The sequence below is a fragment of the Haemaphysalis longicornis genome, unplaced genomic scaffold, assembly GCF_048455015.1.
Source record: "Haemaphysalis longicornis isolate Haplotype H1 unplaced genomic scaffold, Haemaphysalis longicornis Haplotype H1 scaffold_12, whole genome shotgun sequence".
NCBI lineage: Eukaryota > Metazoa > Arthropoda > Arachnida > Ixodida > Ixodidae > Haemaphysalis > Haemaphysalis longicornis.
The window spans coordinates 44410124-44554302 of record NW_027526225.1 but is presented as its reverse complement, the minus strand read 5'-3'; the positions used below and the strand labels follow the sequence as shown (position 1 = coordinate 44554302).

The 144179-nt window shown below is 48.1% G+C and overlaps 1 protein-coding gene across 1 annotated transcript; it reads right to left on the bottom strand.

Moving 5' to 3' along the window:
* Positions 1-36306: 36306 nt before the first annotated feature.
* On the bottom strand, positions 36307-78225 carry LOC144161577 (uncharacterized). The gene is made up of 5 exons (XM_077692222.1): positions 78081-78225; positions 59937-60162; positions 53353-53539; positions 39716-39897; positions 36307-36475 (listed from the first exon to the last, which is right to left on the bottom strand). Exons 1-5 carry the CDS (start codon positions 78223-78225, stop codon positions 36307-36309), a joined length of 909 nt encoding a protein of 302 aa, XP_077548348.1.
* Between the last annotated feature and the right edge of the window lie 65954 nt (positions 78226-144179).

Below are 144179 nucleotides of genomic sequence, written 5' to 3'. Positions count from 1 at the left end.
ACATTTGTGGAGTGCACTAATTTAAAACACGTTCAATTGCGTAAATTTTAATGGCCATTTTCTTAACATGGTTTAACCAGAAAAATCCTAACCTTCTCCCGAACCCTTTTCCAGAGCCGTGACAAAAAATGTTCAAATACAATCAATGAAATCGAGGTTTACCGTACACTGGCTTACAAAACAGCACGGCCCAAAGTGTTAACAAGACTGAAATAAAACCTGTTCAGCATAAAATGGACATTCTGGCTACGTGCTTTTCACACATATTCAGTTTGGTTGTGCGCTCTGGTTCTTTCACATGTGCCCCGAAAAGGGAGGACATGTCTCTGTTTGTAAAAGTGGCAATAATATTGATATCGATCATAATAACTACAGAGCGGTACCCATACTTTCGGTCTTCTCAAAAGAATGCCAAAATGCAATTTACTCGCGCATATTCAGGTTTTTGTAAATGTTGTATAAGTAATTTAATCGCTCTGTGAGCGTCAGCGTTGCTTTGAAAGAGGAAAACCTACAGGTACAGCGCTCTTAACGCAGAAAAAAGTTATAATCACGAACATACCAGAACACCTGTATACCTTTACCGCCCAACAGTTTTATCTCCGTGGGCAAAAACGCCAACGCCTCAAGGCCTAAGACACCGAGCGCATGCGTCAGGATTCCTCACAATTAGTATGATTAAACCACGAAACAAGCATGGAAACCGCATTTGGTTGATAACGCGCCTGTGAACAATGGGACCCTCCACCACCATGTGTTCCTGGTAAAGATAATGATTGCAGATTATCTTTGAAGGTTAGGCAGGACTTGTGTCACTAAATAGAGCACTTTTCGCCCAAGACGACGAGCGCATCCGCGAGGCTAGGCAGGACCCAGCATTTTCCTCCAGAAATGCCGTGCGTAGTGTCAGTAGATAAGGTAATAGATTACCGCGGCCGAGGCACGCATATCAGCAAGGGCGGCCATTTTGTCGTTCATCAGTTTTGCGAGATGAGATCGCCTTATCTACGGCCTCAACGTTAACTTCGACCGGGTGGTTGGTGACAACACTACTGCAGATGCAGCAACACCGTATCTTTGGACACACTTCTGCTGCAGAAATGCTGTTATACGCGTTATCGTTTATTCGCATTGGGAACGACACCAGTGGCGCGCCGCCGCAAAGCACGGAGGACATGCTGAGCACACCATAGTTGACCGACTAAAACGCATAAAACAGAAAATGATGGCGCCCATGAAAGGTCACAGTGTAAAAAAAAAATGTCGCGTAATGCAAACTGACCAATGATCACGGCGGCGGCTCGAGACAATAGGATAAAAGAGTGCCAATACTCTGTACCGTTATCTAGTGAGACGTGCCGGGTGCAAGCGACAAACCCGCGGAGAATACGCGAAACATTTCATGTTCTCCTGCATCACCTTCTGTAGTGGCTTACAAAAGCTTGGCTGGACATCCCACTTTTTCAGATCGGGATGGCGACCATTTTTTCGTCTCATCTTATCTACAGCAACGCGTACCGGGCGGTTGTTTTGTTCTTTTTTAAAGACAGTTTTCTCTGTTCGTCAGCGAGGTCTTCTATGGCCCTCACTGACCAATTGATATGTCGATGACATTGTTAACAGTCCCAGTGCCGCCGAATTCCTGTTCTACGCAGACGATGCCAGCCTTTTCCGTTTCCGGTAGTGATATACAATTGCATTAAAACGTGAAACGGCACTTATAGAAGATTTTTAACGATGCAAGTCCAATGGACTACACTTTGGTCTCAAGTACATCTAAAAGATTCTTATTTAAAGCGAAGAAAACTGCAAAGAACGTAGGAAGTGTATTACGTCGCAAGTACATTACGAACGTACGAGGTATTCACTGCCCTAGTTGAAACATGGGTTTTATTCACTTTACTACAGCAATAAATCCCCCTGAACATGAACACCAAGTTCAACCGTCCTTGAATATTTCCTTAAGACCAACAATACCCTTCATGAGTATACATATGCCGGAGAAAATATGCGCTCATAGTAAGGAAAAATTCCATTTTCAGCTTGCCAAGCGTGAACGTTGCGCAAAACGAAGGAATGCATTTTTTCAATTCACGCCGTGGACATCCCACTTAAAAGGGTTTAAGTAATTGTTTATATTTAAGTAATGGTTTAAGCTAGATCTCTCCAATTGTTAACTCACCCGGGAAGGCCCGCTTCCAAACCATTTCCCAGTTGTCGTTACAATGTGAATAGTTCGGCTAGTAACATTACTTCTCGCAAGTGAGACAAACCACTTTGGCAGTCCAGGAAAGACTTGTTAGGAGCATGGAGCATCAAAACCCTAATGGCTAGTATGGCAACTATTTCAGAATAGATATGACTGCAATGTAATCATATGATGATATTTACCTGGCTGGTCGGTGCTTTGGCTGAGAACATCGGCAGGCTCTTGATGCCTTTGTGAAGTGCGAGCACCTTTAAAAAAAATAAAACACAAAATTTTTTGTTAGCCACGGAAACTACGTACTTATCGCCGTTATTGCAGAAAATGGGCGTTTACAGCATTTTACTGACTGTGAAGTTTTATACACCTCTCAATATGCTCTTCACCAGAATTACTGCTATTTGAACATACATGTTGGTATTCGTAATGTACTAAAGATATTCTCCATAAAAGCCCTCCAACGTTCAAGGAATTCCGACGTATTCTAGATGACTGTTGCATAGCTTGTTAAACGTCAGCAAGTCTTACCACACGTGCTGCGGGCTACCAAACACCGACAAAATTCGCTCAACGTTCTAATCGCTTCTACAATTAGCTTAATTTTTTTCCGGGAACGTATATCCTCAAAACATTATTATCATCACAAATTTTCACTGCCCTGACTTTCCCTGGCCTAATCAATATCACTCAAGAGCAGGTAAATTCTTCAAGAATGCCAGTTAACCAGTTAAAAAGCGTGTTAATATAAACTACAAGGAAGGCCAACTATACCACTAACCATACTTATTTCCAATTCAACGCCAAATCGGTGTCTTACGGTGGACAAAGAAGGCAGAAAACGTTGACTAACACCTCGACTATTAACAATACATTTTTCTGACACGCAGCCCATCTGGACACTAGCATGGCCAATCTAATCGTTAAACAGTCTGGATACATAATAAACGGTAGAAGTTGCAATGTGAAAATCATATACCGTTCACTTCAATCAGCCATGCGTTGAAAGATAGTACCGTTTCCTTGCTGAGATCACTACGCGCGGGACACTGCCAGGGGCAGGCCAGTTCGTATTGACCGGCTACGCCTCAACAACAATTTGCTAAGGATGACAGCACCAATTTAGACAGGCCCAGCAAGCGGTGGGGCTGCGTGCCTTGGCTTTATATTTGTAACGTGTTAATTTAGCACAAACTTCTAACCGAGAGAAAGAAGATAGAAAAGTTGACCTCTGATATACTGAGATTAGGAGAGGCGTGGGTCAGTGTCCGGTCCATAACCACCTAGCCAGAGACACTGCAATATCTTTAGGAGGATCGCTAATACAGAGGTGCACAGCTAGACGATGCTACACGATATCTTTTAAGGTTTCTACAGGCTGTATAATAATGCCGCGACCGTGGCCGTGTTCCTATCCGGGTTGTCTCAAGACGTAAAAGTTAGTTGATAGTTTGGTTTAAGTGTTTCGTGTTGTCTTTCGTAAAATTGCGCTTTCAAGTGGAATGACATTATAGAACTATAGCCCCAGAAAGCATCCCTGCAAATTAAATTGTATCGTTTGCTCAAGAAGGATTCACACAGTGCATGATAAAAATAGGCCGCCCTAAAGTCAGTTTAGAAGTATTTACTCTTTACTGGCGTTAGCACCCGGCAATTCCCAGGTAGGCCGATATACTAATGACACTAATGTGCATAACACGCGTTCAGTTATTTATTACTTGTCCTAGTTATGTAGTTCACCGTGAATTTATACACAATTATTCGCTCCCGCTTGCTGTCAATGCTTTGGTCCTACCAGAGGCGTGTGGTTATCGGAAAAGACTGGCCGGAAGTCATGTTTTACCGGAACTCTACAGAAACCTATTGCACCAAGTTGGCGCACTCAAACGGCTGCTTACCCATGGGAAGTGTTATCTCAGTTGGTATGAAGGATCAGTCACAGCTTTATGGAAAATAACATGGGCTCCGAGTGGAGGCGTGTGGTTGCATTGTGTCCAAACAGATGGCCAGCGCTATACGAACTCGACAAAATTGAACAGAATTCTACGTCCACAGAGGTGTAAGTTGAAAACTTCGGGTGACCTCTTAATACGCGTGTTAAGACAAACTACAGAAATTGTTTTTTGGACAACTCTATTGAATTGGACACGGTTTATTTGCAAGCAAAAGGAATTTTATGTATGAACGAGTTGTATATTTATTGAGGAATCTATAAAACCACGCAGTATTTGCGAAATTCTGATTGGCCCCATACGAAAAAATGATTAAGAACCCTGTTTAGTTGCCTGCATAAGATACATATATCAAAGCAAAACAGTTCACTGTCTGAATTTGCCTGCGATACCAAATAAATGTCGCCAAACATTTTCCCTCACTTTTCACTCTCTCCATGGTGCGATATTGTTACAATTTCGGCAATATTGATCTATTACACCTACATGAAGATATGCACATAAAATTTGAAGCCGTTTGAAACAGCAGTTTGGCTAGCCGTTGGCATCACCTGTTATACTTTTTCATCTGGTCAGGGGTGTCATTTAAAACGATTCTCTTTGCGATTGTTTTTCTGCATTTACAGGAACAACACCTACATGAAGATATGCACATAAAATTTGAAGCCGTTTGAAACAGCAGTTTGGCTAGCCGTTGGCATCACCTGTTATACTTTTTCATCTGGTCAGGGGTGTCATTTAAAACGGTTCTCTTTGAGATTGTTTTTCTGCATTTACAGGAACAAGGGAATAGTTACGGAGAACAAGAGAATAGTTGCTTTTTACCAATATGCATTTAAAATGGACTTCTTTTCTTCTATCATGCCAGGTTCGAAATGGCGAATCTTGTTCATTTCCTCTACGAACACAACCACCCCTTTGTTACGCCGCATACTTTGTGACGGCAGCAGTACGTTGGCGTGTTCCTTAAGTAAAACCTTGAATAGTTAAGAAGGCTCCACGATGACAGAACACTAAGCTCATTTTGCAAACGTAGGCGAGCTGAATCTTCAACGTAGAAGAACACCTGCCTCAGCGTCTATTTATCGTCCTCACGGTAAAACACCCTCAACCGCTGGTCTTGTTCGAACCACTCCTTGGCATCGTTGAGGTGTGACGCATTAAATGACGGGGCCTCCACAGATTCCTCATGAACAACAGGAGGACATGCAGCGTTGTTCGTGGTCTCCGCGTTGTTTCTGGCGCTAGCAATGGCATTTTTTCTTTTCTAAGAAGTAGTCAACCATAGACAAGAAGAAAACATAGACGGCGCGGAAGTAGTTACAAAAGCTACATGTACAGTCCAGCGGCGCCTTTAGAGTGCACGCCTCCTTCTTTCCACGCATTCATCTTGAGTGGCCTCGTTTTCAGAAACACCGAATCAAATATCGGGAGCCCTGTGGATCATACAAGAACAGTCTAGGACAGTGACTGCAAAGCCTCCCTTATGCGAAACGCTAATTAAGGTAGCAACGCGAGCCTCGTATAAAAAGGGTAAAATAACCGATCGCTGCTTCGCACTGGTAAAACGTAAATGAACGAATCAGAAATTGCGGTTCGCCATTTTAATACCCCTGTCAACCTGGCTTTTTTTACAGCGATCGAACTCAATCGGTATCGGGCGCTGCTACAAGGTCAGGATTGAGCCCTATCACGATCGAACGCAAGCCTGGTTTTACAACCGCGATAGGGGTTTCCAAGTGCGAGCGGTCGGCAGCGCTGATACTGTCGTCCCCACGGAGTAATGCCATAGAATTTGGCAACTTCAAATAACGCCACACATTTTATCGAATAACTTGACTCAAATAAGCGTCCGATAATTTTTGCATAGTTAGGCGTACACTTGGAGAACTTTATTTGTGTGCTCTAAACACCATGGGTTAATGCAGCATGTAAACAAGAATGGTATCGCTACGGCTTCCGGGGGCTTCATTGAGTACAGTTTATCTTGCAGTCTTGTCGTAAATGCGATGATTATGAAGAAAACATACGGTGGAAGCCAGCCGTCGTGGCAAAACAGATCTTCCAGGCGTCACCCTCAAGCGTTGTATTCGTTGCAGCAAACAACCACTCATCAGTGGGTGGCCTTGGCACGGCTCTGAATAAGATGACAGCGGCTACGATAGCGCAGGGTCACCACACGCTAAGCGCATGTTGATCAATGATGGTGATTGCTGATGTTATGCCTTTCATAACTGATTGGTAATGTTCAATCTTACTAAAGAAACTAACATATCCACGTTGTACACTCTTCGTTTATTTCTTGCGCTGCTCTTAGCACAGACTCGAAATAAATTTTTTCTGTTACAGGTGGTTGCTGTCCTTGACAATATTCCGCTGCTTGTTTTTTTTTCCACGAGCATACCAATCTTCTTTTGGTCAACTCTACAGTATTGACTGTTACTCCATCTGTACTACCCTAATATTGTAGGGCTTTGGGAAACCGAATATTTTCTTCTTTTAGCTTTGGATGGATGCACTCAGATTCCAACACTATGTGTATCACAGTTTCTGTTTTTTTTTTTCACAGACGATGCATACCCCGTCATTTTGTGTACACTTTCGAACAAGGCTCTTAGTTCTCAAGAAACCGGCTCTAGCCTGAAAAATCGAATTTAGGCCCTTGGAATCATTGTAGAAATTTTCTTTTTTGATGTCCGATTTCTGTTCCCTAACAAGATTTTAGGTTTCCCATTTTTGATCCATTCTATATTTATCTGCATTTTATCCTCAAAGTGCAGCCTTGTATGGTGTGTGTGAGTGCAACCAGTGCTACTTCTCAATCGCGATTCAAACATCCCCCGTAGAAGCGGTGATGCGTCAGGCGCGCTCTAAAAGTCAATCCGGCTTCGCCTCAATCCCGACTGACAGTGTCCGTGTGACTGGTGTATAAATCGCCATTGAGACCTATTCACTCAAACTCAAGCGTGGTTCCCCAAGCTCGATTGAGGTTTCCAAGCGTCATCGTAAGGGAGCGGTGATATGCTCGTCCCGCCTAAGTATGGAAAAGGCAACAACTTTAACTAGCGCAACGAATTGTATCAAATATCTTTACTCAAAGAAGCGTACGATATCATTTATGTAGTTAAGTATGCCTACTGTTTCAAATTTGCATTTTCACACTCTCAGCACCCCAGGACAATAAAACCACTAAACAAAAATGGCGTCGCCAAGGTTACCAGCGGCTGGATCGAGTGCAGCAGTATTTGTAGTTTTTTTGCAGTGTTGTCGCTATTGGGACAAATATGGAGGAAAAACACTGCGAAAACAAGCCGTCGTCGCATAAGTGTTCGCAGACCCCAACACCAAGCGTGGCACTCGCTGCCACCAACAATCACGCTGCAACGGTTGACCTTGGCACGGCTGTGATTTCGCTTAGTATAAATACTTGAAGCTTATACCCAGACTGCGGCCGCGAATGGTTAGACGACGCCATCCGCGAAATACCTTTCTGGCATCTTCTGGCCTACGTACTTGAGCGCAAAGTGTCCGTGTGGCAACGTTATGGTAGACAAAAATATCGACCTGTTTGCTTGCTTCTCGATGCGTACTACTGATTGATTGATTGATTGATTGATTGATTGATTGATTGATTGATTGATTGATTGATTGATTGATTGATTGATTGATTGATTGATTGATTGATTGATTGATTGATTGATTGATTGATTGATTGTGGGGTCTAATACACCGAAGCTACACCAGGGCTATAAGGGGCGCTGCGGAATGTTCCGGGATGATTTTTACCGTTTCGGCATCTTTAACCTGCCGCGAAATCTCGACCTACGGGCGTTTTCACATTCAGCCTAAATCAGAAAAGCAGCCTCCGCGGCCGGGATTAAACCCGCCTCCTGTGGCTTAGCGGAGAAATGATATGGGTTCCTCAGATATCTGGCTTTAGCCTTTGCGCGAGCTTTGAGAATATAATTCACTAACTAGGTTAGCCAATTGGGTTTATTAGTTGATAGTCATATTACATCTCTAACCACCGAATAGCTAAAGTTCCTTTAAAAGGATTGCACGAGATCTGAAAACCACGCGTCCTGTATCTCCTGCAGAACAGTAATCAAAACATCTTTCCTGCATGCATTTTCTTTATCTAAATAAGAAGTAACACCCAAGTGAAATATTTCTACGTGTATATTTCCAAGGGCTTTACTATGTCTTCGGCGTTTGCTTATCTCAATATTTCTGTTCCGGCAGGTAACGCTGAATAACACGCAGCATCAAAATCCAGGCATTGTTGTCGAATGTACATTTCTTACGATCTGGGTCATAACACGTGCCCTGGCCCGCAGTTAAATAGATCTATTTAAATGAATAAAGTTGTTTAAGTACCCGGTACGACTTAAGGATACATTGCAGCCACAAATTTATTGCCTGCAGGCCTATGCCTCCATTCTATCTATATGTTTTTATTCTGACGTTGGGCTTTGCGCCTCCACCTAGTTACGACGACGGTACACCAAATAGCCCTTATTGGCATAATAATCTCAATGTTCGCCCTTATCCCTGTTTATCAAAACGTCAAAGTCTCCAGTGCAGCTGATTTTTTACAAGTGCCGTGTGTTCTACACAGCCCTGTAATAGTGGGTTCCAATAAAATCATTCAATGAGTTTACGAGGCGTAATTCTTAAGCCGTTGCTCGTCAGCCAACACCTTGTTTCAAATACATGGCCTTTTTGCAGGCCAGGAGTACTGTCAATTTGCTGAAACGCTGTGAGATGAACCTGCATTATTCGATGCACTGTTGAATGGAGCACGTTAGTAAAGCCCAAATATTTGTCTGCGAACTTTTCCAAGTATTCTACGCCAACGCAATATCTGAGAAATACTTATACTTTCGCCAGTGATGAACGGGACTGGAAATATTATTGCAGTACGAGATAAATTCCTTACCGGGCATTTTGGCAGCCTTCGTCTTCCTCAACTCCAACTGCCGCTTGCTCGTATAGGCAAATGGACTCTTTCTTCGCGGTTCTCTAAGGACGATTTGCGCTTTTCTAGTCTAAAAAGTGTCAAGCTCCGGCTCCCATTCCCCGTGTTAACATTCATCTTCTAGCACGCCAATGTTGATTTATTACACCCATAATATCTGGAACTTTTTGAGTCACTGCCAGGACACGAGCTGTACAAAAGGGAAAATATAGAGCGTTTTGAAAGTTTGGAGTAATGACAATCCCAAAATTTGAAATTTAACTTCAACGCGTAGCACATTTACATCTTACGTAAGGAGTCTCAAAATACAGAAGAAGCTGGGCAATTTTGAAGTTCGTTAAAAGTGTGTCTCGGACAAATGTAGCGACTTCGATTATGTAGTGACTTTGATTCGCACGAAGGCCGCGAAGTCATGCGTCAAATGACCACTGACAACATGACAACTGACAATATGCCAACTGAGGCTACACATGACAGAAAATCTATTTACGGATGTGGCCGCCTACAAAAAAAACTTGTAAAAATTACGAAGGTCACAGATAAGCGTTTGTTTTTTTGCCGCACCAGAAAAACGGTTATTTCACCCACCGAAGCCATGAATGCAATTAAATTTGTGGCAACTGGTATTAAATTAAACACAGAAATTCTCATTTTTTCCTCATTATTGGATTTCATACAGGCCAAAGTGAAAAATTCTATTTAAACTTGTGTTAGTGGTATTTTTGTATTGGGTGTACAATACTTCTACAAACCTCTGTTAGGTTTATACAAACACTAGACAGTTTTAATATTGCTTTAGGTAACATGTATAAATTTCTTACAAATAAAGTATGTATCTATAGAATTACAAGGACCAAATCTCCCGCTTGGTATGCGCCAGTTATCATCTTTATCATAATGAACACTGTAACACGATTAAACCATTTCTCTCTTGTTTTGGTCAGCCATGGCCCCGGTTTGCCTTGCGTCATTTTTCAGCTACATTTTTCTGCTGAAAACCAGGAAGATGACAGCGTGCTACAATAGGGGCTGGTGACGCCCCCTCCAGCTTTAGAGTAACATATTCTCAGGGTTTTGTGGCCATTGACTGCCTAACCCCGCCCTCAGGCACAGGTCACCAGGCCTCTCCCTGACCGCCCCCCTATGACCGAACAGAACCTCAAGCGGGACGGAGACGCGCAGCACCAGTTCCAGGGCACCACACTTGGGATCAACCCTATGTCTCCCGAGTGCCGAGCTGGTATTGACGTGGGCGGTTTACGTTCGTTGCGGAAGGTTCTTCGCGTTGCCATTACGAGGCTGCTAAAGACTGAGCTTCCGGAAGCCCCCTGACTGACAGGATTCGACTTGCTGGAGGCAATTACTGAGCTCGAACGAAAATACACCGAACTCAACAAGGTGAACGAGACCATAGGTGAGCTGCTCGAATGGGAGAAGTTTAACACGATTATTACGAATTCTTGCAATACCAGGAAAGGATATCCGAGGCCCACAGACGGCTGTGATGAACCTTGAATGACCTACCGGCACCGGGCATAATATGTACGGGCTACGATACTTTCCCCTCGTACAAACGACCACTGACCCGTCGGCTCGTACACGCTGAACTCGCGACTTGTACTGCAGAAGTTGATTGAGAAGTCTGACAACTAACGGTTCTTTACCGACGTCGCCAACCTGAGGAGCAAACCGAACCGTTCGGAGCTCACTCAAGAGAAGGAAAATGGTTTGGGCTTGTTGGTTTATAGGCACACAGAAAAGAAGCGCAGCAATAGGCAGACAACGAGGCGAGGACAGGACAAGCACCTGTCCTGTACTCGCCTCGACCTATGTTTATTACTGCGCTTCTTTTCAGTGTGGAGCTCTCTCTGCCGGCTCAGCAGGCAGCCCTGGCGTTCAAGTCCATGGCGAGGAGCGAATGAAGCAAACACTGATTATATCATTTTGCACACAACACGACGTCCGCCACCTCGACTCAGTCTAGCGTGATGCCAGGAGCTCCTCTCGCGTGCAAGGGCTTCACGGCGGCCGTGCAAGGCCACAATCCCTCAACCACGACGTCCGCCACGGGTGGGCGCTTCCTGCCCCTAACAGAACAAGAACACCCAATTGCCTTATTCGTTCTGTAATGTCCCTGAAGTCTCTGTAGTGGCACAAGCCATCGTTATAGCTCAGGTATTATACCGAAATGCGGAAGGAGGGCTGAACGCAATGATACGATGGTGGGAACCACCACTGAGGTAGTGTCGAGTGCTTCAATTAAAGACTACCTCGAACAACGAAAGAATGCACCGGTCGAAAACAAGGGTGATACAGCGTCACTTCAAGCCGACGACCAGAACCGCGATGTGAAAGAGAACACAGAGCCTACAGAGTGTGAGCTTGAGTTTATCTTTGCTCTAGACATCACAACTGGTGAATCCTTGTCGGAAGTAATTGAAACATGACCGGCTATAAGTTTAGTGGCAGGTTGTACTCTAGCGCCAATCTGAGTCGTTTTATGTTACCGTTGTTGGAAAAGCTGAACTACCATTGCTCATCACTTATTCCCCATGCGAAAACCAAGCACAGCACAAGCACAAGGCTGGCCTGAGAACACCACTAGACTGGCTGCGCAAGGCCTACCGAAACGCCAATGTATTGAGCTGCGGGACATCACCCTCAGGGTGATAGCTGCAACACTGAAGCACTGGATTCGTTTAGGGAAGCTTGTCGCAGCGTCTTTTCATCCACTCTATCTTGGGGATGTCACGCTGTCCTTAAAGCGGCACAACAGCGGGTGTACCGCTGGAAATGAGACTAGATAATATCCCGACGGGTGCGCACGCAATGTCCTTACGGACATAAAACGTAAACATTAGGATTGGAGAATGTTCTTTCATCAGCTGACAATTTCTCGCGGGCGGAAGTACAGTGTGGCTGCAGGCTTGTTGGAAGCACGGCCGGCTTTGTTCGAACCGGCAATACCCTGTGACCTATAAAACTAGAGTCATCGTTATTGCCACGAGAGTAGCGCACCATCACGAGAACCATTGGTCGCTTCCACCTACGAGCCACTGCATATGGAAATGTTTTCGAGTTAAGCCGCACCCATCAGGTTGGTAGATTTGATGGAAGGTTCGGTTTAAGGCACCGAAGCAACACCTAGGAACGGTGGTTTGGGCTAGTTGGTGCATACTGAAATTCGAAACAGCGCGAGAAGACGGGACAAGGGAGCGTCGTCAATGCACTCCGGAACGCTGACCTCAAACTCGTCCAGTCCGACAAAGAGGGCGGCTTCGTTGTTATTCCCTCGGGGTTGTACAACGAGAAGGCGCTACCGGCAGTTCAGGAAAATTCAACGCCTTGTGTCGTCGTTTCCTTGTCTCGTCTTTTCCCGCTTTTTCGAATTTCAGTCTACACCTAGGCTTAGAGGCACACAGTAGTTGAGATCTAGGAGCTAATTTTGAACACCTGGGGATCTTTAACGTTCGCGCAAATCAAGACCGACGGGCCTTATCGCTTATTTGCCTCCATCAGAAAAGCGATTGGTTGATTTTAAGGTTTAACACGCCGGCGTAACGCAAGCGATGAGGCGCGGCATAGTGGGGGGCTCCGGATTAATTTTGACCATCTGGGGATCTATGACGTACGCCAAAATCTTCTACACACGGGCGTTTTTGCTTTTCGCCTTCATCAGAATACGGCCGCGGCGGCCGGTAATCGAACCCGCGAACTCGTGCTCCGCAGCGCAACGGCTTAGCCACTGAGCCACCGCGGCGGGTTCCTAGCTACACGTCACTGTAGCCCATACCCAACCTTAGAGCGTTCAACAAGTTTACGTAGCCGTTAGTACATTTAGGAAGAAATGAATACTAATACTAATAGTTTTATTCGTACTGAGATCGGCTGGATCCAAGCGTAAAGCGCTGCAAAAAGTGCTCATGTAAATGTACTCTATACAAAACCTTAGAAGCGTCCGACACATGTATCTAGCTGTTAGTGCATCTAAAATCTGAGCAAGTCTCTCTAGACTTTGTTTGACCGCACATATCCGCTTACAACACCCGCTAAACATTCAAAGTAATGAAGCAAACACGACAAAAGCAACGGAACGCTGCGTAGTCCAATGCTCCGGCTCATTCCTCTAACGAGGGGATAGCCGAGTGGTGGCGCCACCCGTCCAGCTGCCTGTAGTCCTGTAATATGCAGTCATTCTCGATTATCTTGAATGAAGATTTGAGGCCAATAGTAATATCACGTATATATAAAAGCAGGAAAAAACGGCCTGCAATTGAGCCCTGGGGAGTTCCTCAGGTCAAGGGAACATTTCCGTAAGAGCAAGCGTTGATAACAGCCCACTGCTGTCTTAGAGATAGTGGGCTATCCATGCAATAAACGATTAATTCAATTTATAGCCCTGCAATGAACTAACAAGAAGCTAATATGAAGCCACGTCGAAGGCTTTTTGCATTCCAAGGAAATGCAGTCAACTACTTTACGCTGATGTAACGCTAGACCCAATTATGCATGAACTCTACAAGCTTCGCTGAGCAAGAAAAACGTGATGGAATCAGTGTTGCCTAGGATGCTGGAGGTTATGTTTCACCAATTGTGCCATGTCCCTAGTGTAGATGAGCTCACCTTCAAACACCTCAGCTAAATTAGAATCCGCAATTCGTCATTTACAAGGCTGTGTTTTTATTTTAAATTCCCAACAACACATTTTAAGTTTGCAATAACTCTGATAAAATCATAATATGAGATGAAGAAACAGTGCAGGGCACAAAGTTGAGCCTACAAATGCACTAGCTTAGCCTCTGATATCTTTATAACGAACAATAGAACCCAACATTATTTTTGGCAGTATTATTTTATTAATTGCCAGAAATATGCGCTATTGCGTGCACTTGTCTTTCTTTTGTAAGGGGCCCTTGAAATGGCGCAGGTTGAGCTCCGTCGTGGTGTACACTTGCTCGACTACCGTGTAGGCCTGTTATTTTCGGTGAACCACGGCCATCGCGGGTCGGGCATCTATGACGGATCTATGTCTCTACTGCTCTCCATTTCTCGATGGAGGGTATAGTTTCGAGCTGATGCGTCGACGAGGCCGGCGGGCGAGGTGTGATAGTGTAATGACTGCCGAGTCTTAGCTCGTATGTTGGTGTGCATAACCTTCTTGTGGCAATACGTGACATTCCTATGGCCTAAAAGGTTACCTGGCGATGTCTAGTCGGTTCCTGCAACTTCCCGGTGCACCTGGTACTGCTCATTACTGCTTCACAAAAAAAGTTTGTTCATTTAAAGCGTATAAACACCGAGCGGATCCAAAAACGGGTCTGCGTTGCTCGGCTCCCTAACGGCTTTTCCCGCCCGAAGAAAAACCCAGACGTACACCGGCCCGTCTCCTTTCAAACACCGGTTGTCAGAACTACAGGAGTTCTCGGCGCCCAGACGCGTGCCGTTGTTCGGCACTACACCACTTACCGAAGGAATGACGGATAACCTGAGACCTTAAGTCGGCTGGTCTCTTCTTGAACACCGCTTGCCAAATATTCTGCTGCCGTTCGCTTGCAGTAATTAGTCCGAAGACCGCTAACCAAATGAACAACGTATATTCTCGGGCCGTACATCGGACTGTCTCCTTCATAAGACCGGTTACCTTAATCAGCAAATTATTCTCCCGCCGGCTAGCGGTTCGCCGTAAAAAGAGCGAATGCACGCAGCCGCACTCCGGCCGGTCCCCTACCGAACATCCACTGCCAGAACATTGATGCTGGATCGACATCCTAGAAAGCAGCTATAGGCGGACCCCGGTCGTCGGGCACACTTTCTGTGCTGCCTGAGAGACGGGCCGGTCTTGGGACACACTTTATGGGCTGCCTTGGCTGACAGTTGCCCTCCGCATTCAAGCGGTTTGGGTTTCGCCTGGTGTGTTGCAACGAGAGAATAATATGATGCCGACAACTGAGCAGCGAAAAAAATCAACGACGTATGTGTCCGCTAGAAAAAATGTCGAGGCCTTCGAGGTGTTAACTCGCTTCGGGAGGACCCATGTCTTTCGCTTGGAGAAAGAAGAGTTGAAACTGAAGAAGCGTCAGCCCGAACAGAAGCTGATAGGGCGTGAAAACAACGGAGAGCAGGGGCCGCCGCCGTTGCCACCTGGTAGAGTATATAGCTGCGAATCCCTTCCGTAGGAACAGCAGCTTATCCGGTTAAAACATCCACGTGGGACAATATCACTTGTTCAGATTAAAGGGCTTTCAGAGCATTCAGTTGCACCCTCTCATGACCGGTCGCCGGTTTATACGTGCACCGGTTGGGAGCGGGGAGAAGGGGGATGGGGCAGGGACACGCAGCTATAGGTTTCATCTCCTTACTCATGACATGTCCCATGTGTTGGCGTGAGATTTAAAAGTGACCGGCAAACAGCCCAGTGCGAGCAGTCCTTTTTCCTCAGTGGTAGAGTTGATTGGGTTGGCGTGTTGCAGAATCAGTGAGATTCCAACGACGCCGGAGGGAAAGAGACTGCTCTACGTTGATCCGCTAGGATGAAGCTCGGGTCTCGCATTTTTATGCGCGTCATTGGCTAGGAAACATGCGCAGTCGTTAATTACCAACCTCTTTTGTTTCGTGCACTCTGTGGATGGCGTGGAGCTTTGCCGGTCATCCGCTTTCACAGAGTGGAAAGATCACATTTTTGTGTTTGCTTTTGAATATTTCTTACGAGTTGGAGAGTAGGGTTTGAAGGGATCTCTTGGACTTCACACTGCAATTATACATGCGTGCATGACGTTAGTCAATCAGAAGCTTAGCAACACCTTTTCCATATCATTTCAACAGCCTACAAAAACCAAGGACGTTGAAGTTGGTCAACACCCCATTTTCGACATGAAATGGGTGAAGGTTACGAAAAGGGTTTTGGGTTTCCAGAAAAAGGGTGTAATGACTTCCCAAAACCCTTTTTCCATTTCTGGTACACCCTTTTGAGTAAAAAGGACGTAAAAAGTTCGTTTATAGGATTGCGGGTGTGCTGTCTTATCCTGTTTTGGTTCCCTTTTCTACGAGAAGTGTGCGTTTACACAAAGCGAGCAGAACAATTTTACTTTGTGAGCAAAGGCTTTGCACTGGTTGCAGAAGAAGGTGGCGTCTTAGTGTTTTTAGCCTAATTTTATTTTATTTGTCCTCGTGATGCTGACGTAAACGTTAACAAACCTTACTTAATGCATCATGCGAGTAGGGGTGGGGAGTAGTTTTATGTTAGTAAATGAACGAAAATAAACGTAGAACAAACTTTCATCACAGTAACTTTGGACAACAAGTTCTTCTTGTTGCAATTCCAAAATTACGTTTTTTTACCGAGCCGAAATGCTGAACTTGCGCAATTGACAGAGTGTCCTGACGGTCTATTAGAACACACTTCCCAGAAAAACGTAATATGCGACGGTGGTTTCACACAAAGAGTTTGAAGCGAGCTGTCGCTGCTAACGAATATTATAAAATCCTAGATCCACGCGGTTTCAAAGCTTCAATTATTCAGCACTCACGTACTACCCGTACTCTTTCAATTGCCTTGTAAGCGCTGATTGCAATGCATTAAAATACTCCAAGGAGGGATGCGACCCCAACTTCTGGTTTGAGTGGCCTCTGCTCCTTATATGTAATATGCTTCAGGCATTTTGGGCACAGTAAAGTTAACAATGACCATGCTATTGTTCTGCTGGCACTGCAATGTGCACTCGCACTTTTCGAAGCAGGCATAGGTCACAATTTTCTATCTAAGTTGAATAGTGAAATATACCTATAAGGCGTAAAACATCATTCTATCTTAGGAGTAACCATTAGCTTCGGTACAAAACTTAGGAAATTTCTCCAAGTCTTATGGTGACACCATTGGTGTTAATAGTGTCCCGGCATTCACATATGCGGACAAAACAAACGAGTAGACTGCGAATATTCCACAGAGTACCCGACCGTACAAAAGAAGTCGAACGTTGGCGCGGCTCTGGCGTTTTATTAAAACACCGCGAGATGGCAGTAGCATTCAAGAAACACCTGCAAATGCGCGCAGAAACACAGCGTCCTCCCCAAGTCGTGCCTAGATGAAGGCGCCGGCCTTGTTTTGATACGTCAGCATTCAATGCCCGGCAGTATTCATATGCTTCTCTGCAGCGTCTTCGCCCACCCGGGCAAGTGAGGCCCTGGTGAGATGGTATGCGCTGAGCAGCGCGCCCCCCCCCCCTCCCCCCAATGCTCCTCGTTCGTACTTTGGAAAACAAGAGACGTTGTGTGAAATCTTGCATGAACCCAGATCTGTGGTGTATACGCTTTGCTGTGTCGCGGCGGTCAACAATTCTTTATTTTTACTGTGGCAAAATACATCATTTGCAAGCTGTGGTTAAGGTTTATCTACAGTATTTCAGACGTGCCATAAATGATGAACATGTGCAACCCGCTGCTACTATCCGTGGCGGCACACCGACGAGGTGGAAAAGTATTGCTAACTGAGCCCTTCTGCTAATTCCTTCCTCGTGAAATCCGATAATTCATCGTGTGGACACGTTCATGAGAATGATGATTTTATGGAAGAATTTTATACCGCAAATACGAAAATGTTGAAAAGCTTCATACGCGGTGTATTTTGCCAAAACTGATGCGCGATGGAATAACTGAGCAGGTTGGTAAACGTGACCCACACTGGGCAACTCCAAGAGCACACAGGTGGCACAAGTCATGACACAGCAGTCGTAACACACTTACTGGACGGTGGGAAAACGCCAGACGAAACCAATCTGTATGCAAAAAGAGTACAACGAGATTTCACATTAGAAGATAATATCTAATGGCTGGTGTCCCAGTTCGAAAAAAATTCCGGGGACATACTCACTAACGAAACCTTGGGAGGGGTGAGCGTGCAGTGTATAAGTGTATTCGTGGCGCCTCGGCTTTTTTGCCAGTGCAGATGAAACCGTTGGATGTAGAGGTATACAGCTTTGCTGTAAAAGCCTCATTGAAGCACCAAGCTCTCTAGTTGGAGGCGTGAACGAGTGTCCCGGTGTTTTAGTTCGCTTACGAAGCGCTGCAGCGCGACGCGTAAACTGGTGTCCCGGTGTTTTTTTAGTAGACGTTATGTCTCACGGTTAGACTGCGGAAGGGTTGTGTATGGGTCAACCACGAAAACAGCACTTAAAATACTCGACCCAATGCTTCACTTGGGGCTTCGCCTGTCTTGTGGCACATTCTGTACTGGTACTGTCCACAGTCTTTATGCAGCGTGCGTCATATGGTGCTCAGAGTACCAGCGAACTTCGGTTGACCTTCTGTATGCCTCCATAATTTAATCAGTGAATACCCATCTCTATAAATAGGTGCTTAATGATACATCCAAAAATCAACTCTTTTTAAACCGCCCATCAATTTCTGTTCCCTTCTCGCAGAGACTGAGGGACAAGGTGACTATTCTTTAGGCCTCCTCTTTAGACACATTCAAAGCATCTCACGCGGAACTTGTAGCACCAAGGCACCTTCGTCCTGTGTCATGTGAATTGTCTTTCTTACAATACAATAAGAACAGGATACCAAGAAGTGGGTTTCTGCACCATTTTATGTATCCGCGGGATAAATACAGGGCTACAGAGTTCTTTAGTGGTGCATCTAAAACGTTCGCTGTGGTGCCTTGTGCTCCGGATGAACCCAAGTTTAAATCAGGTAGAACCAGGAATGTAAATACAAGTATTCTTGCGGCAGAAGTATGTGGCATTTTTCTGGCTGTAACTCACATAGTTGAACATTATATACCTAAATCCATCATTTATACAGATGCGCTGAGCACCATCCGTGCATTGTAACCCAGAAAGTAGCCGAAAAACCATGTTATTAATCTTATCTGGAAATCAAATATGATAGCTTATTCTCCAAACCTTGTCGTGACTATGTGTTTGGTGCCAGACCACTCTGGCATCGGCGGAAATGAACTGGCGGATAAAATGGCCGCCAATGCTGCACTCCGAAACACAGTAAACATAACAACACTACCTTACACAGACCTTAAGCCAGACATCAGACAACAACTCCTTAAAACTTGGCAAGCAGACGGGAGCGAACCGACAGACAACCAAGTAAACGCAATAAAACCACACTTGGTGCAATACACTACTGACCCACACAACAGGCACATTGAAGGTACCTTAGCTAGGTTACGGATAGGCCGTACACATCTAACGCACTCACACCTGCTGACAGATCTCCAAGACCCCTTTGTAGCTGTTGTGGGGACGGCCTATCCGTGATACACATCCTAATTCAATGCAAGGCACTCGACATTACGCGACGAAAACACTTCAGAAAACCTTACAGACAACATATTTTATTACATCCGTCATACTTTTTAGGAGACGATACCATGTTTTCTGTTCAGTGCAACTTTAAGTTTCTGTCAGAAGTTCATTTCTTACAACTCATCTCATACCACCCATAGTTTTACAGCTTGTCCTATACACCAGCCACCTTATTTATCTTTTAACCACTCTTGGTCTTCACCCTAGCCCTGAAGACCTGCCGTACTCATAGTTTTTATTGATTTTATTTGTGTTTCCTTTAACCAATTTTACTTGTCACCTATTAATCAAAACACTTTCTGGGCGCTGTTTGCCCTAGTTGGCATTGCGCCATTACATTCAAACATCATCATCATCTTTTATACGTCCTTTTTAACTGCCTATCATCTACTTTACCCACCCACCCCTCCACCAGCATGCGTTGCGGTGTCCACTCCTTGAAGTGGCAAATTACGCCTTCTGGTGGTCTTCGCTTTAAAGTTTGATTGCAAAAATTTATTTATTCATTCATTCATTCATTCATTCATTCATTCATTCATTCATTCATTCATTTATTCATTCATTCATTCAGTCATTCATTTATTTTAAAATATTGTAAAGTGCTTTACACGGCTTAATTAAAAAAATCGTGGTGTAAGTACCGTTACACCGAAATATCCAGCTTGCCAAAACCGTAATGTTGGACAGAAAGCAAACTGGAAAGGCATGCAGCTGGGTCTCCAAAAAGAGACTGGGAGACTGCTTAAACAAAATCACAAATAGGAATATGACGTCGAAGAGGTAGTACCAGATACGAACAAAACGTAATTTGAACCTTCCACCTTGTCGGAGCTATAAAAAAAGAGTGGTGTAATGCAGGTGCATTAGCTTCTGCGGTAAATTTACACATTATCGATTACATGTAAAATGTTTATAAAAACAATAAAACTAGAATTAGGGAAATACTGAATAAAACAATTATTCTATGAATCAATTAACTCGGCACGTTGCCTTTGACGGAGCTGCACTGAAGTAACCTTTGATGAGTTATAGTTCAATAGCAACGTCGCCCTGACGACGCTCTGCCCAGACCGTGTCACTGTCATCAGATAAGCACCGAACAAATAACGCCTGTCAAGGATAGAAGAATCTAGTCCAACCAAACCTGCCATCTCACCCTTTCAGATAGGCAAAAGCGTAAAAAACACTAAACTGGCTGCCACACCATATCATTAGTCTGTAATGAACCAAACAAATTTTCAATGATTTAGAGAGGCTGCCAGACGACATAAGAAACGACACTCAAAACAGCGATACCTCACCTGGTGTGGGTCACCCGGGTCATCGTCAAATACAGCAGCTTTCGGAAATAAAATCTCGAGCCCGCATCCAGGTGACGGCAGCCAGTGCACGTGCGTGTGGCATCGGGAAAGAATCCCTTCCGGATTTTCCGCCCTCGTATTCTAGCCTGCCTTTGACATCCTCTAAACCCGCAAGCTATGTCCGTTAACGTTACTCCGAAAATTCAGATTATCCCCGTGTTATGACTCGGAAGATGGAGTTCAATCAACTTTCACGATATTCGAGTCCATAGCATCAATTGATCAAGCGAAACGTGCAACAGATCGTGCACCAAACGACGTTACCTAAGTAATTTATCAAAATCTCAACGACACAGCGCTCATCCATGTCCTCATTTTTCCTCGACACCATCAGTGGAATGTGGCTTTCAGGTGAAATACCGCAATCGTGGTTGTAGGCTGAAGTCTCCCTATACCGAAGCCAGGCAAACCGCCGTACCATTGGCCCGATCTGCGTCTACTTGCCTTGATGTCCGCAGTGTGTTAACCGTCTAAAAGCAAGCAGGCCGTATGAAATATATGATGAATGCACACCTTCCGGTTCCACCATTATGGCACACACTTAGTCCAGGTCTATCCCGCGTACACCGTAACCACTTCGACAACATGTTCATCACCTGTAGACTTTAACACGTGTCTTCAATTGCGTTAATCGGTGGCCGACCGCACAGAGTGCATAGGCTACTTGCCTTATATAAACATTCATAATAGATTTCAAAGATCTTAAACAATGCTAGTCAAAACATTGGGTCTCAGCTGTTCGCTTTGAAGTCGGCATTTTTGTCTTCACAGCTCACACGAAGTGGCTGGGTGTCTTGTCATTTGTAGACAACAGACCAAAAGAGCGAACCTTCACCTGCTGGGTTCCTTAATCTGTCATCTAGGGTTCAAGTGCATTTGTGCATCGGGCATAAGATTTGTCGAAGGTTTCCCATTATGCCAACGTACAATTTACCACCAAGCGAGGGAAACGTAGATTGCGCGCCTACAGTGGCAAAACAACAATCAATTTCTGAAAACTACCTAAAACTTCTACAACAGAACATTAGCGGGAAAGTATCTCTCTCAGAATGGTTTTCGCACATAGGTACTGCAAACCAGACGGCACAATACGACCTTCTGTCGATCCTCGAGAGCCGAACACAAGACTTTTTGTCGTATTTTTCCGCTTGCATTGAAAAATGATCTTCGGAAAATATTGTATGGAGCGCCGAACTTTTCCAATATATACCTTGCGGGTGCCTGTCTCTAGGCACCGGTATCGTGAAGGTAGAAGAAATTTGACAGCTTTCCCACGCATAACGATGTTTGCCTGTTTTGGAGAGTTTGTTTCCGTTCGTTGCCAGCTCCTGCAGCTTTCCCCGCAGATAAACGCACAAAATTCTTCAGTAATACAAGGATGATCAGGTTCTCATTGATTCAAAATTTTTTACATAAACCTCCCACGGAATTTTCACGTAATACCCCGCGACGTCTTAACATTGTAGAAGTAGGTAGGAAGATGACTCCGAAAGCTTTTTTTGTAGAGAAGATTCGTCTTCTATCGGACACAACGGGTCGGATGCGTCTATCGGACACATTTATCCGACACATCGAAGAAGCATGCCACGGGACAGAAATGTTAGCAAGCTATTATATTATGTAATACCCCGCAAGTCTACCAAGATAAAATCGTTCTTAGGTACGGTAGAATAATATGCTGTATTTGTGCTAACCTCGCTATTTTAGTAGACAATTCAGAATTCAGTAAGTTCAATTGTTTGGTCTGGAGGAGAGAATTTAAAGTAAGGTTTAAAATATTATAGTTACTTTGTTTTATTGCGAAACATTTTTTTACTCCGCATTACCCATTACTGTTGCCTCTGACCTCTGTGAGTATGGGTTGGGGCTGTCCTGCCACAGAAAGGTAGACAAAACTTTACGACGGTACTGTCTGAATTTCGGAGGGTAAATTTAACAGAACGCTGATATTTTACCTGTGACATTTAGGCTCTAGAACGGATGTTGGCGTTCCCGAAGTTGCAATATTATCTGTGTGGTCGTTTTGCCTCTGTCACTAGTTAGATTATAAGCAAAATATTTCCAGGTCACCATCCTTCCCATAATGCCATCTATTACCTCTTGTCTTCAGTTAAAATTTTGGTCAATGCAGGAGGTGAAAAGAAACTACGGTCGCAGATGCCCTCGAGAACAATACTGGCGAAATTGCAACACTGGCCATTGACGCAGAAGAAATGGGACCTCTATTACGAGGCTGTGATATCTACACTAGAACTTCGCAAAGAAAGAGCTCCTGATCAGGCTCAGAAAATGGTAGTGCACGCGTAGGAAAAGGTGCAAACCACAGAATTGATTAGATAAATGGCTTTCTCTAAATTTCAAAATACGAAGTAAAAGCCCATGGCGTTTCTTGTCGGGATGATCGGATTGTTCCGCCCAGAAGCGTTAGACATCGATACTACAGCATAGAATATGAAGGTGACTCTATCATCACAAGAATGCAGATGAAACTAGCGCAACTGTGTTGTTGACCTGGCATGCTACATGGTGTAGAGCCAAAGTTAAAGATTGGTCTGTATGTCACGCATCGTAGAAATCTGCTTAGGCTGTTCACAGCCCCTCCAAGTCAGTTAGCACTTACTGAAGCCGTGGGCAAAGATACGAATGGACATTATTGGCCCGTTCACTTCCGCTCCATTGGATTGTCGCAACGTGCTACTGCTCCTCGAGTATTATTCCAAATCACACGAAAGGGACAGGTTGGCAAAACTGCTGCACAAGGAAGAGGCAAAACATAGAGTCTAAATCGTTCAGCGCCGTCTACGGGACAAACACACCTCAACAACGCCAACCGAACACCAGGAATGATACCAAGGCGCACCCAATGAGCGCTTGGACAGAGACATCGCCGTCGAGGAGGTCTGACAGCACTGCAAAAGCTCAATACCAGATTGGCACCAGGTCCGGATATCATCTCGAACAAATCTTTCAAGAACCTGGACGTCAAATCAACCGAAAGCCTGACAAATTACTACTGGTGCTGGAAGAGCGGTGCCATTCGGAAGCAGTGGAAAAAGGCCAACACCATACTAATCACCAAGCCAGGGAAGCCACCGAGCACAGACCACCTCCGCCCGATCTCGCTCACATCGTACGTGGGAAAGGTGCTAGAGCACGTCCTGTTTAACACATGGCAGAAGTATCTCGAAAGAAAAGAACTATACCCAGGTACAATCATCGGCTTCAGAGTGCACCTCTGCCCTCAGGATGCCATGATTCAGCTCAAACAACAGATCATCGACGGAGACTTCAGGGATACCAAGGCAATAATTGGTGTCGACCTGCAGTGAGCATTTGATAAAGTCAAGCACTCCGCAATTTTGAGGTAGATATCCCTACTGAGAATGGGTGAGAGGACGTATAACTACGTCAAGGACCTTCTCTCGAACGGAACAGTCGAGCTGAAAGAGGGCAATTTAAAGATGGACGAGAACAACCTCAGCAGCACGGGCACACCACAAGGCTCCATCATATCGCCGATGCTATTCAATCTCGTCATGATACAAGTCGCAGAGAAACTCGACAAGATCGAGGCAGTCGAGCACACAATCTACGCAGACATCACGCAGTGGTTTTGCGGGGGCAGCGACACCCAGACCTGTGCTTGCATCGTTTTTAAGCATTTATGGAAGTTCTTCCAATACACTTTTGTTGTAAGACCAGTGACTGTCCTTGTCTTGCCTCTCTCCTTGTGTGGCGGGTTTTCACTGGTTTTTTTAACATGATGGAATAAACAGCACCACACTTGCAATTTACTACATTGAAGCAACCCTACAAACAGCTGTCGACGTGATTGAAGGCTACCTCGAGGGTGCGGGACTTGAATGCTCACCGAGCAAGTCCGACCTCCTGCTGTACCTCCTGAGCAATAGGTACTATAGCAAAATAATTAGGAGAGAACAAGAGAAAAACTAAATTAGAACCAAAGCAGAGATGGTGATCCCAACGATGAACAGAATCAGAGTGGTCGGGTTGACCGTCGAGGGTAACGGGAGAAACGGAGACACCGTCACCCGCCTCATCTGCAAACCGGCAAATGCAATGAGACTCATCAAAAGAGTCACGACGAGGCAGAGTGGTTTGAGAGAGAAAAGCCCCGTCAGACTAGTGTGATCATTTTTGTCTGCCACATTGCATACGTGGTGGCTTTTCACAGATGGAACACGAGTGAGGAAAGGAAAGCAAGGTCGACATAATCATTTGGAGAGCCTATAGGTCCGCCCTGGAACTGCTGGGAACCCCCAACACGAACATGCTACTACAATTGGGTGTCCATAATACACTGGAGGATATTGCCGAAGCACAGCGCGCAGCCTAGCTTGAAAGACTGTCGATGTCTAAAACAGTTAAGACATAAAGTCGGGCTAGTTGGTTATCTGACTGCATTTTGCTGCTAGGGAAAAATAGACACGGATGAAGAAAATGTACACAGGACACTCGCTACACTACAACTGAAATTTTACTTAGCGTTCGCGAAACAAAGAAAGATAACATATCACCACGACCTACCCCTACACATCCCCACAAATGCCAGCCTATGTGTCACGCATGCACCCTCGTAGGTAGCTTATCTCCTTATCTGTAAGAGTGATTGAAGGGGTGCTCACACAATTAACGCCTTCCCTGTAGATATGAAATGCCTCGTTAATCTCGCGACTACTTTGGTCACGTCCAGATCCTAAAACACGTGTTTTATCGAACGCCGGCGTACAACCAGGGCACCGCCTGCAATGATCGGTCAGATGGCCTCCCGCCGCAAGCGACGAAACTGCTGCACGGTGTTCTCTCAGCCTGTCGTTTAAACACCGCCCCGTCTGTCCCACGTAGCATTTGCCACAGGACAGCCAAATGCGGTAGATGACACCTTATTTGCAGGTGACAAAACTGGTGCCGTGTTTTTTGGTGCAAGCTTGGCGTGGCTTCTCGTTTACGGCGGGGCACATCTTCATCAGCTTGCCAGTCGCGGTGGACAGCACTTCCACGCCACATTTTTTCCCCACTTTTTTGAGGCGGTGCGTGAGCTGATGTGCGTATGGCACGGTTACGCGTCGCAACCTCTCCCGGTTGGCGTGTTCTTCTATTAAAGAGCCCTTACCGGCTTTAACCTCTTTGATAAGGCTTTCTGCGACTGAAGCCACCAACTCCAAAGGGAAGCCCGCATGCGTCAGACGAGCCACTTGAGCTTGCACACTACCAGCTACCTTGTGAGCGCACGACTTCTGGAGGGCACCGCGCATGCAGTTCGCCGCTATGCCGCTCTTAGCCACCTTGGAGTGGGCCGAAGCGTAATTCAAAATCTGCTTTTTTTAAAGTGGTTGGTACGTCCAGCATATGTGCCCCTCCGTAAAACAAAGGTTCACATTCAGAAACTGAATGGTTCCGTTATCAGGTTCCTCAAAAGTGAACTTCAAGCCCTTTGAACACGCCCTAAACACATCTAAAACACTGTCAGTCCGCTGTCAATCCGCTGTCCTGTGGCAAATGCTACGTGGGACAGACGGGGCGGTGTTTAAACTACACGCTGAGAGAGCACCGCGCAGCAGTTTCGTCGCTTGCGGCGGGAGGCCATCTGGCCGATCATTGTAGGCGGTGCCCTGGTTGTACGCCGGCGTTCGATAAAACACGTGTTTTAGGATCTGGACGTGACCAAACTAGTCGCGAGATTAACGAGGCATTTCATATCGACAGGGAAAACGTTAATTGTGTGAGCACCCCTTCAATCACTTTCAGATATGGAGATAGGCTACCTACGAGGGCGCATGTGTGGCACATAGGCTGGCGTGTCTGTGGATGTGTAGGGGTAGGTCGTGGTGATATGTTATCTTTCTTTGTTTCACGGACGCTAAGTAAAATTTCAGTTGTAGTGTAGCGAGTGTCCTGTGTACATTTTCTTCGTCCGTGTCTATATTTCGCTAGTAAAATGGAGTCTAAAACAAGCAGACCAATCCTAGACAAGCTCGGTATACGATACCACGACCAACAAGGCACCAAGAATCCGATACCAGGCGAAATAAGAAGTGGCTACAGAGTTTACCCTCTCGCAAAGAATGTGCACCCGCAATACAACCAGAAAAGAAGAAAGGCGAACGCCAAGGCGGTCATAGACCTACATGCCTGCGACGAGGGTGTAAGATACGTGGACGCGGCCGAATACGCTGGCCGCAAAGGCTTCGCCGTAGTCGTGGTCGATGAATGCCAATGGAAACACTCGAGCGGCAGCCAGCACCCTACGCACTCAACTAGAAGATGCCGAAGAGATAGCCATCGCATTGGCCATCGCGAATCGGGACTGCCACACCGTCTTAAGCGACTCAAGGCAAGCCATTAGGAACCTCGGCAAGGGGAGGATCCCGGCGATGGTGATCCGCATACTACAACAAGCAGGGAAGTACAAGAACGTCCGCATCAAGTGGTTTCCGGCGCACGCAGTAAAGGCGTCGGAGAGAAACGTGAACCACAAAGAGAAGTCACATGCCACGGCGGGAGAACTAACCGACCGCCACCGGAACTGCTGTCGCCCGCTGTGGTTCAGCAACAAAGACCGCATGGTGAAGTACAAGGAGATGATGAAGTCGCTTCTCCCTTGACGCTTCTCCCACCTCCCTGTAAGGGACTGGACAGAGCCCTGGCTCTTTTGTTCCGATAACTTCAGACGGGCACCCTAACCAATCCAGCATTACTAAACAGGATGTACCCCGACACATACCAGAGCGACAAGTGTGCGGCCTGCCGCCGGGAGACGGCAACCTTCACGCACATGCTGTGGGACTCTACCAAGAACCCAAGCAAAAGCACAGTAAGGAAGCCTACCACGGTGACTGGAAGCCCCAACGAAGATTAAAAACCGAGAACGACCACTTTGGGCCATCCAGCAGGCCCTCGAGGCACTGGCCAGGCAGTGGCTCCGCGAACCGGCAACGGCAAACGGGGATCCACGCCGGGCGCCTGCCGCGAGAAAAACGTAGGCTCAGTCTACGCGCGCGCGCGCGCGTACTTCAGGCGTTGCTAAATTTTGTCCAATCCGAACACCTTCTTCATCAGTTCACGTGCAGTGGCTCAGCTACAACACAGAATGTTCAATAGGGGCGGGCTGCCAGACGCATTCAGCACTGGTCCACGCTTTGGTTTCACTCATTTTGATATTGCTAAAAGCGGCTTCAACATTGGGCTCCTACAGTAAATGATTTCCGGTAATTTCCCTTATAGACAGGCTAACGACAGCGTTGTAGCGTGCCTAGTCCACGGATAATACGGCTCTTTTTGTGTGTAACAAATCTCATTTCTAAATTGCCTTATTTTTTCTCAAGATGCCCTAAATAAAAAAAACTTTTTGCGGAGGGCTGCCGTTTTTTCGTTGGAAACAATCCTACCTGAGTAAAATAAGATCATGTAATTTGCAATGTAGGCAGCTAGCTTGTAGAGGTGCGCAATTTTAGGCAACTGCATCACTCTCTCACAGGTGGTTATGATATTTACAATGTGTTTTGCTAAGGCCGAATTTTTCTCACGTTTGTTACAATATTTGTTTAAAATTCCGAGGTTACGCCGACGTCATGGCATTCAACTTCGGTAAATAGACCGTATTGTAACGGTGTGCATGGTCAATGACAACAAAGAGTGAGCCGAGGAAAAGAGAAGGAAGAGGAGACTTTTTGAAGGACCTTGTCTGTACCGAGTTTACTGTCATTTGGGGCATCGCGTTTAGGTTTCTGCCACGGGGATGTTTGTCGCGCCCTTCACGCTTTCATTTCACAATCCGGTCGCCTACCCTGTTAAAAGACACTTCGTACTTTCTTTCGCTGGTACGTGTAGTATCTGTTTTTACTACAGTATGTTAAAATTGCCAACATCACTTCCCTCACACTCCACAGCTCTATTTTACCCTTAGTTTGAATTCTTGACCAGTTTCCCCAGTCTGACTTGGCCAATCCCCCAGAGTGGGTACGCGCCACGGATTTTTGGTTCCAACCAACCAACCAATTCAAGCTGTGCCCGCGCGTACTGTGGCGGTGCATCTTCTACTGTAAATATGGTAAACATACCTTTTCATGTCTTCTGCCACGTATCATCTCGAGGTGAGGTGCTGTTACGATACCCGCCGCGACCACGGAGCTTCGGAGCAGCCGCTAGGTCTCTCTGAGTGACCTGCCAATACCTCAAACCTCCAATCCGCGGACTACAGCGGCCATGGCTAACCGTCCGGTCATCGCCCTCACTCACCCGCGGGCAGTGATGTTCGGTACTGGGGAGAAACAGTCTGATTTATAGGTTCAGAAATTCCTTATTTTTAGCATTTTCCCTCGTGGTTTTTTCAAGAATTCCCCGCAAATTTTCCTCCACCCTAATTGTTGCAGCTGAAAGATCATTACTTCGATTCGTGGTCGGTTTTTGTGGTGAGCCATGGCCAACCATGTCTACTTTACAGAGCGTTCGGATTCAGGGCGCATACGTCGTTCAGGGAATAAGAGTTCGAGTGTAAAATAAATGACAGTGTATCGGCCGCTTAGCAGCATTTATCGAGGCATTTCATGTTTTGCACCAAAATGCAGGTTTACGTCGCATGCTACAGCTCTAAGTTAAAACTGCCCGTATAAAAAAGGCCAAATCTTCATTAGTAAGAGAGAATTTTAGCTAAGCCCTGAAACTGCTGGCGGTACCTTTTCCTAGACAGCCTCCTTAGGTGCACCGAAAATACGTTTTTGTATATTGCGCATGAATTGCGACGAGCACACTTTACCCCTTCAGCCGCCACCGCTTCACGCTCTACTAGGTTTTTGAATGAAGTATTCTTTCCTCTATCATCCTTTCTGTTTTGTGGCTTGGGGCTTGCGGTAATAGGACCGCAGATATTTGAACTTCGATCCGGCGAAATGTTAAGGGAACTTTTTAAAAGAGAACAAAGTAATGATAGGAGGTCGGGTTTACTGACATCCTTTTTAGTTTCCCTCAACGGCTCTAGAATTCTCTGAATCCATTAAAAATGTCCCTTTACCCTTTTGGCGAAAATAACAGCCGCCAATTTGCCGAAAAAGAAAAAACTCCCCGCACGGAACATAACTGCCCTCGGGATCACGGAATGTTCTGCAGCATGGATGCCGTTGACGTCGAGGTCTGGCTCCAAATGTGAGAGCCTGTAAAGCGGGATTCACACGACGGAGAAACCCTCTCACGGAGGCGGACGGATATGTGATGACAACAGCACATGACCGGATTATCCGGCCTGGCGGCGCATCCACACGTGCGGAGCTACGCAGAGTGACTAGCAGACGACAGCGCCGAGGAACAGGTTCCATTCCCCGCCGAGGGCCACCGCCGTCGAGCGAAAACATGCGGAGGCATTTTCTTTCGCGGAGCCACCGCGCGCTATCCCCACCGAGGGGCGGAGCCTAAAACCGGTCACGTGAGCGGGTCCCGCGGGCCAAAAAGAGAGGGTTTCTCCGTCGTGTGAGTCCCGCTTGAGCAGCAACAATCGATTGGACGCAACGGTCATGCTGGTCAATGTCTACTACTACCGTAAAGGTATCCCCAAGGTGTTGTTTGAAACTAATCACTCTCGCATCACCAGGTTGGACAATTTTAGAGAGCAACTACGTGACATTTTCGGGAAGTTTGGTGCTGGGCAGTTGGCTGCAAAGACAGAACTTGGAGACTCGTGCTCAGAGTGCGACTGAATCATGCATAATTTACATTCACGACGAACTCGCACTTTGCCACACAAGTACGGACTGACGCCAGCGGCCAAGGTTAGGCGCTGTGCTTGCACAACACCAAGCAGGCCAAACCCGTGTTGTTGCCTGCGTCAGCAGGCACATTTCTTCCGCTGAGTTGAATTATTCCATCACCGAGAGAAATTGCCTTGCTCTGGTTAGGGCTGTCCACAAGTTCCGCCCTAATTTGTATGGACCACCATTAACCGTCTGTGCTGGCTGTCTTCACGAAAGGACCCCACTGTAAGACTTGGGTGCTGGGCTTTCCGACTCCAGGAGTACACATACGAAATCTGGTCGTTTGCACCAGGATGCAGAATGTTCTTTCCGTAGCCCCGTGGACCTTCCTGGTCACCAGAACGAAAACTATGTTAATAGGTTTTTTTTGTATTTCTGAAGTGCTGAGCATTGGCGAAGAGCAACATCGCGATGATGGTTTACGGCCCATTATAGAGTGTCTGACCGCTGCCTCACCCCACCCGTCAGCACGCTTGTTCGTTCTAAGCCAGGGTGTTTTCTACCGCCGAAGCATGCCACCTTCTGGCCCAGAACTCCTCCTAGTGGTCCGTCAACATCTCCGCGCTGCTGTTCTCGAACGGCACCACCATCCGCCAACAGCTGGGCACCTTGGAATAGCTCGCACGTGCGGTCGTGTACGTCGCCGCTTCTTACGGCCTGGCCTGTATCGTTCCGGACTGCTTTACGTGGCAGCATGTGAACTCTGCCGACGCCGTAAAGCGCCCACCACGCGCCCGGCGGGCCAGGTGAAGCCACTCGACATTCAGCCGCAACCCTTTGACCGTGTTAGACTCGACCTACATGGACATGTTCTTGAATCTCGGACTGGAAACCGGTGGATCACCGTAGCTACTGACTACGCTACGCGCTACGCGACAACACGTGCACTTCGAACAAGCTGTGCAACCGATGTTGCAGATTTCTTGCTCAATGACCCCATCCTTCATCAAGGTGCCCCTCGCCAACTGCTAACAGACATGGACGCACATTCCTATCCAAAGTCGTCACCGATATAATTAACTCCTCTTTCACACGCCATAAGCTAACCGCATGTCATCCTCAGACGGACGGACTCACCGAGCGTCTTAACCGTATCCTGGCTGATATGCTATCTTTGTATGTGTCTACGAATCATGGCGACTGGAACGTTGTTCTGTCCTATGTTACCTTCGCCTACAATTCCTCTCGACACGACACTGGCGGCCATTCTCCTTTTCACCTTTCCTTCGGTCGCGAACATAATCTACCGCTCGACACCCTGGCACGCTACCGCTCGATACCCCACCACTCGACACGCGTGACACGCCATAGCGCGGGCTGATCTGACACGTCAGGTTGACCGTGCCCGTCTAGCTGCATTGCAGTCGCGCGAAAAGCGCGCCTACGACAACGGCCACCGCCCAGTGCGCTTTACTCCCTGTTCTCTGGTGCTTCTTTGGATACCGTCCGGCGGTGCGGGTTTGGGCGAAAAACTCCTGCTGTGGTACTCTGGCCCTTACCGTGCTCTGCGTCAGGTCACTGATGGGACGTATGAGATTTTCCCTGTTGCTGCACGCACCTCAAGTCACACTTCACGCACTGACATCATGCACGTTACACGACTTAAGCGTTCCACTCATCGCAACCTGCGCCTTCATAGCTAACGCCGAGACGGCGCTAGGGGGGGTAGTGCAACGGTTTCCCACAAAGCAGACAATCCGCGTGAACCGAGGAAAGGAGAACGAAGAAAAGTCTTTTTCGAATGGCAATTGCAACTTCTACGTATCAGTATCATTGTTAGCAATAATGAAAAAAAGTAAAAGGCAAGGAGAAAGACAGGGACAGCAAATGCTAAATTACCGCTTCCCGTTTCATAAAAAATTTGCCACTGTGGTTAAGTTCAACTTGAAGTAGCATCAGGAATAACCAGCTGTCATGCTTTCATTTCCACACTGCGTAATGAAACCACGAAAGAGGCGTGGCTCTAAGTAGAAAAAATGTGGTTGATCCCTCTTTCATATGAATCCGTACAACATGAAAGTGAAATGTGCCTTCACATGAGCAGTCGAATGTTTCTTATGCACCGATGCCAACTTGCCCATTCCTATTCATATTTCATCGGTATGGCACCGCTAGACGCATAAACATTAGACACTGGATTACACGTGCCGGAGCATTGCGTAGATCCGACTGAAACCCGAGGCGCTCGCAAACAATGCGCCCGAAACCGAACTGGTTGTAGCGAATCATTTGGTGAAGTCACGGTGCGCTGCAGCGAGAGGAGCACGATTTGCGGTTCGGCAGCTGCAAAGGTGCGACAAGTTCGGTCGTGCTCCGTGGCGTGCACTGCAGACGGTTGAGTTGCGACGAGCTCCGCTTATGGACCTTGAGAGGCAGAGCTTGCGTCCCACCGCAGCAGCGCCAACTAACGGCGCTTATTAGCAACACAACGCACTTCTTCGCTTCACCTCTCCAATACGACGGCACCATCTGAACAGAGATCCTTATAGGGAAGGATATAAGGCTAGTTCGTAGCGCTAAGCAGTTGTGAGTCATTGCGCTTGGCAGAGCGTCTCACACCTCCCGTTCCGGCAAGAGTGATCGTTGGCTCGAAACCTAGCGCCGCCGCGTCAGTAGAACTTTTTCTGGCGTTGCCATCTCCGTGGCGGATATGACGTCGGTGAGGTCTTGGTGTACAACGGAATAAAACACTTTGGTGTTCAAAAAGCCTCTGGGCGAGAAAATGCCGCTTTATGCCTGCAACTTAGACACATGAATTGCCAAACTCGCTTTGCTTCAATCGCCTCCAGCCGTCCGCTACTAAAGCGGTCAGCACGCTACTAACGCAACGAAAGCAACGACTATACAACACAGACATGGCTCGTCCAACTTCCACTGCTTAAAAGGGCCATGAAGTAAAACTTCAACCTTGTTCAGTTTTGAAGAACAACGTTTTTGTAATCCACTCAGCCCTATCCCAGCATTGAAATAAACTTTTCATGGAGACAAAGAAATATTCATAAGTCTACCAAACTTCACACTACAGTAACCTGTTAGACTGCAAAACTGACGTGATATGGCCCAGCAGTGAAGCATAGCTATGCGCGTGGAAGCATTCTAGCACTAAAATAAAACTAATCTTGAGTCCCCACTATAATTTGCAAGTCAATTTCTTCGCTGTCGCCTCAATCGGCGGGAGACAATTGCACAAACAATGTTTTGTGACGTCACACAAGGATTGCCGAAAACTGGATACGTAGTTGGCCCTGCTGCAGCTGTTTTTCCTAATATCTCGGTTACTTCTTTGAAGTTGTCGACAAACCTGGTATTATTATTACCGAGTCAAAGCAGACATTTAATGAACCATACTTTTATTTGTCGGTTTGCATTACAGCAGCAAGCTCACCGCACAAGCTCACAGATTATAGCTTACTGTAGCGTCAGCGGGCTTCTAGACAAGGGAGAGGGAGATGGCTCGAGGAGGACGGTCGGCGAATAGCCGTCAACGACACCAAACGAGGTTGGGGCACCTCGGTGTGGTAACCTCGGTTCAGCTCCCCGTTTGTTGGTCCCCGGCTAACACGCCCGATGTTCAAGCGCTCGGGATAAAGATATGCATTCTGGGGAAACAAGCAGCTCTGCTCGTCGGTGAAGCCATAACACTGGGGAGCGGCTTTTAAAGACGATAGTCTTTCTGGGGCTACTTAAACCCAGAAATGTCTGTCTGTCTGTCTGTCTGTCTGTCTTTCTGTCCGTCTGTTTGTCTATAACTCGATGCAACCACCCGGCCAAAGTAAAATTGATATTGCGCAATAGTCTTGCATACTCACAACCTAATGTAAACGTATAAGCCTGGCTTATATGTTCATACTTGTTAACTTTGTTGAACAAGAACAAGACATTACGCAAATATAAGACAGGAGATTAGTACACAAGGAATTTTTACACTGTTCTTTTATTAAAAAATTCATGAATGCTCGATTTTTCGATAACAAATGATATTCTACATCTACTGCAGAAAACCGCCGCCTCCTGGCGGCATATGAAAAATCACGCGGCAACAGCAACTAAAGGTTCCACTAGCTAGGTTCAACGTTCTGCTTGGAACGCACGTGAAGCACGGCCACGCCATTCTATAAACCTTGTAGTCGGCCGCCTCCATTCACGCGCGTCTCAACCGTACTACAGCGCTCGCATCGAGGAACCCGGCCTACCCGCCGCTGTGGCTCAGTGGCTAAGGCGTTGTGCTGCTGAGCACGGAGTCGCGGGCTCGATTCCCGGCCGTGGCGGCCGCTTTTCTGATGGAGGCGAAAAGCAAAAACGCCCGTGTGTACGTGATTTCGGCGCACGTTAAAGGTCCCCGGGTGGTCAAATTTAATCCGGAGCCCTCCACTACGGCGCGCCTCATCGCCTGCGTTGCGTCGGTGCGTTAAACCTCACAATCAATCAAATCAATCAGGAACCCGGCCTGTAGCAGCGGAACGCGGTAAATTCAAATCGCCTTGCGCAAACTTTTGCTGTGTTTACCTTGGGATGAGCGCGACGGTACAGGAACAGCATGAGAGGTGAGCGGGACAGCAAAGGGGGGCATTTCCTTGGAAAATATCTACAACGACTATCGTCTTTTGACGACATTTGTAACGAAAGGAGCAGATACGTGGCCAATTTTTTGCCCTTGATTTCACCCCCACTGCTCTCTGCGCATGCGCCACGTTGCTTAGCAACGGAGGTGCGTTGTGTGCTTCCAGGCCGTCGCTGCCTCGTGCTGCGGCCCCCAAGTCAAACGGGCGGGTGAGGCACGCCACTAGTCTAAACGCGCCGTCAGTAACGAGAAGAGTTGCCGTCACATATCCCACAAAGATTTTTTTTTAATATTCGAACGTAGAGCGCCAGGCATTTGATACAGGAGACAGTGAGGGGTTTTAAAAACTTCTGGGTTTTAAAAACGGAGGGGTTTTAAAAACGGAGCTGAGCTATGCTAATCAATACTAATATGCTTGAATGACAAATGATGGCTCGTTATAGCCCAGGATTGATGAAGTATTCATTTATTTGAAAAATGTGTTTGTACAAGCCTCTGATGTGGCATCTGATAGTGCATTTTTTACTAAGCACATGTCATTCAATTATAGATTACAATTTTTGTTCCCTTGTTTCATACGTATAGGGTACGCGTGTAGGCTATCCGAAGTTCAAACAATGCACAGCGTGGACTGTTTGCTGCATTCTGGAATATCAAGAAAAAAATGCAGCAATGATAAAATCGCCCAATACGTTTAATTGCCTTGAATCATCGCCGTCGATAGGCGGAGGGGTGCAATAGTCTTCTCCCGTGCCGCGTCGAAATACAGACTAAGTACATGATACCGTTTTGCTGCTTAAAAAGCCGCACACCTATACCGCGAATTTGCCGCAATGGAATTCCCCTGAGATTTTTTTTACTGAGCCTACCCGTAACGGGAATTACTATCTCACGCACGTTGACAGAGTCATTGAAATACCCTTCTCTAAGTAACACCGCAATAAATAATCAATTTAGACAATTAATGATTTAATCTCGAGTTAACCACCGTGTGTCCTAACAGCAGAGCCGCGTTTTGTCACGAGGTCCCAGGAAAGGATGAATCTCTTTTTAACGTGTAAGTGCTAGCTTTTTTGTGATGTTTGCTTTCGGAAAATGTCGGGCGTGAAGAAAACGGGGAGGCTAGCGGGGCGAGCGCACGCGCAGTGAATACATTGGCCGGCCCGGTTCTTCACTTTTTGCGGCCGAAGAGCTTGAAGAAGCCGTCTATGGACCTCTGACTCGAGATGTGACGGCTCTTCTTGCCGCCGCCAGACCAGGCCTCTTCGGATGAAGTGGCGCTCTGCATTTCCGGGAATGCACCCCCGCCAGCCATGGGGCAGCAGAAGTCACCGGCGGCCCTGCATTCGCCGCATTGGAGAGCGCGCTATCACACGACCATACTCACTTCAAGTTGAAACAAAAGAAAAGGTGCGAAACAAGGTGTTTCAATTACCACGCGGAAATATTGAGAAATTTTTTATGTTGCCACATTCATCCTAGCGACAGATGGCAGGGCCTGCGTCCTGCAAAAGAAGTCCCTTGTGCGCAAGTGCTTGGCCAGTGTGTGACTAGCCGCTGTTTCGAAGTGGCTCCGTCCCTGTGAAGGCATTTTCGTTTACTATATAGCGTGTTGATACCGGTAGCCGAGTGCGTGCAGGGAATCTTGGACGAGTCGACGCGAATACCACCCCGCGTTGGAGCAATGACTGGGCATTCGAAGACGTCCCCGTGGAAACCCGGGCTGCCGCTGGAGACGTTGCGTATGCGCGCGGAGAGCGCAACGACCGTTCGAGCCCCTTTGTTCCCAAAACCAGCTCTGTCTTTCGTCCATGCACCGTCGGAGGGTATTAAAAGGTGTGCACGTCTCCGTATCTGTATCTCCATTTGCCACCGTCGGAGCCGCCGTAGAAACCACCAGAGCGCGCACTGCCGCATCCGGGCGAGCTCGGGACAACGGTATCCCCGCCTCCTTGGTACCCATCTACACAGACCAGCGAGCCCGCAGCAGCGCCTTCAGGTCGCCCCCACAGCCCTGCAGCGTGCATGGACACGACCGCGCCCCGTAACGAGAATCCCCACCTTCCCCGGACAAGAGCAAGCGCACCCCGTGTACCGTGGGTCCACAACGACAGGCCGCTACCACGAGCTGCCGCGCAAGCCGCCTTCATGACCCGCTCCTACGAGTCAAAGCATCTAGCCGGGTGACCGTGTCGGCACGAGCCCAACTTCAATGTTAATTTAATAGTTGCTATAGCCGAGCCTGTGTTGCCTCTTTTCGCCTCAACTCCGTGTCTATAACCCTTTCGGGGGCGCAAACGTGGCTACTTGCTTAAGGCGTTTCGATGACAAATGCACAAGAAATATGCCCCGCTGCTCATCTAGGCGCACTTCCACAAATCAGCATCCACAGGCCACATCATCCTCATTTAACGACTCATTGATACTTGTGGTGTACCCCAATCACATTGTGGATTTCATTTTTGCGCCCAACTATACCCAGACGACCATTCTCTCACCCTTTTACTCACCAGTCTGTTAAAGTAACGCATATGCTTTTCCGGTGCAGTCCTCGAGCTTAGCAGGTTTCGACTTTTTTCCGCCCTTCTTCCTTGCCCGGCCACACCTTTCCCTGAACTGCTCTTTCGCGTTTCAAGTCAATACTCAGTAACATGAGACAACCGCCTTTGGGTAACCATTGTTAATCCTCAAAGAGCGACAACTGCGGCCACGAGCGGGCTGGAGGAGCGGCGGGCGGTCACTTTCTTGAAAATGCGCGCTCGCCGCTCTTTTAGTCCGGCCGTGCTCTGGCTTGGGTTTACAATACCTCCAAAATGAACTTGCCCTTCCACACGCTTCCTCGAACTGCATTTTCGCGTTTCAAGCCAATCCTCAGTAAGATGAGACAGCCACCATTGGATAACCATCGTTCACCCACAACAAGCGACAACTGCAGGTTAGGTATACAATACCTCCGAAATGCTGACTCCCATCTCACTGACCCCAATAGAGGATTAAGCATCACGGAATAATAACACCTGCACAGACCTCCAGAGCCGGCACGACACAAGGACAGGTGCCTGTTCATCATGTCCGGACACGGCCTCCGCGATCGGCTGCCGGCGGCGCGCCGTCTCTGCAGTAGTTCGCGCAGTCTCCATTTTTTGTTAAGATGCACTAACTGCTCATCGAGCACCCTAAATTCACCTGCACCCTACATGTTGTGTTGACTCCGAGCTATCCAATGCCACTGGTTATCTCCTTCTCCCGTTTTGTCACATCCCCCATTATCTTCCGTACACCCTGACTTTAACGTCATGAGCCACGCTGACTGTGCCCGGCATTGTAAATGCTCCTTCAATGGAAGCACCCCTTTTTACGCCGTTCCTGTACTGTCGCGTCCCTTAAACATTGCCTCGGTATCAAGGTTGCCACTGGCCCTGAATTGTACCCCTAACATGCTGGCTCTGAGTTATGCTTCGCCCTCGGGGAGAGTACCAAAGAGAGTAAGGAGAGCAGAACTTGTTGCTACGGTTGCACTTTGAACAGCGCTAACACGAAGGGGACAAAGACGGTCGGTACAGGCGCTATAAACTAAAGTTTATTTAGAAAGGCTAACGCATATGTACACATACATCTGGGTATCCGCAGTGACTCCATACATCAATAAACAACTACAATTTGTTTAGCCTCCCCGATGCACTCACAGCTCTCACCACAGAAAACTGACTTAGCATCTGACAGCAATAAAGTTGGATGGCTTACGCATCTGCATGGCTCTCTTTGTTCCCGTGTTTTTTGTTAGCGCTCTTCAAAATGCTGCAGTAAACCATGCATCTATCGAGGAGGGAGGGAGAGGCAACTTAATCTCAACTAAAGCCTCAGGTAGAGACAGTGTATACGTTCAGCTGATTTTTCTGTAACCGCGGCCTTCCATCAACCACAGTCATGTGTGTTGGTGATGTTCGCAAGGCGTTGCGGCGCCTTTCCTCGGCCCACTCTAACCTAGCGAATTGTGGAGTGGCTGCACGCGTTTTGAAAAGTTCCTTTTGCAGGTTACGCCACCACCAGGTAGGGGCCTTGCCTTACGCACCTCCTCTGCAGCTTGTCTACTTATAGCTGGGGACTGAAGAGAAGGTGGCAATATTGTGCGGAGGCACCCCAAGGCCACTACTATTGTCCCGTACGTTTGTGGCGTAGCGTACACATTAAAGGTGACTGTCGAGCCTTCCCACAAAATATCCTCAAATTGATCTCTTTCTGCCTTCCAATAGAATTACGTGACTTGCTAATAATTGCGGATTTGTCTTTCTCCTTTTCTATAGTCTCAACCGTCCTTGCGCTGTTTCCGCGTTAATGTGTACCTACTAGCCATTTTGCAATAATACAAACTTGAATCGCCTTTCTATAAAACTACATATGACCCAGCTGCATTCAGCTCTGATCTAGTGTAGGCGATGAATTGTAATCTGAACCCACACAAAAGCCTGTCTTATCATCGCAGCTCACTGGTGTCAGTCTTCATTGGCTGCCCGTGTGTCGCACAGAGCGGCGATGTCTGTACAGTAAATAAAGGAAACTTCCTTGCGCAAAAGACTGACCTCGGGTGTTCCACGCTGTGCATGTTCATGGCTACGGCGGTGCTGGACTGGACCCGGCGCGAGACGTGCTTCAGATTTGCTGGACCCGCCCGCAGAAGAAGCAGGTCTCCCGCCGATGACGATGCCTTGGTGACGCCGCTTCCAGATGACAGCGAGGAGGACACGTCCTCTGGGTACCCCTCCTAAAATCCACGCACCTCGTTAGCGCACTTTATAGGCTACGCAAAGCAGCACGTTGCTACACGCTTTTAGGGTTGATTGAACTGCTGCGCCAGTTCGTTTCAGATTCCTTTCCGAACAGTGAACTGTTAGCTATGCTATGCTCAAGCCCGGCAACATATTTTGAGGCAAGGCTCAATGAAAGCAGTTCTTTTATTTGTGCGACAACGTTCTTCGTGTATAGGCTGGAAAAAAGTGCGCACCAGGCTGCCGTTAGCAAAAAAGCGTCGACAAAAGTCGAAACAGTAGGCCCAACAGCGATGCTATATTAGGCAAGGCCTCACGCCTTCCATTGTTGGGATCTTTACACATCGTGGCCACCATCTTCTTGCATTAGTGTTATTGCTGTGAAGAGGCGTAAGCAAAAATATTCATATGCAAGGCATATTTACAAGTCACGGATCCTCGTGCTATATCTTCACAGAGCTGTAATGGTGAAATCTGATGGGGAGCTGCAGTTTGATATAGTAATTCCAGAAAGCACCATGTACATCTACGGAGAGGGAATGGACTTGTTTTGTGTGAACGCTACGAAGATATGTTCACTGAAACAGCTCAGAAAAAGAAAATTCCGAACCATAAGGTTTCCCATTGTTTTTCGTGCTGTTTTGGATATGACAACGCGCAGCTACGCGAACGCTTTTAAAGCGAGCCGTTGAGCGCGTAATTTCACAGCAGCACACCTCCCGTGCACACCGACTGCGGTGCGAAATTCTGAGCTGTGCTCCTGTAAGAAATGTCCACATCCTGTCCGTTTCAACACGTCACCAGTTGCACTCACGAGCCCTTTAACCCCTGCTTCTGCACAGAAACCTCGCCTTTCTTGTGGAATTCGCGTACCGGCTGTTCTCAGCCAATCAGCGCTTGCTCGAAGAAGACGCTTTGAAACGCACATGAATTAGGCCAGACTCACAATTCCGCCCCCCGGCCGGTGTCCTGCAGGGTGTGGCGTACTGAACTCTGCTGGGGTGTATCTCCTCCGTCGCATTCATTTAAAACCGGATACTGTTTAATTTAAACTTGTTTTGGGTCGGGGACACTGGGCAGGAAGACCTCGCCGAGCGATGACGCCACAGCGCGTGCCAGCAACGCTACAATTGCGAGAACGCTCTTCCCAGCCTTCGTTGCGGGATCTCTCTCGTGCTCTTTTCCTCGCCAGTTCACGTGCTTGCGCCTCAAGTGGGTACCACAGAACAGCTCGAGCTAGACACCGAGTTCGCGAAACCGCTTGCCACAGGCTCTAGCGCGTGTAACACGGTCCACTTTGGAAGATATGTGAAAGCCTGCGCACAAAACGATACCGGCCTGCCAGTCATAGAGAACTTTCAGCGGAAAGTTTGGAAATCTATGTGAGGTGCAACAGCCGGATCTCCAAAGAATGGAGGGATGGGGCGACAGAAGAGCGTCACTCCCTAAGAAGAGGAACCCCGGCGCGAAAGCCGCCCCGCCGCTAGTCGAGAACGAATGCGAAGACTTCGGCGGTTCAACCCCGAATATCACGCCGGTGGTGCGGCGGCGAAACATCAGTCAGTTGCAGAAGATCCGGCATCACGAGCTCGCGTACACTGTACATACTTTAATGACCTAGTGTTGAATGCTCTTTGAGAGGATTAAGAGCACACCACTCATAAAAACTTGACCTACTCTCGAAGCATAAACACCCAGTAAACGTGACCGGGTCCCCAAGCAAAAACAGGCATAAACTTCTCAGAACCAAGAATAAGCTAGTTGGGGCCACCAGCTTTGCTGTTCACCCAGTCATCGGGTCACCAGCGGGAAGGTGCCGGAATTTTTATAAGTAGCCCTCCTCGTACTCCACGATCAGATTGCACAAAGCTGACGACGTGACTATTGATTGATTGATTGATTGATTGTGGGGGTTTAACGCGCCGACGCAACGCAGGCGATGAGGCGCGCCGTAGTGGAGGGCTCCGGATTAATTTTGACCACCTGGGGATCTTTAACGTGCGCCGAAATCTTGTACACACGGGTGTTTTTGCTTTTCGCCTCCATCAAAAAAGCGGCCGCCGCGGCCGGGAATCGAACCCGCCACCTCGTGCTCAGCAGCGCAACGCCTTAGCCACTGAGCCACCACGGCGGGTACGGCGTGGCTACCGTCGTCAAGCTCCCTCTGCCCGCACACCGACAATACACTAGAGTGACCTGCACGACAGCGGATAGTTTCGCTCAAATGGCCTTCGCTGTTGAATAAAGAGCATCACAACGACCGTGGCACGAACTTTGTTTACCTCTTATTCTAGCTTCCTTACGAGTACACCATACGTGTTGATCCTGTCGGGGGCTGAAGCATCACAGCACAAGACACCCCTGCGGAGTGCCACCCAGCCTTAAAAATATGATTAATTTAAATGTGCTCTACGGGGAGCGCGGCTGTTTCCGCACACCTGGTAAGCGATTCACTGCAACGATGATCCAACGGTTTCTTGTGATTTTGTTCGGGAGGGGCCCGTAGACGTCGAATACAAAGCGATCGAAGGGCATGCGGGGCTTGGTAGTGCCTCTATAGGTCCAGCAGGATGTTGCGGCGGAGGCTTGCGGCGCTGGTACACAGGCGTATGTAATTCGTAACAAACGTGTACACTGCACACCGGTAGTAACGTATGCGCAGACGCTGATATGTCTTGTGGACGCCAGCGTGGCGCATTGCGGGTCAGCGTGATAGGATGAACCGATAGTAGAGCGCAAATGACGCGGAATAACTCGCAACCATTTGCGACCGTCTGCGAAATAGTAGCGCCGATATAGGAGTTCATCTCGAATGGCGCAGTGTGAAGCCTGGCGAAGCAGTGCACGGGACGGCGAATCTCTGGACGGAATCCACAGGTATCACAATATGGACTCGACGCAGGGGTCTTTCTGCTGCTCTGCAGCCATGTGGTGGATTTCAAGTGACGCCAGGGCGCCGTCGATCGAGGAAATGCAGTCACTTTCTCACTCCAGGGAACATCTAGAAAGGGCAGCAGCGTCCGTATGTTTGCGTCCGGACCAATACACAACGCCAATGTCGTACTCTTGGAGAAGAAGAGCCCACCGGCTAAGTCGGCCGGACGGATCTTTTAGTGACGACAGCCAACAGAACGCGTGATGGTCCGTGATAAAGTTAAACGGGCGCCCATACAGGTAACGCCGGAATTTGTGAATCGCCCCAACGATCGCCAAACATTCTTTTTCGGTGACCGAGTAATTTCGCTCCGCCTTTGTGAGAGTAGGGCTGGCATAGCAACTATGTACTCCTGGACGCCTTCTTTGCGTTGAGCCAGTACAGCGCCAAGACCAACACCACTGGCATCAGTGTGTGCCTCAGTTGGCAGGACGGGGTCGAAATGGCGCAGTATTGGGGGCGATGTAAGCAAGCGCCGTAAAGACACAAAAGCTTCCTCGCAGGCAGGCGACCAGGCGACAGGTTCTCTACCGAGTCCATTTAGAAGCTTCGTCAAAGGTTCGATGATGGTGGTGAAGTTCTGAACGAAGCTACGTAAATAGGAACATAAGCCGACGAAACTTCAGAGGTCTCAATTCGTGGTGGGTTTCGGAAATTCAGCGACTGCGCGAAGCTTCTCCGAGTCGGGAAGGACGCCATCTTTCGAGACGACATGACCCAGAATGGTTAGTTTGCGAGGAGCAAAGTGACATTTTTTCCAAGTTCAGCTGTAATCCAGCAGACATAAGGCACGTCAAGACCTGTTCCAAACGCTCAAGGTGAGTGGTAAAATCGGGCGAAAACACGACAATTATCGTCTAAGTAACAAAGGCTTGTTTTCCACTTCAGGGCTCGTAGAAAACTGTCCATCATTCTCTCAAATGTTGCGGGCGCATTGCACAGTACAAAAGGCATGGCGTTAAATTCGTAAAGTCCATCAGGTGTCCCGAAGGCAGTTTTTCAGCGATTAGATTCGGCCATGGGAACTTACCAGTAACCTGATACGTAGATAGAGAGAAGAAAAGAATTCAGAGCTGTGCAAGCAATCAAGAGCGTCACCGATACCAGGTAGTGGGTAGACGTCTTTGCAGGTGATTTTGTTCAGACGCCTATAATCACCGCAGAGACGGATGGACCCATCTTCCTTCGTTACTAGCACAACGGCCCAAGGGCAGGGGCTTGAAGAGGGTCGAATGACGTTGCGCGTGAGCGTGTCAGCGACGTGTTCGTCAATGACGCGTCGTGCCGCAGGTGAAACACGATAAGGTCGCTGCAGCAATGGGCCGTGGTATCCGGTATCGATTTCATGGGCAACTGTCGACGTGCGGCCCAAGGGGTTCTGATGACGGTCGAAGGATTGATGGAAGGGATCGAGAATTGCGAGGCACATGATGGGCGCCGTTTCGGGCGACGCCATTTCCTGGTCGATTCCACTGGCTGCGGGCGTAAGCACTCGCTTGCTGCGTAATTCGACGTTGCAGACCTTCTTAAGTGTAGGACGTCCACCAAAATATAGTGGGGTTTATTGGCAGGAACTTGTAGCGAGGTATTTCTGCTGCGAAGTCCAAAGGCGTCAGAGCGACCTCTCGGGTCTCAGAAGCAGTCTCGCGCACAACACCCTCGATGGGGCTGCCAGTCCCAGATCCAAGCACATACCCACTTGTGGCGGATTGCCCATATTCGAGCCCACACCCACTTTGGATGAATTGTCCGAATACTACGGAAGATATACAGACAAGCTCTTGGCGTACCTATTTCTGCCCCAACACACAAACTACTCGAACTCTGTTTCCACAACACAGTAGAAGAAATCATCCAGGGGCACTGCACGGCACAACTCGTACATCTCTAATCTACACAGGCAGGACTGAAAGTTCGGTGAGATCGTCAAACACAGGCCAACGTGGAGATCCCCACGCAAGTCGACCGTCCGACTGCTGTCTAGTGACACAAACTTCACTCCTCTACCCGAAACGTGCGTTCCAGCCCGGACCCAGGATGTAGGCGGGCCCGAGCCCTGTTCATGATGCTTCGATCGATCGGAGCCTAATCCTGCTATACGCATGCAGCAGAACGGGCGAAGAAGGCCATGTGTATAGCTGCAACAAGTCCTACAACAGGCCCTGACCAGAGAGACGCTAACACCTGTGCTGTAGAGCACAGGTGTTAGCGTCTCCCTGGTCGGTATTTGGTTTCAGAGATCTTTCCGTTTCGCTGACGCTGCGAACACCCCCGTGATAGCAACGGCGGGCACTTTGTATACCTGACCTCTTAAGGTTTCCGAAGTGTACCGCCGTTTCCAGCATCTGCCTTCCTTTCTGGACGTGACCTTGTACGTGTCCTCAAGGGTGAACATTGGGTGCAAACTAGCATGAGCCACTTCATCTGCGGCCGAAGCATTCTGTAGCAGCAATAAGCAGATTCTTCGAATGCCATTGTAATCTCGGATGTCTACACTCAGAAGCGCACTCCATGGTTAACCTGCCAGTTGCGAACAATGAAAAAAGTTCTCTTAAACATTTTAAAAGCGTCCAGAATCCGGATAAAATACCCAACATATCAAGTGTGTCAAATCATGAGCCAGGTTGATGTGGGCCTCATCTTTCTCCCGGGAAGGAACAACACAAATTAATCAGAACGAATACTAAACCGCAGGATTCTTGCTTCGGTATTGTTTACATTTTCAGCCGGTATTTTTTACGTTTTCGGTGTTGTTTACGTTTACGTTTTACTCTGTAAGCCGAGTGCCTATAGAGAGGGAGTTTTATTGTGGCTAGGCCTAGGCGCTGTTGAGCTGCGGAAGGACAGCTCTTTGGTCCCGAGCCATGTCGCCCAGGGCGCACTGGGACTGGGTGTCCGAGCACGCTAGCGCAACAATCAGGAGTCGGGGTTGGGGGATTGGGCATTTTGGGCCAACCCATTCATCGTGCCATCACATTCAGCCAGCAGAAACATCCAATTTCGGGCCGTTACATCCATCGTGCCATTGCATCAAACAAGCAGAAATATCCAGTTGTGTCCACTACATCCAACGTACCATTACATCTAACGCCCCATTACATCCAGCGTGCCACAACATCCAAAGCGCAATTACATCCAATTTCGGCCGGTACATCCATTGCGCCATCACATCCAACGTTTCAGTACTTCCAGTGCGCAGCGCCCTCTTGCCTAGCATAACTACTATTCTAGACTTAATTCAACGCAGTCTGACTGGATTCCGTGAATGGATTTTTTTGCAATGCGGGCAGCGTGCCCTACGCTATGCCTTCTCTTCCGCGTGTAAGAATTATTTGGTACCAGGAATAATTGCACCTACTACAGTTAAACAGTCCTAATTTGAGTGCCGCCGTGAAAACGGCAGGTGGTGCAGACTAAGGCCATAGTGCAGACGGATTTTTGAGAGACTGTAAGCTTTGTAATAAACAAAACATTGAGCTTTGTAACACTTTAATGCTACTATTCCGACTGATATTTTTTTCTAACTGCAGTGTTACACCATCTCATTCTCATTTATAAGTTAGCTGTTTACTTTGTTTAACAGCACGAAAGGGCGCTTAGTGAGTAAGAAATACTTTTCGCAGCCATCGCACACGTGAAAGCAGCGTCCGCGAATGAGAGCGACGTTGGATCGCGGCTCATTGTCATCTCTGAAGCTCACATTAGGTACTTAGTGAAAAAGAGCTTCGCTATTCAGGAAAATATTTAAAAAAATGTATTTCAGTAATTGAATATTCAATTCAAGGAGAATTTACGAGAAAAGCAAGCAAATGAAAGAGGATCGAGGAACTATCCTCAACAAATATTTACAGGAGAAATCGCTTGAAAAGTATGCGGATTCATCAGTGGGCGTTATATAATCCCAGTAACAGCACAGATGCCGTCTTTAAAAAATGATCCTGGAGATCCTGTCCAAAAAGAAATCAAAATAAAAAGAAAATAGAAAACAAATTTACATGTTCGTGCACCGAAAGCTCCTTTTGGAACAAAGGGGCTGCGGTATCCCGATGGACGTTCGCCGTGGGGGTCAGCCACCTGTCTGCCCCGAATTTCTCTGGACGCACGGGAAGTGGCGAACGAGCGTGCATGGCGCCTGCTTGCGCGGGAGCTCGCCTAAAACTCTCGCTCTTGGATCGGGCGACCGCTGTCTTTTGTGCCACTAATTACGGGCTGCAGCTTCGGCTAGTCAAGGCAACCCATTCTGGGTGCCAAGGAACTATTTTTTTGCGGAACGCACGGAAGCGAAAAAGATCACGTGGGCGACAACGGGATGGGAAATCCGAGACTGTGGATAAAATAATCTTCAGAAGGATCCTGAGAAATCCTCTGGGGCCCAGAAACCGCCACGGGACCAAGTCGTGATGCAACCGCTCTCGGTCACAGCTCCGGACGAACTCGTTGAAGGATGCGTGAGTGGTCGTGAGCGAAGACGCCTCCTCGCCGCAGCGAACGTACTAATTAGGGTTCTGCCCTCCGCTTCCGCAGTCTGAGTCCCGAAAGGTCAGGGGGAGTACAGGAGGACGCCGCGTAAAAAGCCGCCGGCTAGGCCAATACAAATGGTGGCGACTCGCTGGGGGCGGCGGACGTAATACCTCACTCCCGTCGATGGAGGGGGACACAATAAAGCGACGAGAAGGGACGGGGGTCATCGTCCGGACAGCGTCTCTCGACGCTGCCATCATTACACCTTCCCTTTTCAGAAGGGATAGCAACTACATCCAACATGTCATTACATCCAACGTGCCACTACATCCAACGCGCCACCACATCCAGCGAGCCACTACATCCAACGACAAGCCACATCCAAAAGCATTTCAATACATCCATCGTGCCAGTACATACGAGCCAACACATCCAACGTTGGATGTAATGGCACGTTGGATGTGTTCGGTATCTTCGTAGCTCCCGCATTCGACACACACGTCTATACTTGCAAGTGTTTTATATCACCCCATTAAAAGTGCGCGTACGTGCTCGTGGCGAAGAACTCACGACCCGTGCGGCTGCCACTCCGAAGCGATTTCACGCACTACACGACCTGTTGCAAGATATATTTGAGCACAAGGTACACGTACGGGTACGAAAACGCCATACCGCCATTTTTAATCAGTCAGTGACTCCCATTTTTCGTTGGAAACAACATTTGTGAAAAGAATCATGGCTGTCCGAAAGGAAAAAATGCCGCCGACATCGACCTTTCACTTGAACACGCAGAACCTACACGTGGTTAAGCTAGTGTAAACTCACCCTGTGTTTGGCATATAGCAAGCATGCTTAAGGGCAGAACACTTAGAAAAGGGAAGTGGCTTCGTTTTTCAGCGAAAAGAACTGCACCTCTACAGGCTTTGCGGCACCGCGTTCAATAGCATTGTGTTTCGTGCGGACGCAGCCGGCTAAGCAGCCTGTCCTCAAAGTGCTGACACGAAATTTTTGTGTTACATGTATTCGCTGTCACGAGTGCCTAGCAGCCTGCTGATCATGGAATGACATATTAGGCGGTCTGTCGCAGCGTAAGCAATTATTTCCAGCCTCGTTCATTCGTGTCACTTTCGGTTAGGGAAAAGCGAACACCAAGACAGCAGGGCACTGTTGACGTAACCGTTCTTTTCGCACCACTGAAGGTCTGGACGCACGCGCAAGAGTGCGCGCAGCTCTTCCATCTCCACGCGGCCGGGCAGCATGACGTCAGTATTAAAACCGTGACGTGATACACGGGACGGTGCAGCGCACGCCAACCACAGCCAGCGCGTTGGCTACGCGTGGTAATAGCCCTCAAATCGGCAGCTTGGGGTCAGGATTAGCAGATTTAGTCCTGCTGATGCCGATTGCGAAAGGGCGTCCGATCTGACCTTTTTAGATGGCGCAAAGAATTAAATGGGTTTAAAATTGGTTATACTGAATGGTTACTTTTGAACCTTGCTTGGAGATATCTTCATATACGAAGGACGTTTTTCGCGTAATTATATCAGCTGTGACATTCTTGTCAGTACTCCCTTAAAAGACTACTGCCGCGAAATTTTAAAGCTGATATATCTATGTAGAAAGCTTTCTGGTGTATGGAGATGCAACCCAGGAAGTTTCAACAGCAACCGTTTACTAGAACATACTTTAAATCAAGTTTAAACTTTGCACGAACGACAAACATACCCCTTCGACATCGGCAGCAGCATAACTCCTTGAGTGCTGTGCCTTGCGACTCACCCCAAAGTGCCGACGTCAGGGCTACCGTAATGCACCAAAGCGCTGGCTTCTGTTGGCGTGCGCTGCTCTGCCTTGTGTATAACATCACACTTTTGGTACTGACGTCATGTGGCCCGGATAGGCGGCGTTCTCGGGCGCATGCGACCACTACCAGTTTTCGCGCACTTGCTCGCTCGGTCTAGCGCACGTGTTGAGACAACCCGTGGAGCGACGAGAACAGTGATGTCAAGAGTTCCGTCCTGTGATAGAGACCACCTCGGGGTTCGTGGCTTTGAAACAGAAACCAAAACAAATAAACGAGGCTTTAAATACTTTTTAGGCTGCTTTCGACCATCTAAGGTGCAATTTTATGATTACTGCGGTGGTAGGCAACCATAGAAGCCAAAAAACCAGGGGACCTTCACTAAGTCACGCAGGACTTGAAGCATAGCGAAGCTTCCAGATTGCGTCCACACATTACGGCTAGCTACAATCAACACCGCTATTAAAAATTTACACAAACATTTTCTGTCAGTACTCCTTTAAAAGTTCATTTTCAAAATGAAGGTCAAACTCCCTTTAGTACGCCTGTTTTCCTTCTGTTACGACTGCCACGCTCGGGAATTACATTTCTCAGGCACACTTGCTAAAACATTTTACGCAGAGTATTGAAAGAGGCAGAATGCGATGACTCAGGAACATCAGCAATGGCAATGCCCTGACGTGGAACACTTTGAGCGAAGTAAAAGGAGTCAAATCATTGCAAATTTCCGCAGCGGGTTAGGATTTGAACAGCATCGCGATAACCGCCCTCACCCCTGCACAAGCACCCACATTATGTTTCAGTCGAAAGCTAGAGGGAATTATTCAGTACATAAATTGAAATGTTAGACTAGCAATTGCGCCGGATGCGGCCTATGTCGCGTGATCGTAAAACTACGACGTGGCACAATTTTTACGAGCAGCGTGGCGCAATTTCTTCGGAGCAATTCACAATTCTCTCAGTAGTGTTTTATTTTTAGTTTTGGATAATAATCAGTATTGCATCTGCAAGCATATAGTTTGCGCATGCTACTGTATTTGTAGACAGGAACACTGTCCGATAACCGCCGTGCTTGTCTACCTTGCACTGCATATCCCTACCCTCGTTTTCAATTGTATAATTACACATTTTTAAGACGTTTATTGTCATTATTTCCTGCAAAAAATTTGTTTTTAACATGTGCTTTTCTGGAGCGTCCAATCGTTATCCGTTCATTGGCCTGGCCAAGCAGTTGGTAATCAGGTTGGCCTATAAGGCTTGCATCAATATATAATGAACTACTGCAGGATGTGCTTTTTATTGGATGATAAATATCTAACTGAAATTGAAATCGTAGTTCCAATACAGGCAAATTCTAGTTCCTAGCAAAACAAATCGTGAGCCATCCACTCTGTGAAGACGAGATGACGCAGTATTTTCGACACTTACGAAATCATTTATTCTCTTGATCGGTTGCCATCTAACAAACGGTACGCGCTCAAATTTATTGTCTTGTATGTTTGTTTTTATATAAGTTCGAGTGGACGACTACGTCCGCCCCCAGGTGGGCCACAATAAATTATGCAATTTACTTTGAGTAATCAAATATCGAAAATTAGGTTTTCAACAATTTGCAAACAGCGAACTGGTCTTGTTGGCGCTCCTTCCGGACGTCGAAAAAGCCGCAGAGGGTGCTATAATACTGTGTAATAGTGCACGTTTGTCTTAACGTATCAGTCAAGTGTATTCAACTCTGACCGAAGCTTTATGGAGAGGTGCAACAGTGTGTGAATGAGAAGCAGCGACTTCACAGCCCGAAGGTCAGGCCTGACAACAGTCCAACGCTTTATATAAGAGCATTTGATTGCTGCCGTAGCTGTCTAGCCAGAAGCAACAGCCCGCCCTTGCACGGGGTTTTAATTGCATTCACGACCCGCAGTTGTGCGGCCAGAATAGTGCGACACAATAACGTCCGGCATGGCCCATAACTGCCACCTGTGCCGCCGGTGGCCTGACCCGAAATTGATTGAATAAAAACCGCTGTAACCATTGTGGGGATGCCACAATAGAACGTTTAGAAAAGAAGACGCGGGTTTAATGTTACAAAATTCATGAAATCCGGCTGCCACTATTTCAAGTTGGGCCTGAGACCCTTCCCTTATGGTATCACTCAGAAAATGGTAAATAAAATGTGACACCTGCGGTATTTGCTCTGGAGCACATATTCCCCACTTCCTTCCATGGGCAAGTGTTATGAGCATTATATGCCCACGCGGTGCGGCGCATCATCCCATCTGTTTCACCAGCATCGGTTTTCACGGGCCAGAACTCGTCACTGATCGAAACCCAAAGGTCGCTCACCCTACCTGCCGGACGATTCCAGGCACGCGAGACGATTGGACGCGCCCGCCATGTCCGCCAACCCGGGGAGGGCGGAAGGAGGGAAAGGGAACTAAGCACGCAAGCGTTTCGAACGGAGAAAAACGGAAGCACGGTGCAGGCCAAAACATTGCCGCGCCGGTTACAAATCTTAGGCGAATATTTTGAGCTGAAGCAAGTGCGGACCCAAGCGAAAGCAAGCCAACAAGCACGCAAACAAACAAACACACACGAACGCATCGCGCTGAAGTTAACTCTACCATAATGTTTCAAGCGAAGTCGTATATGGCTAGGCGAAGTGGAAATCTGGCGGTCCTGTGTACGTAGAAAAATATCCCGACAAAACCCGTAAGCAAGAGTGAAAACGACACGGTGGAAATGAGTTAGAAGCAATCGGAGATAGATTGGCTGTATTCATCGGTGTCGTTGCAGAGCGCGTGGGCAGTGAGCTAAAAAAGAGATTTAGTATAGCGTTTTCAGCCTTACGCAAAATATTGCACTTGCTATTCGCTTGGGACGCTGGTACTGCGTATGCGCCACACGAAAAGTTGGTTTCGCGCTTAGCCGCCGTAAAACTACAGCACGCTACTTCAGCAAAGTAGCTTGCGTACGATACGGCTCCTGTTTGTCGCTGCGTTTACAACATGGCGGCAGGTAGAGCAGAGCACTTCAACGTTTCCTTTGCTCTGCGTGCAGTAATTTGCGTATAATAAACACGTGTTTGCTCTTGTATTCCTAAATACCTCCAGTGGTTTGCCCGTTGCTATCGCGGTGAGCGGCACCGCTGACTGCCCGAACAAAGCACCTGCAGGCCGGCTTCGGATGCGGTGTGTGTGCTGTTGACGGGTTCGCTTCACGGTGCAAGGTGACGGTGTGCTCCTGTGGGTGAAATGTGCTTGTTATGTACGAAATTACTAGCGGCGAATCAACTCAGTGTGCGCGGTTAAAAGCCATCTGGGTTTTGCGCCTGAGTGAAGTGGCATACTTGGTGACCCCGCAAATCGCGTGAAGTGAGAGCAATGTTTACAAGGGGCTGGATGAACAATATCGTACTTTATCTTTTAGCTCTACCTCGTAGTGCAACCAGTTACGCTGCGTGTGTTCGAAACGAATTTCTGGCTTGTTTTCGTGTCGAATAAAATGTACACATAAAACCCAGTCTGTTGGTTCTGCGCGCTGGGTGATTGCAAAAACAAGCAACTTGGGGGCATCAATGCGTCTGCTATAGAGTGTTCTTATGTAGGAGAATAGTGTTGTTGTGCACGTATTGCATTTATTTCTAACGGGAAGGCGTTTGGTTCCGCTCAATGGGTAGTCGTTGGAAATTCCTTGTGCCCGTCCGACCAGATGATTGCTGCTTCGCATTCAGTTCAATAGATGCCGCCATAAGCGTTAGCTGGCTAGGGGGCCGCAAAGCAGGACCGATGAAACACTGTATTTAAACCTTTCCGCGCGGTGCCGACGTAGCGTGCCACAAAAATGTAACGTTTAACGCACGCAAAGGCGCAAAACGCTATGCTAAATCTCCCTATTGTGTGAAGAACAATTCCAGCAATAAAGGCGGGCGGGCTTATCTGGAACATCACATTTGACTTCAGCGTGCAATATCTCAAACATTCCTGCGAAAAACTGTTCAAAAGAAGGTGGAGGACTTAATTCATTATTAAGGTTTAAAGAAATACAGCAGTTGTGGCAAAATTACCTTACACCAAAGCAGGAGGAGAGGATAAGTTCAAAAGGTGTTCAAAAGGTGTCGCTCAAAAGGCCGGTCAAAAGGTGTCGCTATGCTAAGTTGGCCTCCCGTTTAAGGGTATGATTTATGAAATGGTCGTCGGTCTGAAGGCCTTGCTCAGGAGATGTTCGATGCTACAGTAAGTAGTGAGCGAATGATCTCACCCCAAAATATTGGGCGGACGGCTGGCGTAGAAGCGTCTTCGCCTCCTCGGCCGACTTGGCATCCTCCATGAGGTTGTGGCGGACAGGAGAGCCTCCCGCCATGGTCGCGTGATGCTGACCGGACGTCCAGTGCCGGAGTCGGCTTAGCGCCTGCTGCGCGATGAGCAACTTGGCCGACTTGCGAGACCTGCACGCAGACATGTGGCCACGTGTGGACACGACATAGTGGGCAACGACTAAGTAGCGGTTAGGAACTTCAGTCTTTATGATGTATGGGAAACTGAATGAGGGACATCTGGGCGGAATATTGAGAGTAAGGTCGTCAACAATAACGCCGGAGGTTCTCGACAGCAGTGCCAATGTAATAATGTTAACAATGGGGATACCTGCGTTTTTTGTTTGCCAATGTTAAGGAGAAAGTAGAATCGAAATGCTATTGGCCTTGAAGGTATAAGCGAGCGGGTGCTAGTTCCAGCTATTGGCTTATTTTACAAGCTCAATGTGCTTATTTTTGACGGTGAGCTCAGACGCATCGGAACGATAACAGGGAAATGCTCCGTAAACGTCGTTTTCTGAACTTACCCATGAGCGTCGCCGATACAGTTGATGGTTAAGATGCTGCCCGGAGCAACACTTTTTTTACCCTCTCTTCTGCCATTGCAAAATTAATATTTTCATGTGACCACAAAACGCAATACCCCCTGAACAGCGGTCTTGACTGTTGGCTGTTCTGACTACGCTTATTCTGCGAGAATATCACTGACCATCCTCATAAGCCCCAATATGTATTGTAGCCACATCGCCAGCACGAGGAAAGCCATGTAAACTGAGGATATGGGTACCCACTATTACCAATTAATCCCTGTGCGGCCGTGCACCATATGCAGCCTTGCGAAGATTACGACCGACAAAAGTGTCTACTGGAGCTCGCCAGGACAAATTACCGAAGCCAAGCAGCGTTATTGCCTCGCGTTCGCATCCCAATAGCTCGGGGACAAGAGAATCACCCTGGCGACTTTCGGGGAACATGAAACGAGTTTTGCAATCATTGCATCAGAGTTCCGAGGCAAGTGTCTCAAGTTTAAAACGCAATCGACAGGGAGTGCTTCTTTGCACGCTTGGTATATCGACACAAGTTTCGATGAAATTCTTGAAGTCAGCCATGGTACACCGAGAGCAAGACGAGTGATCTGGGGGTGTAAGGGGGGCAGCGCTGGTGTCATGACTTGTGGCGCTGCTGCTCTTCAAATGTCAACTAAGGGGCAAGCTGGTGAGCTGTTTAGGCTTGAGCTAGGTCCATTGGCGTTCGCAAAAAATATTAAAAAACTGGTACGAGGCACCCGCCACGACCTGCGCAGCGGATCTGTAAAAAAATATCGAACGCGCGTGAACCTGCGCTTCGTGAGGAGCGCCCGCCGTCGTCCAGGCGTGCGCCATGTGAAAACCTTCCGCCTTCCTCGGCGTCATCGTATAGCGACCGGCACGCCACGCGTCCGCCGAGCCGAATACGATGGCGACGAATCTGTCAAGCCATCCCTTCACACTCCACACGTGGAGACGGCTACCGGATCATCTGACGAAGAAGTGAAGTTCATCTTAAGCTCAGAAAAAAACAAACGTTATGCAGAAAACGTTATGCATCAAACGCAGAAAAAGCTGAACGTTATGGAATACCAACTAGCCCGAACGAAAGCCCTTCTTGAAGAAGTGAACGTCTGCCGAGGCGAAGATGCGCTACAAGGGGATTTGCCCTACGTGATCGTGCCGTAGGAAGACGACAACAGAAGGGATGACCACGATAGTGAATAAATCACTCTATATACTTTAATGGTCTTAGCTTAACAGTGCCGTCAAAACCGCTTTGAATTTGGTGTCCAGCTGCTCCCCTTCTCTCCCGGGCTCCGCTTTCAGTGCGAGAAGAAGCTACAACGACCCTCAGCTCTGCTGTTTCTGGAGCCTTGCGCCACTACTGCAAGATGCACCTATCTTTTTTGTCGCATGTCGAAATACGTCTGAAAGAGGAGCGTGTAAGGATTCGTCAGGCCGGTAAAGCAATATTGGCTCCATATTGCAGGATGGCGCGCGACCATTCAGTAAGAAGGACGGCGTAAATTTTGTGGTCGCCTCCGTACCTGTATTACCCGCAGACGCCGCGCACAGAACAAACACAACCCATTTGGAGTGGTTCGATGCAACAGAAATAGCGATCGTATCGCCACATGTACGGCTAAACCCTTCCGTCGGGCTATTGGTCCGAGGTCGGTAGGGCAAACGTTTGCGGCGGACAACAGGGCAATCGGCTAGGTGAGCCACCACAACGTCGACCAGGAAAAAGAGGCCTCTGTTGCTTAGTAGTTCTCATTGCTCACCGTAACGAAGAATGAATTTATGGGGATGGTGCCGTTTCTACCCTAGCTCACCCATAGAACCCGCAGAACCGAAGTAGCGCTTTGTGTGCCGTCAAGCTTGCTCAACGCTAAGCTGGTTTCCAAGAATACGTCGTGGCGTACGCAGGTTCGCTCTGACGAAATCGCACAAAGAGCGAGAGAGAGAGAGAAATAGAGAAAGAGAGTACATTACGATTGTTTAGGTGATGATCGAATTTCGACCGTATCTTTATGGCCGACCATTTGCCGTCGTCATGGAGCCCTATGTTTTTTGCTGGTTGTCGTAACTTATCCGTCTGGCCCACTCGGCACTTCGGCTCCAGCAGTACTATATTCGCGTTGTTTGCCTGTGCGAACGAAGGCGCACCAACGCGCAAGCACTTTCTCTTTCGTGATTGCCAACCTAAACAACAACCAATTGCGACGTGTCATCACTGCTACGTGACATAGCAACCGAGCAGCGGAGGGACTCTCTAATTGCTTCCATTCTCGAGTTCCTTGCAAACCAACCTACTGTTTCCATATGTTATGCAGTACGGCGCAAAGCATCGCATTTCACCATGCGAGACGAGCTTCTGTACCGACGTAACTTCTCCGGTGAAGGCCACAACTGGATGCTGGTGACACCGCATCACTTGCGCCTGCAGGTACGCTCTTGGCTTTGTACTAGTTCCCACTGCACCTACGCTGGACCACCACTCTTGTCGAGGACCGTGCCATTACTATTGGCGCCCATTTACTACTGCCAAGGAAGATACCCTTCGTTGTTCGGTCGTGAACGCGCTGTAGGCATGGCACAACTTCTTTAAGGTGCAGCACTAGAGCGTTACAGCTAATATTCCATTGCTGGAACGCCCTTTCAATAAGGTTCGGATGAGCTTTTTATAGACCGCTTCCCCCCACTGCATTAGGTGACGGTTGGATCATTGTCGTTGCTGATTATATCACTCGGTTCGCTGAAACAGTCCCATTATCAACCGCAGTGACTCCCGACGTGCGCCATTTTCCTCCTCCAGCAGGCTATGTTGCGCCACGGTGCCCCTCGAGGGCTTGTGTTGGAGGCCGAGCAAGCCATCGCACCCTAAAGGAGGACGACCTAAAAGAATATGAAGCTGTCCACTGTACAAAAACTTCGCACCAGTGTAGTACATAACGGCGTTCTTGAAACTAGTTCGTTTTGGGAGGGACACAGGAACGCCACCGTTCAGTTAACGGTCGGTGGAACTGGAACGGTAACTCGTTAGGTTTCCGAAGGAACGGCAGAGGGAACGGCGTTCCTTCTATAAACCTTCCATCTCAAGTATTTGCCGTTTATAATGCCAAGGCTTTGTGCGCTAAAGTAGTACAAAAAATTGGCCGCGTATCTGCTCCTTTCATTGCAAATGTCGTTAAACGACGATAGTCTTTATCGACTTTTGCCAAGTAAATGCCTCCCTTTGCTTTCCCGCTCACATCTCATGTTGTTCCTGTTGCGTCGCGCTCCTCCCAAGGTAAAGACGCCAAAGGTTTGCTTAAATCATTTTAAATTTCCCGCGTTCCACTACTGCAAACCGGGTGTCTCGATGCCAACGCTGCCGTACGGCGAAGACGCGTGTGAATCGAGGTGCCCTACTTCAACGTTTATGAACCGCGTTTCCCTAGTCCACCTGCGTTCTAAGCAGAACGTGGAACCTATCAAGTGGAACCTTTCGTAACTCTTGCCACTTTATTTCTTCAAATGCCGCCAGAAGCTATATGGCACGGGCGACAGCAGGCGACGGCGGAGTGATATTTTTTTCTTCAGTTGATGAAGTATTTAATCTGGCCAAAATCAAACATGTATAATTTTTATAAAGGAACGCTGCAAATATCACTTCTGTTTATATTTGTTGTCTTATATATGCGTAATGTCTTGTTGTTCTTCAACAATATTGACAAGTATGAACATTACACCGGACTTAGACGAGCACATTTAGCTGTGACTATATAAGACCATTCCGCAGGCATAGTTTTACTTTGGCCGCCTGGCTGAATCGACTCACAGACAGACAGACGGACAGACGGACAGACAGACAGACAGACAGACATACAGACAGACAAATATTTCTGGGTTTAAGTAGCCCAAGAAAGACTATCGTCTTTAAAAACCGCAGACCACTACTGTGTTTCCCTTCCAGTAGGCTGCCCGATATCCCCGCTCTTCCGCGGAACGTGCTTCCTTGAAGGTCAAAGGCAGAAGAATAACGATGCACTCGGCCGCAGCCTGTCGGACAGGCTGCACCGGGTGCGCACCGCCTTGGGCACGGCCGCACGGCCGCACGGCCTAGGGGGGTAGTCGCTACAGCACTCCTTAAACCCTGCAAAGATTTGCAGTCAAGAGTCTGTTACACTGACTCCTTCTGCTCATTGCCCGTAGGCACCGAAGCTCTGACAATTCTGGCATCGTTACCAGAAACGTTTGTTTTTTCTATACAACTTTTTGAACAAGCCGTTGTACGTGAAGCCAGGGGAGGAAAAAAGAGACAAATCATAAGCCACTCCGCTCTGGGACGCCGGATGACAAGCGAAGCTTTTTTCGACTCTACATAGCGGTAGCAAAATCTTGTTGAAGGGCATGAGCAAATTTTCTTTCCTTGATTGTTTATGGCGGTCATTTCTAAGAAAAGCACACAAATACCGGCGCATAAGCTTGAGGTCGAAGTCATAGTAAATTTCAGGACTTCTCCACGAAAGCGCCGCCGTGTCTGGTGTCGCCGTGAGGGACGAGACAGACTCCAATGTCCCAACTGTGCACAGTTTATGTACGAGAAAATTTTCATAGCATATTCAAGACCACAGGAGCAGCCCGCAGTGGGGCTTAGAAGCTTGCTGGGGTCTAGCCGGAGCCGCTGGTCTCTACCCGTGACTTGCAGAAAGTCGTATCGCAAAAAGAACCCCTTCCACTCGAAGGGAGCAAAATAATTACCCCCGGTTAAGGAAGGCACGGCATGCCGCTGACGCACGGGGAGTATGCCACCCAAGGTGGTGAAAGTAAGCCGCAACCCTTTGTATACGGCCGGGCGCCGTCCTAATTCCGTCTCGTGACGTCACCAACAAACAAAATACCAAAACAGAACAAAAGCTACGCATTCAGGAAAGTGTGCAAGTCAGGTTTATTTGTAAACCTACAATGTAAACTGATTAAAAACTTTTCTATAATAAACATTTCTTCCAGTACCTTCAGAGATCGTTTGCCCGTGCCTTCAGGGATTGCTTACGCGAAAGGGGGGAGAGGGGCGCAGGCGGAGCGCCGCTCTGCTCGTTGCCTCGCGCGCCTAGCGTACAGAGGACAGAATTTGCGTCCGTCCCCGGGTATGTGCCGGGGGGAAAGTGGGGCGTTGCGGTACGGTGACCTAGGCACTAGAACCTCACAGTCATGTTATGATTTTGTAGCTGGTGGCTATTATTAACTAATCTACTGAACACGGCCACGAAAGTGATGTCTTGGATAACATTTAGGTCAAAACCACGTTTTAAACGGTGTCCGACGTAAGTCGTTTCCGCGTGCTTCGTGTTTTCACGGCTCGCGCTCGAAAAACAGGTGGAGCCACGGAGACTTAATTCGCTTGCAGACATTGAAAATACATGAAACTGTTGCCATATAAGCTTCGCTTAACGAACGTCAAGGGAAAGTATTGGCAGATACTGCCCGATTCTCTACCATTTAACTGCCTTGGATCACTCGGCATGGGGAAACTCAAGTTCTCCGCGTGCCAAAACTCTGACAATTTGACCTAGATAGTTTTAGTTGTAGTGAAGCAAGTATGTTGGTATTGAAAGTATACTGTGAGGAGGAGCGTATAACAAATCGACGAAAGAACGTCACCAATAAACACAGCCCGCTTGCACACGCGCGGAGCCAACGCCAAAGTCACCAAGTTAACCAACCACAATATGGCGCGGCGTATGCAAGATGGCGGCACCCTCACTTCCCTCCTTTCCCACCAGCATGTTGGCAATCCGAGTCAGAACATTCAATAAGTAAGTACATCCAACGAGTAAGACAGAGCGTACACCAGTATCATTATGCTTCCAACGCGTTCACACATCTGAGGATTAAGTACAATCACGGATGGATGGACCGACTTGTCGGATGTAATGCCCCTCGATTGACGTGACTCGGGATCTTCACGGGCATGCGCGCTTGCAATGTATCTGTATGGAGAAAGGCGGACGTACTTCTTCTCGTGCGTGGCCAGTCCCGAGATGCGCGCCTTCCAGTCGGCCTCCGAGGCCCACGTGCTGCCGTGCGGAGGCGAGGCCGCGATGGCGTCGAGTCCGCCGGGCGCCGACGCCTGTGCGGCGCGCCCCTTCTGGTAGCCCTTTTCGCTGAAGAAGCGCGCGAACAGCCCCGGGTTGGGCCGGGATGCCAGCTCGTACGTGATGCTCTCCAGCTGCGACTCGGCTGCGGTGGCACCCCAAAGCCCGCGTCAGGCTGTGCAACATCAAACCCACCGAACGCTTCCGAGCCACGGGCGCAATGTTAGGTGCTGTATTTTCCATATCCCCCTAACAGTGTTCATTCAGCGCGAGCCCTGATTGGCCGGAAGCAGACTAACCGGACGTGACGCAGGACAGTCCAGGGGGGACGTCGACTTCTCTGAATTTCATAGGGCCGAGGCCTTGAAAGCACCACTAGGTCGCGATAGAAATGGACGCGTAATGGACATTTTTCAATGAACACAACTCCGAATTCCGCCCTTGGGCTCACCGGCTACGTCCGCTCAGGGAGGCGTTGTATGTGCCGCATGGCTTCAATAGGAGGAGAAACATCAGGAGAAATAGCATTTATTTTTTCAAGGCATAGGGGAAGGGGAAAATAGAGTATGTGCTGGCCTCAGTCCAGGCCGCCTTCAGGCCCTCCTGCAGCCCGCGCACGGGAGATCAGGTACTCCTGATCCTCGAGCTGGAAGCTGGTCAGCCTACGTTCCTACTGCTCCCATGTAGGTGATGGAATTACGTTGGGATGTTTCAGGCACTCCCATACGAGACGTTTTATTTACCGAACAATGGTGCGTATACGAGTACGGTCGCTTTCAGTGCACTCGGCGGTGCTCGGAAAAAGCGGAGATGAATATGTTTGGGAGACACTGGCCCGCCTTCCTACCGTTAAACGCAACTACGCACTACGCCGTTCAACTTCCCTTACAGCTGAATGTTCAAGAAATGTTGCTCTCGAATCTCAATGTACAACCGCACGGCAAGAAAAATGCTGCAGAAACACCGAGAATTGTATACTAATGGATAAGCACTGTACGCTGCTTCTCCGTTTCACCAACCTTACGTGTCGTGGGTGGAATTGAAGGGACATGTTAACAAAGACGGCGTCTTTTAACAGCGGAGCTTTTGTACAAGCCGTAATTTCGGTGTTGTATGGAACAAATACCAAGAAAAGGCAGAGCGCTCGTCAACGCGCGCCTCGCGGCGATCGCCGAGCGTTCCTGGCGCGCGCAGTGGTTTTAGCAGAAAAACAGTGAAAAGGCGAAGGTAAATGGCAAATCCTTAAAAATAAATGTCGTTTCAACTCGCGCGCCATCAGCCGCAAAGGGTTCGCACAACATCCGACAGATGGCGACGAGTGTACTGGCCAGTAGGAAGACGCAGTGAAACATCCCCCTCGCGAGGGGCACGATCAAATGCAGATCATTTCCGGGGGCGCACGACGTTAAGTAGTTTGCGTTACGTTAATGTTGTTGCACGTGTGGCAACTGCTCACGAGAGAGCGCTCGTCAGCAGTAAGGCTAAAACGTTGTTAGAGATGTAGGGCTGAGAAGATGAACATCAGAAAGGAAAATTTCTACGATAATTCCCAGGGCAGTGCTTTGCTTTTTGAGGCTACAGCAGGTTGCCTGCGAAATAAGAGTTTTGTGGGGAAGTATTCACAAAATGATGGGGTATGCGTGGTCTGCGGAAAAGAAACAGAAACTATGCGGCACATAGTGTGAGAATGTGAGGGTATCCATCCAAATCTACATGAAGAGAATATTGGGCTTTCAGAAGCCCTACGATTTAAGGGTATCAGAGAGGAAGTTAACTTCAAGGCTGTCGAGGGGACGAAAAGAAGATTAGAATGCTGGTGGACGAAAAGCAGAGAGGGGAATATTGCCTAGGACAGTTACCACCTGTAACAGGGAACAGAAAGTATTTCGGGCCTAATAAGCGTTAGTGCCTGCCCTAAGCAGCGCTAGTATTAAACCAAGAGTGTAAAACATGGTTATATTAGTCCTTTTTGGTAAGATGATATGTCATCACCCCGCTTCAAAGGGGAAACCAATAGGAATCATCATCATCATTGAATGAGTCAACGATATAAGGCGCGTTGGTAGCGTCCCATTCTGTGTCGGCTTTGTGGCGCAGTGGTTAGAGCACCATGTACACTGCGTTCCGCCCGCAGGGTTGAGGGATCGAAACCTGGCGCCGGATAGTATTTTATTTTTATATAGTAGGGACAACGACGGTGCGGACTACGGACGTCAACGCGGGTGACATCGTGAGTTACTGAAATGTTCTGCATTTAAAAACCACGAGCGAGAAAATGTGTAGCGCTGTTGAGCGCGTGCCTCGCGGCGACCGCTGAATCCTCGGCTTGCGCAGTTGCTTTAGGAAAAAAAAAACGGCCGGGTATCTTCTCCTGTCGTTGCAAATGTCGACGATGGACGTTAGTCGACTGGCGCCCCTGGCAAGTAAATGCCTCCCTTCTCTTTCCCGCTGACCTCTCATGCTGTTCCTACCCCGTCTCGTTCCTCCAAAAATAACACGGTAAAGGTTTGCTCAAGTCAACTCAAATTCACCGCGTTCTACTGCTCCAATTCGGGTGTCTCGATGCCAGCGCTGCCGTACGGCGGAAACGCGCATGAATTCAGGCACCCTACTACGTTTATAGAACCACGTTTTTCTGCTGCACGAGCGCTCCAAGCGAAACTTGGATCCCATCCAATGGAACCTTTCGTTGCTCTTGCCGTTTGATTTGTTAAATTCCGCCAGGAGATTGCGTGGGCGAGAGCAGGTGACGGTTTTATGTCGTTCATGTAGTATTTCATTTTCTATCGCAAAAACCAAGCATTCGAAATATTTTATTTAAAGAAACACTGCAAATATCACCTATGCACTGCAAATATATTTGCGTAATGTTCTGTTCTTCAAAAAAGTTGACAAGTATGAGCATTTACACCGGGCTTAGACGTGTAGATTTCGCTTTGAGTATATAAGACTATTGCGCAGCATTTGTTTCGCTTTGGCCGGGTGGCTGAATCCAGTCACACAAAAACAGGCAGACATACAGAGAGACCAAAATTTCTGCGTTTAAGTAGCCCAAGAAAGACTATCGTCTTTAAAATCTCCAGCGCTGCCGGCAAGCGCTACGGCGCATGTGATGTTGGCATGAGGAGCGCGACGATATCGATTCATATGACGATGACTATACACAACTAGCACAGTGCAAAGCAACGACGGAACATGTACATAAACAATCTGAAACTTGTACAAATGCGTGGTGATGTGTCCTTCAGTGCTTACGTATAAAGAATTCCTGCAGCTTCGTTTTGGTTCTAGCCTTGCGCGAGTTGGCGCAAGCTTCGCCAGTTGAGTTGGCAGAAGTGTGCAATGCTGAGGATGAATTTGCTGACACCACTCGTCGCGCAGAAGACGACGACTACCTCAACGATGCATATGACGACGATTACTAGCACTGCAACTATGTAAATAAACAATGATACTGAAACGTGTGTGTCCGGCAATGCTCACTAACACCAGCTTGGTCGTTCCAGTCATGCTGCGAGTGCAAGCTCCCCTGAATTTTTTTTATTGTATTTTGCCTTTGGAGCAGATCACGTCAGTGCACTGCATTACAGAGAGCTTTTGATTTCGTGAGTTCATTTTCAATCCCTATCTATAATTTTGGTGTAACTGGTGAGGTCGCTGGGCTATACGTACAGCTGTGCGATTTCCGTGCCATTTTCCAGTTCTCTATTTTTTTTTTTATTTTCTCTTTTTTCAACGGACACTAAAGCGTAAAAACAAGTTGGCGTGTATCGAAAGATTACGGTGCTGACGATCTAGAAAGACCAATCTTGCGACAAGCAGTTGTTTAAGAAGCCTTTAAATATTTCTCTAATATAAACCGTTATAAACGTCACGGACAACATATATAATATAGTGCCCGTGACATATAAATCAACCTTTACGTGAGCTCAACTTATTTAAAAAAAGTACAGCTTATATACATTGCGAGACAAAATGGTTACGTCACGCTTAAAAGTTGACCACCGTGATTCCCGTCTCGTTTTCGAAAAAAAACGTGCTCTATATGGGTGCGCAATTACCATTTCAATAATGTGTGACGGCGAACGCGAGAACTTCTACAAGAACAACACCGGCTGGAAGCGGCAAAACCGACGGGATCTTTTGGCAACGCGCCCGAACTTCTACTAATTTTCCTCTCTCCGCGCGCGGTTGTTGCTACCGGTAAAGCGTTGCCATCGGCCCGGCCGCTCTAGATAGTCCGTAAGCGTCGCGTAACTCTACGCTTGGGCCCGGGGGAGTTGAGCTGTACTACTTAGTTGTAATGTTCGCAGGCGGTAATTTAGGACTGCCGGTTTATTCAAAGAGCGTACAAAACGACATCTTCAGTGTCAGCTTACCTAGTTCGACTGCTTGAAGCGGACAGCGTTGTCGCGACTGATCGCGTTTCACTGTTCCACTGTTTACGGCGGCGGGAAGGCGCCAGCGTGGGAGCTCGCAAGAGGAGCGTCGGAGAAATGTCGCGCGCTGTACCCGTTTCACGTATAACCTCTCGGTTGCGTGGTCTTGGGCAACAGTTGATGCGGTGTTTTTACCATGGGCATCATTAATATGTCCAAAAAAAGCATATCTCGTTCGGCCGGGAAAAAATCATAACAGCCCAAGCCAGCTCCCTTGGCCAGAGAAACGTGTACGGCGTTGGCCTTTAAATTCATTTTAAACGTCATTTAAATTCACTCACATCGCTCTACAAATAGCAAAACCAGAGAGAAGTGAAATGCACTTAACCACGCCATTTATTACTTCAAAGAGATATTCTTGGTAAGCTTAAATCAATGCATGATGCATGAATGGTGTTTGGTTGAGTTGTATTGGTGTAGCACAAGAGTGGAAACTTTTTTTTTATGAAATTAAAGTAAGCTCCAACCAGGTCCGGTGTTAGACGATCTGGTTTGTCCGTCTCTGCGCTGCGGACGGAGGCGACGAGATTAGCGGCAGAGAAGGAGGAGGACGAGGAGGAAATGCTTCTTTTCAGATTACTGAACGGCCCAGAGTGCAGCCCTGGGGAGTGATTCCTTTTTCTGGGGGCCTATATGCAGTCCGCGTGGCCTGTGTTCTGTCCACCCGCTGAAGCTGGGCAGGTAGAGAGTGCCTGGAAAGCAGCATCCCCAATTGCTCTTGTTGGGTAGTTGACGGAAAGAAAGGAGGGTGCTCAGGGCTAAAGTAGCACACCCCGATTACGGGGCGGAGTGTTCCTACTTCTGATCAAAATTTACATTCGGCGTCGTAGCGATTCGGATACATTCAGTGAAGACGCGTAGGCTGTGGGAAGAAGCGCAGGCTTGTTGGGTGGGCGTATTTGTTGCCCTCCATTGAAGCGTGAGGGATTGTCCAGATGAGCTGAATGGAACCGTTTGGGGAGTGTTTTATAGCACGCGCAGTACAGGTCGGGACACCCAACCCGACTGGTAATTCCAATAGGCTTGCTGGGAATTGGTGACTACCCTCCGAACCCTGGTTGAGTGAGAGCCAAGGTGATGGTTGCCCCTTCTGCTGCCGTCATTTCTTGGGTCCTAAGCGAGGTACACGCAAGGAGGATGGTTCTGGAGGTAGCCACGAGGATAGCGTATTGCTGCCCTCGATGTTTGGAGGCGTCTGTGTAGATAACTGCTTGATCCCGAGCGAGGGTGGCGTTTAGCCCCTCAGCCCGTGCTTTTCGGTGACGCGCGTCATGTGAGGGGTTCGAATTTCTAAGCAAAGGAACATCTTTAGTTTTAGTCGCCAAGGGTCTGGGAGTACATCAAGCGGAGTGACATTCTGGGCTGCCCAGCCAATCTGGCGAAGCATGCGGTTACCCACCGCAGTTCTGAATCGGACCTTCTCGTTAGAAAGATGGCCTTCTATCAGCTCTTCCACCGTGTTGGAGCCCCGGGCTAAGCAGCCTCTGTGTGGACGCACTCATGAGAAGACCAATGGCCTGATCGACCGCCTTTCTAATCACTATATAAAGCATCTCTATGTCTTCCTTGTCGAGAAGAAGACAGGTGTGTACGTAAGTGACTCTCGAGAGGACAAAAGCTTCAATTAATCGAAAGGTACCGGATTCCTTTAGGCCTCGCTTCTTGGTGGCAACTCGCCTGTTCATGTGTATGATTTGATTAATGCTGTTTTTGAGGCGCTGCAAGGAGACGTCACTCTTGGTGTTAGCCTCGAGATGTAGGCCCAGGATATTGATGCTGGCGCTTGGAGTGATGGCCTGGTCATCAAGGAGTATTTCAATGTATTCCTAGGTTTGGCGTGAGGACGGACGACAAGGAGCTGTGATTTTTAACGTCAACACTGGAGGCTCAGGCTTTAGCACATTGGCGTACTAGAGTTGAGATTTAATGCATTGGTGTGAGCGTCGTTTAATTTTTGTAACTCTTAGCACATGAGCAAGGTGCGCACAGGGCCGGTAGACGGGCGTGAGTGGTCGCGGGACGCTTTCTCGTGGCATTCAGCGAGAACGCAGGGGGTAAACCCGTAGATGTGCTTGGTGAGTACACCACCCGTCTTCCCCGTCTTCGCGTGGGCTCATAGCGAAATCGGTAAGACAACGGGCTCTCGCTTTGTTAGTCTGTTAGTTCCAGGTTCGGTTCCCGGCGGTGCCAGTAAATTCTTTTATTTGTTCCCTGGAGTTTTCTGGTGACACCAACGGTCGCGAAAAACCCTTGGGGGGTAGAGGTAGAAAGCTTTGCTTTAAAAGGTACCGCGGGAAAAGCTGTCATAGACAGCTTGATGAGGCCACAACCCCCTTTTGGCTCAACAGCAGCATCGCGACAAAAGAATACACACAGTTGTAAAGGCAACAGGAAAAGTAACAATAAAAAGATATCAATAAGGCACTTCTTTTCGTAGCACGTAATACCCGTTATCTTCAATGGGTATAAAAAGAACACTTAAACAAGAAATCAAATGAGAGACCAAAGGATAACTCGTTTTGGTACACATGTCACGTATTTAACACTTAGACCATTTATAAATACCAAAATCCGTGTACTCAAATGCATTTAAAAGAGAAGACAGGGTATAGTGTGTGCACTCATACTGTATTTATTTATTTATTTATTTATTTGTTTATTTATTTATTTATTTATTTATTTATTTATTTATTTATTTATTTATTTATTTATTTATTTATTTATTTATTTATTTATCATAGTACCCACAGCGCCTTTTCAAGGCATTACAGAGGGGGGGAGAAAGTAGAAATTCGTACAAAATTCAGGCAAAACAGAAATATCACTTAAACAGCAATGACAAGCCAAAACCCGGCATGTTCAACGAAGATACACTACAAAGAACACGAAAATACATCATTAGGTATAATTGTTACAACATTTTTGGGTAACTTATTCCATTCGCTATTAGTTTTGGGGAAGAAAGCGTGCTTAAACAATTCAGTTCTACAACTTATTTCTTTTATTTTACAGGAGTGGTCTGTCCTTAGTAAAACGTAGTCTGGACTCATTAAATAACAACTTCTGTATATACCTGTTTTGTTATAAAATATATTGTGAAAAAAATTTTTGTCTGAGTACTCTCCTACGATGTTGAAGCGAATCTCAACCTAGGCTGCGCTTAGCAGTGGACAACACACTGAAATTCCTTGAGTAATCTTTAAGAACAAGGCGAGTAGCCAAGTTTTCAACTCTTTCTAGTGTCTCGATAGCAGATTTGATACGTGGATCCCATACCGTACAAGCAAACTCGAGTATGGGACGAACATTGGTCTTCTACAGCAACTCTTTATCTTCACTGGAAAACGTTTCGCGTTGCGACGTAGGAAGCCCAAAACACGACAAGCTTTCGCACACACATAATTTACATGATGGCGCCAAGACATTCTCCTTTATCTCCTTATCTTTAACTTCTTTATCTCTTTATCTTTATCTCCTCCTGCTTGGGCCAAATTTTTGGCCTGCAGTATGGTGAAATAATAACTAACACAGCACTTGGATGCCCAGGCCACTTCCCATTGGAGCGAGAGACGTTGCTCTCCCACTGAACGCTGACTTGATTTCGGAGCAGCAGGTGGCTATGGCGCCGCGAAGCGGCCATTACCGCCGTCCGCGGCAGTAGGAGGGGCCTCCTGCTTGCGCCAATAGGGCGAAGCGCGCCGGGGGCGCCATTTTTAAACAGGTGCCATCGCGTCGTGAAGGACCTAGCCGGCCTCCTTCAGATGTTTAGGCTCACCGCCATGGCAGCTATTTTAGGGCCGCTTTCATAGTGGGCTTAAATTACGATTTCTCCTGCACTTTTCAGCCACATCATCGGTTACATTCCCGCAATGTAGAACTTTCTTTGCGGCTTGAAGGTCATTTGGGAGAGCGGTAACAAGCGGTAGCTCGAGCGGCAGCGCCGCTTCCCGGCAGCCGCCATGTTTCCTCCGACGCCAGCGATGCGCGGGCGGCATCTGCGGCTGCGCCAGTGCGTCCTTAGTGTCCGCGGCGATTATTCTCGTGAAAAGCAAAATCATAACTCCCGAATAAACACCTCGATGACAAACATTTGCTAGACCTCGGCGTGGTGACAGCGAAGTTGCTGGAACCGCCCAACTCGACAGATTGCGGTTGATCCTGGCAGCAGCCATGGTCACGTGACTGCTCGCCTCCAGATCTCTGCGGCGCTCCTACTTCAGATTCAAAGCAGTCGGATGACGACGCTCTTTAATGACCCCCTGCACGTACTTCGACCGCTCCACTTCGACCACCCGAACGTGGAGCAAGTTTTCGGAATGCTGCAGAACGCTCTAATGCGACCACCCGAATGCGCTATGAACGTCGACAGCGCACCGTACCGAGTTCTCGGTAGAAGATGTCGCAGGCGTCGCCTTTCCAGATCCAGTCGCAGTGGTTGCAGTGGTCGAACCCGTGCCGGAAGGCCTCCCCGGTGTCTGCTCCTGCGAGCGACCAGGTATAGGCGAAAAGTTTAGACAACGCCGTGACAGAAGGCGTGCTAAGGGCAGTCAACCTGGTTGGCCTCACATTTCGTACGCAGTGGAAATAAGTGTTGTGAAAATTACCACGAACCCCGGAGACTTTCGCAGACAGTAGATAAGAGCAGAATAATTTCTTCAGGTGGGGTGCCGCGAGGCGTAGTCAGGGAAGGGAACGTTGGAAGTGGTTAAGTGTGGCTCGCTATTCCCGTTCCTCAGAGGCTACGACGGCACGCCAAATGGAGATAGCACGAAGCGTAGAGGCTGAACGCGGAGCGGCAAAAACGTTTTGTGGGCGGATTTTGCCAGGGATTTTGCCCGGGGCTCTGTTGTGGAAACCAAGTTGTGGAAACCAAGCTGTGGAAACCATGGAAACCAAGCTGTGGAAACCAAGTTACTTCTGCTGAGGGTAGGCTTCAGACCGACGCTAACTTTATTGATTTCACTACGGCATTTCAGCGCGTTTCACACAGTCTACTGATGGACATATTTCGAGCCTTAAGCATTGATAATAACGTTTTAATGTGGATTGAAAAGTACACCCGCCCAATTTCTTACCAATATCACGGGAGCGTCGACCGTTCGGTCGATCAGCGCCGTATGATGGATTGATACGGCAAACACAGGGAGAGTAGCGGCATTTGCCCTAAGCAAAGGCCGCTGCTGCCGTCGCCTGCTAGGCTGTTCCAAGAGCAGACAGCCACCCCCGATTTTTGTTGTACGGGAAACAGGGTAATCAGCGTTGCCAACCTTGCGCTGAACGAGCCTTGCGCTGGGCAACGCTGATTACTCGGTTTTCAGTTGGCCCCACGTGCCTGGTCTTGAAGAAAAATTTTGAGAATTGGCAGGCAGTGTGATAAGCGAATAACAAAAATCGGGGCGGCCGTCTGCTGCTGGAACAGCGTAGCAGACGACGGCACAGCGGTGCGCATGCTGAGTGCGCATGCGACCACTCTCGCTGAGTTTGCCGTATCCCTCCATCATACGGCGCTGATCGACGGAACGGTCTACGCTACGGCCATATTGGTAAAAAATTGGGCGGGTGTACATTTCCAATTGAAAACAATGCGTCGCTCCAGGTCGCAAAAATGGGAACTGAAGTACCGGAGTACCGCAAGGATCGGTTCTGGGACCATTATTACTTTTCGTTTATATTAATGACATTGTAAGTACAAAATCATTGTGCATAATGTAATATAAAGGTGATTGCATTATCTACCGTGCAATCGTCCTCTTACCGCTATCGTTGTGGTTCGCCCTAGCACCATGCCGCGTTATCCCGCTTCTCCGCCAAACGTCAACGTTGCAAGCATTGTGGTCTCATTGGACACTTATGCTCGGTATGCAAGAAGAGATGGCAGGGCGTTTCTGTTCGTGACCTTAGCGACCAGAATTTCCCCGACGAAGGTGCGAGCATTCCATCGGTGACATCACCCGGCGGAGCTGGAATTCACGACGATGTAGCAGTTGGTCATGTGACTCAGCGTCTTCAGTTTCCATTCAGCGGGTTATCTTTTTGATAGGCATTTTGCAGGGCAGGTTCTGCTGCCCGCGCCCCGTGTGAAGCTGCTAGATTACTCTACACAGCCTATCTCCCTGCTAGGATGCTTTCTTCCGAAAGTCGTACACAAGGAGCGCGAAGCGTCCATTCTGTTCTACGTTGTCTTGCAAGGCACATCGCTTCTAGGTGTTGACGCCATCAGGGCCCTTGATTTCGAGACTGATGGCTCGTCTCTCCGCTGTCTTGTGACTACCGCGTCAACTACCACTGTACAGGCCCCAGACAAGGAACCAGAATCATCTACATTTCTTGCAGCAGAGGTACGCAATGAGTTTGTATTTCGTTTCCACTCCGCCCTCACCGTAGCCAAGGGTTTTGTGAATAGCATCAAGGCTCGGTTCTCACTTCCGCCCACTGTAGCGTAACTCCGCCGCCTGCCCTTTTCACTCCGAGCTGAGGTATCTGAAGAAATTCGTTGGGTCGAGCAATAGGACATGATAGAGCGTACTAATGCTTTGGAATGGGTTTTTCCGATTGCCATTCAAAATATGGATGGAGGCATTTATGTAAGTGTCGACTTACGGCAGCCTTACTAAGCCGTTGTGACGCACAGCTTTCCTCTTGGAGACACCTCCCGAGCATGGTTGGGGCAACGCATTTTTTAGAGCTCGTCTTCGCATCAGCTTACCACCAGGTTTTTCACGATCCTGAAATCAGTGATTTGACGGCTTTTATTACTCACGGTGGCCTCTTTGCTTTAAACACGTGTGCATCCAGTTGGCGCCCACCCCTGCTGCCGTTCTACAAACGATGTACAAAATCCTTCAAAGATGCTCTGGTGTTCGGTTTTATATCAATGACATCATAGTTTTGGGGAAGAATGGAAAGGAACCGTTGACCAACCTGACCGCTGACCAGCGGTGCATTAAGGAAGCCGGGCGCAAGCTGAACTTTCCTTCTTGGGGCACTACAACAGCGCAAGCCATTCCTGCATTGCCGGAGAAAATTGTTTCCACTATGAATACTTCTGCGCCAACTGATACGACTAGTCTCTTATACTTTCTCGGTCTGGTCAAGTATTACGCCAATTTTTTGCTGGTCGGGTGGAACCAATTTTTTGCTGGTCGTCTTGCTGGTCGGGTGGAACCAATGCGAACTTTTCGAATGAACCCGCCAATAATTCGGACTGATGCTGTAGACGAAGTTTCGCCAAAATCAAATTATTTCTGCTCTCGTCCAGTAAAGTTCTGCAGATGTTCAATGCATCCCTTCCGGTAGTAGTGTCCAGGGCTGCGTCTGACTGTGGACTGGATTCTGTGCTCAGCAAGTCGATGGCCACAAGTTGCGAACTGCTGCATTTCCTTCACGAACGATTTCACATGCCGAGAGAAAAAGCGGAGTGGAGGAGCTTGAATCGCTTGCGTGCGTTTGGCTTTGTGAGCAGTGAAATATTTACTTGTGGAGACGGCATTTCACGCTGCGCACGAACCACCAAGCCTTGGTCCCGCTGCTCTCTTCGCACTGCACGGAGGTCGGTATGGCTGCTTAGCTACAAGTATACAGTGGAGTATCGGAATTAGTCTGAACACCACGTGGCAGAAGACCTTTCCCGCTTTCCAGTTGCGTCTTCGCAGGAAGATGCTCCATTCAATAAGGTTGTGGCCTTTGTAGAGTTACCTTGCCTCACCAAAAAGTAGTTTCAACGGGCCCTTAGCGAAGACTGCATTTGGGAGCAAGTCAAGACCTACGTCGCCACATCTTGGTCTGCACATAAGACGCTCTCCGGTAAACTTCAGCCTTTATTCTTGTTGCGCAAAGAATTTTTGTTCGTTGAGAACTTGCTCCTGCGCGGCGAACGAATCGTCGTTGCTTCGTTTCTGACTCCGCATCTAATCGCCGCTGCCCGCGAAGTTTACCCTGGAAAAAACTCGGAAAAGGCTGACTACGAGAACGTCTGGAAAAGGCCGACTACGAGAAGGTTTCTGGTCGCCAGGATTTCATAGGCAGGTGGAACTTTCCATCGAGAACTGCAGTATATGTCCGATGGCTGACAGAAGTGCGAAGGCTGCTGCTACCCCCTTGCAGCCAGTACTGTTACCGGAATACCCACAGAAGAAGCTTGCCGATGACATCGTCGGCCCCCTTCAGAGGGCACCACATGACTGCAGATACGCCATTGCGCTAATCGACTACCTTTTGAAATGGTCAAAAGTTCAATTCTGCAGTGAAGTGTCATCCCACGGAAATCAAACTTTTTGCTTTGTGTTTTCCCTTGTGCACTCTTCCTTTTACTAAACTAAAGCGAACGGACTTGTAGATCGGTTTCACCGTGTCTTCAAAAATTTCGTGCAGGTTGCGATGTTAGACTAGCGTCCTCTTCGTCAAGTGGTGGTAGACTATTTGGGCGTATATCGCTGCACGCTACATGCCACTGCGGGGGTTGCACCATCCATTCGCCTACATGGGTCGCTACCATGAACACGCCTTGACATCGTGGGCCACCCGTCACCAGGATTCGTCAGCGATCTTGCTTCCCAATTTCATTATCTGCGTTAACGGGTAGAGAGCAAGCAAGACTATTGTAAAAAGTACACAGACCATCTGAGGTCCGCGAGGAAGACAACAGTGTCTGTTGGTGATTTAGTGAGAATGAAGAAACCCGGAATATCGGCTAAAGGCGACCTCGCGTTTATCCACCCACGGTAGGTTGCCTGCCAACAAGCTCAATCAACCCTTCGGCTTCACGATAGACAAACGTGAAACGCGTCGAAGTTATCGAAGGTACCTGCACCTTCAGCCGCATGGAACCCGCAGCATAACGTTGCCTCTGAACCCGCAACCCCGTCTACGACCCCTGAGAAACCCGAGGATGGCTCCTCAACAGTGCAGTCCAAAGCCTCACCAACTACGCGCTTGCTACAGGCTCCAGCTCCAGCTGCTTCGGAAGATTCTGTACCTCAACGTCGGGTCCAACCATCGAGGAACAGTAGTCCTCCGGATCGATACGGGGACCTTGTGTAGTTTGTGTGTGTTTGTGTGTAGATGGGTGCAGGACAGAACTGGAGTGCTGCGTAAACTGAGTGCCGAAATTTGGCTGTAGCTTGAAGCGTTTCTTCGTTTCTGTTTTTTGTTGGTTGTAGGTCATGCTAATGCTACACAGTTATACCCCACGCATTAAAGTGAAGCGGACATACCATGTGGGATTGTAAATATTGGTATTTTCATACTAACACTAATCCCCTATTACTAACCATGTCCTTTTAACATGGGTATTCCCCTTGTTAAAAGGACACGGTTAGTAATAGTGGATGAGTATTTTGAGTTTCGGTTTATGCTGTCTTTATACGCTTCCAGTGCCACCAGTGTTCATTGTGTATATATACGCATGCCGATGAATAAAAGTCCCTTGTTGTGTTCATCAGCGACAAGTGTGTTTTCGTCATTCTTCTGCGGCTTCAGGAGCGGTACAACAGCTCGCCGAGAGGCAATAGCTCCTTCCGTCGTCCAGTCAATCAGCTCCCGCTGATCTTGAGGTAACGAACTTGTCAAACCTCCCTCCCTTGGGTCAATAAAAGTGGAATATGTACCGTGTTTGTGTTTGTGCAGTTATCATAGCCTTGACCACGTTGCAAGGACGAAGGTGGATGTTCACCCGCTAATGTTCTTCACCAAACAACTTCGCCCATCTAGATTTGTAGATATATGCGTTGGTTTTTGCTGCGCGGAGGTCCTGACTTGAGGAGTGGAGACTTTTTCGTGGAGCAGAGAAGGATTGCGTTCCTGGGCGTATGATGAGAAGGCCATGTTCTGTGTGGAGGGGAGTGTGGCAGTCCCGGCTTCAAGGAGCAGCGTGCCTCTTGGTGGGCTGCCTTGTTCCCTTCCAGACCCTCGTGTCAGTGTGTTTATGTGATGTTGTGAACTCTCGTATTGTATATGGGGGAATCTTTCTTTTTTTTGCGTCAGCTGCACTGGCCGAGGATGAACAGTTTCGCGTGGCTCCTGGAGAGCCGTGCAGCGCAAGCGCGGCATGTGGCGGCCGGGTCCACTTGATGATCATGCGAAGGGTCGCCGGGGGTGGAACCGATGTCTCTTGCGTCGCAGCAACACCGACGTGCGCCTGTGGAACCAGATTAGCTCTGGGGTGATTGGGTGATTGGTGACGCTGCTCCTGAGACGCTTGGTAAATAAACACGTGTAACATAATCCGTATACCGTGTGTGTCATTGAAACAGCGGTAAGCATGATAATCAAGGTAATCCTAGACAACCAGAAAAGCTAAGAATCACCAGCTGAACATTAGTTCACGCTACGTGTATCCTGGCATAGTGGAGCTAAGCCCCTGCTAATGTGTTTTATTATTTCTGCCTGCAGCTAACGGATTATTGTTCTTTAGAGGGTTCCAGGCTTATGTTTCTATTCGATGGAGTTCGATGGCCAAGAGCATGGATCTAAGTTTCCTTCCTTAAGTTCCTGTGTGTAACAAGGCCATGCAGTCACAAAGATTGCTAGTCTAGTCCGTTACGACAATAGTTGCCTTCGCACTTTCCTACTTTCCGGCTCCGTGTATACTATGTCTTCATTGTTTTCGAACTTTCCCCACAGGAATGTGATCCTGGCTTGTTGCTTGTCTTTGTTTCGGTTTTAATATATGTTATTTGGGGACAGTTTTGGGGGCAGTCGCTGGATCGATGACCTGCCCATCATGGCACATGCTCGTTTCTTTTTCGGAGGTGTGCCTATATATTTATATAGTGTCATCTCCGGATTTTGTTTTTCCTAGCCGATCCCTTTGTGCTAGGGGGAGGGGGGGCTGTCTGACTTCTTTAAAGGTGTTATAAAGATCCGATTCGAGGACCTTTTCAGTAACCGTGAAAACTGCGAGGTGTAGGCATGTGTTGTACCCTGTCCTGACGATGGTGTTTATTTGGTTTTGTTGTGTGCAGGTTAGTTCGTGTCACGGCAAGCTGTGCGATACCCGCCGCAGGATAAGAGGCTGGATAAGTCACAATATCTTCTTTCCTCATTCGTGCTGTTCCCCTGGTTAGGCGTTGTACAATGTAGGAAAATGGGGTAAAGATTTCCTATATTATGGTGAGTGTGAGATAGGCTCAGCCGCATCTCCATAGGATCAATCCGAGGGTTATTACGTGAGTGTTCTCCGGAATGATATCCGTAGCTGAGGTTCATTTTTTAACTCTGTTAGCTGGCGCCATCCACCGTTTGCCAGACAAAGGTCGCGGTGGCGGCAAAAGTAATCAGGAAATTTGGTGTAATTAGACGATACACAGGGGGGTATATTAAGTCAAGCTTGATACGGCTAGGCGAGAAGAAAATCCCCGGTCCTGTGAACGCAGAAAGCTACTCCGATGGAACTCCATGCGCATGCGCGAAAAAAAAAAACAGGTTGGAGAGGAGTTGGAAGTAAGGTGCAGAAATTGGCTGGGCTTATAAATGATGTCACTACACTCTTGCACGTGCCGAAATTGTTAGTTCGGAACTGCATGGCTATCGGAGGGAGCGAAGAGGGTTGTTCTCGAAGCAGAACGCACGCGCAGCGAGCTACTGCGTGGATCACACCTCATCGGCAATGGTGTGCAAGGCCGGGAGGTACTTCCGGCGGAGCAGCGTCAACGATGCAGAGGCATACACCGGCCGCACGTTACTTCGAAATGGGAAGGGCCCGCGACGTAGGCAGGGTTGAGGAGCAGGCAAACATAACGATAGAGTAAGGCGTGGGTAAACACCGACCACACGTTATAGCTTCGCTGGTTAAACACCCGTATTGAGTGCTCGGGCGCAATCCCAAGTGCAGAGCACATTATGGGCTCGCCTTGTCGTCTCAGCTCGCTAACGGCCCATGCGACTGCCGGAATCAGGCGGCGCAGGGAGATCACGGACCCAAGCAGAGCCTTCTGTACCGGCGTCAGGGATTCCCGCTAAGGCTTCGAAAACCACGTGGTTAATATAGTCATAACCATTCAAACCTCGCGAACCGCTAGTGCTTGTCTCCCCGGTATTTAGCACAAAGAAAACATGCTGCCGGTACATTTAAGGCAAAATATGTGTGTATAACTGGCACACCCCACATTCAATTAGTTAAAAACGCTCCTTGGGTTGGTTTTTACGATAGTAAGCGTAAAAGCGGCCACGAAAGAAAGAAATGGTGAGTTCGAAACGACGCAGATAGGCTCCATCCGCTCAATAAAAAAATTGCGCGTTCCAAATGCCGCAGAAAAGCTCCAGCCGCGCAAGAAAAAACAAAAGGTGCGATCGAAATGACGCAGAAAGGCTCCAGCCGCACGAAAAAATAATTACGCGTTCGAAATAACGCAAAACAGCTCCAGCATACGATATTAAAGCAAGCGAAAAAAGAACCCACTTCCGCTCGCGCAGTTTTAGGTAGAGGACGCGTGCGCATTGCGAAGGCGGGAAATTTGAAATCATTGGCTGGAAACAGCGGATAACGGTGCTGCAGGCCATTATGACGGATCACTTCTCCACTTTTGACAGCTTTCGCATTGAATGGAACGGCTTTAATTGTTGATACCTTTTGGGACACAGTTTAGCTCGTTTCGGCTAATCTAGGCCTTTCTTGGATGTTGAGAGCGTGACGTCCAGTTTGCGCCTCCCCCCCTACCGCGCCCCCCCCCCCCTTTTCTAGTTAGGTTGCACAAATGCCTCCAGCGGCAGTTCCGGTGGGAGAGGTGCTTGGGTGTGATGACGTGAGTTGCGGGCACGGCTAGCGACAGTGTCTGCTGAGAATGGTACCCCCGGCAGGGCGTACAACGGACGTCAGTGCACAGGCGCAAGGAATGCTGTAATCACGTTTCATTTCTTGGAGGACATTGATACAACGTAAGTGTCTTCTTTTCCATGCTGCAGTTGCCGTTGCACCGTACTCCAGGTTCACATGATTTAGGCGAGTACTAAATCTGGCGGCAGCGATGACGTAATGCTTCGGTCGCTTGATGAACACGGCTCATATTGGGCGCGAAGCACCCAGTACAAAACCGGGAATCGAGTCCAATAATGCATCGCGTTAATAAACTTGAGGAGCCCGTGGTTTGCATGCACTTTGTGACGTTCCGTGCACTGAGGTTACATCGAAGGACATAGCTATGTCCTTCGATGTAACCTGAGTGCACAAACGTAATTTCATAGCGGCACTTCATCCGCATGTGTTTTACTTCGTCTACGCTACTACGCTTTGGCTGAGTGTTCCCGCAAAAATTGATGTTACAGGTCGAGTGGAACCGCGCAGCGGCAAATAATTCTTGGACAAGTTCACGTGCGTTTCTGTTTAATTGGGGCCGGCTGTAACTTGGGGTAAAGGACGGTACATGCTTCAAGCGAAACCAAAGATATTTGATACAATAGCGGTTTCATTTACCGAGAGCTCTACATCACCGAGGAGCCCCATTTAAAGCACGGCCCAGATCTGTAGAGCTTGGCACTATTTAGTTCTCCCGTGTATCCGCCTGGCAGATTCACTCAGAGCTGAGGCCCTAGTGCTGCTGCTCATGGGGTGCGCCCAAGTGGGCCCACTTTTATCAGCCACGGGGGCATGAATATGACACCCCGGGACAGCAAAGCGCATGCGTGGCACCTTTGTTCCCGTCCATTGCCGACTCTCCGCTCGACGAAGGCCTCGCCGGTGGCGGCCTGGTAGCACTCTGTCGCCGCTGCTTGCCGTCGGGCTGGCCATCGGGAACCCGTGGCCGTCGTTCACCTCCAGGGCTTGCCCCGGCCATCTGCGGAAGCGCGAATTTCTGTCAGTGGGGCACACGATGGCTTCGCATGCGTCGACAGGAATCAGCTGGCGTTTTAGAATTGCGCCCTTTTACTGCAAACCCATATACGTCTTACTCCCCCACCCCGTTTTCATTATGGTGAATTCGATTGACTCGGCGCCGCTCCGGGGCTCCTCGACGCCACCATTGATGCCTCATTAGCAAGTTGCGCTGTCAGCTGACAGAGGCCGTTGCGCTGTTATGAGATGATTGCGGGGAATCAATAGCAGCGCGATTGGGTGTAAAAACGCCCTAAACCCGCCGCAACCGCCGCCGCCAGAAATGTAGGCCGCGGCCGTTGCCATCTCAAATTCCACCTTGCCCACTATTTGCAGGTCCCGGCCGGTTGAAAGCAACTTGCCCCGTTAGAACAGCGCCGTGACCACATAATTCTTCTGTAGCTTGAAGACCATTCCGAGCGGCATTGCGGCGTCGGCGGCCCTCGTTGACCAGCTGGTCACAGTCCTTCTCGAGGAAAAATGATAATAGATCTTGGCCCGCACCATATAAAGTCTTTCTCTCTCCCTTCGCCGGTTGGGGGGGAAATCTTACTGCCGGCCTGCTCGTGGCCCCCCCTGCCGGCGGACTGGGCTGTGTCGGTCGGTTTCGGCTGTCCTGCTTTGGTCCGTCGCAATGGCAGGAGTCAGTGGTGTGCCAGGCCCACTGTATTGGGTATTCAACGCTCATGGGAGCTTAAGCAACTCCCAGGCACTCTGAGGGCAAGTGCCTTCCAAGAACACCGATGCGTGATGCGGACGCAGGCCCGGACAGCCTGGGTGGCTACCGAGGTTGGTGCTTGGAATGGTAATTCGAACAAAATTTGCGGTCGCAAATTTCTGTGGATCAACTATGATTCTCTTTGGCCAGGGGTGGTAACGCGCCCCTGTAATCTAGTGTGGTGGAGGCCGGGGGGTCAATGTTGCGAAGTGCAACTGCACCAAGCAGTACAGTTTGTGTTATAGTGGCGCACGGTTGCTGAAGCAATGTGAGCGCTGCTATGAGGCCGGGGGAGTGGCGAGCCCCTGTAACCGCAGCTAGGAAGGGGCCTATAAACACGAACCGATCTGCTCGCCGAGGGAGGTGACGAGCTCTTGTAACCCAAGTCATAGGGGTACATGCGGCACAGTTCGTTTTATCGTGCCATGCTGAAGCATGGGTACACACAATGAGGCCGGGGGTGTAGCGAACCTCTGTAACCGGAGCATGGAAGGGGCCTATAATGCGAATTGGTCTGCTGACCGAGGGAACTTGATGAGCCCTTGTAATCTTCGGTCTTGGGGGCGAGTGTGCAGAGCCACAGGGAGTTCCTCAGAGGATCCCTTGTATCCCGAAGGATGGTATTTGTGGAGCAACTATGACTCTTTTGGCTAGGGGAAGTAGCGAGCCCCTGTAATCCAGTGTGGGAGGAGGCCAAAGGCTGGGGGTGGTAACGCGCCCCTGTAATCCAGCGTGAGAGGAAGCCAGCGGGTCAATGTTGCAACGTAATCACTGCGCTCAAGCGGTACAGTTCGCACGTAGTGTTGGCGTACCATTACTGAAGCAATGGGTAGACCACTACCGAGCCGGGGGCGTGCACACCCCTGTAACCATAGCTTGGGGCTCGTTCTGTTGAACTTGAGAACTGGTCTGCAGGCCGGGGGTTGTGACAAACCCTTGTAACCTAATGTCATAGGGGCCAGAGCGTGGAAGTACGGTAATTCCACGAGACCTCCTCGAGGAATCGGGGAAGCCGCACAATCCCTGCCCTGGGAGCGTGCAAAACGGCCGCCACTGCGGTGGTTCCTGGTACAACTGGAATCAGGTCCTACGCGGAGGTCGGGCGGTCGGGTGTAAACCCGGCACTTGGTGATGCGATTGAAGCAGGAAAGCGGATCGACATCGATCAACTATGACTTTCTTTGGCTGGGGGAAAATGGCGAACCCCTGTAATCCAGCGTGGGAGGAGGCCGGGGAGTCAAGTTGCGAAAGTAGCAAGTGCCGCAAGCGTACAGTCGTTGCATTGGGAATACCGATTAAATTCGGGAAACCGTTGCAGGCCGGGGGACTCGCGACCCTTGTAACCGCAAGCTTTGGCGGGGCCAGCGACCTGATCGCTATAAGTCGGGGGGAGTGACAGACCCCTGTAACCAAATGTCATGGGGCCAGATGTTGTACAGTCCGTATGAGGCCGGGGGGGGGGGGGTCGCGCCCCCCTGTAACCTTGCTGTGAGGGGCCTATAGATTGATCTTCTCTGGCTGCCACGGGACGTGCTACCACGAGCTACTGGGTGTTCCGCACGGGGAAAACGAGGAAAGGTGCGGTTAGTACACCGACCGAGGAAACTCTCCTGGCTTAGTAACGGCTAGTAGGCCCGGACCAATCTCCTCTATAGAGCCGCTACACCACGGCAATGCCAAAAGACTCTTGTTCCATTGAGCGAAAGAGTAGGCACAGAGGAGAACATAAGAAAAGGGCTCGCAGACCCAGTGGGACCCTTGCGAACGTGTGTTGGCTTGCCAACATGGGTTTCAGTTCACGTTCGCATACAAACTTCCGGTGTCCGGAGACCGTGAAAAGCAGTTGTTGCAAGTACCCGTGTATAGTGGAAAGCTTCACTGGTGATTCATGAGTACCTTGTGCAAGACAGTTGATCGAGGACGTTAGTACGCATCGGCCGCAGAGCTGGGGGTCGGGGGGGGACCTGGCCGTCGCCACTAAATAGGGTACTTCCTGTCTCCGACAGTTGGGGCCCAGTTATCGGACCCTATGGGTGAGCGGTAACCCGTGGCAGGGACCGCACATTTGGCAATTGGCACTGTCTGATGCCCTCGCTGAGCAATCAGTCTTGGAAGAGAGTCAGACAAAAGGATTGGAGCAAAATTGCTTCCCTCATTCCCGCCCTTTTTCCCATAACCCATCCCAATGTCCAAGTTCCCGTTCCTAGCAACCCACCCTATCCGGCGTTTTCCTAGAGGGGACAGGAGGGGCAACGCCTCCTAAAAAACTGACTCGTCCCCCTGGCGGTGGGTCGCAAGAAAGTCTTTCCCGTTAATTTCTCTCCACCTTCGTGTGGACAAAATTCTCTTTTCCGGTTGGCCCTATTTTTGTACTGTTGCAATTGGGTATAAACGGTTGTACTTCGTGTGGTACCGGGGAGCTATTGAAAGCTCCATTTACTCATGTCCCTTCGCCGGTTGAGATCTACTGCGGAACCACCGTGGGAGGGCGGCCATTGGTGAGCTCATGTTACTCATCTAATATTGAAGTAATTAGGCTTGTTAAAAAGGTAAATAATAGCAGAAACAGTTCATAAACGGTCCCAGAACGCGGAGGATACCTTTTCAAGGCGTAAAATTGAGTTTTCTTTCGAAAAAAAGAAGTAAAATTTCGAAGCGGGCGTTAGGCTTAACTGAAGAAAATAGCACAGAAAATTTCAAAATAACAATTATTTCGATGGCTCTCGCAATAGTGAAGTAAAACATCGTGTACAGTAAATTTTTAAACATAAACGAGCACAAATTTCGCGTATATAATCGCGGAATTAACGGAATTTGCGCGAAGTGAGTGTGTGGGTACCACTGTGTAAAGAGGAAAATACAGGCGCAACTATGACTGCACCCAGGTTTGCAAAAAAGTAACCTGCCGATTTGGGATCTCGACGAAGTTAATAAGAGGTTCTAACACACAAGAGGCATGTTAGGGCGTAGCGCTAACTGGTAACCAGCTGAGAGAATTAGGATTAGTTACTTTGTTTCATAAGTATAGCACATTGTGCTGAAGCAATGGGGGGTTAAAATGTGATAAAAAAAGCAAGTAGAAAAATGAGAATATCTCGGTAACTACACAGGCTACAGAGACTTATAACCACTTTTCGAGCAACACAGGAGCAGAGTAAGCCGCATAGAGAGGGCACGTCGCCAATACAACAATAGAAAAGTGAAATCAGGAATGCGCACGGAAAACAATGGGTAAGTCGTCGCAAGAACTGGGCAACGAAACCAACGATCTCAGGGTGGAGCGGAAGAAAAAAAAGAAAAAGGAAAGAGACGAAAGCACGTTGAGTAGAAGGAAAAGGAGGGAAAAGGAGTTCACCACGACAGAGAATGAGGACGAATTTCCACCTCTCAGAAAAGAAGATGACGAGCATGAACCTCAGGAACAAGTTGAAAAAGAGGAAGAAACCCCCACAGCCAAAAAATTGTGCGAGGAAAAATTTACGATTTATTCTAAGGGCGTCACGTGTATGTGTCTTTATGCGATCAATATAGTAAGTCTCCCACATAACTGACTGTAGTAATCCCGCAATGCGGTTGCGCTTGTCTGCCGTCTTCAAAGGCCTCTAAAATTTTTGAAAACTACTCATTCCGTTTTGTAGACCAGCCTCTGTCCTTGTTCTGACTTGCGTTACATTGTTTGTAAACGCTTTGTAACCATTTCATGGAGCTTCGCCATTTAAATTACGCTATTTCTGTTTGCTTATTTTGTGTGAGTGGGTGTGCGCACATGTGTGCGTGTTTATGTATGCGCGTATGCGTGTGCGTGCTCGCGGGCGTGCGTGCGTGTCACTCAAGGACGCAGTCACGATGAATACCGTTGTTTTAACTGTTCTGTCTCAGTTTCCTATTTTTGGTGTAGTCTTTTGTATGGTTTTCAGACTGCCATTGTATGCATCTGCTGCATTATTGGTTTCCGTACACCATGTATACCCGCTACTATCTCTAATGCTGCAGCCCTGATAAATAAATAAATAAATAAATAAATAAATATTAACCCTATGCTTCGGGGACTCATTTTTCACGACAATCAGCTAACACTAGGGATGCGTTTTGGCGCTCTGTCCACGGAAGGCGTATAACGTGCTGGGTTCATTCCTAAAACTCACCGAGTCATAACCATATTCATAGAGTTTCATACGTTTAAATACTAATGGTAAACCCGTTGCTGCAATAGCGTGCTTTCATGGGCGCCGCCGTAGCAGCTGGAAGCATTCCTCTCCTAATTGGCTTGGCTTGCCACAAGGCTTCTTTTCGCTATTAATGACAAAAATTACCAAAAACAGCTGTATTTTTTTTTTGTTCGTCCTGCATGAAGCTTTTAAACATTTGCAGACAAATAGATATTTAAAACGAATTTTTTTTGTGGGTAAGACAAATTTAAATAGTTCTGTAACAACCATATTGCGGCTGTTTGAACCCACAGACAACTTTTGAGCTTTTTGGCGAGCCATATCAGGGACAAGGGGAACGTTACTACGCGCTACACGACGGCCCGCTCGCTGAAGCACGGCCCGTCCAGACACTAGCGACGGATGTCCCTTTAGTATTATTACCAGTCATGTGCGTCGAAGGGGCGGGTGTGTAGTCGCCAGAACACTCCCCCGAAATTTTATGTGGCGCATCCCCACTGCTTTGGGTCTTTCTCCCATACACAATTCTTCCATAAATTTAAATGTAAAAATGAGAAAAAGTTACAAAAAGATTCCCCCGCATTTCCCCGAGGGGGAGAATGTGAAAGTGCGAATGCACGGTTGTCGGCCCGCTTGCGGCGCTTGCGCTCGGCCCCCGCAGCCCACCGCCTCGCCGCCTTCTCTTCCATCGGGTTTGTAGTATCACGTGTACACCACGCAGTTATCAAGCCGCTATAACGCCGCTGAGTCGCCAACGCACGCCGCTGACGACGTAGTTTGAATGCGTTAAAGATATAAGGCGCGTTACTCACACTGATATCAGCGTGCTCAGCTCGTGTTATTGTAAACAAAAAAGTGGGACGAAGTTTTGATATACTGTCGTCGGTGAAGCAGGGGTGCCCCTTGAGTCCCTTGTTGTTTGCAATTTATCTTGAACCCTTTTGTTTAAAGATTCTTCAAAATTAAAATATACACGGATTCCGTTTGCACTGCAGTGAAGTTAAAATTTTGTCATATGCCGATGACATCGCTGTTTTTTGTAGTGATAGGAAAAGTGTGAGGGAGGTGATTTGATTGATTGATTGTAGGGTTTAACGCGCCGACGCAACGCAGGCGATGAGGCGCGCCGTAGTGGAGGGCTCCGGATTAATTTTGACCACCTGGGGATCTTTATCGTGCGCCGAAATCTCGTACACACGGGCGTTTTTGCTTTTCGCCTCCATCAGAAAAGCGGCCGCCGCGGCCGGGAATCGAACCCGCGACCTCGTGCTCAGCAGCGCAACGCCTTAGCCACTGAGCCACCGCGGCGGGTTGTGAGGGAGGTGGTGAACGATCTAAAGCGATTTTGCGAGTTGTCTGCCAGTGCAGTTAACTGGAACAAGTGCATAGGATTTTGGCATGGTGACTGGCAAAGTAAGCCAGTGTTTTTCGAGAACATGCCTTGGACGACAACTCCGGCCAGGTATCTGGGCATCCCCCTTGAAAACTACCAGGATGCTAGAGAGTATTGGGACGGAGAAACTGATAGAGTTAGAGAGAAATTAACACAATGGGGGGGAAGGGATCTGTCAATGTTTGCCCGCGCATCAGTATGTAATGTGTTTGCTGTGGCCAAGGTATGGTACGTCCTACAGGCGATTTGTATGTCAAGAAGGAACATACAAAAGCTGCACAGAGTGTTTGCGGTGTTTTTGTGGGGCTCAAGTTGGGAGCGCATGAGTCGAACTAATTTGTTTCACTCGGTGAAAAGTGGTGGATTGGGACTGGCACATTTGTTTATCCGACAAATAGTTTCTAGGTTCATGTTTCTGAGAGATCAGAGAGATTGCTTTCTACGTACTGTGGTACAAGCCCGACTACGTGATGTCATTCCAGACTATGTAGTTTCAACTTCTGAAATGCGATGTGTACGTGTGCGTGGGTTCTTGCGGGAAGTTGTGGATGCTTTTAGGATTTTAAGGGTTAGGTTTTCCTCGGAGTATTTGAGTAGTGTACCGCGAAAACGTTTGTACAAAGATATGATTGATGTGTGTCTGCCTGTTCCGGTTTATCGTCAGTTATGTGCAGTGGGTTCAGGAAAAGATGTTCTAAAAAGAGTGAAACGAATGCCAGTACGTTCATCTGTTAAATCTTTCTTTTTTAAACTTCATAGCGGCACGCTTCCAGTAAAACCCTGGCTGCAAGAAAAAGGACTATATGTACACCCATGGACACTTAACTGTAGACTGCCAAAAGCTGGAAACAATTGAGCACATTTTTCTGGACTGTTGGGATGCGGTGTTTCACTGGGACATCCTCCAACGAACCCTGAAAAAAGACTTACCATTAACGCCTTATGGCATTCGCTTTTTGCCCGTAAACAACGATGGAGGCGTGCCCTATGATATGTTCATGGCACTTAGTCTGCATTCTATGTGGAATACTCGCATGGCGGTTCAAAATGCCGAAGAGGATGCTCGCACAGTGCGAGAGTACTTCATTGAAAGCGTTGCTTATATAAGAGAAGTTTATCGAGTGATGCCGGAAGAGCCTGAGTGGTTACCCATTCTGGATGTTATATGCAATTTAAGATGTTTTAAGCCACTCCCTTCAGCCGATTGGTGGCTGGAGCTAGTAATTTGTGTACTGAACAGTGCGTGTTGTGTTGTCGCCAAGCAGGCAATAAAGAAAAACAAATTCCCCCGCATTTCCCCGAGGGGGAGAATGTGAAAGTGCGAATGCACGGTTGTCGGCCCGCTTGCGGCGCTTGCGCTCGGCCCCCGCAGCCCACCGCCTCGCCGCCTTCTCTTCCATCTCTTCCATCGGGTTTGTAGTATCACGTGTACACCACGCAGTTATCAAGCCGCTATAACGCCGCTGAGTCGCCAAAGCACGCCGCTGACGACGTAGTTTGAATGCGTTAAAGATATAAGGCGCGTCACTAACGCTGATATCACGTCGCGTCCGTGGCTTGGTCGGTAGAGCGTCGCGCTGCGGCCGCAAAGTCCGCGGATCGAAACCTGGCGCCGGATGCTGTTTCTTTATAGAGGAGCACTGCGGACGCCGACGCCGCCGGCGCCGCCGACGCCGGCGGTGAATGGTTTGGGGTCGCTTATAAAGTGCATTCTTTATAAGCGACCCCAAACCATCCACCGCCGGCGTCGGCGGCGGCGGCGGCGTCGGCGTCCGCAGTGCTCCTCTATAAAGAAACAGCATCCGGCGCCAGGTTTCGATCCGCGGACTTTGCGGCCGCAGCGCGACGCTCTACCGACCAAGCCACGGACGCGACGTGATATCAGCGTTAGTGACGCGCCTTATATTGTCACGAAGCCAAGGACGACGCAGTTGTCTTGCAGGAGAAACAAGTTTATTGGAGCGAACTTGTGCTCCCCTAACAACTCAAAAGAATACAGAGGCGGCGAAGCAGCGGTCAACAAAGTGACTTGCGTCAGCGAGCGTCGCAGAATCGAATGCCCCGGCGTCTGCTCTGCAGGCTTTTTATCTTTCGGCGCGCGTGGTTCTGGAACCGTCGATTCGCATCGAGAACATTGTAGATGCAAGCAGATTATTCCGGGATTTTCACGTTACATCGGAATGCTCTCCCTATCAGAACAGATAACACATGCGGCACAGAAAGAAAGAATGAAACACGCGCTTCCCTTGGCACGGAGATAACACAGACCGGCGCAGTCGGGCGGTAAAACCAAAACACAAATAAACAAACCCAATGTATGGTTCGCGGCATTACCCCCCCTCTAAGAGTGCATCGACCCGATGCTAATATAAGCGACAGTCCGAACAAATGAAAATAAAAGTTCGTCATCGTCCGTAGAAAGGTTTTAGGCGAACCACGTGGACGACTTCAGGCCGCCTGCGTTGTCGTGATGTGCCGGAGTCACCATCAGGGATCACTTCGTAGGTAAGTTGGCCAACACGTCGCAGAATCTGGTAGGGTCCGAAATACCGTCGCAGAAGTTTCTCGCTCAGTCCGCGTCGTCGGATGGGAGTCCAAACCCACACACGATCCCCTGGTTGGTACTCGGCGTCTCGGCGTCGGAGGTTGTAGCGGCAGGCATCCACCAGCTGCTGGTCCCTTATACGAACTCGAGCGAGCTGGCGGGCCTCCTCGGCACGTTGAAGGTATCCTTGGACGTCGGCGTTGAGGTCGTCGTCTTCTACATGCGGAAGCATGGCGTCGAGCATCGTAGTCGGTCGTCTTCCGTAGACAAGCTCGAACGGTGTCATCTGCGTAGTTTCCTGCGTCGCTGTATTGTACGCAAACGTGACATACGGGAGGACTTCGTCCCAAGTCTTATGTTCAACGTCGACGTACATGGACAGCATATCCGCAATTGTCTTGTTCAGACGTTCTGTTAGTCCGTTCGTTTGGGGGTGGTACGCCGTCGTTCTTCGGTGATCCGTGTTGCTGTAGCGCAATACTCCTTGCATCAGCTCCGCAGTAAATGCCGTTCCGCGGTCTGTGATTAGGACTTCCGGGGCTCCATGTCGCAGCACAACTTGGCTTATAAAGAACTTTGCCACTTCTTGTGCAGTCCCCCTCGGAAGAGCGGCGGTCTCTGCGTAGCGCGTCATGTAGTCTGTCGCTACGACAATCCACTTGTTCTGTGATCGTGACGTAGGGAACGGGCCTAAAAGGTCCATTCCAATCTGTTGAAATGGTCTCGATGGGACGGCGATCGGTTGCAGAAGTCCGGCGGGTCTTGTCGGCGGCGTTTTCCGTCGCTGGCAGTCCCGGCAACTCCGAACGTAGTGGGTGACGTCGGATGTAAGGCGGGGCCAGAAGTACTTCGCCTTAATTTTTGCAATAGTGCGAGCTGTGCCGAGATGTCCGGAAGACGGGTCGTCGTGGGACGCTTCCAAAATTTCGTCACGAAGGTCTGCGGGGATGACAAGTAGATAATTCGTTCTTGTTCCGGGGCTGAAATTCTTCTTCACGAGGACGGAGTTTTTGAGGCTGAATGCTGGTAAGTTACGCTTGAACGCTCTAGGCACGGCGCCGTTTCGTCCTTCGAGGTAGTCGATCATTACTCGCAAGTCGGGGTCGGCACGCTGCTGGGCGGCTAGGTAGCTCTCCGTAACAACCCCGAAGAACGCACTGTCTTCATCGGAGTCTTGTGGTGGTGGGTCGACAGGGGCGCGGGACAGGCAGTCGGCGTCGGAGTGTTTCCTGCCGGATTTGTAGACGATTGTAACGTCGAACTCTTGCAGGCGCAAACTCCACCGCCCAAGACGGCCAGAGGGGTCCTTCAAATTGGCGAGCCAACACAGCGCATGGTGGTCTGTTACAACCTTGAACGGTCTGCCATACACGTATGGGCGAAATTTTGAAATGGCCCATATAATAGCCAGGCACTCTTTTTCGGAGGCAGAGTAGTTTTTCTCCTCCTTCGACAGACCACGGCTGGCATAGGCGATTACGTTTTCGCGCCCGCTTTGTTTTTGGACAAGGACGGCACCCAAGCCTATATCACTGGCGTCCGTGTGTATTTCCGTTTCGGCGTTTTCGTCGAAATGAGCGAGCACGGGCGGGCTTTGCAGGTCGTTTTGGAGCTCGCAGAATGCCTTTTCTTGGTCGTCTTCCCAGCTGAAAGCGGTGCTATCTTTCGTCAAGCGCGTGAGCGGCTCTGCAATGCGTGCGAAGTTTGCGACGAAGCGCCGGTAGTATGCGCACAGTCCAAGAAATCTGCGCACGCCCTTCTTATCTTTCGGCCTTGGGAAGTTCGCTATGGCTGAAGTTTTCGCCGGGTCAGGCAGGACTCCCGCGGCGTTGACGACATGGCCCAAAAACTTCAGTTCCTCGTACGCGAAGCGGCACTTTTCAGGCTTCAGCGTTAACCCCGACGTACGGATGGCCTCGAGTACAGACTGCAACCTTGCGAGGTGTTCGTCGAAAGTCCGGGAGAATATCACAACGTCGTCGAGGTATACGAGGCAGGTGTGCCACTTCAGGCCAGCTAGCACAGTGTCCATGACTCTTTGGAACGTTGCTGGTGCCGTGCATAGCCCAAACGGCATTACCTTGAACTCGTATAGGCCGTCCGGGGTTATGAATGCAGTCTTCTCTCGATCTCTCTCGTCCACTTCAATTTGCCAGTAGCCGGTCTTCAGGTCCATCGACGAGAAGTACCTCGCATGGCAGAGGTGGTCGAGGGCGTCGTCGATTCGTGGCAGGGGGTACACGTCCTTTTTGGTGATCTTGTTCAATCGCCGGTAGTCAACGCAGAACCTAAGTGTGCCGTCTTTTTTCTTCACGAGTACGACCGGCGCAGCCCACGGACTTTTCGATGGCTGTATAATGTCGTCGTTGAGCATGTCGTCGACTTGAGTCCGGATGGCTTCGCGCTCGTGGGAAGAGACGCGGTACGGTGACTGTCGGGTAGGTCGGGCTCCATCCTCGGTTATTATCCGGTGCTTCGCCAGAGGTGTTTGACGTAACTTTGAGTTCGACGAAAAACACTCGCTGTAGCGACGCAGCAAAGCCAATAACTTGTTCCTTTCTTCTTGCGGTAGCGCCGGATTCACGTCGAAGGGGTGCGGAAGCTTGAAGGTATCGTCGGGTGCGCGTTCAAAGTCGGCGACTGCTATCACGTCACTTGCTTGTTGCGTTTCTTCGACGAACGCAATTGCAGCGCCCTTGTTTAAATGCTGGTACTCCTCGGTGAAATTGGTGACCAAAACGTGGGATTTGCGCTGCTTAAACCGCGCAATGCCTCTTGCGACAGACACACCGCGGTCAAGAAGCAACCTTTGGTCACTCTCCACGATAGCGTCGACGTCGGGAGCAGCACCTTCACAGTAGACGGTGATCATCAAGCTTGCGCGGGGTGGCAGGGTGACGTGATCATCGGCGATCCTTACAGCTGCACGGTGTTCGGGGTTCGATTCCGGCGTCACGGAGTGGTCGGAGGAAAAAGTTATCGACTTCGTCTGCAGATCGATTATTGCGCCGTTGTCCGTCAAAAAGTCCATTCCGAGAATTACGTCGCGGGAGCAGTTGGGCAAAACGACGAACACCGCAGCGTACGTCGTGCCGTCTATGGTGACGCGCGATGTGCACGTTCCACTTGGCGTCACGAGGTGGCCTCCTGCTGTGCGTATGTGCGGACCGTCCCATCTGGTCATAACCTTCTTCAGCTTAGACGCAAATGGTCCGCTTAATACGGAGTAGTCGGCTCCCGTGTCTACGAGGGCGACTACATCAAAGCCGTCGATGGACACCTTGACGTCGGATGCCGCCTTCCTCGAGTTCCGGGTGCGTCGGGGCGTCGCATCTCGGCTTGTGCGTGTTGACGGTCGGGCACTGTGCGTCGTCGTTGTCATCGTCTTCTCAGCGGACGTCTCGGTCCGGTCGGGTACACGTCGCGGCGTATAGCTGTCGTCGTGTACGGGAGTCTCGTCAGGTCTGGGTCGGGTCGTCGGGTTGAGGGCATGTTGTGAGTCACTGTCTTCCGCGAGTCGTTGCGTCGTTGGAGGGTTTTCATTTTTCCGTGATCGTGCAACTTTACCTCCAGAAGTTGCTGCTTTTAGTTTCCCCCGCGTGGGCTGGGGGACCTTCCACGTGAGAACTCAGCATTGCTACGGCGGTTCGGCGACTGGTATGGGTAGGGTGACGGCGAACGGTTGAAACGGGCTGGTCGACGGCTGGTGTTGGACAGGTACTCTTCGATCTCCGATGGGCGCTGGCCAGTTCGGGGGCGGGGTGCGTCGACGGAGAACCCTCGCAAACCGAGCCTCCTGTAGGGGCAGCGACGGTAGACGTGGTCGGCCTCTCCACAGTGGTAGCACAGCGGACGATTGTCGGACGTTCGCCACACGTCGGTCTTCCTTGGGGCAGGGGGTTGCGCCGCAGGTGGTCGGGCCGGCGAGAGGGGACGACGGTACGGAGCCTCGTGACGATAGGGTGCAGGTGGGCGAGGGCGATGTACAGCAGCCGCGTAGGTCATGGCTTGCGGCTCGCGAGGTGCTACTGGCGTCGTTGAAGTTCCCAGCGCTTGCTGCACTTCTTCTCTAATGACGTCGGTAAGAGAAGCGACTTGTGGTTGCGGCGGCGTCGGGAAAAGCTTCCGAAGCTCCTCCCTGACCACTGCTCGGATGGTCTCACGCAGTGTGTCGGAGCTTGTAGCCCCGGCACCGATCGTCTCGGAAACCATCACGTTGACCGGGCGATCGTACTGCCTCGTTCGAACTTCCAGCGTCTTCTCCATCGCGGCCGCCTCAGACGCGAATTCGGCCACCGTCTTGGGAGGATTGCGTACAAGGCAAGCAAAAAGCTCCTGCTTTACCCCTCGCATGAGAAACCTTAGTTTCTTTTCTTCTGTCATCTCCGGATCCGCACGTCGAAACAACCTCTTCATCTCCTCAACAAAGATCACTACCCCTTCGTTGGGGTGCTGCGTTCGAGTTTCGAGTAAAAGCGCTGCGCGTTCTTTTCTGACCACGGTAGTGAAGGTCTTAGTGAACTCGCTTTTGAACTGAGCCCAGTTTGTCAAGGAGCTCTCGTGGTTCTCGAACCACGTGCGAGCCGAATCTTCCAAGTAAAAGAAAACGTGCCGGAACGTTTCTGCGTCGTCCCACCTGTTGAATTTCCGGACGCGCTCCAGTTTTTCCAACCATTCTTCTGGGTCTTCTGCGGGGGCTCCTCGGAATGATGGCGGTTCCCGTGGCTGCTGCAGAACGACAGGAGGATTGGCTTGGTTGAGCATGGTGCTGGTTGCGACGTTTTTCTTCTTCGTCTTCTCCGGTAGTAGACCGAACTCGGGTGGTAAATCTTGCACGCGGAGGCTGGCTCTTGTTGGACTGGCTTGGCGGCTTCCAGAGGTTGTAGTGGGCATGAAGGGTGCGTACCCCGCACCTCCACCAGATGTCACGAAGCCAAGGACGACGCAGTTGTCTTGCAGGAGAAACAAGTTTATTGGAGCGAACTTGTGCTCCCCTAACAACTCAAAAGAATACAGAGGCGGCGAAGCAGCGGTCAACAAAGTGACTTGCGTCAGCGAGCGTCGCAGAATCGAATGCCCCGGCGTCTGCTCTGCAGGCTTTTTATCTTTCGGCGCGCGTGGTTCTGGAACCGTCGATTCGCATCGAGAACATTGTAGATGCAAGCAGATTATTCCGGGATTTTCACGTTACATCGGAATGCTCTCCCTATCAGAACAGATAACACATGCGGCACAGAAAGAAAGAATGAAACACGCGCTTCCCTTGGCACGGAGATAACACAGACCGGCGCAGTCGGGCGGTAAAACCAAAACACAAATAAACAAACCCAATGTATGGTTCGCGGCAATATCTTTAACGCATTCAAACTACGTCGTCAGCGGCGTGCGTTGGCGATTCAGCGGCGTTATAGCGGCTTGATAACTGCGTGGTGTACACGTGATACTACAAACCCGATGGAAGAGATGGAAGAGAAGGCGGCGAGGCGGTGGGCTGCGGGGGCCGAGCGCAAGCGCCGCAAGCGGGCCGACAACCGTGCATTCGCACTTTCACATTCTCCCCCTCGGGGAAATGCGGGGGAATTTTTTTTAAATATAGAGGAGCACTGCGGACGCCGACGCCGCCGCCGCCGCCGACGCCGGCGGTGGATGGTTTGCGGTCGCTTATAAAATGCATTCGCACTTAATAAGATATTGTTTAGACGCGGACGGTTATTTCTCTTTACCGGCGGGGTAAAAAAATTCCCCCGCATTTCCCCGAGGGGGAGAATGTGAAAGTGCGAATGCACGGTTGTCGGCCCGCTTGCGGCGCTTGCGCTCGGCCCCCGCAGCCCACCGCCTCGCCGCCTTCTCTTCCATCGGGTTTGTAGTATCACGTGTACACCACGCAGTTATCAAGCCGCTATAACGCCGCTGAGTCGCCAACGCACGCCGCTGACGACGTTGTTTGAATGCGTTAAAGATATAAGGCGCGTTACTAACAGTCGGTAGAGCGTCGCGCTGCGGCCGCAAAGTCCTCGGATCGAAACCTGGCGCCGGATGCTGTTTTTTTTTATATAGAGAGGAGGACTGCGTTAAAGATATAAGGCGCGTTACTAACGCTGACGTCAGCGTCGCGTCCGTGGCTTAGTCGGTAGAGCGTCGCGCTGCGGCCGCAAAGTCCTCGGATCGAAACCTGGCGCCGGATGCTGTTTTTTTTTAGACTGACTTTATACGCACGACGTCGTGTAGTCTGGCGGAAGCCATTATACGCACGACGCGACTATGGCGCCAACGCGGCAGTCGTCACTTCGAAGCTGGGGCACGATTTAGTTGCTTTAGCGATTTCGATCCCGTCATTGAGAATTTCAGCTCTGGAACAACGCCTTTTTCGTAGTGAAAGCTACAAAAACAGTGGACGTCGTCCATTCGCGGCTAAGTGTACGACTTGAACGACTGCAAAAGGTACTGAAGTACACAAACGCGACAACAGACTCTGACATCACGATAACAGAATCGGACAATAGACGCGGAAATCGCCGTGAGTGTTAATTAAAGCGCCCTATTATTTTCGGAACGATCGGTGCAATTTGTTGTTGAGTGTCGCGGTTGCTCGCATGACTGTTATGTTACACGCTGATACTTCTACGCATGCCGTTTTGTTTTATTGTCCGGAATAAACTGCTTCTTTCTGTTTCTTGCGTGCCGGCGTCATATCGTCGAGGGGGGTCAGGCTCGCGAACCCTTCGCACATGAAGGAAGTTCCTTCACGACGTATACATAAACCAAGCAGTTCTTGGCGTTCAGCAAAGCAAACATGAAAGCTGTTAGCATTGCTCCACACATGTGGATGTGCTTAAAATGAAATGTCGTGGGTATTCATTTCTAAATGGTGAAAATTGGCTTGCATGTGGTCACTGAAATCCGTTTAAGAATAAAATGAAATGGTGCTGCATCTGACTTCGTTTTTTAATAATTTGTTGCAACTGAACTTGAACCTGTAACTTTCTTAACAGGCATGAGTAGAACAATTTGCCACATTGTTTAAGCTATCGGTCAACGTAATCCTCCATATACGTGTTAATTCTAAATATAGAACAGGTGCTTCCACCCCGCAGTATTAATTCGGAGGCTGGATAAGAGCACCGCCATCCGTTAGGGTTCGATGCGATCGCAACCCGAGCGCTTCTGAACTGCATTGACTATGCAGATTTTAAGCCGAGATAAAAAATGAGTGAAAATTATAACCTAGGTTATTTTTAGGGAGCTGAACGTTATATAAGAGCCCCAAATTTCCCATCGGTAATTGGGAATATGGTCGGTCTGTCAAGGACGTAATGTGGCACAGAGCATGTTAAATAAGTCGCATAGCTGCAATCGTAGGTGAAATAAATGCATTATCCGGTTCTATGTCGTGCTTTGCATCCATACCATCAGCTGTGCTTTTTTTTTATTGCGATACGGAGCGCAAAAGCTAAACGAAAACCCATTTCGAGGAGCGTTGTACGGTTGTCATTTGAACCATCGGCTTCGCGACCCGTGGTGCGACGGAAAAGGGCGATAGAGCCGCTTGGAAACAGCGCGGCTCCGGTTGCTTTGGCTGCCGCGTTGGCGCGTCACTCACGTCGTGCGTATAGTGGCTTCCGCCAGACCACACGACGTCGTGCGTATAAAGTCAGTCTTTTTTTTATATATAGAGAGGAGGACTGCGGACGCCGCCGCCGCCGCCGGCGGTGGAAGGTTTGGGGTCGCTTATAAAGTGCATTCGCACTTAAAATGTTTCTGGCTGAGCAACTGAAGAACTATGTGGCTAAGAGTGCACGGCATCATGCCCATAGCATCACCCGTTCTGTTATTGGCTTGTTTAAAGCCGTTGCGGTAGACCTGGCGCGCGCGCTTTCCCGGCGGCCGGAACCATGCCCACCCTTTTTGCCGCCGCCGTAGCTGAGCAGCGCGTATAATTCCTCTGCTGTGCCGCAATGCAGGGCGCATGCGCAAACAGTCTCACCTTGGCAGCCATCTGGGCAGCAGTGCTCCTTCCGCATTCGCGCTGCTCCGGGTCCAGCGAGGATGTCTTCAAAATGGCCGCTAGTGCTCCTTGCGGCCGGGGGATCCGCATCTCGCCTTCTACTTCTTCTCGACGAGCGCGTCGATTGCCTCTTCCTCGTCAACGCTGGCAACGTATGTCTTCGTTGATAGGAGATTGCCCTGGCGCAGTATAGCAACAGTTCAGTGAAGTGCTCCGGTAAGTGTAGGTGCTTGTTTACGTTACGAGCACAAAAACAACAACAAAATAGGCAATTACTTAAGGACGAAGACGCGTGTTCACTTACTTCACTGCCGTATTAAACGAATGTACCGCAAGTACAGCCGAGTGCGATTTGAAGGTAATCGCGGGAGCGCAGGTCGTCCAAATGATGGAAACGAAACACAAGCTTTAGCAGATCTTCACTGGCAATTTTGTTACCGTTGGCGTATATAAAACGCCACCAAGCCTGTATTTGCTCACAACAAATGTGAAGCTTAAAGTGAAAAGAATGGCAAGCTGGTCGTGCGGGCGCTGTTGTAACATGGAAAAGCTAACAAGGGAGAGGAGAGCGCGCACTAGGCATCTGGCATGCTCAGCCGGCCGATGCTCGTGCGATAACCTTCAAATCGTGCTCGTCTGTTTTTGATAGCTGTATAGAAAAATATTTGTACCCTTTCTAAAGAAAAGGTAAAACACGCAAATCTTGATGTCAAACACGCAATGCATAATGACAACTGAGGCCTTCGTCGCTTGGCGGCCTCCACTTCCGCGTGACGAAGTTCGAGGTCCGCACGCCGCTCACGATTACGCTCAGGAGCGCGCTCAGGAGTGCCTGCCCGTATCACCACCTGCTCTTCGACCGAACGAATCCTCCGTGGCCTACCGATAAACCTGCAAATCTCAATCCAAATCGTCATCGTAGTTGCCATCGTCTTCCTTCTCCTGCTCCTCCTCTCCTCTTCCTCCTCCCCGTCATTATTATTATTATTATTATTATTATTGCCCTGAAACTCAAAGAACGCGCGCACAGAAAGATGAAGCGCTCTGGTGCGAATCAGTTCGTTCAGGAGTTCCGGCGCCTACGTGCCCTATGCAAAATATTGCACAAACGTGATCATGCTTTGTACCTGGCGTCAGTTGAAGCTAAAGCAACTCATCAGCCGGGAGCCTTCTGGAAGTACATTCATTCTAGATCTAGTACAACGAAAGAATCTATTCGTCTACTGGATTCCAACGGTGATGAGGTTGCAGATGCGGCCGACTGCTTTGCTCGTCAGTTTTCTTCTTTGTTTGGGCTTAGCGGTGGTAGTGATGACGGCAGCGTCTCTTGTCACCAGGACGGTTACTCCGCTTGTTTCCAATGGGATGAGAACATCGTGCGGGCCAGCATCAAGCGGCTAAAGCCCTCGTTTTCTTCTGGGCCAGATGGTATTCCTGCTGCAATTCTAAAAACGTATGCAAATATATTTGTTCCTGTGTTCACCTCAATATTTAATAACTGTCTCCGGTCTGGCACGTTCCCTCGATCATGGAAAATCTGTCGTGTATTCCCTGTTTTCAAGTCAGGCCCAAAAACTGACCCCATGAACTATAGGCCAGTGTCGCTTTTTTGTTCTGCCTCTAAAATATTCGAGTTATCTCTTCATAAGGTCTTGTCTTTCTCACTTAAACACGTCCTCATTCCTAATCAACATGGCTTCATGCGTGGTCGCTCAACTTCCACAAACCTCGCATGCTTCATGGAGCAGGCTGTCCCAGCAGTCATTGGTAGAAGCCAGCTTGATGCGGTCTACTGTGACATGAGCAAGGCCTTTGATGTAGTCAACCACTCGTTATTGCTTGCCAAGCTCATTCTGTTAGATGTTCACGCTTCCTTAGTGGGTCTTGTACGTTGCTATCTCCAGGAGCGATATTGCTATGTAAGTGTTAATGGTCAAACATCATTTAGGTACAAAGCAACCAGTGGTGTACCCCAGGGCTCCGTTCTGGGCCCCCTTCTTTTTTCCATTTTCATTAACGATGTTGCTTCTGCCATTAAATATTCTTCTTTTTTGTTGTATGCTGATGATGTGAAAATCTTCAGAGAAGTGCGTAATGTTCAGGACTGTAATTCTCTTCAGGCTGATATCGTGTCATTCCATCGTTGGTGCACCAAAAACGACTTAATTTTGAACCCCTCAAAAACGAAAGTTGTTTCCTATAGTAGGAAAACTCAACAGCTGCAATACTCCTATAAAATAGCAAGCACTGCACTGCCGAGGGTGACCGAAATTCGGGACTTGGGAGTACTATTTGATTCTTCTCTGACTTTCTCTTCCCACGTTACACAAATTACCGGACGCTCTCTTCGATGTCTAGGTGCTGTCTGCAGGTATTCTAGAGAGTTTAAAAGTCCTCTTCCTTTCTTAAAGTTGTATTCGGCTCTGTGCTTACCTCTTCTCGAATACGGTTCTGTTGTTTGGAATGGAACTTGCAAGTCCAATAGTGACCGCATCGAAAGGGTTCAAAATAAGTTTTTTTCTATCTTTAGGCACCGTTTCCGTCATGTACAAGAAGACGCAAACGGCAGCATGTCTTGTCTCAAAAGTATTCCTTCCCTTTGGTGTCGACGAATGAGAGCTGACATTATCTTTCTTTATAAACTTCTTCATGGTGATATTTTCTGTGATGACTTGGTTGCACTTATCAATGTCAACTTGCCGAACAAACTTTTCCGAAGATTTCGAACTTTCAGAACAGATGCTTTTAGTAAACGATGCTCGTCCATCTGCAGAATACAATGTGCATATAATGAATATTCCGATCGTCTTGATATATTCCAGAGCTCTTTGTCTTTGTTCTCTAATGAATTGAAAACTGTTGTAGCTTAAGTGCCTTTATGTCATTTATGTGCCGTATTTCTGTTCCGTATTTATTTTATGCAAATCATCATCTTGCTTGTTTGTTTTTCACTTTTCCTGATTTTGTGTTGCTTGAATTTCTGTCGGTTTAGGTGTCAGTGCTTGTAACGCTGAACTTCGTTTTTCCATTTTGAAACTTCCTAACATTTTGTTACAAAACCTTTGTTTTATGTGTATAATCTATCTCCGTCATGTGCATTGAGTATTTGCTTGTGTATTTTCAATTTTTCACGTGCCTTCAACGTTTTGCTGGCCGGGTGTCATGGCTTCTAACACTAGGCTTCCTTTTTTTTTTGCTGTTTTGCTTTCTGGGATCTCTGTAACTATTTTTATCTTATTGTTTCTTTCATATATATGGTTTTCTGTGTTGTGTTGTCTTGATTTTAGTTTGTTTTTATGAATGCTTGTATATGGTGTACCAGTACCAAGACCCTAGGGTTGTTCCTGGGCACCAAAAATAAAGATTGATTGATTGATTGATTGATTGATTGATTGATTGATTAGTAGTAGTAGTAGTAGTAGTAGTAGTAGTAGTAGTAGTAGTAGTAGTAGTAGTAGTAGTAGTAGTAGTAGTAGTAGTAAAGAGTGTAGAGAGAAGTTTTTATCCATATTTAAGCACCGTCATCACATTCACAGTTTTCATCCTGATTCTGACTTACCCATAGTCCCTTCAATCCCTTCCTTGAACTGCAGACGTATGCGTGCAGACCTTACATTTCTTCACAAAATTGTTCATGGTGACCTTTCTTGCGCAGACCTGCTTAACTGTTTAGTGTTTAGTGTACCACAAAGGCCCATCAGGTCGCATCGCCCGTTCTTGACCGCCGCGCGCAACTCCAATCATTCTCCTGTGCGCAGAATACAGAATTGTTACAACCGCTTCTTTGAACGTCTTGACATCTTTCAGAAATCCTTTACAATTTACCGTACAGCGCTGTTGAATACAGTATTTTAAACACCTATGATACGTCTGTCGTTCTTTGTTTTCTGGAATTTGGTTTCTCTGCGGTTGTGTTTATCCAACTGATTGTTGCCTATTTTTGAAACTGTTTACTGTCATTTGTTCTTCATATCATTTCTCTCTACACTCTTGCCGTTGTTTTTGTTGTATTACTGTCAAACTTTGTTGCTCTGCCTGTCGTGTGGCCTTTACGACAGGCAGAGCAACATAGGCATCTTTTTTTTATTTTTTACCTGTACCCAGTCTCCGCCTGTGCTTTATTTCTGTCATTTTCACTACTTCAATTTGTGTGTGTCTTGTAGCTTGTTTGTTTCTTGCTATATGTTTCTTGTATTTTGTTTTCATGTAACTATCCGTGCGCCAGCACTCAGGCCTCTGGCTGTTCCTGGGCACGTAAATAAACATGATTGCTTGATTGATTGATTGATTGATTGATTGATTGATTGATTGATTGATTGATTGATTGATTGATTGATTATTATCAAAGATCCTTAGGTTGCACCTAACTGTTAGCGTTCTGACGTGTTCGCATCCCACGTTAAAGTCAGTTACTTCAAGCTTCGCTTGATAAACACTGGGCAAGTAGCCTTGCCTTCCTACGTCCCCTCTCCTATCTTTGGTCGAGCGCGCCACCTCCCTCCTCTCGAAAAAAAATTCCTGGCTACGACACTGCCTACGGCCTAACATATTTGTTAGCCCACCGCCGCACGGATATTAGACAGTTAACGATTGTACTCATCAATCAATAGTTCAATGGATGTTTGTTATAGTGCCCAGGTAAAGCCGTAGCCTTTCTTCTGGCGCGCTTAAACTAAGAAAGACGACACTCAAATACATCCGCACGTGAGAAAAACAACAACAAAGTGCAAGGGAATAAACCTAAGGTCATCCTTACCGACTGAATGGTTCCGGTACATTAAATTTGTAGTCACCACTAAACAATAAAACACACTGGTAAAAAAATCGCAATGCAAACGGGTAGATATACATAAGCACGCAGAGTTAAAAACGCGAGCAAGAAAAACAGAAATCGGGCATTGAAGATAGGTATTGTTGTGGGCAGAACACGACCAGAGTGAGAAAGTTGTCATAAATTCGCACACGAAACACGACCCAGGTAAATATTGCCACTAGTCGTGACTGTCTAGAGCTTTACAGCTAAGCTCATGGCGAACCATCTGCCATCTTTGGGCAGTAAAAACAAACCATAAATAAACAAACCGAATGCATGCTTCGCGGCATTACCCCCCTCTATGATTGCATCGACCCGATGCTAAAATAAAATGACAGTCCGAATAAAGAGGAACAAAAAGTTCCATCATCTTGCGGAGTAAGGTTTGAGGTGAACCACACGGACGACTTGGGGCCGCGTTCATCGTCGTGATGTGCCGGAATCACCATCGGAAACCACCTGGTAGGTAAGTTGGCCAACACGTCGTAAAATCTGGTAGGGTCTTAAATACCGTCGCAGAAGCTTTTCGCACTGGGTCCGCGTCGTTGGATGGGAGTTCAAACCCACGCACGATCCCCAGGCTGTTACTCGTCGTCTCGGCGTCGGATATGGTAGCATCCGGCATCCACCAGCTGCTGGTATACGTTATACGAACTCGAGCGAGCTGGCGTGCCTCCTCCGCACGCTGAAGGTTTCCTTGGACGTCGGCGTTGAGGTCGTCGTCTTCTACGTGCGGAAGCATGGCGTCGAGAATCGTAGTCGGCCGTCTTCCGTGGACAAAGAAAAACGCTGTCATCCGCGTAGTTCCTTACGTCGCTGTGTTGTACGCAAACGTGACATACGTTGTTCTCGGATCGTGAAGTAGGGAACGGGCCCAGAAGGTCCATTCCAATCTGTTGGAAGGGCCTCGATGGGATGGCGATGGGCTGCAGAATTACAGCGTGTCTCGTCGATGCGTTTTTTTTTCGCTGGGAATCACGGCAGCTCCTGACGGAGTGGGTGACGTCAGAGGTAAGGCGGGGCCAGTAGTACCTCACCTTGATTTTTCTAATAGTGCGAGCTGTGCGGAGATGTCCGAAGACGGGTCGTCATAGAACGCTTCGAAAAGTTCGACATGAAGGTCCGCGAGGATGACAAGAATGTAATTCGTTCTCGTTCCGGGGCTGAGATTCTTCTTCGCGAGGGACGGAGGTTTTCAGGTTGAATGCTGGTAAGTTGCGTTTGAACGCTTTAGGCACGGCGACGTTGCGTCCTTCGAGGTTGTCGATCATGACGCGGAATTCGGGTTCGGCACGCTGCTGGGATGCAAGGTCGCTCTCCGTAACGACAATGAAGAACGCGCTGTCTTCATCGGAGTCTTGTGGTGGTGGAAGGCGGAAACGTTTCGCTACAGTGGACGGAACTGAGAGCCGAACCTTGATGCTATGCCCAAATCCCTTGTCTAGGCCGAGGGCGTATTCTAAAAGACGTGCAAATTCATTGCGCCAATCTGCTGCAAGGAATGCAGATGAAACTTGTGTCTTGTCTGCGGCTGTACAGTGGTAGTACGGGTAGTTGACGTGGTAGTCACAAGCAGTGTTGTATACGTTCCTCCAAAATAGGAACGAAAGCTCGTTCCTCGTTTCCTGCTAATTTTGAAACGAGTTCCCGTTACAAGTTCCTTTATTGCGAAAGGAACGCGTTCCAGTTCCACTTCGAAAATTGGAACGTGTCGTTACATTAACGTTACAATTAGGTTTTTAAATTAAAATATAGTGTCGGATATTCCTGGGTCGAAATTAAGTGAGACATTTAAAACTCACATCGAACTACGTATATTATACGAATATTAACACCACCCGCAGCAGATTATCTGGAGATAAAGGTAATCAAAAGAAACGCTCCTAGGCGAATTTTTTCAGGGAGCACCGGACAAACTCCAGACGGCTCGAGGACATTTCGGTGCAGGATATTTCGGTGCGGAAATTTCGGTGTACGGACATATCGGTGTACGGGCGTTTCGGTGTACAGACATTTCGGTGTGCGGACATTTCGGCGACCAAATTATCCGGTGCTTGCCTGATTGCGACAGCCGTTGTATTTTTATTTCCACCTAACTTGGGTTATGGACAACAATCTGGAGCAGTGAATTTATTTTCTTGATTGATGCCGTGTTCGATCTTTGCCAGGTATTTTTAGAAATTCTACGTTTATATATTTTTGCTTAATACCTCTTCCTGGGGACACCTGTTATATGCAGCCAATTGAATTCTTTAGCACACGTTTTTTTTCATTTAAGACAGGTTGTTAATTTATTTTCTCTCTTTTTTAGCTAAGACAATTACCCGTGTTTACGATGGTCTACCGCCTCATTTGTATTTTTGCAAATTACACACCCTCAAATTACATAAATTAAATGCACACTCTCAATATCCAAAAAGTAACAAACATTAGCTAGCCCCCCAGAATGAAGAGAACCTTATGAAGAGTATTACGTAGGCTGGGCTGCCATCCTGAAATGAATTCGCGAACACTGGTCTAGGATATTCCCGGGAAGGAAAAACGGGCCTTTTGGAAAACAGCCGCATGTTCTAATGTCCTAAATGCTGATTAAGCGCGTACCGGTTGTGCATACAAATTCCACCCATTGTGTTCGGGACAACCAACCTTCCTTTAATGTTTACAAGCCTACCTTTACCACATTTTAATTCTTTGTTCTAGCGCCCCCCCCCCTCCCACCTCCCGCCTGTACGCTCGAATCGAGGCCAGATTTTTTTCAGCCATATTATTTTCGGATTCCCCTGAAAATCTAATGGCGTGGTGGAGTTTACGGTCTCCGAAGCGTCACCGCAGTGATTTCTTGTTTTTTATTTAGAACATACTGCTAGCCTCTTAGTGGAGGCTTTTGCAGGAATTGGGTGATACATTCAGAACAATGACATAGCACACTTCGCGTTTAAAACAGAGAAAAAGCTTTACATTCACCATGGGCGCACAAAACGTCTATAATGTGACACAAAAAGCCACCCAAAAAACCGCTGAGAACACAATGGCCACTATGGTTTGCTGGCTACGCCCTTCCGCGCGTCGCGGTCATATCGACGGCGCCCCCACTCCAGGAATCGCTCTTTCTGCGCCTTCAGTCGCCCCCTTGGGAATTAACTCATCAAGTCGCGCATATCATGGTCACCCTAGGTATACATCGCTTCCTCCCATTATAAGGAGCAAAAAAAATGAATACGCTAGTGTGACGAGAGCGGCAACAGTCGTCTTCAAGTTTTCGAAGTACAGTCGACGCAATGGTGAAGCACAAGTGACACCGCTCTGTCTCTACTTAGGGGGAGGATTGTCGGCGGGGCTCAGCTTTCCCCTCCCCTAAGTAACGCCACCGTAAGTGCGATCGTTGGTTTCTTAGTTTTAAGTAGAACTGACACCGAATGCAACGAAGGCGAGATTGATTGAGAGAATAATTAAAACGAAATGCACACGCGCCTAATCGACCTCGTTTTTATGTATTGTTTTTTCACGGAAGTTTTGCTGGGGGGCGGGGGGGGGAGGAATAGACTAAAAGAAGCAGCGTCTTGCACCGTTGGGTGAAGTGAAAGGAAAGCACTTTGGTAACACTTAAATTATTAGGGTTGTTCACATGAATGTTAAAATAACAAAAAATGGTTGAATGGATCCAAATTAACAACGTTAATTTTTACCATCTGCTACTGAAATTGGGTTTCACGTGGCAATGCTCCGCCAGGGTTTAGCGTTCGTTTCCACGAACGGAAGCGCTAGCACAAGTCTCGAACGTAAAATCATATCAAGTCACGAAATTACAATATTAAAGCTAAAATGTTCAAAGAATGTCTGCAGCATCCCCTCACTCAAAATGTCTGGGCCAAGACGTCGTGCACCAAAATGTCCGTGAACAGAAATGTCCACACCGAAACGTCCTGGACCGAAATGTCCGACACCGAAATGTCCGGATCTCGTTTAGTAGTCCGTCCGTTTCGTTGGCTACGTTGTTACCGGGTTGCCGGGCCCGATCTGCTCCTGAGCGCGCGGAAGGGCCAGTAGGAAGGGTGTGGAGGCACGGACATGGCGAAGGCAGGCCTGCGGAACTAATCCCCCTACCGCGACGAATGCCCAATCGCCCAGCCGGGTCCCGGTCAACCCAGTAACAACGCATACGACAGAACGGAGGGACTGCTAAAAATCTCTATTCTTTCCCTGCCCGGGAACAATTCTATCAGCCAGACGCGCATTCTGGCCTCCCCAAACAAACGATGAAGGGTAAAAAGCATTCTCGCGGCTACGCTATTCACCCGTCGAACGCCGCGTAAGCAACCAGCATGAAAGCAAGCACAAGCTAAGGCCTGCTGCGTGATTATTCATCTGCCTTTGACCTTCGAGGAAGCACGTACGGCTGAAGGGCGGGCAAAGTGACCATCTTATAGGAAGAGAAACGCAGATAGCGCTTTGTGGATTTTTGTACTCGAGCCTTGGTATCAAAAACAGCCAAATCCTAGCGATGTAACGGCAGGAACGCCGTTGCTGCCGTTCCTTCAAAAACGTAAGGAGTTACCATTACAGTTCCACCGACCCTTAATGGAACGGTGGCGTTCCTCCGTTCCTCCAAAAAGGAACTAGTTCCAGGAACGCCGTTCCTTGTAACGCCGTTCCGTACAACACTGGTCACAAGGCAGCGGAGAGACGAGCCATCAATCTGGAAATCAAGGGGCCTAATGGCGTCAACACCTAGAAGCGATGTGCCTTTTGAGACAACGTAGAACAGAATGGCCGGTTCGCGTTCCTTGCATACGACTTTCGAAAAAAAGCAACTTCGCGCAGAGATGGGCTGTTTCGAGTAATCTAGCGGCTTTACACGGTGCATGGATAGCCATGCCTTCCCGGCAAAATGCCTAATAAAAAGATCATCCGCTGGTATGGAAACTAAAGAGCCCGAGTCACATCGACGTGAAGTCCAGCGCCGCGGGATGTGGTCAGCGATGGAATTCTCACTGCCTCGTTGACAAATTCTGCTCGCTAAGCTCACGAACAGGTACGCCCTGCCATTTCTTGAATTACAAGCATAAATGACCAATGAGACTACAATAATATCAACAATAGACATTGGGCAGAGCAGAGGGATGACGCGGCACGGTGCTAGGGCGAACCGCAACGATAGACGTAAGACAACGAGTGCACGTTAGATGATGCAATCATCTGCAAATGAACTGATGCAGAATGAGTTGGAACCTGCATGTTATTAATAAAAACCAAAAATAATAACGGACCCAGATCCGATGCTTGCGATAGTCTGGACGTCACGTCTTCAGTTCCCGATTTTTCCTACCTGCATCAACACATTAATTTCTATGGAAAATGTACTCCTCAATCCCGAATAAAATGTTACTATCAGTGCTTACGGCTCTCCATTTGTGAATCAGTAGGCTGTGTGAAGCGCAGTCAAATGCCTTACAGAAATCAATTAGGTTAGGGTCGGTTTGAAGCCTATCTTCAACAGAAGTAACATCATCGTGCAATAGTTCGATGACTTGGGTTTCACAGGAGAGCCTATGGCGAAATACATGTTGTTTAGAATAAAAAAAAGCTTTTTCTCCCGTTGCTTTGTGATGTTGTTGCGAACAATAAGTTGTAATATTTTGCAAGAAATACAAAAGACTGAGTTAAGTTATGTAAGGTCGGGATTGGTTGGGTAGGGTTGGGTTAGGTTAGGTTTGGTTTGCTTGGATTAGGTTACGTTGGATTAAGTAGGGTTTGATATTATTGAGTCAGGTTAGGTTAGGTTGTCTTAGCTTGAGTCGGGTAGGGTTAGGTTTCATTGGGTTATTTTGGGTTTGATTAGGTTTGGTTAGGTTGGGTTTGTTTTGATTACGTTAGGTTAGATTGGGTTGGGTTGAATTACAGTGGGGTGAATTTTGGTGAGGTTACGTTAGGTTAGCTTTGGTTGGGGTTGCTAGGTTAAGGTGCTTGAGTTTACGTAAGGTTAGGCTTTGTTAGATTAGGCTGTGTTAGGTTGGGGTGGTTGAGTTGGGGTGGCTGAGTGGGGTTATTTTACGTTAGCTTATGTTAAATAAGGTTGGGTTAGGGTTAGGATAGATTAGGTTTCTTTGGTTAGGTTATGTTGGGTTTTGTTTGTCTTAGTTGGGTTCGGTTATGTGAGGTCAGGTTAGGTTAGGTTACATTATTTTAGGTTAGGGTAGGTAGGGTTGAGTTGGGTTAGGCTGGGTTTCAGTAGATTAGGTCAGAATAGCCTGCGTTGGATTGGGTATGGTGTGTTATGTGTGATTAGTTTTGGCTAGGTTAGGTTACGTTAGGTTGGGATTGGTTGGCTTTGTGTTGGGTTTGGGTGATTTGGTAAAGTTGGGTGAGGTTAGGGTGATTTTGGTGTGGTTTGGTTAGGTTAGGGTATGTTATGTTCGGTTGGGCTGGTTTGGATGGTTTCGGTTGGGTTACGTTAGGTAAAGTTTGTAAGACTGGTTTGGGTTGGGTTGGGTTAGGTTAGGTTAGGTTTAGTTGGGTCTTGATGGGTTAAATTAGATCGGATTGGTTGGGTTGGTTACGTTAAGCTTGGTTGGTTGGTTAGGTTAGGGTGGTTGCGTTTCTTATGTTGGTTAGGTTATGTTAGGTTGCGTTGGGTTACGTTAGGTGATGTTAAGTTGCGTTCGGTCATGTAAGGTTGGTTTGGGTTGGGTTAGTTGAGGTTACGTTTGGCTGGGATATGCTCAGTTGTGTTATAAAAAGTTAGGAATGTTTGGGTTGTTTTGGGTTAGGTAGGTTATTTTAGGTTACGTTGGGTTGGGTATGGTTATTGTTAGGTTAGTTTGGGTTAGGTTAGGTCAGGTTACGTAATGTTACGGCGGGTTGGGTTAGATAAGGCCAGGATTAGTTGGTTTAGGTTAGGTGGTTTTGGTTTGGTTACTTTGGGTTTGGTTTGTGTTGGGTTATGTTACGTTAGGTAAGGTTAGGTTAGGTTAGGTTAGATTGGCTTAGGTTAGGTTATGTTGGGTTAGGTCGGGTGGTTGTATTTGGTTAATTTCGGTTTCATTATAGCGGGTTTGGTTTGCCTATGTTTGCTTGGGTTAGGTTAGGTTAATTAGGAACTCCCTCGGGCGCTTACGTTTGCCGTGGGACGTCACCAACGTCGCGGCCATCTGCGCTTCCAGCTAGTGCTCGCCTTCTCCGCCTCCTCCAGCCGCGCAGCGCGAGATGAATGCACCCGAGGGGACCCCGGGAACCAGACGATTTCGGGGAAGGCGCGACGCAAAGAATTCTGGGGATTTTCTGTTCCCGACATGTTTCGGCACTTTGCTCCGGCGTGAGCGGCTGCGTTCCAAAGGCAGATTCGGAGTACCTGCTCTCCGCGGGGTCGGTACGCTCCGCGGTGGAGCACAGTGACCACTCCGCATCTGCCATTGGAATTCAACATCCCTATGCTATGGCTCTCCAAAGAGAATCAAACTGAAATATCATTGATATATTGCATCAAACGAAGCGGAATCACCATTTCAAGTTCGGACACCAGTGTGCTACAAAAGCTGATAGATTGATTAGTAGTAGTTCTTTTCTACTTGACCTGTCGCCACAACTTTTTCGCGATGTATCATCATCATCACACCCCATCACGAGCCCCTATGAACTCTACGTGAACCCGAAGACGGGCGTCGTCATAGGCGTGCCGCAATCGTGAAGCTGGGCAATCAGGTCAGGCGTAGTGAAATTGCCGTGCTCGCTCGCTGGCACGCGGCCCGAACTCTCTCACCGTTTCCTGCCCTGCCTTACTATTTTCTCCCCCCTGCACTTTTTAAATTGTCAACTGTTTAACTACACCTCCTGCATCCTCATCCCTTGCCTACTTTTCTTCGAGCACAACTTTGCCAGCACCCGGTCGACGCGTACGCTGTCCGACGCGCGTTGGTGAGCGAGTACGGCAATTTCACAACGCCTGACGTTGTTGCCGAGCTTCACGAGAACGGTACGCATATCCCGACGAATTTCGTGGCCCGAAGACCGCGAGGCGGACGGTCGCGATGGCGGAAGCCTGTCTCGCTAACGCTATAGCTGCGAAGCGCACTGCACAGAATTAACAGTCTCGGGTAGGGGGGGGGGAGATTTCACAACTCCTACGATGCGCCAGCCGTATTTGATTGTATTCGTTAAATGTGTCGTTTGGTGTGAGGACGGACGACAAGGAGCTGTGATTTTTTACATGAACACTGGAGGCCACATCGTTTAGCACATTGGCGTACTAGAAGTGATTCCATACGTTGGTGTGAGCTTACTTTAATTTTTGTAACTTCTAGCACACGCGCATGGCGCGCACAGGGCCGCTAGAGTTCCGTGGACGGAGTGCACAGCAGTGCGTGAGGTTGCGTGACGCTATCTCGTGCCGTTCAGCGAGAATTCCGGGGTAAGCCCGTACATTTGCTTGGTGAGTCCACCGCCTGTCTTCCCTGTCTCCGCGTGGGCTCTTAACTAAATCGGTAAGACAACGGGCTCTCGCTTTGTTCGGCTATTAGTTCCAGGTTTGATTCCTGGCCGTGCCATTAAATTATTTTATTTGTTCGCGGGAGTTTTCTGTTGACACCAACGGTAGCAAAAGAACCTTTGAGGGGTAGAGGTATAAAGCTGGCTCTGCTTCGCACGGGGCTCCACGACAAGGTAGAAGAGCTGATAGAGGGCCATCTTTCTATTGAGAAGCTCCAAATGAGCAGAACTGCGGTGGGTCGCCGCATCCTTCACCAGATTGGCTGGGCAGCACAGCATGTCACTCAGTTTGATGTACTCTTGCACTCTTGGCGAGAAGAGCTAAAGATGCTCCCTTTGCTTAGAAATATGAACCCCTCACACGACGAGGGTCACCGACAACCACGGGCTCAAGCGCTCAACACCACTCTCGGTGGGATTCATGCAGTTATCTACACTGACGCCTGCCAACATCAAGGGCAGTAGTACGCCATCATCGTGGCTACCTCTAGAACCAACCTCCTTGCGTGTGCCTCATTTAAGACCCAAGACATTATGGCAGCAAAAGAGGCAGCCATCGCCTTGGCTCTCACTCAACCAGGGGTTCGGAAGGTAGTAACCGAGTCTCAACAAGCGTACCAGAATTACCTGGTCGGGTTGGGTGTCTTTAGCCCTCAGCACCCTCTTCTCTTTCCGTGAACTACTAAACAGGAGCAATGGGAGATGCTGCTGTCCAGCCCCTCTGTGCCTACCCAGTTTCAGTTGCTGAACAGAGAACAGGCGGCGCGGACTGCATATGGTCTCCAGTGACAAAGGAACCACTCCTCTGGGCGGAACTGTGTGCAGTTCAGAAATCTGACTAGAATTACTTCCTCCTCCGCCTACTGCTTCTTCTTCTTCTTCTTCTGTTGCTTCTTCTTATTCTTCTCGTCCTCCTACACCGTCTCGGACGCCGATCTCGTCGCCTCCGTCCGCGGTGGCAGAAATGGAGAAGTGAGATCGTTTAACACCGGGTTTGAGCTTCCGTTAATTTTATACAAAGAAGTTTCCACTCATGTGCTACATTAATACAACTCAACCAACCACCGCTCATGCATCCTCATTGATTTGACCGTACCAACAATATCTCTTGGAAGTAATACGGGGTGTGGTCAAGTGAATGTCACTTCTCTCTGGTTTTACTATTTGTACAGCAACGTGAGTCAATTTAAGGGACGTCGCATGGGTAATCTTTGTGGGTGCCATTTACAGCTTTGCTTTCCAACCATATTCACAGGGTGGATTGGCGCGAATTTTTTAGGTGCGCTTCGTGCGAAGCATCTCATTGTCGGGGCTACGTCCCTCCCTTGTCGTTGTCGTTGTTGCGCCGTCCATACCCACACTGCACATGCTCGGCTTGCTGAATGCCCGGTGGTGTCAAAGGATGGTGGTGTCATACCCTTATATGGCTCCTGGAGCGACAGTGCTGCCGGTGTCTTCCTGGGCCGGCACGAGACGAGCACGCGTTCTTTTTAAGGGCTCCTGGAGCGACAGTGTTGCTGGGGTCTTCCTGGGCCGGCACGAGACGAGCACGCTTCACGTGCCTTCGACGTTTTATCGTCGTCGGCAGCGGGGTGCGTCGGCGAGTCTCGGCGGGCCGTGATTGCAAACACCCCACAACCATCCGGGGAACGTGCATGGAACTTATCTTCAGCAACTTTAGGATTGAACCAAAACAACAGCCCTTGACTTTACATTTCACAGACCATCAGGCGGTCATACTCAAAGCGGAACGCCAACCACACCTCGACGTCACCTACATTGAACACGATGATGATAATGCTGAAATAAAGACAAACTCATACCACGTACAACGTCACTCTCTCTCTGTAATGCCTCTCCACTCTAACACTTCCCGTTAGGCGAATTATCTTCGTTTACGCTATTCTAACAATTAAAGGTATTACTTTTGTCAAGTCTGCATCTTTGTGTAAATGCAGGGCGTTGCATGTTTTGCAATTTTCGGTGTTTAGAAGGGTCTCTTGAGGGTTTTTTTGTTTATTCTTCGATTTTCGGGAAAGAATTATAAAACGAATATTTCCGATTTTGTGAGATCGTTTTGTGAAATTTGTTTTCCATATTTTTATCTTTGGTCTTTTCAATATTCTGCCTCACTGATTTCCTCCATTTACGCTATTTATTACAATGACGAAAGGTGGAACTTTCACCGAATTTGCATTTTTTTCAGCGAAGCTGTTTAGCAAAACGTAATTGCCCAGCGCGCACACATGAGCGCGGGCCCCGCAGTGACCGCTGAGCAGTTAACAACGCCAAGAAGACACCTAGCGCTCATGCGTGCGCGCCTACCGACGACCTCCAGGCGCCCCCTTCGCACGTTTGTCCAGCCAAGCCTACCCACTTAAGCAGGTTGGTCAAGACTGCAGCGACCGCCCGGCAGCTAATCAAACCCTAGAAAATGCCAAGCGCTCGTGCATGCATGCCTCGTTGTGAACGCGCAGCGCCCCCGGCGCACGTTTTGTGAAGCCAAATATGCCCACTTAATGACATGGCGAAAACTGCAAAAAAAAACTTGTGTTTTACGTAATTGTGGCAACACTTCCGCGAAACACGAAAGCCTCTTCATAGCGTACGCCCCTCCACGTTGATTTCCAATGATTATCACTTCCAGAAAATGAAAGAAGCTCACACTTTTAGCTACAATGATGGAGTCGATGTCGTTGCGGCAGCGAAGAAGAAGTAAATCGGCCGCAATCGTGGAAACATTTGAGGCGGTCGTAAAGGTGCCGTGCAGTTTCGTTACCTTCAAGTCTTAAGCGTGAGCTTCCTTCTTTTGTTGAAATGCCGTGCGTTGCACGGTGCTGACGGTGGGGTACTCGAGAAAAAATGGTAGGCATTAATAAAACTTTGCGCTTTAGCGGTTCTCAGATATTTATGTCGCTGCTGCATTGCAGTGACAGGCAGCTCGACCGTAAGTTATCTGTGAAAAAGCGCGCCTTATGTAACTTGTTTATTGTAGTAAGCGGCCACTTTTGCAGTGGCGCCAAAACGTGGCCGACTACAGCCGGTCCATTGGTTTAGAAAAAATACGTCTTTTAGCTCATTCCCGCAGAACTGCCAAAGCATATCCTTGTTCCGGATAAAAAGAACACGTTGACTTCAAGGTTTGTATTCAAGAAACATTTCGTTAAATGGCTGTAGGCATTCTCGGTATCATTCCAGTTTATTGCGCTTATTCCTCTATTACCAAGGATATAGTTAGTCGCTCTGAAAATGCGGCGATCTCGTGTTCCCCGCTAAGTCACGTTCGCACGTGCACTGGATGCCGATATTTGTCGCCAATGGAATCAAATAGTTAAACACAGAGTGATGGTCCCGATGAACATACAATATCATGAATGTGTAGGAAGGGCAACCCCACATGCCTCCCTCAAAAAGAAAACCGCAACTCGCGCACTTTAATGTGTGCAGCCATGTGATTGATTTAGGAAGTTTACTTCCGGAAACTGCAGTATTCACGTATTCATAAAATTGGGCACAATAAAAACTTGTATCTACCTAAACACAGTCAAAATTTGCCCTGTTCTGCTGCAAAGCTTTGTGACAGCTCCCAGGCACAAAAATGCTTCCCCGGTAAAAGCATTCACTTCTCACATCTCATTAACCGGGAGGCTACAGTCACTGCTTTTAGCGCCTCGCACAATCGCGAAGTACGACGCTTTGTTCTGGAAAGCGTGTCGTCACCTACGTACCTGCACAAAGCTCTGCATTGTGATTTCAGCAGCGCCGCAACTTTAGGGAAGCCATTATGGTGATTACTCTAAAGCCTCATCGCATAAAGGGCCAACTCCGTAAAGGTGGAACCTCCAAGCGACGCGCGTCGTCGCTTCTCGTGGCCTGCCATACCACTCTTTCCGACCCATTTCCTTGCATCCTTAATCCAACTATAACGGCCGGCGCGTCCGGCGTCAACCGCGCTAAAAGCGACGACGATGGCTAAAGCTTGTCTCGTGGCCAAGATCATGCGCTCTCGTCGGGGCGGAATAAAATGAGTTCGAGCCTTATCACAGACGACGCTTTGTCTCTGCGCTACTCGCAACACCAAAAAAAACGTCCACAGAGGAAATCTCACTCCACAGTTGCCGCTACCTATGCGTCATCCTCGTTTGCTTCAGACCGCCAACAGCAATTAACACCGGCGGCTACAAACTGTTCCGTCAGCAATGAACGGCAACCCGTCTTACGTCGTTTTGTCCCGGGCACGGCTTTTTAAAGAGCCCGGGGGTCGGAACAAGCAGCACAGAACCTTGAGGTGTGTCATGAAGAGTTTTGTCGACCTTACTTTGCGAAAGTCTGGTACGAGGTTTTTCTACTGCTGTCCGTACATTTTAACAGCAAACCGTTTTTTTTTTCTGTAACACATAAGCAGTATTTGGCGTCTTCGCGAATTTTTAATCTATTTACCACACTTTCTTCGGACGTACCTTTACCTAAACCAAAAATGTATCTCTGTCTCCGTTTTTTCTCTCGCAGTTTATTTGCGACAGTAATTACATTCCGGAATTGGTTTTTGGGTCATCTCTGACTCACGCAGCCCACCCTTTCCTGGTTAACAATGTCAGGTATCCATCTGAAATTTTGGATTTTAGGGGGCTTTAACGAGCCAAAGCTACACCAGGACGATGAGGCGCGCCGTAGTGTAAGAGGCCTCGGGATCAACTCAGACCACCTGGGTATCTTTCACGTGCGCCCAAATGCTCGACACAGGGGCGTTTTCTTTTCCAGAACCGATCAGAAAAACGCCCACCGCGCCTGACAGCGAACACCCCTCCTTAGGCATAGAAGCACAACGCCACAGCCAATTAGGCACCGTGGCGGGTGTGTCCGCCTACCGCTGCAGAGAACGAAAAAGTTGACGCAGTGAAGATTGCGCCAACGGAAGCATTTATTGTGAACGCACCTTTTGAACGCTCCACAGAAAGCACATTTTCTGCGGGAAAGACACTTAAACAATGTCTTGAACACATGGAATCATGACATCCGATGAGAACCATAAGAAACGACACCAAGTGGAGGGGGCAGTGAGAAAAAAGTTCGAAGATACGGTCTGTTAAGACGCTTCAAAATGGGAAAACACCCGCTCAACCGTAACGACGGCAGTAATGGCGTACTAGAAGGAGGTGTCTTCATCACGACCTCTCGTTCGCGTATATCTGCGTCGAAAAAAGTCTTATTATATCGCTTCTTAACTAGTTACCCTCAGTTCAAACTGGCACCACTTGCCATCTGCACCAACCTGCACCCTCCCCTATTTCCCGTCTTCCCCGCAAGGATCAGAGCCTCCGTGTTTCTGAAGAAAGGTCTAATAAAAACAGCAAGGCTTCACACCACTAAGGTTTATTATGGCTCTGGCTTACTATAGTAATGCTAGTAAATGTCTAGTGGACGTCCCCTCATAACGTTCACATGCGCACGCAGGTTGACCAAAAGATTGCTGCTTGGTACGTCATGCGCAGAACAGTAGGGTAGCTATACTTTTTAGCTGAGTATATGCCCAGGATTGGTTTCGGAACTTATTTTGCTGTGACATTTTACATACCCACTAAGAAGTTTAGCTCACTCAGCGGAATTCTGTGTGTCGGCGTGTGCATGCGTGTGCGCGTGAATCTGTGTACCGCAAAATCTCCAAAGGCCGAAAAGAGCGATTTTTATTTTTTTTTTCTGTCTAGATACAGCAGAGCCCGTTTCTGCCTAAGCAGGGGGGGTTCCTGGAAAGATGATAACAAGTGCTAAAAACATTTACAACGTAGCACTCCACGAAATAAGATGGCGAGGCATTCCAGTGCTAATTGCTCAAGGAAAAAAAATATTTTTGTATTATTTTAGGACGGGCGAAGAATGGTCGTATTTTGTAGTGATTCAGTCTAGCCGACCTGAAGGGCAGAATGCGAATATGGATAACTTCTTAATCCAATTTCCTTGTGAAAAATAGGATACAGAAACATCAGCCTGGCAATATGCCGAGGCTTCTGGAGTGGTTCTAACTTTGACTGTTTGAACATGTTAGTAGCAGAGGATCAGACTTTGTAGTCAGAATGAATGAACCACGCAGCGAGCCGTTGAATCCGCTCTATTTTTCGATCAGAATGAAAGCGGATATTCGAACAATCAGAACGTTTAGGGTTAGTCAGACGTAATGGCAGGTTATATTAGCTACAACTGGTAGGGTGGATATATGGTTAAGAAAATGCGATTCAGTCAGTGTATTAGGCCACTAAGTTGAAAAAATATTAACCGCATATTTACTGCCCTTAGTGCTAAATGTTGCCGAAATACTGTAGTCTTGTGCCGCCCCTACCACGGAAATGTCTCTGTCTTCTCCACAGCCAACCTCTTATCGCCCTCCCCTCTAGTCCCGCTCCTTTCCCTCAAGTCCATTCGATTTTCTATCCTCCCACAACTCCCGCACCATCTAATGAAAACTTTCGTTAATTCAAATGCCACCACACGGTGTAGGCTGTGGCGCGAGTTCTTTGTGTACTGGGTGGTCAAATTATGGTTTTCAACGCGTGTTTTTTACTTGCTGTCGTAAATGTCAAGCGCACATTTATTTCCAAATGAAATAAAACTGCCTCGTACAAGTTATGTATTGACATTGGCTTCAAATCTACCTTATGTTTCCTTTTTGATCAACATGTAGCGAAGTAGGCCGTATGGAACTTGATTTAGTTGTTTGGAAAGGTTGTAGCTATGTCAACGTCTCGTTTCAGAATTCTTTTATCTTTTGGCCGGATGGCGAAATCGAGGCAGATACAGAAAGACAAACAGACGGACATGCCAAAATTTCCGTGTTTAAGGAAGCATGTCGTGCTTAAAACCAGTGGACGTCATTACAGCTGATAATGATGGTAATACGCTATAGCGAAGAGGGTAATGGAATTCGTTGAAAAATATCAACTCTTAACAACACATCAACATGGTTTCCGCAAACATTACTCATCCACAACGGCAGTCAATGCAGTAACAGATGTAATTAAACAAGCCCTAAATAACAACCAGATTACAGTAGACATACTGCTTGATGTACAAAAGGCTTTTGATTGTGTGGATCACGAAATTCTGTTGCAAAAACTAGAACGCTACGGTTTCCGAAGGCCAACCTTCAACTTTTTCCGCAGTTATTTATGTAACCCTAAATAGTTTGTACATATAGCAGACAGCAAATCTGGGTTAAAAACTGTCCAAGCAGGGGTACCACAGGGGTCGGGGCTTGGTCCCATATTATTTTCTATATTTATCAACGACTACCCCACTTCCCTAAATCACGGAGACGCAGTCATCTATGCCGATGATACAGCTTTACTCGTCTCTTATCACAGTCTAAAAGAAGCCGAACCTCTAGCAAATTTAGAATTACATGAGACATTAAAGTGGTTTAACAGTAACAAATTAGTTCTAAATATCAAAAAACAAAATTTAGAGGCTTCTGCTCTAACCGAAAACAAGTAACAGACGACCGCAAGTTATACATATAAAATACGGCCCTTAAAAATGTTGAGGAATATAAATATTTGGGATTAACTAGATAAATCGATGCCCTGGGCGCCTCACATAAAATAGCTGAGCAAAAAATTGTCATTTAGATGCTATACATTACTTCTAGCGTGCAAAAAATGTGACGCAAAAACACTAAGGATTATATACTTTAGCATTTTTCACTGCTATCTCAGTTATTGTATAGAGTCTTGGGGATATACATTCGCGTCACACAGCTCCGTTATTGCCAAACTCCAAAAAAGGTCGATGAGAATAATGACATGCGCCCCCACCACCACGCCATCTCCCCCAATCTTTTCAGAACTTTAGATTATGCCACTTATTGTACCAAGGAACTACAAAACAACAATACTAGTTCAAATAGCACTAAATAAATTCAACTGATCATTCGTTATATTAGAACCTAAACGAAACACCAGAAATGCCCACAAATGTAGTCCTAATTCACCAAAAATACATAATGTGTAGGGTCGCCATACTATTTCTTACCTAAGCGCCAAACTATAGAACAATGTGCCAGTTAATATAAAAATAAAACCAAATAAGAGTCGTTCCTTAAGAGCATTTTTCATGTCTTAACATTATACCTCACCCTGTTAACACATAGCTAAATATATTTTCCTAGCTCACATTATCAGTAAATATTGTAAAAAATTGTTTGGATTACTTTTTTTATTGCAGTTATTCTATTATGGATCCATGACTAGCCATGTCGGCTAAGGATCCAGATGACTCTTCACCCATTTTTTGTACCTGTTTTTCATGCAATAAACATATATATGATTTCTGATTATATAAAATACAAAAACAGTTTTGAGTCGCACGAAACTGTCTGCAAAGGTTCCGTAAAATTGTTAACGCCAAGAGGAATACTTATGCAAGCTTGCGTTGCAAGCCAGCATCAATATAAGCCAGCATCGATGCAAGCCAGCGGGGTGTTCTCCCAATTCAAGCAGTACATAGAGAACGGAAGGCCCTTATCCTCGCCTCATCCTCTCCTCGCGCTGATATCCGTGTGTTTTATAGAGGGAAGAGTGCGCAACGTGCGTGCATCTTATTGGCAGACTGTGGACTGTAACTTGTACGTGAACCTTTTTGTTGTTTTTTCTTAGTATATCTACTAAACAGAAGTCATTGAACAATGAAACAAAACTCATTGAACAAATCCTCTTTGGGCAACCTATGTGCACTGTCAGGTAACGTCTTTAAGCGGGGTCTTTAAGGTGTAGTAAATAATTAGATACATATTGCAAGTTTTGTAGTGTAAAGTTTTTTTTTATACTTTTGTGCACGATTCCTCGAAAATTCTTCCAGTTAATTGACTGAGATCCCAAATGTAAACGCAATATACATCCACAAAGTTTCGTGGGGCAGCAGAACGCTTCGTTGCTGTCTGCCATTTCATTTTTCTTAAGGCTACAAGCAGCAGAAAACTAACATATAATAATGCCCCTATAGTGAGCATATGCCGATCTTGTGCAGTATATGGCGTATGATTCCTATTCCCGGCAAGAAAAAGCTGACTGCACACATTACGCGCTTGACGTTGCTGTTACAGAGGCTATATGTAGGTGCAGACAAACATGTGTTCACCAAGACGACACTGACTTTGGCGGCGAAAGGACGTTTCGAGTCGTCCATAATGTGATTCTCTCCCGGCAGTAAGGGGCGGGTCAGGGGAGATCAGGGAGGGTAATATCAGGTGCTTCGCCTTCTTCCCCTCCGACTAAACCCGCAGCATTCAGTGGGAGTGAGTTGCCGTTACATGATTTGTTAAGAACTGAACCAGCTCGTGTGCTTACTTGGTTGTTTTGGGCAGGACATTTCTATTGATACTAAAGCATTTCCTTTTTCTGTTCAGGAACGGACAAAGGCTTACTGCGTAGCTTGAAAAATATCTTACTCAATCTCGCTCGCTTTGCTCAACTTTCAAAATCCTTTAAAAACTCCTAAAGGGAAGAATTCGGATGGACCATCAAAAAATCAAACTCCACTATCTCAGAGAACTGGCGTTTAGCTTCCCAAGGGAAAGTATTCTCTTGAAGCTTTTGATTTTATGCACGGACGGCCAAAGGCCTCCAAAACAGATCCACACCAGCAGCCAGTGAGAGACCGAAAGCGTCGATTCTCGCAGTTTTGGCCGCTCTTTTCATGGCTATTGTGAGCCGCTAGGATGTAAATCTGCTCCTTCAATTGAGTAACAAGAAGGGGAGCAGTGAAAAACAACTCCGCTGCGTCGCCTGAGTCTCGTTCATGCAAACAAAGACCGCTCTTCCCTTTTCACGGCCTTTTCGCGAAAAGCATGCCCCGGACAACACCAGAGGTCATTCCTCGCTCCTTGACTTTAACGTACTTCATACTCATTGTTTGTATGCTATCAATGAACCATAAAGGGGTACCGCAAGAACCGCCGTGAATACCTGTTTTTGGGGTAGACTTTCCGCATTCTCCCTTTTCTCTTCAAAGATTTTCCAGGCAGCTTTTTTATATAGGCGCAGCATCGATGTTTTTGCCGGGTTTGTGGGCTCTCTTGGAAAACTTTTCATTCATGCGAACGTTTCTTTTTCATAGAAAGGAATGAAAGCTCAGGCTCTACCGACCAGAATGTTTTCTGCGAACAGGAGTTTTAAGAAAGCTGGCTGCTCAAAATTTTGTAGTTACCACACTGTACAAAATGTGGTCTGTAGCAGCCGGCGTTTGGCGAACGTGTTTAATCAGTTGAGTGTAGAGTGCCACCTTTATACGAAGGAAGAAGAAGGACAACACTAACAACCGCTGCTTGCAACTGTCGTGCTCATTCGTCCTCCGTCTAAACTTGGCGCTTTAAATTTCCACAATAAATTACGAACTCGCCAAAACGTCTGTTTTCGACAGCGACTTGTCCGTCCTAAGTTCCCATATACTAGCTACCCTGACACGCCACAATTTTGGAAACGACGAATTAACGTCAAAATGCCAATGCGGTGACCAGCTTCACCTGACACTGACAACACATAGTGTGGCATACCGTCCGCAACAACAACAAAATATGCAAACGCGGTATTGTCAAAGGAAGAAAAACCAAAAACAAGAAGGAGCAGAGACAAAAAACACCGAAATGTACCTGATCACGTTGGTTAAAGGGTCACACACGAGAAACCCCCTCCAAGATTAGCCAGGAGAAAACCCCTGGCTAATGCCTCTAAACCTTGCTAAAACAAAACTAGTGTCCTTTACTATTAACGCCTCCCAAAATTCAGCATCCTACATATTAAACGACAGCCTCGTGGACAGAACTTCCAGCTATAAATACCTTGGTGTACATCTAACCAGTAACTTGACATGGAATAATCACATTAACCATATCCTCGCGTCTGCTAACCGTTCGCTTGGTTTCCTTAAACGTAACCTCAGACATGCACCCGCCCGTTTACGAAAGTTAGCATATATTACACTAATACGCCCTAAACTGGAATACGCGTCAGCCATTTGGGACCCTCATCAGGCATATCTAATAAATGACTTAGAAGCTTTACAAAACCGTGCTGTCCGCTTCATCTTTTCTGATTACTCACCCTATACCAGCGTAACCGAATTAAAAAATCGTGCTGAACTTGTCACCTTATCGCATCGTCGCAACATATCTCGCTTAACTTTATTTCATAAACTGTACTACCATGCATGCCTTCATAATGAATTTATGTGTGAACCCGCCGCCATTTTTCCGCGTCGAGATCACTCATGCAAAATCAAACGCATCACATGTCATACCGTTGCTTTTGCCGAATCATTTGCTCCTCGTACCACAATAGACTGGAATAATCTACCATCAAACATTGTTACTGAACCTAATACCACGAAATTTACTAATGCTTTGAGCAAAAATATCAATGTATAATATGTATCATTTCATGCGTCATTTCATTCAGTTCTTGCCTTGTCAGATGACATGTTGTAATATACCATGTGGTTATAATCGGTGTAGTTTGTTCTAGTTCCTGTACCAATAGCTGTTCTTATTATTCTACCTAATTTTTGTATTTGTTTTCACTCTAGCAATGTTAATGATTTGTACCATTTTTTAGTTCTTATGTTTATTTTGTTCTTGTTCTAGTTTATGTGACACCTTTGTAACCCCCCTACCCTATGTAATACCCTCCCCAGAGGGCCTTTAGGGTTTTTTTGAAATAAATAAATAAATAAGATACGTGCGGCAAAACACTAAACAGCTATGCTGCTGAACCCGAAGAACACAAGCAGATAGCCAACGCATGTCCCTTGGCAAAAACTAGAGCTCGGTACCTTCCTGCGTGCTCTCTCTGACGAGCATAGGTGGCACACCTCAGGCCGTGCCGTGGGACGATGGTAGACGACAAGGAGACCGATTCTTTTGAACTGGGGTGAAGGAGGAGGAAAAACACTTTCGTCGACTCAAGAACTGGTTGGTGGGCGGGGTACTCAGTACAGGACTCTGTTGGTTTCTATCCGCCATCTTTGCCTTTTGGTCAGCCATAGCTGCTTATTCGGGCTAGATCTGGCAAGTTCACTCTCCCAGTGCTCGTACGTAGGACTGGGAATTGATTCAAGTCAGGGATATTCTGGCACTCCCAGATCATGTGATATAGAATAGCGCGCTGGCTGCAGTAATTGCACAGGGGGTATTGAGTGTGGGGTGGCTGGCGCGTAGTCTCGTTGGGTTTGGGAACGGGTTCGTTCGTAGTCGACGGAGGGTCTCTTCGTATTGTTTTGACTGCTCCTGGCGGGTAAGTGCGTCGGGATAGCCTTTAGTGTTGCGCTATGTCGCTGAAAGTAGTGAGAGGGTGACCTGCCCGGTCGTCATCCTCCAAACGTGCCCCGTTTGCAATACCTCGGGGGAACGCGTGGGCTGCTTGATTGTCGCGGAGGAACGAATGGTCAGGCTTCCAAATTAATGTAAGGTTTTTTTGTGGGGGATTCTGAACTAGAACCTGCATTGCTTTTTTGGAAATTTTTCCCGCCATGTACGTACGACACACCTCTTGACAGTCGGGGATGATGGTACTGGCTTAAGTCTGTGCTGTGGCTAATGCAATCGTTGTGTTTTCCGCTTGGATTGTAGCGCACTGCTTTAGACTTATGCTCGTGATGATGGCAGTGGGGTTTGCGACAACTGAATTTGTGGTGTTCGCGCACGAGTAGTGCGCTGCATCCGTATGCGCCGTGGTAATAGATCCTTCATGCCCTTTTTCGACGGCTTGGGCTCTGGCTCGTCTTCTACCTTCATGGTGCTGAGGGATCATGTTCCGTGGAAGCGGGGTCCTCTCAGCATTGACCGAATGTCCTGTGGGATGGCCGTCGTCGTTTCGATGGTTTATGGGAGTGTGTAGCCTAGGCGTTGGAGTACGTGGCGTTCAGGGGGAGTAATGGCTATATCCCCCAAGATCGAACACAGTCGGCCCCTGGTGGTGGCAGGACGAACCACTCCTAGTGTGGATGGCGCTCTCGCGTCGTCTGCTCGTTCCCGTTGCGCGCGGCGCAAGACGCGTGCTGCACACGATAAAACAACCAATATGTGAACTTGCTTGGCACTAAGCAATCATATAGTTACGTCTGCTTGCGCATTTCCTCTAGAAACGCAATAATCAGCAGCCGTTGTGGGTTAATGCGCTGGTTTCATCCCACGAAACATCTTCGCCGTGGCCACCGCTTGAGTGTGGAGCGTGTTATAAACATTCCTTCGACACATTGAAGGTTTCTTATTGGTGAGTGCGGTCGTCTGCCGTTTCGGAACATGAAAGGGTGTTTTTGAAGGTGGCATTGTGGGTATTTAAAGGCTAAATATTTAATGCACTAAACGGGTAAGACACGACAAGACCTGTGCATACCCGTGCATTTGCCACACCCTTGTAAAATCGCGCTGTGTCCTTATAGAATCCCCTTCGGGAGCGAAATCTGGCAGGGTGAAAAAGAAGGAATCCAGAAGAAATGCAAAAAATGTTTATTGGTAAGTAGAACCCGGCTGTTACGTTCCCGGGTGCTGCGTTTTCCTGGCTGTTACGTTGTTTTTGGCCGGTCCCGGCATACCTCCCATTGAATCCAATGTATTGAGAACCCCGCCGTTACGTCGCAAGTGTAGGACCGTTCCCGCGTGTTACGCTGCGAATTGGCGGTCGGAGCTGGCCATGGAGAGCGGGCATGTTGGCTTTTTCCGCTGCTTGGTCTGGTTTGGCTGTAGGCTTAGCCGCAAATGTCGCCGGGGACTTGTTTTCGGTTTTCGCCTGCCTGTTTTCTTGGCTTAGACTCATTGTCATCGTCATTGTTGTCATCGTCATCGTCAATCGCCATCGCCATCGCCAACCAGTGCTACTCGTGTGCTTTTTGCGAACTTCTCGCACGTGTTTTTCTTCGAAGCGTGCCGTGAAAGCGTGCGTCTGCCAAGTGCTTCATTTTACTCGTTTAACATAGGATGGCATCAAGAAAGCGGAAAGCGCTTTCGCTTCAAGAGAAGTTGGAAATTATCCGCGTCGTGAAAGAAAACCCTACGCGGAAAAGGGTAGACATAGCGATGGAGCTAGGACTGACACCCTCCACATTGAATTCCATTGTAGCAAATAGAGGCGAAATTGAAGAGAACGCCCACGTCTTCGACGTTAAGTGCAAGCAAGCCCGGAGTTCAGAGTACACTCATCTTGATGAGGCCGTATTCACTTGGTTTAAGCAAGCCAGTGCAGGAGGAGTAAACTTCGACGGCACCATCCTGCGGGAAAAGGCTTTGGAGATCGCCGACAAGCTCGGCATCGATGGTTTTACTGCATCTAACGGCTGGATAGACCGTTTCAAGAACAGGCACGGCATAACTTACCATACTGTGAACGGCGAGGCTGCAAGCGTCGACATAGCAACCGTCGACACTTGGAAAAATCACGTGGCGTCTCTGATTGAAGGTTATGAACCAAGGGACGTGTTCAACGCCGACGAAGCGGGGCTTTTTTTCAGGGTACAGCCGGCCAAAACACTGAACCTTAAGGGCGAGGCTCGCCACGGCGGAAAGTGCAGTAAAGAAAGACTGACAGTTTTGCTGTGCTGCAACTCGGATGGTTCCGAGATGATGAAACCGTGAGTCATTATAATGTTCAAAAACCCGCGCTGTTTGAAGAACATCCGCCACCTGCCCTGCCATTATAGAAATAATAGCAAGGCATGGATGACATGCTCGGTTTTTCAAGAGTTCTTGAGCTACATGGACTCAAAGATGGGCTGTCGAAACAGGAAAGTCATTCTCTTCCTCCATAACTGCTCGGCGCATCCCAAGGAGACAACGTCGCTGCGCAACGTCAAGGTTGTGTTTCTTCCGGCGATTACCACAAGTCATCTTCAGCCCTCGGACGCCGGAACAATTAAGAACGTTAAACACTTCTCTTCTACCGGAAGTGTATTGTGAAGCGATCTTTGGCGAGCGTGGAGCGTGGACAGCAGCCGACTGGTGTCACAATTTTGGATGCTATGCATTATTTAGCATCGGCATGGAGTACTGTTAGCGCCGTCACTGTTAAAAACTGTTTCACGAAGTGTTTCGGAGTGCGCGGTGCTGATGCAGCAGAAGCTGGTGAAGTGTGTGCCTTCACGGACTGCGACGAACTGAACTCCGCCATGGAGACTGTTGGTGCTAACGGAATCGCGTACAGTGATTACGCTAGTGTGGTTGACGCAGTTGTTACCGCCGCAGTGTTGTCCATCGACGACATCGCTGAGTGTGCCGGTGCGTGCTCCAGTGACGACGAAGTGGAGGAGGAGCAGCCATCAGAGCCGGATCCAACCTCGTCATCGGCCTTAGCGGCACTGGATTTATTAAGAAGGTACGCGCGGAGTGACGATACCGAGACCCACATGGCGCTGCAGGTGCTTGAGAAGCGCCTTGTGCTGCTCGGACGTGACAAAATGCGCCAAGCAACGCTGCACAATTTTTTCGAGCGCAGGTAGAGAGAGAGAGAAGAAACATTTATTAGAGCAGACGGTGGTGGTTGAGCCGTCACTCGGTGGGGTGGGTTCACCTCAGTCCAGGTACCCTTGGGCCTTGGCTGCAGCCCTGGCACGGGTGACCAGAAAGATCTGGTCAGCGTGACGGGAGCTGGTCAGCAGGCCCTCCCACTGCTCTGGGGACGGTCTGGGATTGGGGGCAAGCGATGGGGTGTTTTGACAGGCCCACACCATGTGGTAGGTAGTATTAAGAGAGGGGCAGAATTGGCAGGTGAGGGTGTATTGGGTAGGGGAGATAGCGTGGAGGATGGGTGCGTTGTAATATGTGTTTGTTTGTAATCGACGCCAGATGACTGCTTCCTCCTTGGTTAGTTGAGGGTGAGGGTGAGGCAAAGTGAGGCGAAGGTTGCGATAATGGTGCAGGATGTCGTGGTAGCGTGATGGAACAGCGGGAGTTGGAGGAGGCTGGACCGTAGGTTCTGTTCCTGAGGGAAATGCCCGGTGTGGAAGGGCGCGGGCAGCGGCGTGAGCCGCCTCATTTCCCTCGAGGGACGAGTGGCCAGGGGTCCAGACGATGTACAGGTCGGGGAGGGGATTGATTGAGGCGAGTATGCGTAATGCAGGAAGTGAGATGCGTCCACGTTGAATGTTACGGCAGGCTTGCTGGGAATCTGTTATTATTTATTGTAAGGTATTCGGAGCCAGTTGTAGCGGCGATGGCTATGGCAATTTCTTCGGCAGTGGTGGTTGATGTCGAAAGAGTTGTGAGGGAGGTGAGAAGTGTGCCTTCTGAGTTTACAACCGCCAGAGCATGAGCCTGGCGTGTGGGGTAAAGGGCGGCGTCGGTGTAGCGAGTATCGGGATGAAAGTGGAATTGTGAACGCAGATGCTTAACCCGGGAGAGCCTTCTACCTTGGTTGAATTCTGGGTGCATATTGTTAGGAATTTTGGATACAGTAATGTGGGTCCGGATTGAAGATGGAATGCGCTGAAGGGCTTGTGAAGCAGGTGGGGTCGGGTATCCGAGAACCTGGAGGACGTGTCGGCCGGTGCTGGTAAGGAGGAGTCTGGTGAGTTGGCTGTTGCGTTGAGCTTCCAGGAGTTCTTCGAGGGTGTTGTGGATTCCGAGTTGGAAGAAACGACAGGTAGAGGTTTGAGCGGGGAGGCCAAGTCCAATTTTGAAAGCTTTTCGAATTAGTATATCGACTTTCTCCCGTTCTCTGGGTTTGAGGGCGATGTATGGGGTGGAATATGTGATGCGACTAATTAAAAGTGCTTGAATTAGTCGTATTGTATCGTCTTCTTTGAGGCCCTGACGTTGGTTTGTGATGCGCTTGATGAGATGGGTAAGTTGGGTGACAGTGGCTTGAAGGTGGGGAAGAACTGCAGCGCCAGAGCCATCTTGATGGAATTGGACTCCGAGTATACGAAGGGTGTGTACTTTAGGAATGGGTGTGGAACCGATTGTTGGAGCAGGATCGGGTGTGGGAACTGGACATCGCCCACGAGTTCGGGAGCGGAGGATGAGGAGGGCTGATTTGCTGGGGGCACACGTGAGGCCCCGAGGGCGGAGATAAGCGAGAATGGTGTCGATGGCTTGTTGTAGGGTATCTTGTTGTGTGCCAGGAGATCCGGTGGTCGTCCAAGGAGTTACATCATCAGCGTATAGGGCATGGTGGAGGCCAGGAATGGTTTGAAGGAGAGGTGGGAGCTTGAGGAGAGCGATGTTGAAGAGGAGGGGTGATATAACTGATCCTTGTGGGGTTCCCTTGGGAGGAGTGCGAAATGTGTCAGATCGAAGTGGTCCAATGCCAAGGGTGGCAGTTCGGTCGGTTAGAAAAGCCCGCACGTAGTTGTATGTACGCGCACCGCACTGGGTTTCTCGAAGTCCTTCTAAGATGGCCTGATGGGTGACGTTATCAAAAGCGCCCTTTACGTCGAGGGCTAAGATGGCACTGGGATGAATTTTGCTGAGGTGATCGATGACTTGCTCTTTGATCTGTAGGAGAACATCTTGAGTTGAGAGGTGTGAGCGAAAGCCGAACATGGTGTGAGGGAATAGGTCGTTGTCTTCAAGGTGAGTAGTGAGGCGGGTGTGAACCATGCGTTCAAAGAGTTTACCGAGACAGGAGGTGAGGGAGATGGGGCGAAGGTTGGAGAGCTGGATAAAATTCTGCACACGCTTATTTCTTTCATTTTCCCGTTTCTCGGCTCTTTCGTTTCCTGGTGGTTACGTTTTTTTTCCGCGGTCCCGTGAAAAACGTATCAGCGGGGTTCTACCAAGGTTTTTTTTAGCGTCCCCATTTGTGGACATTGCGCCTCAAATCAGTAATATGAGTGAAACGTAACAAAGCAAAATACCGCACGCTTCCGCTTCCGAAACTCACAAATCATTGTTGCAGGATAACTACACAGAAAGCAATATTGAAAGATGTGAGCAGGAAACGACTATTTAGTGTGAAATAGGTAGAACCAGTCGTACTGAGACGTCAAACAAAGAAAAATGTCACACTTCCTGCAGCGGACGCGGCTCTTGGATGAGCATCCGTCTCTCCTGCAGCGTTTCGCGTTGGGTGTTGATTTGCAGCGGCCAGTGGGTGCTGCCGTCATACCGAAGAGTGCTCACTGGTAGGGGTGACGCATGGGGTGCCGTCCGTTTCACCACCTGGGGGTTCTCATTGCTAATTCGTCCCCGCTTTTTCTGGGGCTCGTTGGCGCATATCAAGCAATTTGTGACATCTGTTTGAAATGGCATCTTGTCCATTGTTTCTTTTCTTGGGAGCCCTTCTTCATTGGCATGTCTGATGTACTCTATCCAACTTTTACAGGGAGCAAAGGAAGCAAAATGAGATACCCCCCTCACAGGCCACTTTTTGGTTCGTGTCCGCATTGGGTAGAGGCACATGAAGAAGTCTAGTTTGTCAACTCCGCACCCATGTATTTGTTGTATTCTAATATAACTTCAAGACATTGAATATCAGCTTGGGTCTTTGAAGCTTCACTCCATCTGCTCACCGTGCCAACACTTCCAGCTCCTAGGTCAGTTAAAGCCATGTTAACTACGCCATTGTCATGCCAACGGACAAGAGCAATGTCGTCGTTCTCGACAACCCTTTCATCATAGGCTCCACGTCCTTCCTTCATTTCTTTTTTTGTTTTGATCACACAACCTACCAAGCGGTTACCTCTAATTGTGCCACTAGCCAGGCAACCGATCTCTTTCAACTCCAGAAAGAGTTTTACTGAGGTGAAATAGTTATCCATGTAGCATTTGATCTTCTGTGCCTTCGGCAGGCTTTCAACAAGGCGCATTACGACAGAGCCACCAAGTCGAAGGGGAGAATGTTCTTTACTCCCCCCTGTTTCCTTCTCTTGGTAAAGCTCAAAGTCATATGCGAGCCCGTCAAAGCTGCAGCAAACAAAAATCTCTACCCCTTCAGGCTTTGGTTTTCCTTTCACAAACTGCTTTGCAACTGCGCCCATCGTAAATGAAACCATCTGTTCATCGTTGCTATTCTGTTCCAAGGGAACAAGCTGCAAGCATCGACCTCGCACAGCTTCCAACAAGGGCCCAACTTTCCAAAACTTGTCGAGGCCGTTTGGGTCCCGTTCTGCATTAGCGTCAGTTACGTGTAGGGCGCCTCTGATTTTGAAGAATCTCTTCACGCCTATCGAATCGGCTATTGCGGGAATTCTCGTGGCAGCTTTCCAGTGCATTCTTACGCGGGGGTACTTCAGAACACCCATTAACATGAGAATTCCAAAGAACACTTTGATCTCCTCTTTTGTTGTGGCTAATACGGTGCCGTTCCTGTGCAGGACATGCCTGTTAGTGAATTCAGCAAAGTCTTGAAATATGTCTTCGGTGAAATACTTACTAAAATACACAAGTGTCGGCTCCGGTGCCCACGCAATTTCTGGGTTGTAGCGGCATTCAACATCACATGGGGCAAAATCTTTCTTCATCCGCTTCATCTGAAACTTCTTGAACGCAGCAGGCTTTTTCGAGTTTGTATCTATGGCGTGTGATGTAGAAGGCTGTGTGCAGTGGACATCGATGCGCTCACGTGGCCATTGGCAGGCTGAAATGAACAGTGTAACTTAGAAACAATATACATTAGGAATAATCGGTATTATAGATTTTGCAAGAAATACGAGCGTTTGGCAGTCTTATGCAAACTTACAATTCAATCTTCATTGGCCTCATTTTCGTCGTCCGAAAAGTCGCCATCGGAAACATCTCCACTGGATATTTTATTCAAGACGTCTTCTGCTGTTGCATCGTCGATTTTTTGACGCTTTGATGCATGATCTCGAAATCCTGGTCACAAAAATCATCCACGTAAACATCATTTTCTACACGCGGAACTAAGAAACACAGAAATAGCCGCCTTTGAACAAAAGAGGCACTGAGGCGCAGTGTCCACGTTCATGGACGAAAAATTTAGCCGAGAACTTCTGTCATTCTAAAATATTTCCTGCTGCCAAAATCATGTTAAATGGCATGCGGTATATCAGTTATTATGGGCAAAAGAAAATTGGCATGCCAACTGAAAAAGTACGACGCTAAACATAAAAACAAAAGAGCTACTTGTGTTTGCCGCCATAAAAAGTGGAGGCGTCCATTTTGAGTTCTGTTTACGATGTTATTTTTTACCAGGTGCAAGAGATGGCGCCACAGGTTCTTGCAGTAGCATGGAGAGGTCGAGGGAGCACGTTTCGCGCGCGAGATTCAAAACTTATTTTCCAGATACGGCGGTGTAAACTTGGCGTATACAAATGTGGTCATTACGCCTGAACGGGTATAGAAAGAAGAAACAAACAAAAACAATTACACTGCACACGACCTATTCGCTATCGCCAATACATTACCGGGGAAGTATTTTACACCCGCAAGCGCCCCTATGATGGAATTCTTCCCGTACCATTTCGAAAATGAATACCATTTTTTCGACAGTCGTCGCTTATACAGTGTTGTTAATTTTAAGTATGATTTTAAATACGTTTCCGTGAATGCGAAAGAGTATTTCAGGGGGATTTCTAGTAAAATAGGGCAGTTGTGTGTTTGCGTTTGTCCTGTGGCATTCCGTGTGTCATTTGTAAATATACCATTTTTAAATACCGACGTGAATCACCTTGTCCAGAAATGTGTTTCAGTCGTCCTGACAAAATGCCTAATATGGTCACATCTTAACCTCTTAATGTGGACCTCAGTTTATAGAAGGAGGAAAAATCGCGTAATTTAAGGCATGTGTTGCCCACATGTGTGGAGGGTGTGTGCCATGACTCCCAGGATTTTTTTTTATTTTTCCCACAATTCTCGCTTTCAATACAATTCTGAAAAAGGCGAGCCACAATACCTCGACAATCTCGGGCAAAAGGGGGGCTAATCAGTTTCGAAAATACTGGCGTCTAGTTGTTGAAGTACTGCTTTATCACCGCTACGGAACCGGACGCCTAGCGTACTTTAAATTGCAAGTAATACTGATAACCCACGTCTGGATGTTCGCCTTACATGCGTTCTCTTCTCGCTGCGGTTGAAACGTCCCCCCCCCCCCCCCAAAAAAAAAACGAAATGTACAAACACTTCTAATCCGTGCCTTTTTTAGCAAATCCCCATAAACTAAATGCCAATTGGCAAACGCAAGGTTCCGTTTATAACACAAACTGGTTACCGGGAACTTGTTGCGCTCTTTCGTAACGAAAATAACAGGTAAACTTCATTTACCATCTTTATAGTTCGTAAGTGACATTACGCAAGAATTCTAACACACCTCGCTGTTCTAGGCACCTGTTCGATTTTAAAATAAACGCAAATGATCAACAGTGCAGCCGTAACAGAAAATCTGTGCTCACTGTGAGGTCCCAGAAGCTTGGTTTACCCACTGTAAACCTGCTTGAACTTTTCAAGCCTAGCTAAACATGTGATGTTCATTGTACTGCGAGCGTTAGCAATTTCATTCGCAAGTTCACTTGCGACGAAAGCCTTAAATAAGTGATCCGACACCATTATTCAGTTAGCCTGCCTTCAGAGCTGCTAAAATTTCATTTACCTAAAGCTGCGCGCAAAAGACCCGTTAGAACGATTGAATTTATATCTCTGCACTGGTTAAAATAGAGTAATTTTATGTTGACTGTCCAACACACAAAATTATCGTAAGCTCTTAGAAAAATGTCGGAGCAGCTAAGGGGTGTTACCATTATAGGGTACCCCCCACAAATGCAAGAATGCGTCATGCTACCAGTGAGCGAGGTGGAAACTGCTGTTGTAAACTGAATTGCAGAGATCAAGCCTTCCTGATTTGTTTATATTTACGCTTTTATTGAAGGCTCAAAGCCATAGTATGGAAAGATCGAGCTAACTACGAGCCACGCGTAAACGTTTATTGTCATTATTGCGGCCGTTTTGAGATTCCCGATGGGGCGCCACTTTTTCGGTGTAGTAATGAAAACTTACTGCCGCTTCCATGCTATACATTGAACGTTTAGGAACCGAACTACAGCATAACACTCTTGTCTGCGCCTTTCGTGCGCGTATACGGCGCGAAAAAGGCATGAAGCGCGCCCACAGCGTGCATTCTCCCGGACCGCTCAGCGGAGCATCCACACTAGCAGCGCGGCGCTGTCGCCACTTACATGCCGATCTCGCGGCGAATAGGCATGTTCTCTGCGCGGTGAGGTGGGCTTAAGTCAGTTCTTCTAGAGTGTTATGCAGTCCAAGTGCTAGCAGTCGAGTAGTTTGTATGCTTGTGGGCAAAGCTATACGGTTTGTTTGTACGTTTTGCAGATAATTTTGATCATCTTATCCTTTTATCGCACCTCAAATATAGTATCGGGGGTGGCATAGGTTATTCCAGAAACAATGAACGCTTGGATCAAACGTAGCATGCCTTTCTATTTCATGCTGTCTTTTTGATTTGCAGTGCTTCTTCCTGTTGGCGTTCTTTCTATTTGCGCCGTGGTTTCTTATAGTTCTTGGATTAGCTTGTTGTTTCTTGCAATTTTCTTCATAACTCGTGCACAATATCTTAATTGTTTAGGAAGGAAGGATACTATGTCCATCCAGTGACACCTTTATGTCTGTGGCTGTGTCGCGTCGCCTTTTTTGGACGAGCAAGAGCTCGGATTTTTGAGGGGCGAAGGTTGGACCACAGCGTTTTACATAGGCCTGGACTACTTTGGCAGCCTGCTGGAGGCGGCCTTGCATTGTTCCTGCCTGTCCTTTGTTGATCCATACCATGATGTCGTCGGCATGTGTCCCGTGATGAATATCCTGGATTTAATCCGCTTTATGGGGAGAATATTCAGGGCTATGTTGAACAACATGGATGACAAGACCACTCCTTGTGGAGCTCCCCTGCTTCCACATGAAATCACTTTTATTTTTTATTTACCCCGCTTGATTCCGTTAATCCAGACCTTTCATTTGATACCTTACACGCCTTAGCCTCATCAGCTTCACTTTTCACCCAATCTAATGTGGTCATTATTCTGACTTAAGGGGCGCTGCCGAGTCAATTCAGCTAATTCATTTGAAACAACAGAAAAGACAGCCCCCACCCCCATTTCCCCCCGGCTCTCACCTCTTCCTTTGCGACCCCTAGTATATCAAGCCGTTAACAGAAGCAGGCGAACAACCCGCACGCCAGCGCCGCCGTGTGCTTTCCCACCACCCTTTCCCACGCTCTTAGTGGATCCGTCAGAAGGAAAAGTTAAGACAACCCTTTTTTATGACCTCACCAGTGAATTATCACTCACGCGCCCAGCCGCGAAAATTAGGTATACAGCAAGTGCTTATTGCCATGAAAATTCAACAAAAAACTAAAAAAACTCAGACACCCCCTCCCTCCCAACCGATCATGCAGATCGCGATTGGTGCCGTACCCGCAGGAAACCTTAATTCCGAGCCCACAGTGACGCATGAAACTTAACAGCCAACCATAGCTGCCTGCTAGGCTACTCATATGCACACAAACTCAAAATGGACTCAAAACTCCTATGTACTCAGAACTCAAAATGTACTCAAAACTCAATATGTAATCAAACTCAAACTGTACTTAAACTCAAAATGGACTCAAACTCAAAATTGACTCAAACTCAAAATGTACTCAGAACTCAAAATGGACTCAAACTCAAAATGCACTCAGAACTCAAAATGAACTCAAACTCAAAATGTACTCAGAACTCAAAATGGACTCAAACTCAAAATGGACTCAAACTCAAAATGTACTCAGAACTCGAAATGGACTCAGAATTCACTAGGTCTCAGGCGTACTCAAACTCAATCGGACTCAAACGCAGTCGGGATCACTTGGCTCAAACTCACTCAAGCTAAACTCACCATGCCACAATAGCCTCGCGCTCACTCAAACTCACGCGTGAGTTTGAGTCCAAATGAGTCTGAGTGAGTGGACTCATGAGTGAGTTCGCCGACCTCTGGGAACGTCCAACACAAAGCGTGTGTTTGGCACGGAAAAGTACCGCCATCCCGCGGAGCCCGACGTAAGCAGCGACGGCGCACTCACATGGTTGCCTGCACGTGTGCCTCGCCAATAAATACAACCTATACTAGTGGACACACACGTGGGTGTCCCTTTCGCTGCCCAGTCGTAGGCATCTCATGGTCTGTGCAACCCACCATCCCAGAGAGCTCTTTGATGTAACTCTGCCCAGACCCAAACCGCACGATTGCAGACCTGACACGGCGCATTGCAGACTTGACACAGCGCACGATTGCAGACCTGGCACGGCGCAGACCTGACACGACACCTGACACGGCGCATTTACCCATGAGGCTGCCACGTTTAAAGGAGCCATGAAGAGAAAACACAAGTTTGGTTCATTCGAAAGATTACCTCGTTAGAACCATAACGACACCACTTATAACGCAAACTTCGCTCAAATAAGCTACATAATTAGGAAAAAAGGAAATGACCATGCGACCCACCAGCTCATTTTCCGCAACAGAACCTGTGATGTCACTTGGGAATGCTCTTGGATTGGCGGAGGCCGGCAAAAGCAAACGCATCTTAGGCAGGGCTTACAGCTTGCATAGCGAGCTAAATTCTCGTGAAACATACTGCACATTCTTTTTATGACAAAGAACGGTGGAGTAAACGGTTGAAGGTCCGAACGAACTCGCAAGCGTGTGCGCCAATGCGTACGAAACTAGCGCCGCGGCCGAGCTCGACATCTCGCCGTCGCGCAGACGAATTTTCGGGTTCGAGGCTCTTCGGGGCCAACGAACCGTTCCAGCACGCACAGCCGCGACCTTGCTTCGTATCGTAATCCCTTCACAGGAGGTTGGCCGTCATATCGTCAATCAGCAAAGGTAAAAATAGAAACGAGGGGAGTAAGGAACAGCAAGAAGCGACGAGGTAGTGCCAGTCGTCGCGTAAGTTTCGAATGGTGTTGGCTTGCTGCTGTCGTTACGAGCTCGTTTCCAGTTTACAACCACTGAAAACTTCAGTTTGTTCAGTTACGGCAGGGACCCTTACGTTAGCTCACTCCTGGGACATGCTGGCGCTCGTCGCCGACTTCGTCAAATCACTCTGACCTTGGGGAAAAAAATGCCGTAAACACCGCGCATTGACGCTCGTATCTTTCTGGTCGAAGCAGAGAGCTCGCGCGAACGGCTTTCCATACACGACACCGGCCAACTGGCATAAGTGATACTGCTACTGAAATCGAACTATTATTAACCGTAATCAAAATACGGCACATACGTACCAGTCTATATTCGTCCGTGGCGACGGGGCTGACGAGGCAGCGGTGCCGACGGCTGGGCGTTCGTCTGTTGTGGCTATCGCGGAATGGTCGCTTTCCCGTCCACCGCGTATCCCACAACTCTTGCCGCTCGTGCACTTAGAAGCATTGAGCGTTTTTGTGGAGTGAGGTTGTTAAATGCAAGCCCGAGCTCCTCGGCGAGAGCTTTGTTCTCCGGATCAGGCGATTCCATGACTAGGGCTGCGGGTGCACTAGGTTTTACTAGTATTTTTAAAATGGCCGCCGTCTCGATCGACTCCCGCGTGTGGGTGCTATATGGAGTCGACGTACTAAGTATCTGTTTCATGGACCGGCTCTATGACGCCATTGTACACGTCACGGAATGTTCAATTTTAGCGGGAGATTTAAAATTTTGGCTTAAATTGCCTTATTTCTCAGTGAATAAAGCATCATTTGCTTCCGGGAAAGCGCTTGGGGTACTATGAAACACCTAATCTTTCGAATAAAACAAACTTTTGTTTTCTCTTCATGGCTCCTTTAAATCTCTCTCAGCTCTAAAACCTCGCTCAAGAGAGGCAGTGAATGTTGAACCAAGGCTGCCCCACGTTGTGGCGCCGGATATGTGGGCCTCACTTGTACAATGCAGCGCAGCCTCCCTAGGTGCCCACCATGGGTTCGAGCGAGCCAAGCCGTAAATGGGAGCGGTGGCTCTCGCCACGCGTATGCAGTCACTCCGAGAAGATGAAGTAGCTCCTCAGAACTGGATTTAATTCCGGGTTTTCCACGGCACAACATCCAGCCCTGGTAGGAGACTCCTAGTTGTGGGGCAGAGAGGCGGGAACCTGCCAACCAAATGCGTCAAGCCTCAAAGCCCGACAGCACAGGGCCGGTAATCAGCAGCTGTTAGCTCAGTGGCTTGAGCCACCGAAGTGCTGCGGGTGATGGACCCCGGAACAGACCGGAACTGACCACCAGACTTACCGAGCAACCATTCACAACTCAAATCACCTGAGCAAGCAGGGAGCTCGAAGCTAGATGGTGCGCTCCCGGTTCGTAGCCGGCCTCACGCGGGTGAGAAAACGACGGCCGCTCACGCCGAAGCGAGCGAGCTGCTTGTACGGTACCTGGACGCAGTCGGGGCTCGGCCGTCCCCCCGGGGTCAGATCAAGGCAGGCTCCCGCCGCGAGCGAGCCCTTGGGCGGGGCCACTACGCCACGCCCCACGTGACCTATGGACCAGCGCGCATTGGTCAACCCGTACCCTCTTACAGGAAGAGGGCGCGACGGGCTGTCCTCGCCCCTCTGAAAATGGGGATCATGGGCTAGCACGCCCGCGTAATTGGGAGCAACCTCAATTAATATTTCCACAGGAATTATTAAGGATAACTTCGACAGCTTGTTTTAACGGTGTCAATTGTTGTAATTAGGGCTATATACCGCCCACCAGCTGGTATCATGCCGTAGTTTATGGATTTACAGGTAACACTTTTTATTTTTCGGTAACGTGTTGAAAATTCACGATCTCAGGCATTATAAATTATAAATGATGTGTCATTACACGATTATTATAATTCCCTTAATATCGTACCTGCCCCCCAATTGTACAATTTTATGTTGCTGGCTAGTTATAAAAGGAACTTAAAAAGTAATAATACCGCATTTCTATCACTATGCAACCTGAGAAAGGTTCCTGATACAGGATATACATTTCGAAATGGCCACTTGGGCGGTTCCTTTCTCTAGAACCAATGATGGGCTACATAACATTGATAACCGTATATCGCGACTATTAAATGACATGATTGTAGAAAGTGTTAACATAGACAGTATTTCCATATCCGCATTAAAGCATTATTTTATAAATTGGCATTCTTGAATTGTACATAAACATTGTGGTTAAAAGCGTAGTTACACGTGAATAAATGCATGTGCTCTAATTTTGTTGTGTTTTTGCTCGGTTTTCCATTTCCAATTCACAGCTTTACTTGACTGAGTCGTAGGCTGCTGTCACATTATTTCTCGTTGAACATGATACGGTTCGTATTTCGTACATTATAGTGTTGTCTTATGTTTCAATATTTTTGGGCTACTTGATTTTTCTTTTTTTTGCATACTTGATTTCTTTCTTTTTGTCCTAAATTGTGTCACTGCAGTAATTTTTTTTTAGAAATATGCAAGTCAGCAGTGTTTTTATTATGTTCTTTTCTGCATTCCTGTAGTTGATGTTTTCTATCATTGCTGCTTTCAGTAACGTTACACAGTCTGTTTCTCTAACAAACCAAATGTTTTTTCATTCCATTAAGAGCTGCACTCTGCCTAGCTCACTGCCCTGTAAGGGGAGATGGGACCCCGTCAAGCTGATATAGCATCAGCGTTCTGTCCTCTCTCCCTGCATATTTTTTGTGCTATGGAAGAAATGCAAAATAAACTGAAACTGAAACTGAAATGAGCTGTCATATGCACTCATGGTGAAAGAATTTATAAATACTATTTACACGCATGCTTCTGGATGTTTCATTACAGTAACAACCACGATCATTAGGAATACCGCAAGTCACCTTGATATCTGCGTCTCAAACATAGTACACAATATTCTTCGGGCTGCTGCTATAATTTACGACGTCAGTGATCATTTCCCAGTCTTCTGCGAGTCTTTTGCAAAAACACAGTGGAAAAAGAGTCGTCTGAATTTTGTGTCGACAACTAAGAGACCTTTAACAATAAACAATTTTTTTTTCTTTCTGAAAAACACATCTTGGAAGGAAAACTTGAAAGACGATCAACCTACCATTGCGTACAAAATCCTCTTAAAAGGCAAATACACCAACCAAGGGCGTTTATTCAAAGCGTTTATTCAAAGACGCATAATCCAAAGTGGGATTATGCGTCTTGAGGCAGGCGTCCGAGAGGAAGTCAGACTGAAGGTGATTGGCGTTCGCGGGAGCATTCCCCGATGCGCCAACAGAACTTAAACCCAGATGAAGCCGCAGCCATCCGTAGCCTACGAGATGATGATAACGTAGTCGTCCTCCCTGCTGACAAAGGAAATTGTACCGTCGTGCTTGACCGCCAAGCCTACGAAAGCAAAGTTCAAGACCTCTTCGATTGCTCAACGTACGAAAAACTGAAAACGGACCAAACCCCACATGTTCAAAGGGAGCTTAACAAACTCCTGGCCAAGATTTTCAAGAAGTACCCCGATTTCCGAAGCCTATATCTGCGACTGATCTGCCGGAATGGCTCAGCGCCTGGTTTTAATGGGCTACCAAAAATTCGTAAACCCGATGTGCCCCTCTGGCTTATTGTGGACTTCACAACTTCACCACTTCGAGCCCTGTCCAACTTCCTTCATCAGGTTCTCTCCCCTCTCGTCGGCAAAACGTCCACCCACGTCAAGAACGCCAGCCACTTCGTCGAACTTGTCTCCGAAGTGCCGATCGACCGTGGGGACAGACTCGTCCCTTTTGACGTCGTGTCGCTTTTCGCCAGCGTCCCTGTTTCTCTCGCCGTCGCAACCGCCACAAGTGCTCTCGATAACGACGAAAGCCTTCGCTCCAGGACCTGCCTCAACGTCGGCGAGATAACGCAACTTCTGCAGTTCTTCCTGCAAAGCACATATTTCTGCTACAAGCAGGAATATTTCAGGCAAGTAAGTGGAACTGCGATGGGGGCAGCTATTTCCGTGACCACAGCCAACCTTGTAATGGAAAAAATTGAAAGGACCGCTCTGGAAAATTTCCCCGAAAAGCCCAAGGTGTTTCTCCGGTACGTGGACGACTGCTTTTGTGTCATCAAAGAAACAACAGCAGACAACTTCCTGTCGCAGCTAAATTCGATTGAACCAGCCATTCAATTCACCATGGAAAAAGAAACGAACAGCACCTTGCCATTCCTCGACGTTTTGATAAAAAGACAGCCAGACCGACTAAATTTCACAGTATACAGGAAACCCACCCACACCGGCCGCTACCTGCAATTCGATTCCTGCCACCCAAATTCCCACAAATCATCTGTGGTCTCAGCTCTCTTACTTAGAGCCAGAACTATATGCTCAACAGAAGAGGACCGGAAGAAAGAAGAAAAATCCGTAATCGCTGACCTGAAGAAAAATGGATACACGAGCAACTTCATACGACGCGTCAAAAGCCGTCTCCCTCAGCCGGGCCGCAACCAAGGAAATACCTCTGGACTGACGCCGCCGGTCAACAACCCCTCTCCTGTCTCCGCCGTCTGCCCCCCCATTCCCCCCGCACGCCAACCCACCCGTATTTCCCTCCCCTATGTTATAGTGTACTAGAATTCTAGTACACTATACCTATGTTAAAGGAACGAGTGAAACATTATCCCGCATTCTTCGCAATGAAGGCATTGTCATCTTTCACAAGCCAGTGTCAACTCTTGGACGGCTCATACCTCGACCTGAAGAGCGGCCGCCAAAAGAAAAATCCCAAGGGGTCGTCTACAATATTGCTTGCGTACAATGCCCCGCTAGTTATGTTGGGGAGACCATGAACTTCCCGGAACGCCTCCGGCAACACAAAAACGACGTTCCCAAGTCCGACACTCAGCGCAGTGCATTGGCCGAGCACTGCGAAAAAGCTGACCACAGGATTAACTTTGACGGCGCGCAGGTGATTGGCACCGAAACCAATTACTCACAAAGATTACTGCTTGAGTCCTGGCACATACAAGCGAACCGGCAAGGCCTGAATAGATCCCTCGGAGCCCTTCCCACCATCTACAGCCACGGCCTCCGACGCGCAAGGGCAAGAATCCAGTAAGAAAAAAGAAAAAGAAGAAGACACCTATATAACCGCTGCTTCTTGTTTGTACATAGTCACCACTGATGAAGGAGCCGAGTTGGCTCCGAAACGTTGGACGGCTTTGAATAAACGCCCTTGGTTGGTGTATTTGCCTCTTAAGTTTAACCCAACCAGACAGAGCTCTGTCGAAGATGTTCACATTCAAAATCCTCCTAAACAGTGCAGAAATTCTGTAAATCAGCTTCACCACTCCTCCGATATAAAAGTGACCTGAAACGCGTCAGAAAGACTATAGGTAACAGAAATCTTATAGCGAGGAATACAAGAGAAAGACCGTAGATATCATACCTTCATACAGAATCGTGAGTGTCACTTGTGGAGTACGAGAAGTACTGGAACAAACTAAATTCACGCCTGAGGAAAGCAAAGTGTAGCTATTATCGAAACAATGTGTGAACATTTACGGAGATCAGAGGACAATTCGGGCTGCTTTCTATGAGTTCTGTAACAGGAACACAGGTGAATCCTCGGTGACACAAATTGTTATAAATAGCGCCCAGCAAAGCATGTTGTTGGGCTAGTTGGTTCATATTCATACTTAAAACTGCGCATTAGGATGGGACAAGGAAAATAATAAGGAAATCAAGACTGTGTTAACGTAAGGAAATATACAGGAAGCTTCTCTGAGTGTAGAATACACTAAGCAAGCGGTTACGTCATCAATTCAGATTTTGCTTTTGCCGACAACGCGTAATAATATTCATGAAATAGAGGCTAATTAAGACCATAACTCAGCTTACGGGAATGACTGTATTAAAGCCTTGCCTATTAAACATGCTTCACCCATTTCAAATCGTTAATTACCCCACTAATAAACGGTATGTTTGAAACAGAAATTTTCTAAAGAAAAGCTTTCTATCTCTACCAGCCAACGGTTCATTCGTGGCGTGCGGGAGAACAAACTCCCAAAGAGGTGGAGGCGCGGCCGGGGGGAGGGGTGTACGGTTTCACTCACGGAGCACACTGTAGATGGCGCGGCGAATTTACCCAGCGTTCCGCGCGCGGAAGTGACTGCTCGGTGGAGGCGGCGGAGGCGGTACAGCTTTGTCGTCTGCTTTAGCGACGGTTGTTTTGGGACTGCTTTGGCGCAGCTTCCCGTCCATTTCGCGCTGCCTTGCACGGCTTGATTAACTTGTTCTACAGCCCCTACATGATAAACGGCACCTGACGGAATTAAGTGGTCGTACGGTAAACATACGCTAAGGATTAGTTTGCAGGTCGGGAAAACGAAATGTTAAGACAACGTAGAGACATCTAGCTGCAAGAAAAAGTATACCTTTTGCGAACTGTTTGCCACGAATGGGACTTCGTTTTCTAAATTGGTGAATAGCAATCTGGTTGTATTTTAAGATGTATTACAAAAGGTAAAAGTAGCAACTGGTTCCGATAAATAGCGATTATAAAAGTTCTCTCAGCTTTCTCGCTAATTCTGAAACTTTTTAACTAATTAGATTAGAAAGGTAGAAATGGGAATCACTAGGCTCACATGCTGAGTTGTTTCGGTGACTGCGCTTCTGTCGCGCGGGGGTGTAGCCTCAAGCTGGTGTAGCCCCAATTTCGCTGTTGCAAGTAAAATTATCACAGAAATGCGGAGCACCCATGAGCGCGTGCATCGTGGCGACTTCCGAGTGATTCCACCACGCGAAAGGGCGCTAGCAAAAAAAACCTGGAAAAAGCAAAAGGAGCGAGAAAATGCCAAGCGCTCGTGAGCGCGTGCCTCTGGGGCGACCGCCACGCACCCGGCTGGGGTGCTGGAAAAACTTTCATTGAGCTTAAGTATTTGTAAGTTCGGGACCGCTGCTTCCCTCCTCCTAAACATAGAAAAAACGTGAATGGCTTCCCTAGGATTGCATATGACCACTCTCTCCACGGTTTGATTACGTTGCGGTAACGCTGTACAGTTTTTTTTTCTCGCGAAACATTTCAAGGTTTATAGCACTTTGCATGAATCATATCCATCGCGGCAATCGTCACTGCTCGCTATGAATGTCCTGTAGGAATAAGGAATGAACTACATCGGCTCACAATACAAGCGTGCTGGTGTTGTGTGCTCCATCATTTTGATAAGCATATTCTTCGTGTGCTGGTTGAGTTACTTATTATTTATGCCCTATTTCGGCCGATGTGAAATATATGTCGTGCGCAGTCTCATTTTCGATGGTCTTAGCGTGCCGCGGGTTCCAATAAACTTCCCTTCGTGCCTACTCGGGCATCGGTAGAATAGGACCATGTGTAATTATCAATCCATGTTTCCTTTGAACAACCGAAAAAGTAACTAAAAGTCAATATCATACATGCGCGTCCGTTCCTTCAATCATCGACTACCGTGAAGCGACACCGGCACGCACGACGCACCGACTAAAAAACTCAGCTCTCGTAGCAAGGTAATTACAGAAGCAAGAACATAAACAGATCGATTCTGGTGGGGCCCATTATATCTTGACTGCTCCGAAAGCGCTTAGTTCGACAAAAAGCAGGTAGGCAACGGGTCACGCATGCAACGAGGGAGGTACACGGTAACTGAATTGATGTCACGCAATATTTACCTCTCTTGATATTACTAAGTCCCTAGTTGTAATGTTCCCTTGCGATTGCGCTGAAAGCTTCTAGAGATATAACCTCGTTTGTTCTAGACGCACATGACCAAGTTCCTTTCGCATCGAGGCAGTATCTCTAATACACACTCCACTATTTTGCTATAACGACAACCTGTCGAGGCTACCGGAACATATTATGCAGCATTAGGCGCCTTTAAATCGATCCAGAGCTCATAATTGGCGGTCGTTTGCGAACAAGCTCAGTTTCCAGAGCGCGTAACGGGCTTCGCTGCCTGACAAGCTATACACTACGAAAGACACAACAGTCTGCGTGCCTGGAGTACCCGGTAGCCTTCATTGTTCCCCGACACTAGAGCGTGAATTAAAAGAAGCAAACGGGTGATATTACAGGGGTAAAATGGCGGAAAAAGAAGGTGCTGATAATTGCCACCTACTCCTATTTTCTAAGTTTGAAGGCGCTACTCTGGTATTGGTTTCCTTTTTTGATGACCGACATTAAAATAACAGCGGAGAATTTACCTCATTTTGTTCATTATGTTATATCCACGATGCAACTATGCACTCTGACCGGACGGACGGAGCGTCCACTTGGAAGCTCGGTGTTGGAAGGAGTATGCCCTGCGAGAGATACTTGGTGAGGCCTAGGCTCCCATTGCGTCCCCACTGCTTTATTCCTCGCTTAACGTCCCTTTCCTAGAGTGGAAAGCTCCGATTGTTTGTCATTATTGTTGGGTCCAGGAGGCCTGCGCGCAGGCATTGCAGGCCTGAGTGCAGGCTAGAGTGAGTGTTGCTGGAATATCTGTCATTGTTCGGCTGCAGATCGAACGCGCCTGTTCGTCACTGGCCAAATGCAACGTAGAATAGCGCGTTAATTAAATATATTGCAGGTATGCTGGTCAAAGCAATTGCTTAAAAGGATTCGTTGTAAGAAACGATTACCATCAATTCAGACAACATGCGGAAAAGCAGCTTAAATAAGGACGAAAGAAGTAACCGAAATTTAACGAAATGTGCTTCAGAAATATCCACGGGTATAATTATTTAGTATAGTTATGCATAAAGCATTTGGTTCAAGTAATCTCAATCTACATAGGTGTTTGTTGTTATTTAAAGCTGGTTTAGGGCAACGAATTCCAATCTTGAAGGAGCCATTCCTTCGTGGTTTTCCAAAGGGCTCATTAGTTTTAACAAATTCAATTCTTCATGTTAGAATTCTTCATGTTAGCTTTAAATGTATATAAAGTTTTGTCCGCCGGAGGGTAGAACAAGCGGGATTCCAATCACGCTACTTGAACGGCGGCCAGTTTTATCAGACCCTGACGACGCTTCAGGCCTCAAGACACGAGTTTCATGCTAGGATTCAGAAGTGAGGCTATGGTTCGCGAAAACGCGCCATCAGCGGCTCCGGAGTACAACACTAGAACCAGCTGGATGCCGGTTCGGACGCTCGGGGCTTCGCACCGACGGCAGTTTTGTGACGCACCTGGGGCTATGCACCCCTGACACTTGGGGACGACGGCTGGGCTTGCCACGAAGAAATTCGCATTACCTGATGCCTACCGGCATGCAACCTCGGATTTGCCTGATAGGCTGAGAAAAATCAAGGCGTGCGGAATGTATTTCGCAAATTTAGGCGAAAACATTTTCATGTGACGCTCGAATACGTTCAGCATCTAATGGATTTGTGTCTCAAATAAATTGTCCGTCCCTGCTTTAAATGTCTTGCTTTGCTGTGTATCTTATCTTGGTTGGTTTACATGAAAGTAATATAATAGGTACATTTTACTGGTACATGTATTATCTGGACCTCGATAACTGACCTTGCTATTGTGTGTGTTCCACAACAAAGTTCCATGAAGAGGAAACATAACACATGATTCCTTTTATTTCACGCAAGGGTTACACCAACCACAAAGAAGTGAAACTCTCCTTAGCTGAGAGAGCGGGAGAGAGCAAGAGATTTTTTTTATTGTGAGCTTATGATGAGGGTGCTTGAATTTTTATGGCGCAAAGCCAACTGAGGCCAAGTGCACCGAAACAATCGCCATTAAATGGGTCAAAGACGATGGGGATTTCTGGTGTAGAGGGCCAGGTTGTTTTTATACGCGGTATGAAATTAGGGATAAAGATTTAACTCCTGCTAAATACTTAAAAACACGCTTGACGGGAACCATGCGATCGTCCGACAGGAAAAATGCCGGGTGTGGTGGGATGGAGTTCGGCGAAGTGTTTGTGTCGTGTTGTGTGGAGTGCTTTGCATTGAAATGGCACGTGAATCACGGATACGCCGCCTCCACACATGTTACACAGGGGTCTTGGAGATCCCGTGACAAGGTGGGAATGTGTTACATGGGAGTGGCCTATTCTTAATCGAGCCAGGGTAACTTCATTATGTCTGTTACGTGTGTCGGTAGAGTATGGTCCCAAGAGTGCCTTTATTACGTGTAGTTTGTTGTCTGTCTGTTCATTCCAGTGTCCTTGCCATGTTTTGCGAAGGTGTTGTCTGATGTGTGACTTGAGGTCGGTGTAGAGTATTGTTGTTATGTCAACTGTAGTTGTAAGTGCAGCAGCGGTAGCCATGTGGTCTGCGGTCTCATTTCCAGAAATCCCAGTGTGACCTGGCATCCAGCACACGGTTACTTCGAAATTTAAGGCGTATGCAGCCATAACGGTATTAATGAGAAGATTGACCCTATGGTTTCCAGAAGATGTTTGAGATGAAAATGGCCGCACAATAGTTAAGGAGTCAGTATAGATTATGGATTTGGGAATTAAAGGTATAAGAATATGATTAGCTTCTAGGAGTATGCTGCAGGCCTGTGCAATAAAGATGCTTGTTTTTCTATTGACAGTCTGAAAGACATTAAAGGTGCCACCTTGCCGAGCACAGGAAAAAGTTGTGGCAGTTTTTGAAGCATCAGTGTAAAATTCAGCACACTTATAGTTGTGCTGCAGACACGAAATGTTGCAGGATCGTTGTTCCGGGCCCTCGAGTTTTCTTTACACTTGCGAAAGATACATAACTTGATATCGGGTGAAGCTGCCGCGGTGCTAAAATTTCGGTATTGGGTGTTTTGATGGTGTCTCAAAACATGACATCAAGTTCCTACGCTTATTCTCTAACTTTGAAAGTGAATGGAGCAGAGATGGATGGACGATGAACAAGTAGTTGAGATATGGATGTATCATAAAAACTGACGTAAAAGGACAGTGAGGCA

Bases quoted from the DNA above. Each gene is read 5' to 3' on its own strand.
- LOC144161577 (XM_077692222.1), bottom strand. From the start codon at position 78,225: ATGGCCGGGGCAAGCCCTGGAGGTGAACGACGGCCACGGGTTCCCGAT. The intron at 53,540-59,936 runs GTACGTCCGCCT...GTCTGCGTGCAG, and splicing joins CTGGCCACGCACGAGAAGAA to GTCTCGCAAGTCGGCCAAGT. The intron at 39,898-53,352 runs GTGAGATCATTC...CGTGGATTTTAG, and splicing joins CGTCCGCCCAATATTTTGGG to GAGGGGTACCCAGAGGACGT.